This window comes from Argopecten irradians, chromosome 11, assembly GCF_041381155.1.
Source record: "Argopecten irradians isolate NY chromosome 11, Ai_NY, whole genome shotgun sequence".
Taxonomy (NCBI): Eukaryota; Metazoa; Mollusca; class Bivalvia; order Pectinida; family Pectinidae; genus Argopecten; species Argopecten irradians.
In genome coordinates this window covers 22,315,866-22,447,650 of record NC_091144.1, presented here as the reverse complement: position 1 = coordinate 22,447,650, position 131,785 = coordinate 22,315,866, and the positions used below count along the sequence as shown (strand labels likewise).

The 131,785-nt window shown below is 34.9% G+C and overlaps 4 protein-coding genes across 9 annotated transcripts; 2 read left to right on the top strand and 2 right to left on the bottom strand.

The window, feature by feature from the left end:
- Positions 1 to 8,622: 8,622 nt before the first annotated feature.
- LOC138334488 (protein suppressor of hairy wing-like) lies at positions 8,623 to 9,294 on the top strand. The gene has a single exon (XM_069283145.1). It carries the CDS (start codon positions 8,623 to 8,625, stop codon positions 9,292 to 9,294), a length of 672 nt encoding a protein of 223 aa, XP_069139246.1.
- A 30,880-nt stretch (positions 9,295 to 40,174) lies between these two features.
- LOC138335022 (anionic trypsin-2-like) lies at positions 40,175 to 48,262 on the bottom strand. Of its 2 annotated transcripts, none has more exons than XM_069283920.1 (9): positions 48,085 to 48,262; positions 47,129 to 47,181; positions 46,381 to 46,447; positions 45,778 to 45,979; positions 45,063 to 45,120; positions 44,702 to 44,819; positions 43,501 to 43,665; positions 41,511 to 41,650; positions 40,175 to 40,439 (listed from the first exon to the last, which is right to left on the bottom strand). In XM_069283920.1, the coding sequence occupies exons 3-9, from the start codon at positions 46,442 to 46,444 to the stop codon at positions 40,281 to 40,283; spliced, it is 906 nt and encodes a 301-aa protein (XP_069140021.1). In that variant the 5' UTR covers positions 46,445 to 46,447; positions 47,129 to 47,181; positions 48,085 to 48,262; the 3' UTR covers positions 40,175 to 40,280. The 2 variants fall into 2 exon arrangements, with proteins under 2 accessions (XP_069140021.1, XP_069140022.1); XM_069283921.1 differs by having other exon boundaries at positions 48,139 to 48,257.
- A 14,337-nt stretch (positions 48,263 to 62,599) lies between these two features.
- Positions 62,600 to 122,685, bottom strand: LOC138335020 (protein neuralized-like). 5 transcript variants are annotated; one of them, XM_069283916.1, is made up of 6 exons: positions 122,519 to 122,685; positions 118,024 to 118,044; positions 77,806 to 78,315; positions 74,838 to 75,356; positions 64,409 to 64,528; positions 62,600 to 63,988 (listed from the first exon to the last, which is right to left on the bottom strand). In XM_069283916.1, the coding sequence occupies exons 1-6, from the start codon at positions 122,550 to 122,552 to the stop codon at positions 63,498 to 63,500; spliced, it is 1,695 nt and encodes a 564-aa protein (XP_069140017.1). In that variant the 5' UTR covers positions 122,553 to 122,685; the 3' UTR covers positions 62,600 to 63,497. The 5 variants fall into 5 exon arrangements, with proteins under 5 accessions (XP_069140017.1, XP_069140018.1, XP_069140019.1 ...); XM_069283917.1 differs by lacking the exon at positions 118,024 to 118,044; XM_069283918.1 differs by lacking the exons at positions 118,024 to 118,044; positions 122,519 to 122,685 and adding an exon at positions 101,775 to 101,895.
- Positions 122,686 to 122,710: 25 nt separating this feature from the next.
- LOC138335021 (PACRG-like protein) lies at positions 122,711 to 131,391 on the top strand. Its single transcript, XM_069283919.1, has 7 exons — positions 122,711 to 123,301; positions 123,998 to 124,065; positions 125,267 to 125,357; positions 125,819 to 125,953; positions 127,065 to 127,172; positions 127,788 to 127,868; positions 129,652 to 131,391. Exons 1-7 carry the CDS (start codon positions 123,098 to 123,100, stop codon positions 129,706 to 129,708), a joined length of 744 nt encoding a protein of 247 aa, XP_069140020.1. The 5' UTR covers positions 122,711 to 123,097; the 3' UTR covers positions 129,709 to 131,391.
- Positions 131,392 to 131,785: the final 394 nt, after the last annotated feature.

Here is a 131,785-nt window from a genome sequence, read left to right as displayed (position 1 = left end):
GTCATTTTACTATAAACATATGATTAGTAGATCTAATTGAGATTTTTAAAATTATTTAAATACTTTACTATTATTTTCAAATTTAACATATTTATTCAAAATGGTAATTAATTATATTAATTTGATACTTGGACTTACCTTTAACTATAACATTGGAGGAGAAGGTTGTCGCCGATTAGCATTAATAAGAACAACTTTGTAGCGAAAGTACTTCCATCGACGTGGTTTTGGTTCATCAATTGATTAATGAGATTGGCAATTAATGAGATTTCATTTGAGTATGAAACAGAATTATGACCACATTATAAAAGATGACATTTAAATTTATGTATTACTATATGATATTCATTAAAATATGTTATCAATATTACAACTCCTGAATCTGATCATTTACCTGTGTAGCTGTGGTCTAATGGATGTTGCGTACTTGCACCTTTGGACGGCGAACTGTGAGTTTCGCCAGCTAAGTCAGTCAGTTTCAGGCAATATTTATACTCAAACTGACATTGATGTATAAAACTGAACACTTTTGTCATGTTTTATAGGATGTCCAGGGCAAATATCGGTGTGATCCGTGCAGAATCGATGGTAACTCAGTGTGATCCTCCATTTAATTTCTAGAAATTACTTAAAAGATTGGAGTGCCATCCACCAAGGATTTATAAGTGAGAAGGATTCGTGTCTGTCTCTTTACATTACTAAACACCACGCGAGACGCCTATGAACCGGGAATAAAAACCGTTTTTCTCAACAAATACTTGTCTTATCGAGTCAAACGAAACACCATTGTAAAGTTTATTAAATTTCACGACGTTTATAACTTGCTTTAAAGACGGAATGTTTAGGGGATATGTCTTAAATTTTCGTTAAAAAAATCGACAGCTCATGAAATGACAGCACCGCTTCAGAAAGTAAGACGGTAACCCTCGCACCCGCAAGCTACATCAAAGGCTGCGCCGGCGGATATCAAAGGAAAATCAGTCGTCGCCCAACGTCACGGTCAGTGCACAAACACAAAAGCGCCTGCCTTGGACTTCCCCAAAACCCAGTGTGACTTATCCTTCTCATATACGTCCTTGCATCCACATACTCATCCTCGATACTCCAGGGGTTCCAATCACTTACAATCTCTTCACCCCTGGACTATCTCGTAGTAAAACCGAAAGCAACTCAGGGGAGCACATCTGAACCAATCACTGCCCTGCAATAATTTTCTTTGAAAACTACAGAGAGAGAGAGAGAGCGACGCCACAAATTCAACCACAGTGTACCGTTGTACGGCTCTTTTGATGTACACCAAAGGGCTAAATTACCTGTTCTGTTGCCTCCAGTTTTACCATGGTGTAGAGATCATATGTGATCGAAGCCCATGGAGTATCGAGGGTGACTGTGAACCAACTCATGTTTACACGTGTCTATTTACATGTTCACAGCGATTTTATTTCACATTTCACATGTAAAACGCTTTGTTCTATTTGTAATAAATCAATTTTCGCGAATTCATATCGCCAGCGAATTGCGCGAAACTATGTTGGTTTCAGTAGAACGTGTGGTATCCCATTGTTTGTCAGGTTCCATCGAAGATTTCAATATCTATCGTCAGATAATCTAACTATTCATTAGATTGAGTCGTAAATGTATTTTCTTCCTGATTAAGCAGGTATTGCTAATTACTAATTAGTTATTTGTTTGTAAAGGTATCAAGGCGGTTTTTATTTATTTATTTTGGGGAAAACAATACCATCGTTTTCTCGTTTTCCCAAAAATTCGATGTCTCGTATTTTATAGTCATGTTGAATGATATTTACTGTTGAAATGCAGTTCTAAAATGTTATATGCATAAGTAGGGACAAAGAAAATCAATTCAGAGCATTATTCAGAAAGAGCGATGAAAAGACTGTCATTGGTTCTGTCAGTAGACCTTCATACGGAATTTCATAACTTTCTGAGAAGAAGCGTCAAAATTCAAGATGGCTGCACTTCGACTATCCTGTTTTTTGATCGGTCCCAAAATGATCAATGCAATAAATGATAAAGAAGAACCTTCATATAAAATTTCAGAATGATTCCTCCAGCACTTTCTATGAAATAGAGATAACGAACGGACGGACGAACTACAAACCACCGACCAAAGGCGATCTTTGAAGTCCGCCATCTGAATTCATCTGAATAAATTTCACATAAGTTCACTTTTTTCATTTACAATTTATTTACAATTAAATATATGTATATATTTATTCAGTGATTTTACAACACAATTTATACGTATTCTCATTATTATAAGTTCACATATTTTAATACAGTATTTTACATAAACATTCAATTTTACTGTATACATTACACAAACATTGATGCTCAAAATACTATATATATATTATCTTTATTACATGCAATTATTTATGATTAGCAACAATTCATGTGTATTTTCATAACACGTACATGTGTATTGCTAAAGGTTTTGATAATTTCAATCATTCAGGATTCAAATGTGTACATAAGTCAACATTATTCCTATTTTTTTTACCATGAAAATTTACTACATAATTTCAATAACAAGACGAGTATAAATCGAGGAAAGATAGACCGTATTATGTCAATTGCAAGGTGTTTATTCTAAGCTCCACAAAACATCACAACAAAAGAATTATGATAAAAATATTTTATTACATAACACGATAAAACTGTGAGGATCATGCGTCATTTAAACACGCCTTTGTCTATAATATCTGACCCAGTACTAAAACGTCTCTGATTATTCAAAGCGTTATGAAATATAATTAAAATCCATATCTTCAATACTCTTACGTTATGTGATATAGTGTAAACTGAAACGTATTGACGATACGGATTTTAATTAGATTTCATAACGCTTTGAATACTATTTCCGACAAATCTTATTGGCCAAAGTTACATAACAAAACACTAACGCGATTCGATGGTGCAAAGTGAAGTTTGTAAAAACATCCAATAAATCCATGACATTCTACTGTGGAGGTATGAATGGTCCTGTTCAAATTAAATATGTAAGATTTTACAATAATTTTAATGAATTGAAATCGTGTCCTACTTGACAATGTTATGGAATCTGTATCTTGTGATGTCACAAACCCTTTGATTCAGCAACCAATTAAACAGGCAGTGTTTTAGCCAATGAAACAAGAGGAAATATCATTTACTTACAATCATGCATTATAAAATTAAATCATAACATTTGCAATTAAAAGATATTCTATTATCACTTAACTAGGAATAAATAGTTAAACACTGAAGTTTAATACTAATTCATACATGTAACTCAGTAATTAATTACCAAATAAAAATAACATTGCGATAAAGACATTGATAGCTCCCATGGGCTAGAAAACATTTAACATAGCGACCCATTTGACAGGAACTTAAATATAAAATTATGACAGTTGAAAAATGTGGCTTATAAGAAAGATTGGGAAACTAGAGACAGAGCAATTAAAATTGATATAGGCTATAGTTAATTGTTAAAGCACTTTAGATGACCAGGACCACACATAGGGTCATTAGGACTCAAAGGGGTCAGGAGTGTGAGAAAGTGTCTGTGAGGTGTCTGTGGACAATAGTGTGAGGATGCAGGGTTCATTTAGAATAATTCAAAGGGGTCAGGAGTGTGAGAAAGTGTCTGTGAGGTGTCTGTGGACAATAGTGTGAGGATGCAGGGTTCATTTAGAATAATTCAGTGTACATGTAATCTTGGTCCTGAGACAGAACAGTAGGGTCATCAAAAGACTTGTGAAGTGAAATGTAGCCACACCTCCTAAAGATGTAATTAACCAATAGAATTTGAGAATTTAGATAAATAGAGTAAGGACAGATATAATATGAAAAGGAAAGATATAGGGGGAGTGATAGGAGACAGAACATCAGATCAGTGAGAACAGGTCAGGGAGAAGAGAGCAGAACATCAGGTCAGAATGACAGAGTGACAGAGACAGAATGAACAGAGAATAATAATTCCCCAGGTAGTGGTGATGAGGAAGGAAGTAAACAAGCGAGTATGGAGTTGAAGTATGAGATAACACCTGAACTGTAATAATGATATGCCAACAAAAAGAAGAATAAACCATTAGAACTGGATTTACAGACTTAGAGTCTTCCTCCCCAGTACAAAACAAATATATAATCACCATGCAATAAAAAAAAGACCATAACACCAAGAAACGAACCGGTCATAATATGCTGAACTGCAAACATATGAATGATAAAATGGCATGTATTTTTCGCACTTTAATAACATGGCATCATTCTTAATCATCTAAATCAACTAGATGAACCACGTTCATTGTCTATTAAACTGTATATCAGTAGGTTAATATGAATAGGTAGACTGGCCACCAGTCTCTAGAATATTAGAAAAAATACTAAAATTTGACTTGATTATTTTTGTCTCAGCTACATATCGTATTAAGTTTCAAACTATGGGGAGATAATCAAGTAAAGAACTGATGAGAAAGTCTTATCAACAACTTAGGGTCTGGTGACCAGTCTAAAGAATAGGTATATCTTGATAGCTCCTTTGTTTGAGAACAATGCGATTTCGTTTAAATACTGTACATGTATTATCAAATGCACCAATCAATGATAGCACCCTCTTAGTCATACAACACAGTCTGATCTCGTCTGTTCTGGTTTGATTTCCACATTTTGCGTGACACAGTATTAAACCTTATAATGTATTTCTTTCAGATATTTTTTTTAATAAAATTATGAAACTTGTCATATTAAGAAATATTCCAAAACAAATGTATGATAATATATCAGTGGAAATTTTTTACAAAAATGCAAATGAAGTTAAATCGTGAAAATGAATCACAGTAAAGAAATACTATAAAAGCTTGTAAAACTCTCTATTGCAAATTCAACAGTGGTTTACACAATCTTAACGCATGATAAAACAAAATCATGTTGCACAAGCAAAACAAAAACCATATCAAACCTAATGCTATAAGGCATCTATTCATAGTATAACATTTAGATATTTCTAAAACTGTAATATCAAATTACTTTTCTAAATGAGCTATAAAGCTATGTTGTGTGTGAGTATATCAATTTTATAAGAGGGTATGTCTTATGTTCGGGCTTAGCTCCTAATCAATTTGTAAATTTGTTTTAACCCTCGACATCGCCCATGTAATGATCATAAAAGGCTCTAGGTTCTAAGATACTTCTGACTTTTGTTCGAGTTTCATGCTTCTGGTCTTGGAGTCCAAATTTAATAATTGGAGTTAGCTAGATAAAGATCTTAGAAAGGTATATATGGAGTGTGGTATGTGAATTGTGATGATTATGGAACACACTGTAACCAAAGAATCCCCAGGAAAATGATGTGATGTATGGATCAAACAACAGAACCCTGTAGAATATAAGATTGAGAGTGAAGCAAAATGTTGATTTCTTCGGATTCACTTTCGTATTTCATGTAATTTATTTCGGCCTTAATTAATCAGGCAATAAGGAGTATGATGTGTGAACTAAAAGACTGGGCTATTGAATTTACTTTTTACCCCAACACCATTAGGATCAAAGGAATCAAATCATATAACTCAAGACTCCAGGAGCTGTTTTTTTTATTTTCATTCTTTATTAATTAATTAATTTATTTATTTATTACCATCATTTTCTTTCTTTCGTTCTTTATTTATTTATTATATATATATTTATATATATATATATACTTCGGGAGTCTTACTTCTACAAATTATTAACTTTAGTTCAGTTTTTCGGGATACATATTGAGGACAATTTACTACAGTTATCATTAGGATTATGTTAGAAATTTTAGGTTAGATTTAAATTCCTGGAATACATACTGAATTGGAATTTATTGTTTGGTTGTTTGGTGAATTCTTCAAAATAAATATTTGATTATACTTAATAAAACTTGAATTTTACATTTCAGTGCATGTTGTTTTCTTTAAGAATTAGCCACCTTACAAAGGAATATAAATAGATCCGACAGAATACGTTTTTCTTAGAAAGAGTAAAAACGTAACAAATTGGTGTCAGAAGTGGGATACGCTATAAATATATGAAGGAAAGGGAAATACCTTACACTTATTTTGTTGGAATCAACCAGCTGATAAACCAGGCGACCCACAATTATATATACGCTATGTATAGTCTAGAATTCTTAGTTGATAAATTAGTATGTATTAATTAGCGTATATTCTGTAGAACTATATTCCTATATCATTAGTGTCCAATAAGGGAGGGGATGGGTGTTAGGGGACAGATACAGATAGGTACGCTGCAGATAAAGGTTGCTGTGCTAGCAGTGCTCTCTTGGGCTGGGAGTGATTATATAATTATAGGCCAGTTTACACGGTGTGGTTTATCCCATGTGGTCAAAGCAGATTTGCACTGATCATGCATGACCACATGTGGTTAGCCTGTTTACACAGTCTGCCAACTCATATGTGTGGATTCTTAAAATACCTCACCCCGAGCTCTCCGTATCTAGATGTCCCCCTCCTCCCTGGTCAAGTATAGATTTATTGGATTTAGGTCCACTCTCTGAGATACGGGCATTCGGTATCTAAAATGTCCCACTCCCTACGTAGATACAAAAGTTTAGGTCTAGTTTAGATACAGTTCTGGGTATAGGGGTATATAAGGAGCAAACAGAATAGTTCGGGAGCTTTTGGTCGTTAGTTTTGAGTTGGAAGTTTTTGGTTGTTAGTCTTAAGTCGGAAGTTTTTAGCGAGCCGGATAGTTTAGAGTTGGAGAGTTTAGAGTTTGAGGAGGAGTTACTGTTTTTGGACTTAAGGATACAGCTATATTTGATGTGCATTGTGACTGATGTTTATATTGTTAATAAACTTAATTGTACATAAAATTTCTGCTAATTGTTGTTTTACCTGCTCCCTGCGGAACGCTACAAATTTTGGTGTCAGAAGTGGGATGAAGGGACTTTAACACGTGTCTTATCAGTAACTGGAAAATGACGATGAATGTCACAGTATTGGTACTACTGTTCCTGTTTGTAAGTGTTGACTCTACCCTGAACAACAATTTTTGGAACGAGGAAATAGGATGTACTTTAAAGTTGGAATACCTTTAAAGATATTGGATTATTCTCGAACAATTATCAATAATTTGGATTATTATTGCAACCAGCTTGTATCAAAACAGTGGGATCCTGGCAAATAATTGAATCAACTACAGGACTGCACTATCCAAAACGACCGGATCATCAAAATGGACATGTGAATGAGCTATGGTTTGATATTGTTGATTAATAGTTTAATTAACATGCGACAGACAAGAGTTACCATTGGAATTGACCATACGCTGTTCAAGTTTTGAACGGTTTTGATGGGGTTTCAAAAATGTGGATTGGTGCGGAGAAACGTTGGAAATATAGGAACATTGTCCAGTTGTCTTGTGACGGTTTCAATGAGGTTTTGAAACGGGACGTCTATGCAAAGAAATGTGGAAATGTTAAGGGTATATTGTCCAGTGTCACCATATTTTGATGGGATTTCAAAATAGGAAAAACTTGAAAATGTTTGGCATGTTCTAATAGTTGGTAATAGCCCGAAAAGAAGGAGTTTCTTGCTGTATTGAACGTCGTATGTTATGGTTGTGAACACGCATTGAGATACTTTTATCATTTTCGTTGTGTTCCGGGTGTAGAGACTATATGCTACCAAGGATAAGTGACGCGTACCAACCTTGGCACCCAGGGACTTATCTAGGCAGGGGATCACATAGAAATGTGTGAGGACGAAAATGGCTCCTAACAAACGCGTAAAACAGATCTCTGGACTTGAGGTTGTCCGGGGAGAGGCTATATCTGCAAGTATCCAGTAACTGTTGGAATTAAGGAAACGTTGATAAGTGGAAATCAGCGTTTTACTGGTGTGATGGTAGGATGAATCCACATCTTGGACAGTATGTTGTAGGTGCTCCTATGGACCGCCTGGCAATGGATATTTTGGGTCCGTTTTCAGTGTCCAATGATGGAAATAAATACATACTCCTTGTTGTGAATCAGTTGATAATTGAGAGTGAAACAAATATATATGAATTGATCAGAACTAAAATCCAAAGTTGTGTCCACATACAGAAAATGGTTTATGACGTAAGTGAGAAATTCATGGGACATATATGGCTGGTGGTTTGGTGTATTGTTTAAGAATGAGCCTGACTTATTGTTATAAAGCTAGTGACCTGTTATATGGAGTAACTGTGAAAGTGACAGAAAGCCAATTACTGAAGCGACACCTAGACACCAAACCTGACTCTGATCAAGCTCATCATGATGGGCATGAAATTGAATTCATCTGAGAGTACTCCACCAGGACTGCAGCTACAGGTGATAAGAACACCTTGAGATGGGGAAACAGACAGAGAAAGCAACCTGACAGATTAGGATATAATTACTTGAATAGTTTTAATTTTTGGCTAATCATGGGATCGTAGATACGGGACTAGTTGGATGAGTGTCAGAACAATTAAATTGACATAATCTAGAACTTCAAAGTAGATGTCATGTGTCAAACGTGGCCGGCACCTCTGAGCAGTGTGGGAAAATGGACAAAATTGTTAATTAACTATAAGACCCAGCGACCATTCCGAACTTTCACCAGTATGAGCAAGACCTTCAACTGTGACGTTTGTGAGAAGAAGTTAACCACCAAACAAGGATTAAGGCGACATATAGAGACACACTTATCTTGGGAACTATCGGAATTCCAGTGTACCACTTGTAAAAAACGTTTCCAAACCAACGAAAAACTGAAAAAGCATTTAGGATCCAGGCTACATAAAAAATCAGATATGTCTTCGGGAGCAGCAACTCCAGTGAGGGATGAAAAGGAAACAGATTTCATCAATACGTTGGTTGATGATGTAACATCTATACAGCCAGTTTCCCCAGCAAATGATTTCACGTGTGGGATCTTGCCTGATCCCGAGGCACCGGAACCACCAACTTACAATCTTTCACAAGTTCAAAGCAACGAAAGTGTAATAGAACTGAGTTTAAAAAGAATTGCTGTAAAAATTGAAAATCTTCTGCAGCTACACACTGCACAAAATAGTCAAGTCTTGGACCAACTAGCAGCAATGGAAACCAGATCAAGGAGGTACAACCGTCAACTCGCGGAGATCATACAAGGTGATCTTCAGAAAGCATTAACTGCCATCCAGGGTTTAAGGAATAGAGGAGCAATTCCACCACAGCTTTTATGTTCAATCTGGGGACTCATCCAGCAAACAACAGCAGAGTTACAGCGTGTTGCCCCAACAGAGCTAAAGTAGTGGAATAAGTGCTTCAAATACGGAAAAAGAGAAAAATAGTATAATGTGTGAGTGGCCATTTTAGTGCATAATTAATGTTTCTATAGTTTTCTGTATATTTCTAAAAGTGTATGTCTACATTCCGGTATTGTGTGTTATATTTGGAATTTAAGTTTTATTGAAAAATAAGATCGTGATATATCGATAAAAAGTGCATTTTTAAATGTTGGATTATTCTGAAGGATCATAAAGATTCGACGGATTGGTGGAAGTGTAGAGCAAAAGTTCATATTAGCAAAAATTCTCATTATGAGTGTTAAATAAGAATAAAGTTCTGTTCATGGGATATAAGTGTAAACCTGAAAATCATGTAAAAGTATTTGGAGCATATAATGTGCAGTAAGTGAAAATGCCTGGGGCATGAGAGTTTTTGTGTTTATTCATTCTGGATTTAAAGTTACGGTTGGGATTTACGTTTACCATTGGGATTTATAGCTACGACTGGGATCAACGGTTGTAATTGAAATTTACCTTTACAATTGGGATTTATAGCTGCGACTGGGATCAACGCTTGTAATTGAAATTTACCTTTACCATTGGGATTTACGGTGGTTAGATTGTGTTGTGGCTAATAAATGAAAGTTATACCTGATGATCAACCATAAAGTTATGTAAATGTGGTGAAAGTGATATAAAAAAAGTGTTAGTCAAAAATCACCTGTCAAGGTAAATGTTACGGTATTGATGCCAATTCGAAGGAGTAGCAATAGTATTCCGCTGGGATTTAGGATATATGAAAGGAATTTAAATCAAAGTATCAAAGATGCCCAAAGGATTTACTCGGGAGTACCAGATCGCCAACGACATGTGGAGGTATATACGTTCCTACAAGGTCCGAAGAAGAGAACTGTGGCCAGGCGAAAATGTTTCATCTTCGAAATGTCTTCCAAAATGTCAAGAGAGTCAACAAATCGGATGAAATTTGCAGTGTCCAAGAAAAGAAAAACTGAGTCATTCATACCTGACGCGTGTCGTGATTCCTGTGAACGGTGAACAGAACTTTAACTAGAAGAAAGATATGAAGTCTAAAAGACTCACATATATATATAAGTGAGCTGACATTTTGTGTCTTATTATAGTATTTGAAATCTGACTGTAATGTGTTTACTAATTTTATAGAGTTAACACCTAATTCTACCAGCGATTAAGTGATAATTGAACATTTTTTGAAGACGGACAATCAAATGATTCTAATGGATTATTGAATTTCGATTGGAGTTATCAGCTTTTGATTGTGAACATCCGTATGCTAGGTGATGTAGTTTTATTTAGTTTGTCGATTAGATATAAACTCGCAGGAGCTCATATTACAGGCAGCGGATAGTGTAGAATTCTTAATTAATAATCATAAGTGTGTAGTAATTAGCATATATTCTGTAGAACTATATTCCTAGTGTAGAATCCTTAGTTAATAATCATTAGTGTGTAGTAATTAGCGTATAAACTGTAGAACTATATTCTTATACCATTAGTGTTCAAGAAGGGAGGGAATGGGTGTTAGGGGACAGATACAAATTAGGTACGCGGCAGATAAAGGTTGCTGGGCTAGCAGTGCTCTCTGGGGCTGGGAGTGATTAATGATTTTAAGGTCTGAAACCCAAACTGTATCTAAGTACCCCGAGCTCTCCGTATCTAAATGTCCCCCTCCCCCTGGTCAAGTATAGATTTATGGGATTTAGGTCCACTCTCTGAGATACGGGCATTCGGTATCTAAAATGTCCCACTCCCTACTTAGATACAAAAGTTTAGGTCTAGTTTAGATACAGTTCTGGGTATAGGGGTATATAAGGAGCAAATAGGATAGTTCGGGGAGTTTTTGGTTGTTAGTTTTGAGTTGGGAGTTTTTGGTTGGTAGTTTTTAGGTTGGAAGTTTTTAGCGAGCCGGATAGTTTAGAGTTGGAGAGTTTAGAGTTTGAGGAGGAGTTACTGTTTTTGGACTTAAGGATACAGCTATATTTGATGTGCATTGTGACTGATGTTTATATTGTTAATAAACTTAATTGTACATAAAATTTCTGCGAATTGTTGTTTTACCTGCTCCCTGCGGAACGCTACAGTATTAAGACTTGGCTAACCAGTATTTATTCAACATCATTTTTAATCTCAGTTAATCTGATGAATGGTTATTGTTTTATGTTAAAAGAGAGAGAGAGGGAGTTCATTTGAATAGAATGTGAGTTGATTTCATGGATGTTGAGAATTAATTAATTGGTATGGAATGAGACTAAACAGGGTCGTGAGAACGAGAGAAAGGAGGTGTATCCATTTAGAAATAGTATGATGAAACTAGTGGGATTGGATCTGGAGAGTCAGTTTAGAGTTGAGTTTTAGTTTTGGATATGTGAGTTGTGTTTTGTGTGTGACTATGTAAAGACTTATAAATAGTTGAACTGTATATACTTGGACATTTAATTAAAGAACTTCGCGGATTACGTCATCCTTACGTAATGTAGCTATAGAACCAAAGACAAAGTGGTGGCTCCGTCACAGCATAAAGGAAATGGAAAACCTAACAATAGTATGACAGTTGGAAATGTGGCCTGTGAGTAAGATCTGGAAGCTGGAGAGAGCAATTAAAAATAGATTATAGGCTATAAATAATTGTGATACGTAGTGGAATGTGCATGTGTGGAAACAAATGTGTATAGTAGTGATACTAATGACTCTGGAACTGCTGAAGATAATAACATGTGAAGGCATCTAGAGGAATGTCCCATTGTCTGTGTTACCCGTGTGTACATTAACACAAATTAATCAGTCGTGGCTCGACAGGGGTCAGTGTGCCAGGGAGGGAAACGATTTAGTAAGAAAATCTAAATAAAAGAAATTTTGGAAACTGTTATTGGATCGTGATGTGTGGAGAGGTCCTCGTTATTTGGAAAGAAAAACACCAGAATTACGTAGATCAAAAGGAAATAAAGGAAATTGATTGGGTTTGATCATTGTGTGATAATAAAGTCAGATCTTTATATCCAAGATGTACTATATATTCAGGTCATAAACGATACTGTACTATTTCTATGTATGAATTTGTAAGTTTACACTACTTTCGATTGATTTGTATTCTTCTTAATTATGTACATGTTGACCTTGGGAATTTAGTAGGGGTACACACTGGACCATTCCTTGATAATGATTTAATTACCTTGATCTGTGGCTACTGCGTGTCTGTATGACAGTGTTTAGGTTTATGGTCCCGTAGTAGAAGAGGTATTAATTGCCTCTTAATTAATGCGCGGCCATTGGAAGGTTTCGCCACTCAGCTGGGGGTCTTTTATAGTGTCCCTGACTACGTACATTGTATACCTTACCCACAGTCATCATAAACTCATCCCTGATTACTTTCTAAATGTTTACTTGTATGTGTATCCGCGTAATTAGGTCGGTTTGGCCGACTGCTCGGACAGGATCCTACAAGTTATTCTTAAATCCACGTAAGGATACGTTTGTCCGATCAGGCAAACTTTGCCCGACAGGTTTGAGTATATAAGGAGGAGTGAGAGAGAGTTCGGGGAGTTCAGTTTTTGTTTTTTGTTTTTTTTAGATGCTAGGTGTTGCTACGTTCGTATGTACTTGGATTGCTATGCTGAATACAGAATTCAGGAAACTTTACTACTGTGTCGGATTTATTCTCTCGACGACCCACGACTAATTCTTCCATAAAACTCGGGTATTGTGGCGGGTGTTCGACGCTACCACAAAGGACACTTATACCGAGGGCTACTCGCAGAAAGGTACATACTTTTCACAGGGGGCCAACTCAATGAAAATAGATGTTGTCATACATTTTTTTGTATTTGGAGGATGGACTGATGAGTATATATGACAGTCATGTGATTTTTTTCAAAAAAAAAACGAGATTTGAAAAATTATTAAAAAATCGGGATATTTACTATAAAACAGAGAAAGGGACGACAGTCGCCATATTGGATTTTTTACCCCCACCTCGATTAAAGTTATTTTTTTCACAATAGTATACCTTTTTTTCCTAGAGTCATAATCACGCATCAGTCCTCCGATAATCCATAATCACACCACAAACCATGCAAAAGCATATAAACGATGTCTATATAGTCAAACGCAATATTTTAATCCAAAATTACCGGCGCTTTCTGACTTGTGACATCGAAAGCAACGTCCTAGTGAAGAGCGATTAGAGTGATTTCCCCTGCAGTGTAATTCAATCGGTTTAGTCAGAGATATTCCGATACGTTTGTTTTCGCGGAAAATTTGAATACTAAAACGTATCGGAATATCTCTGACTAAACCGATTGAATTACACTGCAGGGGAAATCACTCTAATCGCTCTTCACTAGGACGTTGCTTTCGATGTCACAAGTCAGAAAGCGCCGGTAATTTTGGATTAAAATATTGCGTTTGACTATATAGACATCGTTTATATGCTTTTGCATGGTTTGTGTGTGATTATGGATTATCGGAGGACTGATGCGTGATTATGACTCTAGGAAAAAAGGTATACTATTGTGAAACAAGAGGCCCAGAGGGCCTGCATCGCTCACCTGGTTTGTAATGCCAAGTAATGTTCTGAATATAAGTTCATTGTTTCTTTTCTGAAGAAATTTGGATATTTACCTCTAATTCCCCTATTGGGCCCCACTCTTTCTCCTCCATGGGGGATCAAAGCCAAAATTTATACGAATTTTGTTAACCCCAAGGATGTTTCTGGCCAAATTTGGTTACAATCCATGCAGAACTCTAAGACAAGTAGAATTTTTTAGGATTTACCTCTATTTCCCCTATTGGCCCCCCCCCTTCCTGCCCCCGGGTAGTCAATGCCAAAATTTATACAAGTTCTGTTCCCCTTCCCCCAAGGATGTTTCTGGCCAAATTTGGTTACAATCAATGCAGAACTCTAGGACAAGTAGCAATTTATAGGATTTACCTCTATTTCCCCAATTGGGCCCCATCCCTCCTGCCCACGGGGGATCAGAGCCAAAATTTATACAGTTCTGTTCCCCTTCCCCCAAGGATGTTTCTGGCCAAATTTGGTTACAATCCATGCAGAACTCTAGGACAAGTAGCAATTTATACGATTTACCTCTATTACCCCTATTGGGCCCCGCCCCTCCTGCCCCCAGGGGGTCAGAGCCAAAATTTATACAAGTTCTGTTCCTCTTCCCCCAAGGATATTTCTGGCCAAATTTGGTTACAATCCATGCAGAACTCTGGACAAGTAGCGATTTATAGGATTTACCTCTATTACCCCTATTGGGCCCCACCCCTCCTGCCCCCGAGGGGTCAGAGCCAAAATTTATACAAGGTCTGTTCCCCTTCCCCCAAGGATGTTTCTGGCCAAATTTGGTTACAATCCATGCAGAACTCTAGGACAAGTAGCGATTTATAGGATTTACCTCTATTACCCCTATTGGGCCCCGCTCCTCCTGCCCCCAGGGGGTCAGAGCCAAAATTTATACAAGTTCTGTCCCCCTTCCCCCAAGGATGTTTCTGGCCAAATTTGGTTACACTCCATGCAGAACTCTAGGACAAGTAGCGATTTATAGGATTTACCTCTATTACCCCTATTGGGCCCCGCCCCTCCTGCCCCCTGGGGGTCAGAGCCAAAATTTATACAAGTTCTGTTCCCCTTCCCCCAAGGATGTTTCTGGCCAAATTTGGTTACAATCCATCCAGAACTCTATGACTAGTAGCGATTTAAAGGAAATGTTGACGGACGGACGACGGACGGACGGACGACGGACGGACGGACGGACGGACGGACGGACGACGGACGCCGCGCCATGACATAAGCTCACCGGCCCTTCGGGCCAGGTGAGCTAAAAATTAACTTTAATCGAGGTGGGGGTAAAAAATCCAATATGGCGACTGTCGTCCCTTTCTCTGTTTTATAGTAAATATCCCGATTTTTTAATAATTTTTCAAATCTCGTATTTTTTGAAAAAAAATCACATGACTGTCATATATACTCATCAGTCCATCCTCCAAATACAAAAAAATGTATGACAACATCTATTTTCATTGAGTTGGCCCCCTGTGCATACTGCGGTGGCTGTCCGAGACAGTCCACGACCGGCGGGGAAAAACGCTACAATACTTAATAAAATACAATAATTTGCAAACCAAAGCTAAGCCCCCATACTTAGATTTCCCGCTTTCTTGTATGTAAACATTACCTTTTACCTTGTCAATCAAAAGCTGCTGGATATAATACAGAGCTGATATTTAATGTATGCGACACATTTTATGACCAACTGATAAGAAAGTCCTCTGTTATTCAGTAATTTGCAAGCTGAAGCAGGCGGCTGCTTTATTTTGAATTTGCCACGTCCATTGTGGAAATCTCGTGAGATCTCCAGCTATTGATAGGACAGCTCCCTCTGAAATGGGCTAAAATGAGTGGATTTCCTACAACGCCTACAACAGACAAGAGCTCGCGATATCGAGAGTATTCACCAATAACGTTTCTAAAAAAGCTAGCGGGGGTTTGAGTTTTATAACAAGAGATTAAATAGACACAATGAGTGAAATAAGAACGAAGATTTAAAGTCGAAGAAACAGCAAACTTTAAGTATGAGAGAGTCTGTATTTATTGTGAATTGATTATATATACATATGTATATTAAATGACGAATTAGAAAAATAAAATAATGGAAATGAAACAAAAAGTGTTTAGTTATACTTTTACAACAATTTGGCAGATAATTCCGTGATGAATTTCCTTTTAACACAACTCACTGGACGATTCTCCATGAAATGTGAAATGCGTAAAACCATAGAAGATGTTTATTCGCTGGAGTTGGAGGCACCCTAATTGTAGTAGTGTAAATCCTGTTAGTCAGGTATATTATGTAAGTGCTTGTGATTTGGGTTGTGAAGGGAAGTGTCATACTGTGCCAGCATCAGGATGGTCAGCTAGGTCAGACATCCCACTGGGTCAAGATAAGGCTTGACACTCTACCTCTATGAATAGTTGTTTTTGTTTAGTAGATTAAATGTACTATTTCTAATTAGTAATAACTATTTAGAGAATAAGATAGATATCAGCTGAAAGTGTAAGTTATGCAGTTTATGAAGATGTTTTTATTATCTTAAACAATGCGGTAGCTTGAGCACTGTATTAGTTTATAAGTCATTCGAGGTATGTAAAAGTAATTAAAGAGTAAATTAAGTAAATATGATGTGTTTAAAGTAAAACTAAATTGATATGGTTATAATCTAGATAATGTGTTCTAGGGATGATAGTTTATAGATTTTAAATATCATTATTGGTTTTGTCAGGAATTAGGTTTAAAGTTTAATAAGAAACACAGTGTTGTGGATTCTGGGGTCAGCCTGGGTTTTAGTAGGTGGCCTTAGGGGGTGAGTTCTCTGAGGGTCACCATGATCTTATATATATGTAAATTTAGGTGTGGCGAGAGAGCTAGAGCAGTAGAAGAGTAAGAGCAGGAAGAGCAGTAAGAGCAGAGAGTAAGAACAGAGAATTGGAGCTAAGAGATACAAAACAGAAGAGAGAGAAACCTTTGAGTACAAGAGATATTTAGAGATTGTGAACTTATTGTGAACTGGATTTATAGATGTTGAATGGAAAATGGAAAAGAACAAAAGTCTCCAGTGATCCGTTACAACAATTTGGTGGAGAATTCCGTGGTAAATTTCCCCTTACCACAACTCACTGGAGGATTCCCAAGTGATGGACTGTGAAATGCAAAATGTTTATTCGATGGAGTTGGAGACACCCTACTTTCAGGAGGACTGATCACCCTCGGTCTGCAAGGAGGACCTGTCACAGATGCGGATTTAATAAAGGAATCCATCACAGATGTCCAGCCAGAGGATGTACATGTTACAGATGTGGGAAATCTGGACACTTTGCGAGGAAATGTTACTCAAAATTGGGAAGGAGATACCAGTTTCCTGAACAACAGCAGGAAAAACACCAAGATGTGCAAAAGAAAAAGCCATCTGTCATCATGGCTATTCAAAGACATAGAGAAGAGGAAGTTAAGTCAATGAAAAAAAAGAAAGACGAAAATTTCTTCACAGAAGCTCCATTTAGTCAAATAGACAATGATGAACTCTCCAAAGTAGTGCCAAAACATTGTGGATTAAGAAACAAAATCAACGCATTGAACAAAGAGATAGAGGAAAACTACAATGAAATGGGAAAGATGGATAAAGAACTTGAGCAGTACCAATATGAAAACTGCATGTTGGAACAGAGTGTTAAGGACAGTTATATACAAACTGTCGGAATCATAGAGTGTATTATAGGTCTTTTGGAAACCACGAAAACCAATGAAGGAAACAAGAAAATCAGAGAAGACACCTTGAAATTAGCGAGAGACGAAACATTAAATCGACTTAAGGAATTGCTTAAATTGGATTTTTGTTTGGGACATTTACCCGCAGTGAAGACAATAAAGAAAGTTTTAATGATTCGGACATAGACAAACATATATGTGACTAAGAGATTATCTTGTGGACAGTGACATCTTGGATATAGTGAACAAATTTTGGATTATCTGTAGGTGAAATTGGATAAATAAGTGAAATTTAAAATCGTGTTTGGGACATAAACTGTGAAATTTGGTGACAATATGATATACGCTAATAAATATGGATTAACTAATTCCAATAGAAGATTGAAGATAAAATGAACCAGTGAAATATGTGAACTTGCAAAAAGTAGTAATGTGGAACTAAATTATATTGCATGTAAAGACAGTGCAACGAAGAGCGAATGAAGGAACATAATGCACCAGATGCATAAATCAGTGACAGTAATTTTCTATATGAAATGTATGTACTGTTATTGTGTAGTTGTGAAGATTACAATTAAGAAAATCTTTAACGATGTGTGTGTTTAGAAAAATGTCCAAGTGGAAAACTTAGGATGTGTGCTACAATGTATTTACATGTAGTGGTAATTACAAGTTTGTATGAAGTTTAGAGAAACTATATGCAGTTTAAGACATAAAAGTTTCAATTCACATTAAGACATAAAAGTTTCAATTCAACATTATATATGTTGTGATGTGATATTAAGTTTTGAGAAACTATATGCGGTAGACATAATAGTTTCAATTCAGCATATTAGGTAGATATATGTTGTGATACGAATATGAAATTAAGAGAATTAAACTATGTCAAATTCTTATATAGATAGATGTAAGTTTCAATCCAACTAAATGTTGTGATCGATGTGAATTGAAATATTGACTGTCAGTGACTATGAAAAGCACTTAGACAAGTCATGATGCACTCTGTGAAGTGCCCTATTGTGTTTTTACAGTATTGCATGTGAAATATGTTACAAGTATGTATGAAGTAGGTGAGATGGTGAAATGAGCAAATTGTATTTTTGTCAAATTTAGGGACTAAATTTTTTAAGCGAGAGGGTAATTGTAGTAGTGTAAATCCTGTTAGCCAGGATGTTGAATGGAAAATGGAAAAGAACAAAAGTCTCCAGTGATCCGTTACAACACTACCTTCAGGAGACCTGATCACCACGATCCGGAAAGAGGACTTGCCAAAGGCGTGGATTTCAGCACAAATATCCAGAAATATTTTGCATTTGCTACAGATGTGGGAAGTCGGGACGCTTTTCAAGAAAGTGTTACACAAAATTGGGAAGAGCCTGTGTGCTTTCATAATCTTATTAAATTTCTGTTTGAGACAAATTGTTTCGGTAACGTAGTGGACCCTTCAGGACGGCCTCCCCTGTATGTAATGTGCTGCGTGTGTGAATGTCTGTATGTTTTGGGATATTGTGGTGTATTCATGTTATATGACAAAGGAACTAAAAGTGATATAACTTTTGCATTACTTAAAACACATACTCATTATTAAACTTGCAGTGTATTTTGTCATTGCAATACAAATGTGGACAGAAGTTATACGTCTATAAATCATCATAATATTCCAAATGCTTCGAGGTCCGCAAAAGGAAAAAATATACACAGATTTGAGCTACAGATACAGATCAACCATTTGGAATAGAAGTGTTTGCTTTGTGAATAAATACTTTACTTGATATAGTTAACCAATTTTCGCTACTCGAGGTATTGCACGGGAGATAAAAAGGTGACAACTGGCACCAAAAAAGCAAAATGGAACTACTTGGCATTCGGAACTTGGCGACTTGACAGTTTCTGTCAAAATGAAATACTGTGGTGTTTAAGCTGAACACCTGAGAAAAAACTTGAAGAATATAGTTTTACACTATCAAAATAAATATTAAAACTGTGTACAAACATCTAGGTGTAAAAGGGATGAACCAACAGAGGAAAAACTTACTTCCTCAAGTGATATCTATAAAAGCTACCAACTAGAAAGATTCAAATATATAAAACTCCCCAGGATTTTGTGAAATACATTGATACTCACTATGTTGAGTCTTTTAATGATGCAGTGCTCATTTACCACGACAAAAGAATATGCTTTTCCGATAAGGAATACAAAATAAGAGGAAAGCCCAGAAAACCTTGCCTCTTGGATGGATTCTGTCATCTCTTAATAAAAGAATTCAAAGGAACGTTTACCAGGGTTCACATCATCTTTTGAAACTCTGTCGCAAAATTTTCGCCAAATAAGATTCTTTGGGGGCAAATAAAAAAGTTATGTAAATTTGATTGTTAAAATGAAGAATTATCTCCCTTTCTAATAAATATCAGTTTACTTTTAGGTACATTGTAAGTATTGAAATGTATTGATTTAACAAACACGAATAATAGGTTCATTTTTCAGGATGTATCATTTAATAGAAATGTTTCTAAGCATATTTTTCTTTAAAAATATCATTGAATTTCATATACACATTACAGATATTCTTGAATTAATCCCCAAATAATTATATCTCTAAGAAATCAAAAACAGGTGAGTAATTATAACATTAAAACTTAATTTATTTGAAATCATTCTGATTTTTTTTTACTGTAAAAAAAATGTGCACTTAAAAATGTGTTTTTTTTATCCTAAAATCTTCATCTGTATTACTTAATGGAAAAATAATATTTCTTAAAATAGAAATTTGTGGGTGTTTGAAAACTATGTGTTAATTTTCATTTTTTTTCATTATGTTTTAAGTGTCAACGTCAACTAAGCATAAGCATTATGTATGGTTATGCAAGTGTTATGACCATAAAAGCTGCACCTTCCAGACAGGTCATTGATGATGTTGCTGTGAAATTCTACGTTCTCTAAAATATCCACAAGATTATTTTATTTCTTGGTACTTTCTCTGTGGAAAGTTTCAACTATGTTATAAATGATTAAAGTTAATCCTTATTCGCCGGTGTCAGAGTTATACTTCTGCACGGCATGGTCGGAACCAGCTGTACAACAGCCAATAGTACACAACCAACAACCACAGACCGCAAATTATAAACCGGGTGGTTATAATTAGCAACAACAGACCGCCAATTATAAACCGGGTGGTTATAATTAGCAATTAACCCAATAAGGGAGTAGGCGTGATTATATATACGTTGTTAAGTCATATTTAAGAGAATGGGAAAGGTTTGACTCTTGAGATAGCACCATATGTCTTAAAAATTACACTCAATGTCAAGAAGGACTTTCAACTGTGATTGTTGTCTCATCGTTAGTAGCACTGATGTGTTATGTAAGGTACTACCCAAACATCCACGTGGACTTATACTTCACATTCAAATTTAACCCGAAATGTGACAACACGACCACGAGAATATTCAACGACTGTGTTTCTAAGCTAAAGAAACAAGGACTGTAGTCTGTTACCAGCAGCCTTATAAACACCTGCAAAACAGGTATCCAGTCAAAAAACATTGAAATAAGAAAATTAGTGGAGGAGGTGAAGCAATCGCTCACTTCCACACAAAACAACGAAGGAACGCAAAACATAAGAGTTGATTTCTTTCATCAACTTGGGTTAACCCTAGAAAAAAAGCAGCACTGGCAACGTGAATTTGAACGATTCAAATCCAAGCCCCGGTCGGAAAAAAGGATGCCACAAGGGGATAAGAGGACATCCTACAAAAAACCATGGAGCTATCGCCCAAAACAACATCATCCCAATCTTCAGTGGTTGAGGAACTGAAAGCTTTAGCCGAAAAATTGTCCAGCCATTAAAGGGAAATGTGAATTATAAAGACATGGCTAATCAGTGTTTATTCAAAAGGATGTTTCTAATCTATGTTGAAACCACATTGGTGAAATTGTTGTAAAATAAAGTTTATAATACATTAATTTTCCATACATCATCTGTGTGTTATAGTGTTCGTTGAAATCAGGTACGTTTTAATTAATAATACGAGCTTTGACTCGCACTGCAAGGACATCATCGATAAGACGAGACTACTCGCACATGCCATAAAATATAATACCTAGTTATAGGACTCCTACATTGGAGCAAGTCACTGAGAACCTACAGGTACGTTCTCTATGTCCATATTCATATGAAATATAAGATATAACCAATCCATGTTATACTCCGTTTGGAGTTATCATTTAAATTATAACCACAACAAAACGTTAAATTAATGATGTATACATTAAAAAACCTATTCTGTATATATATACAACTAATAAATAAGTTGTAAACAAAAAAGAAAGTATCAAAATGTTACTTGCATACTAAGAACAGAAAACAAGTCTGAAGGGCCAAATTTACACTACACCTTCTCTGATTGGTCAAATCCAAAACCATGAAATAGAAACAATAGTGACAAGTCGGCACACTACTGTACTCCGCCCAGTCATGATGGCTAACCGGCGACTAGATAAGACGCGAAAGCGCAGAAAGTCCAAACAAAAAAGGTCTAAATCTAGAAAATCCCGTAGGGAGAGAGCTTCTCAATTCAAATATACAGAAGCAAGAAAATACATAAAAAAACTTCTCTGACTATAAGTTATCTGACAATGAAGTCCTATTATTAGGCCGTGGGCTTAAATTCAGCCCCTTGCCAAAAAGTGTAAACACAACAAACGCACTCATAATTTATTTCAAAGAACTTGCGCGCAAAATGCGGTGCCGATATCTGTTCGGCAATTTTAGTTCTGATAAACAAATTTATCCATTCTACCAAAATACGAACTTTGATCAAAAGTACTGTAGGAACAATGCAATTGAAAACTATATATTTGCCACACAAATGGAGATAAGTAAATTTACAAAAGGCAAACAATGCCACAATATGTCAAAAACAGACAGGATGGCCTTAACTAGCCTATCAATGAATAAAAACATTGTCATTAAAAAGGCAGATAAATCAAATATTATTGTCATAATGAACAAAGAAAATTACATTGAGGAAGGACTCAGACAATTACAATATGATAAACACTATGTTCCGATTGAGAATCACTCTACAGAACATATTATAGAAAAAAATCATTGAGAAAATTTAACACAATGTACAATGACGGGTCCATAGATAGTACCACATACAAATATTTGGTAGACATGAAACAAACTGGACCCGGAAAGTTGTACCTCTTACCGAAAATACATAAACTCCAACAGGATGATTTTGATAAATATGTAAGCCGTAAAGCCCTACTGAATCATCATCTGATACCGAGTCGCCCAATCATATCACAATGCAACTCGCCAACTATGAAAATCGGTAGATTTATCTACAACTTTTTGTTCCACTAGTACAGAAACAAAAAACATACTTGAAAGACACTAAAGACTTTATCAATAAAATTGAAGGAATACCACCTCCATCAAAGACAATATTAGTCTCATATGACGTAACAAGTATGTACACGAATATGACTTTCGGAGAACTCCTCGAGGCAGTAGAGAGAGCTATTCCACTGGAACACAAAACCGATACTCTATCAATGCCGCCAAGGGAAGACATTACTTATCTTCTCAAAATATTATTGGAAAACAATGAATTCCAATTCGGCAAACAATACTACAAACAGGTCATAGGCAATGCAATGGGGGCTATACCAAGTCCCGAAATATGCGACCTCCGAATGTATGAAATCTTGAAATGCAATATAGAAAGATATCCATATCGGAATAGTATACTCCTACATTACCGATACAGAGACGATGGATTCATGGTATTTGCTTGCTCTCATGAACAAATAAAGCTATTTTTCGAAATCGCAAATGCCGAGCATGAATACCTCAAATTCACGTATAATACTTCAGAAACAGAGATGATATTCCTAGACACCAAAGTCTACAAAGGAAATAGATTCAGGGCTTCCAATATCCTTGATATCCAAATGTACATTAAACCTACTGAGACTTTTCAATACCTTCACCGGTCAAGCGCTCATTCAAGCTATTTAAAGGACTTATAAAGGGCGAATGTATACGCCATATGAGAAACACATCTGATCCAAAAATTTTGGAGACCAGCCTAAATAAATTTAAACAAAGGCTGCGTAAAAGAGGCTACACAATCAAAGAGATAGACACCTCTATCAATACCAGTTTATCTACCTGTCGTCAAAAACAGCAACCATACGGATAGAAATATGAATGTGCCTCTGGTGATGATAACGAAATATAATCCAGATAGTCGAAAAATCAGACGTATCATTACGAAACACTGACATTTGATTACTCAAAGCACCGAATGCTCAGAGACATTTAAGCCGCCTATTGTATCATACAGAAAGAACAAAAATCTTTCAGAATATCTGACATCATCAACGATCTCATGATAGTTATACAAATATGAATAAAAAGAAAATGACGAAAACACGAAACAGGAAAAGACTCTTGACAGAGAGCCATCATTAAAATTGACAACCCATGATTTGATCATACAAGATAATATTTAAAAACAAACAAGTAAATGAATATAAAACCAGTTACGTAAAGAAAGCAAAATATACGTAATGATAGAAGGCTCAAAACAAAGAGCATTAATTAATACATTAACCCGCGACTGACAACAGTCTCGAGTTTATTATGTCGGCTGATCGGCTGCTATTGAATCTTTAACAACCGAGATAAGATAACGGTAGCTCATATAATAGCCATCGGGTTTACCCCCACCAACACCAAACGTGCAGTCTAATGGCCTTAAAATTAGATACGGTGGTTGAAACTCAGGCAGAGAGACTATCCCTGACACCTACTCCCCAATAAATTATGGACTTGTCACAGTCAAGCCAGCACGTAAACTGGAACTTGACGAAATACACAAAGCGATCCATATAATATTGCAACTCATTAATTAATGAATGTAGTAGTTTTGATAGTTGCATTAAATTATTAAATCTATGATAATGCAAATCAACTATGGTGTAAGCGCAATCCCAAACAGCAACACGTGCGACCATAAATATCCACTCATCCCATTGGTCGATAATGACTTGTAGGAGGAGCCTAAACACCAGGCACATACCTATTAATGACCTTCCAATTACTCATGAACTGTTTCTGACGATCGCATTTCAGACTAACTAATAAGTTGAAATGCACTGCATGCTACAATGTACATGCATAATGCAACTATATAATAAGACGAACCAACACGTTCGCATAATACTGAGGGGACATCGGTCTTGGTTTATAAACTATGAGATAGTGTTGCATGATTTATAGTCTACAGTACACTACTGGTCCGCGGAAACCGGTCACAATAGCTACACAACTTCAAACAACAATACTAAACATACTGAAACAATATAAAATAATAGGTGGGATCTCTGCTAAAGGCACACCTTGATATTTCAATATCAGAACGTGCCCGAAACACAACCATTTTGCCCGAATCTACTGTTGTGTATAGTCCTTCAGGTGAACTCAGATTCACGTGGATGTTTGGGTAGTACCTCACATAACACCGAGAGCATTTCAAAGAAAGGAGTCAATGCCATTTATTTACAAGAAATATCTGATGGTGTAACATTGAAAGATGTGCTACAATCAGGCATGTAGTTGGGAAAAAAATACCCAAGTCAAGTTTTAATGATATCATTTTTAATGTTATAGAGACTGGTGGCCAGTCTAGAGTCTATACTACCATCTCTCATAAATGGTCACTAGTAGTTGGCAACTATGTGTTTATGCGTGAATGTCTGTATGTATTTGGATACTTACATTCGTGTAATGTTACAAATGAGCTAAGTCTTATATATAGCTGCTGTATTATTAATCAAACACATATATATCCATAAATATTCTATTATTTACTAATTTAATATTATATTATATTCATTTATGTCTTTTATTACATATATATTTAGTTTTTTTTTAAGTTCAATCATCAAGACAATAAATGGAACGAATTCTCAGCAGTGTTTTTCAGTGGAATGTATATAAATAATGATTGTCTGCTTTTCGTTATTCTGGTTGAATTAACTAACAAGTTGGATTTGATATTGGGATTTACCAGTGGAATGATCATAATCATTATTGACTTTTTGTTATTTATTATTTTATTGTATTTTATAATATTAGATTACACTCATGCAGTTTTTTATTACGTCAAGTCAAACAATGGAACAAGTCCTAAACATAAATGTGGAATTTGTTAGTTTGTTTATTTGTTTGTTTGATTAAATCCACGTCCTATTAACCGGGTCATGTAAGGACGGCCTCCCATGTATGCGGTGTGTTGCATGTATGACGTGCGTGTGTGCTTTGAGAGACTGTGGTATGTTCGTGTTGTGTCTTCTTGTAAAGTGGAATTCTTGCCCATTTTATAGTGCTATATCACTGAAGCATGCCACCGAAAACACCAAGCAACACATCCCAGTCGGTCACATTATACTGATAAAAGGCGAACCAGTCGTCGTACTCCCTACTCCCTCGATGATTCCGAAAAAGAAAACATTTGGGCGTCTCATAAAAACCTCTCAGCTTCGATTCTACGCTAGAAATTTTACTAGAATTGGGATTAAACAGTTGGAGGCCCTTACCTATTTATAAGAGAGTGACTTGAAAGACGCATGTCTGCCAATTGGACAAGACTATGAAAAAACAAGTTACCAATTGCAAGTTTGTGTTGTATCATGATCATAATAATTCATCATTTTAGTTTTTGTACCACCCACTCTCTACCTCCTGGCTCCCTAGCGGGTGCCAGGGAAGGGAGATGATATCAGGAGTCTTTGCACTTAGAGGTAATGGTTATTACCACATCGACACTCCTGCCCCCAGGTGATGCAAGGGAGAATGTTGTAATCGGAAGTATTGATGTTTTAATATGTTATTAAGATAGGGGATGGGAGCCAAGTATATGTTGTAACATAAGCTATCAGTGTAGTTTATGAACCACCCACTTTCTACCCCCTGGCTCCCTAGGGGATGCCGGGTAAGGGAGATTGTATCAGGTGCCTTTGCACTTAGAAGTGATGGTTATTACCACATTGACACTCCTGCCCCCAGGTGATGGAGGGGGTATGGCATTTGAGTGACAGTGGTAAAGAGCCTATCAATGTGGTGGTCATTCACTACACTGACCAATCAAATCCTGTTGTAGTAAGTGGAGTTTGGGACTCAGGGTCCATCTTAAGACAACAGAGAATCACTCTATAGCAGCGAGGCGTGGCGATTAAGGCGTTTATTCATAATAGCGTGCTAGCTATAGAGTGATTTTTTTATGGATTCTTTAAAGATTAAACCAATAAAACCGGTATATAATGAGTGAAGTAGATGCCGACTCAAATGACAGTTCATCCCAGGTTGGTGACATTGATGATTCAAAAAGAGTACGCATTTGGGCGGCTCATAAAAAGCTATCAGCTTCAACTGTAAAAATTTTGGAGGCCCATGCAAATCTAGATGAAAAAGACCTGAAAGACGCAGGTTTGCCAATTGGACAAGTACGTCTTGTAACCATCCAAATGCAACAACGTACACAATGTCATCATCCGAGGATGGTGGTGATTTCGTGATCGATCTCGAGAATGAGATAATTTGAGTTTTAATACATTTACCTGGTATGTTATTGACCTTTTCTCTATATCTAAGAGATACCATTTGCCGACATAAAACTGTAAATTGTACATATAATACATATAATATGTATATAAACTTTAACATACTGCCATTTTGTCGAGTTTTTACTTTTATTTTTTTATTAATCATTATGCGAGCAAGAAGACAAAGAACGGCCTTCAGGGGAATGCAAACAAAGTATTTTTTCTTAAGGTTTTTTTAATTGCGCGCAGGTACAAACGCGTAAATGACCGCACAGAATCAAAGTCATATACATGTACTTCAAGCAAAATATGTAACTGAAACCAAAGTCTTTTTGTCGACTTGTTTAAATGGAAATAACAGCTGCTTTCTGTTTCTATAAATTGAATCCATAATAGTAATTAAGCTAAGCCTTAAATTATATGAAATACCTTTTCGTATTTCAGGACGGAGATGATATGCCCATTCTTGCCTCACCATGTAACAGGATGAACCGAAAAGTAATACGTTTCAAGAAATCATTATTATATATAAGTTCACAGACAAATACCTACATAGAAAGCAAAATTAAATAAAGATTCTTATACCAATTTCATTCAATAATCAACGTTGTATGTCTCTTTTGGAAATTCGAATCGTGGATAATAATTATAATGAAACTGTGCACATGAAACATTTATATATCTATGTTTATATTTTTTCTGAAAGCTCGGAGCAGCATAGTTCATCTATACAAACAGCCGAGGACGTGTTCCAAGGTAAGTAGTATACAAAGTAAATTTACCTCTCTAGTAAAGATTTTATCATCTTAACTGTTCAGGTACATTAAGATAATAATTATTTTATGTTTTTAAGACAGCACATTTATTTAATAAATCTATATAAATTCTCTTAATAAGTATTCTTCAAAATCGAAACAATTTTTTTCTAAGTTGGAAAGAAATAGTTATGATATGGAGATACTAATATGTACCGTTATATTTGGAAATGAAATTGCAAAGTTTTGTTTGGTAAGTTATAATTACAATATGTTACCAATAGTTTCCGTTATAATTTTATTTAAATGATATGACAATGTTTTTTTTATATAAGACTTGTCACCATCCGATGGCAACGACACAATGTCATCATCCGAAGATGGTGATGACTTCGTGATCGATCTGGAGAATGAGATAATTTGACTTTTACTATAACATTTACCTGGTATGTTATTGACTTTTTCTCTATATCTAAGAGATACCATTTGCCGACATAAAACTGTAAATTACATTGCATACACATAAAACATATATATATATATAATGTAATATAATGCTATTTTGTCGAGTTTATTTTTAATCTATCATTATGTAAAGATTAAGACTAAGAACAACCTTCATTAGAAATGCGCTGTTTAAACTATCATCTAGGCTTCAATATAAATGCATAAACTTACTGGTTGAAACTTAAACTATTAAAATAAAACTTTTTTTGTTTTATTTCAGGACGGAGATGATATGCCAATTCTTGCCTCATCATCTAACAGGATGAACCGAAAAGTAATACGTTTTATTCAACAAGCAATACATGTAGTTTTAATCAACATTGCAAGTTCACTGACTCACGTACTGTACCTACACAGTCCATGTCTTCATTTCAACTCCTGCAACGTTATTTGTTTTTGTTTAATGAGACTTTCCTAAATAGTGATCTGTATTTAACAATTAAAGGATATTGTTCGGTTTCGATTTATTGGAGATAAAAATTGCAATCTGGATGGCAGATAATTTTTTGGGACATGTAAAAATACGTTTATCCTTTAATCATGGAGAAACCAGTGACAAAGTGATATTTTGAACGGGTCATTGTATCGTTTACACTTATTAAAAGAAGTTATATATTTTTGTTGTCTATTACCTATAGTCTGATTGTAATTCTTTAATAAAGCAATATAATCTTATTGGAGTTATCTCCCTTCATTTTATATTACATGTAGATATTAATGTAGATGAGGTGTTATACTGTTCATGAATGTTTGTAACTTGGAATTGTACCACTGTACATATTTCAAAGTGTAGGGAAAATACCTATATAGGCATTTTGTCACTAAATTGTTTGAAATTGCATGTTATACGTAGTTACTCTTATTTTCAGTCAATAGGCCTATCTATATATTATATATTAGAATAAATGAAATTCGCAAAAATATTGCATTTATACCAGAGATTTAAATATATAAAATATAAATCTCTGATTATACTGAACAATAAACCCGAAAGAAAAAATTTTGTAACATTTGCGGCAAAACCGTTGTGTTTTTTTTAAATAGTGGATCCAGAGAGATAGAAAATTCAATATTTTAATATTTACTATCTAAATCTCTGGTGGAACAGACTAAATCATACGTTGCGCTTATACACCCACACACAATAACATATGAATAATTATGAACATTAATCTGTAATATCTAATTCATTCCTAAAGACATATTTAGGCACTTCTAACACTTCAGGCATTTGATATTCGTAAAAGTAGAGGATATATAGAAATATCAAATTATAACAAAAGTATTGATTAAATTTTGAAACAATTTAAAGGTTTCAGAAAGTATTTCAGGAAACATACGCATGCGCGTTCTTTATATTTAGCAATATAAACGAAAAAGTAATAGAAAAACGAACTTTAAAATTAATTAATGTCTCTCCTTTCTTTAAATATGAAATGCCTGTTTCAAAATATGTAATCATAATAACAAAATATATTAATTGTAAAAAAAAAAATAAACAAGTTGAAATACTTCAACTGATCTCACCCTTCCGTGTAGTCATCCATCATTTCACTTTCTTCACTCTTGTAAAACTGTGAGTCGATACAGATGATTGTTTCTGGTGAAGCTTGTCTCCGATAAAAAACACTTCTGTACTAATTAGTACCTCCGATGTTTGGTCGATATCTGTCATGGTGTAGGCCTTGTCGAGGACTGTATTATTATATCCATTTGGCTATCCTGACTATGTCAATCAATTAAAGTATCTCATCGGTTGTCGCAGAACCTTTAAAAAATTATTACAAACATATTGTATTTTGTATTTGCAACAGCAACATATTTTTCGCTTGTTTTAGATTATCTTCAGCATCTAAATTTTTTTCAAAATCATTTCTTAAAGTTGTCTTCATGTACATTATAACTTACATATTCATTTCGTGCCTTTTTGGAAAATTTCTTACCTTGTTCACATTTGTCTAAAAGCGGTGTCATATCGTCTTTGTTACCCTCATCAAAAAGTATCGACACAAATCGTGCACTCCATATAGTTTAACCTAGTCTGGAAAAGTCAGGACAGCGGTTCGGATTTTATATCTACTTATATTTCACGAACGCTTTTACGCAATAAAACAGTCTCTGTTGCTGTATGAAATGTTTCAGGAATACTACTAACAATTGGTTCCGATTCGTCTATAACAATCTTTCTCTGGGACGCTCCAGAAACATATTACGTCAGACATGGGGATTCCTATTGGAGTCCCTTGACTCCTTAGTAATATTGTTTTATACCCCACGTCGGTAGCATCAAGCGATATATTATGTACGCTCATAGTACGTTTTCCCTTCTTCCTTTGATCGAAATCTTCCTTAAGTTTGTAGCCAAACTTTTTCGACTGTTCAATCGTTTGACACTATATTCCCTCAAGGTTGTCATTGACAAGAGATATTGGAGTTGACCAATCAGAGGCGCCGTAGGTGTTTACACACTATAAACAATAACCAACTGCTATGCATTTTTCACATGTTTTCCCCCGTTGTGAAACATACATACATGTAGTTTTGGGATAAATGCAGTAATAGATATAAATGACGTTAAGAATATCCAATAAGCGCAATCGTAGTTTAGACGCGAAAAGAGCTTAATACATGTAGGCCTAGGGTAACGTCTAATACTGCATATGTACTTACTTTGACGAGATCAGATTTTAGCGCACAGACGATCTTGTATAGGTTAGCGTTATGACAAATTCGAGCAATCACTATAATAGATACATAAAGGATATAAAGAAAACAAATTTGGCGAAATTTTGTTTTAGCGCACCATTTCGGACATGAAAAGCGATTAAATAACATAACTGCTGAAATATTACTTTTACAGTATTATTTTTATCATTTTCATTTCCTAACTACATGGTGTATGTTGTAGATATTATTTTCTCCAAGAATATGAACTACGTTTGATTTATTACGTTTTAAAACGCTCCATCAATATCCAGGGTCATTTAAGGACGGCCTCCCATGTGTTCACTGTGTCGTGGTGTGTGAATGTCTGTATTATTTTGGAGGCTTTCGTATAGTAATGTTGTGTTTTATTGTAATAGTGGACCTCTGTCCTTCTTATAGTGCGATCTCACTGAAGCATGCCGGTGAAGACACCGAGCATACACATACTACCTTATATATTAAACTTCCAACGGATGCATGAAGTGATACGGTTCCTATATTGAAAATAAAATTTACAGTATTGACTTCAATTTTATTGTAATATTAGTGTCTTTGGTCTATAAAAAATACAAGAGTTCAACGATACAAGAATACCCAACAACGAACATACTGCAGTCTTCCAAAACACGCACCTCACACTACATACACGCAACACACCGCATACATGGAAGGCCGTCCTCACATGACATTGGCTGTTAATAAGACGTTGATTTAATCAGCCAACGGACCATATCTTTTGTCTTTTATTTTCTATTCTATATCAAGTTATGTGTACCTCGATAAAGGGGCAACTGCCTTGAATAATCGATACTATTGTTTGTCTACTTGGTTAATTTGGATTACTGCCTTGACCCATATGTACTATTTGAAGTAATGCGTATCCCACAGACTGGAATTAGTTTGTAAGGATAACATGTTATTCGGCACATTATATATTTTTTATTTTACTTTTTAACGCATTTGACCTAATTCTATGATAAGGAATATGTACACTCTTTTAGAAAAACAACTAGCTTGTATAGTAGCGGCTCAATACATAATGTATGTAAAACTATTTGTTATTTATTCTAATGTTTTAGATGACTTTTTGTGATGCGGAACTGACGTTGTAATTGTTTGTCATATTTAAGTTATTAAAGGCAAATAAACTTCACAATGCTGATTTATAATTGTTTTTTTTAAAGCTGGGTTAGACGAGAAATGTAAAGTGCAACCCATTGAAACCAACTGTTGCAATCCGTTGACTTCTACTACCCCACGTGTACCTGGACAGATTTGACCGTGATAACCGCGTTTTTTAACATCCAATGTCCGATATAATCCTATTGTCTATATCGTTTGTTTGGTTTAAATCTATGTTAATATCTCTCGGAAGACTAGCATCAAATTCAACAGCAATGAACATACAGGATTTGCTGATTCAACACCGGAATGCTTGTGTATTGTTATGTTTTTTTTTCTTCAATAATATAATTAAGGCACCTTTATTGTGTTTGGATTGTATACAGACAACTACCTTTAAAACCAAAACATATAGTATTTTAAAATTTGTATATCTTTGGTTATGTTTTTGTCTTCAACAACGAGAATAAAACATCGCTATTGTAACACAGGGATGATTAAAATCAGTCACAATCTGTTTGTCTCTAAATAGGATTCTTCAGTGTTTTTTCCCACAAACGTAATATTTGACACGCTCATTATGACTTACTTTGCTTGAATACTAATTAAAGAAATTTAATTTAGATATCGTCATAAGACTGTCAGAATGTGCTATCCACTAGCATTGTTTTGCAATAAACTTTATTACGGAACAAAGACAAAATACCTGTCCAATTGTCTTTTACCACCAAAGTTCGCCGCCACACCAAGAGCCTCATAATAGCCACATTCTATACCCTTAGTAGTGTAGGCAAAATATTGCTCTTTTGAAACGGTAGTAAATGCCGTACTTTAAAAACAAACCGGTGTTTCGATTGAGTGATTGTCTGAGACTAATTAGGTGTACGTGTGCCTTTTTGTTATCTTAAAATCAAAATCTGTCTTTTAAGTGTCATTATCTTTCAATGATACACAACACCTATCAAAATATATGTATAGTTTAAATAAGTAGTTATTTTTTGTTTAAAATTTTGATATCTACTTTACATTAGGAAATAAGATTTATTTAATAGTCTAAGTAAAGCTTACATTAACATAATTCAGCTTCAGCATTTCAGCTACAATCCCTGTCCAAATACATCAATATCATTACTGACAATCTTCACGCCTCTACGAACATGTGATTAATTCAAAAGGGTATATTTGCTGTCAGCAAATAAAAAACCTAATAATTTTCTTGGCTTATCTAGGTTCATCAAAATGTCATTGAATTTATTAAAGATTTTTATCCGTTGATGTTTACGCAAAACCATTTACATAATATATTTAATCAATATAAAATACACATAGCATGGGGTATCTAAAAGCCAAAATCGTTAAAATGAGCTCGATATTGTTTGAAAGTTTAGTCAATATGGATTGGTATATATATATCTACACAGTATCATGCTTATCGGAATCCATAGAGTCTACGATATACACAAACACATTCATTAAAGCCAAATGTTGTTATCTATTTATAATCAAACGAAGATGATAAGAATAATGAATTAGATTATAGTTATATCAATAGGAATTATTCTTTTAACACGAATTTTGTCAAAGTAACCATGCAACATGTTTTGGTTTTGTGACATTTTGAGACAGATTTTTGGAAAAGTTTTGTATGCAAGACGTCATTTCTCGCTATCATCTATAGTTATTGTTTGTTTTGACCACATCACTACGAACGCCTACAGTATATTGTATCATTAATATACCACTAATTGGTGGATCTCTTCTGATCACTATAATGTTGATCCTCTGTCGGTTCATTGACCTGATCTTAAGATCGAACCAATTTTTTTTCACAACAGTATCGCCAACCCGAAAGTATCGCATTGGCCGATAATGGTATTACAGGATAACATTAATGCTTTTGTTGTCGTTTTGATGCTAAAACAGGCAGTCTGACATGCATTCTAGCTATGAGTCACATCATTCTCGTACTGTTACGTTTGGTGAACACTAGTATTTTGCCACAGTATTTGGAGGTTAATGTTGAACACATTTGATATATAAGGTTATATTGTTATCCAACCGCAAACACCAATGTATCATTGACAATGAAATGACAACTCAATCTACCTGTACAGTGGTACGATATGCCAAAAAATTATAAATTGCCGACATTATAATGACAAAGAAACAATCGAAATGCAATTACAGGCACGAAAGTAATCAATCGCATGGTCTTGTCTGGATTTCTAATGGTTATGAAAATCAAATCGCTCGAGTATAATTTTACATGTTTATTCATTATAAATAATGTCATATTTACATTACGAATACATATGAATTGAAATATTTTATTCCATCCATTATTTACTGGAATAAATATAAAACAAAGATAAAAAGTTCAATTACATAATGCAAAGCCTATTGAGGAAAAAATATGCTTTTCATTCTCGATTTTCCAGTGGTTACTATCACTTTCATCATTCACCCTCGAACTATGTCACAGCAAATCTGAAGGGTCTGTGTCCGACAGCAGATAAGAAGGTAGTTTGGTCCTATGATGTATATCGAAAGAATAGAATAACGACTATGAAGTTTTTGACGTCGCTATCAGTATAATTCTCTAGGCCTGTGATTAGTCAGTTTTTCCCTCATGAAATGCCTTCTGTTATACTATGACATAGTCCAGGGGTGGCGATAGCGACAGTGATAGTAATCTCTGTAATTTCGGGGATGTATGCATGCTTTTTAGCATGAAACACTTTGTCGAAGATATTTACATACATGAAAAACGATATCTAACTTCAACAATAACCAAATTCGCTAGGCATATATACATGCACACTTATAGCTCTGTATCAACTCTAAGAATAAATCATATCACTGTTCACTGATAACCGGAAGTGATTCGTACACCGATTCCGGTTCGTCGTAATCTCGGAGCAACGCCGTATTGGTGTCCCTTACCCAGTTAGCTATCCGAGAATGTTTCTCATCTGATAAATGCACTGGGGTTATACAAGGAACAGGATTGTCAAATCTTTGAAAGGCCGTTGATTTAGGTTTACCACCACCACCACCACCACCAAGGATGTTGTGGTATTTTGTGGTATTATTTGACATGCGGAAGTGGCTGTCACGCGACGTAGATCGTGGCGAAGGGGCATTTGGTATGCTAGGGAGGTACCTGTAAGAACTTCTGTCCCCTCGTCCCTTCTGGTCACGTCTCATAAAAGATGTTGCAATGTTTATCACGATTTTTGAAGCCCCGTGGCTTTGTGGTCGTTCTATTTCAAAAGATGTTTCTCTTGACAGAGGAAGTGATGAAGATAAGTTCGTCCTTGACCGATCTAAACGGTAAGGAGGTTTACTTGGTGTGAACCGAATCTTGTGTCCACGAGGATGAGCAATACTTCGGGACATTAGAAGCCTAGAGTCATGAATCCTCCGTTCCAGCTCCATGATGTTACTGGTATTAACACGATTCCTCCTCTATCTGTTGTAAGCTTTTTGAAAATTCTATTTTCCTTTTGATGTGCTTGCACATTTCAAAATGCACTTATATAATTAACTTCACAAATCTCAACCAATAAGTTAAACGTTATGGTGGGAAGCAGTTTATTCCAAAAGTGTGCATACCAAAAACAACGCAGTATGTCGTGAATCTTCTTTGGCGCACTGGTGCTTTATGAGGTAGGTTTAAGGTAACATCATTCAAATACAGGCGATCGGACCTAATCAACTTGTTCCATTATCACTGCTTTTAAGTTTAGAAACAAAAAATTCTCTCAGTGAAGAAATTGTCAATTAATAGCACATATTCCAAAGATTGATATTGTATTCAACGAAGAGGCACAAATGAATCACAAAAGCTCCTTGAGAATAAAACACACTATCAGTAATTCTCCACTCTGTCCAGTATACTGTTAGAAATCTGGGGCGGCTTTAATATCCCGCCCGGCCAATGTTAGTGTAGCGGCTCTAAATGTTATGTCCGACGGTTTGATCTATTGTAAATATAAGTTTTGTTTCGCCACAATGCGTTACAGAATGTAACACACTAATGGCATTCACAGTAGACCTGTTGGTGTGTGTGAACAGCTACCAAGTTAATAATATACTTCGATCTCGTTACAGACCGCGGCAGGTGTATACATTATACGGCAATGTAACAAAATAACATTACTGTAATGGTAAGGACTGTCACGTTCATACATCGGTAATGTTTATTTTAAAATCCAGTGTGGATTAAATTGTCTCTTTTAGCATTTAACTCGACAGTTTGGAAATCGATATGTGTACGTCATAACCTCAACGGTTTGTCTGCTAAGGCAGATATTGACATTCTTACACGCTGAGATAGGTACTCCTATCATAAAGACGCGCTGATTGATTGAACAGTGGCATTAAAAAGAAATATAAAGAAAATAGGTCGGGATGATTAGACGGTCATTATATACGTAATTTTATGATCGAATGAACAGGACATTGTATTGACATTAAATACACAGAATCATTAAATATATAGGTATGATTGAAATTAGTCAGAATTGGCCCGTACCACCAGATTAAAGAGAATTCCAAAATATAATAAATGTGCTTGAAACAGATACATCGATCAAAGCCAGTAGGCTCACATTAAAGTAATTTATAGATTTTGAGTAGCCATGATCCTTCAAACAATTATGGTCATTTAAAAAATGTTTTTTTTTAAGCTTTGCTAGCTTGATGAAGGTAAATTTATGTTGGAGGATTCGTAATATAAACAAACATGTAGAGGAACACGTTGTGTTAGTGTTATTTTGGACTGAAGAAGGCCCTATAGTGGCTGAATGTATATTCCATAGAAATGATTTTGATTTTACTTTTACTTTGAATTTATTTTGGCCTTTTATTTCTATTTACTTTTATCTACCGTTTTTACCTCATTATGGTAATATATTGGAGTTGCCTTCATTATAGTCTGTTGAAGACATCGCTCACTTGCTGTAAACGTGGACATTTTCGCGAATGCTTAATTTCGCGATTTGCACCCATAAAACTTTCGTGGTGTTGTTATTTTCGCGACAGATGTTATTTTATAAGATTTTCGAGATAAAGTGGCCTTCGCGTTATTAGCGTAATTTCCTCCTCACTTAAATTGCCACGTTTACAGTATACTACTTACAATAACTTCTGTAGCCGTCACACTCAGACATTATTAGAAACTTTCATCCTTGGAATATTATTCATTTTTGTTCTGTAGGTCTCTCTTGACAATCCCATCACACTTTACTTTCAGTTGAGTTAAAGGTTCTTTATCTTTGTTCTGTAGGCCTCTCTTGACACCCCTCACACTTGGCCTTCAGTTGAGTTAAATGTTCTTTATATTTGCCCTGTATGCCTCTCTTGACACCCCTCACACTCTATTTTCACTTTCAGTTGAGTTAAAGGTTCTTTATATTTGTTCTGTAGGCCTCTCTTGACACCCTCACACTTGGCCTTCAGTTGAGTTAAATGTTCTTTATATTGTTCTGTATGCCTCTCTTGACACCCCTCACACTTTACTTTCAGTTGAGTTAAATGTTCTTTATCTTTGTTCTGTATGCCTCTCTTGACACCCTCACACTTGGCCTTCAGTTGAGTTAAATGTTCTTTATATATGTTCTGTATGCCTCTCTTGACACCCCTCACACTTTACTTTCAGTTGAGTTAAATGTTCTTTATCTTTGTTCAGTAGGCCTCTCTTGACACCCCTCACACTTAGGCTTCAGTTAAATGATCTTTATCTTTGTTCTGTAGGCCTCTCTTGACACCCTCTCACTTTACTTTCAGTTGATTAAATGTTCTTTATCTTTGTTCTGTATGCCTCTCTTGACACCCCTCACACTTGGCCTTCAGTTGAGTTAAATGTTCTTTATCTTTGTTCTGTATGCCTCTCTTGACACCCCTCACACATGGCCTTCAGTTGAGTTAAATGTTCTTTATCTTTGTTCTGTATGCCTCTCTTGACACCCCTCACACTTGGCCTTCAGTTGAGTTAAATGTTCTTTATATTTGTTCTGTATGCCTCTCTTGACACCCCTCACACTTGGCCTTCAGTTGAGTTAAATGTTCTTTTATATATTGTTCTTTATTTGTTCTGTATCCTCTCTTGACACCCCTCACACTCACTTTCAGTTGAGTTAAATGTTCTTTATATTTGTTCTGTATACCTCTCTTGACACCCCTCACACTTCACTTTCAGTTGAGTTAAATGTTCTTTATATTTGTTCTGTATGGCCTCTCTTGACACCCCTCACACTTGGCCTTCAGTTGAGTTAAATGTTTATTTATGTTTGTTTGATAACCTCTCTTGACACCCTCACACATTCACTTCAGTTGAGTTAAATGTTCTTTATATTTTTCTGTAGCCTCTCTTGACACCCCTCACACATGCCTTCAGTTGAGTTAAATGTTCTTTATCTTTGTTCTGTATGTCTCTCTTGACACCCCTCACACATGGCCTTCAGTTGAGTTAAATGTTCTTTATCTTTGTTCTGTATGCCTCTCTTGACACCCCCTCACACATGGCCTTCAGTTGAGTTAAATGTTCTTTATATTTGTTCTGTATGCCTCTTGACACCCCTCACACTGGCCTTCAGTTGAGTTAAATGTTCTTTATCTTTGTTCTGTATGCCTCTCGTGACACCCCTCACACTTGGCCTTCAGTTGAGTTAAATGTTCTTTATATTACCTGTATGCCTCTCTTGACACCCCTCACACTTGGCCTTCAGTTGAGTTAAATGTTCTTTATATTTGCCCTGTATGCCTCTCTTGACACCCTCACACTTGGCCTTCATTTGAGTTAAATGTTCTTTATCTTTGTTCTGTATGCCTCTCTTGACACCCCTCACACTCAGTTGAGTATTGCTCTCCCGCACAGAAAACTTTGGCTCAAATCTTACAAGAAATTAATACCTTGACACGCTCATGTTTTGCTATTGCTGTCAGACTTGGTTCGCAAACACAAATCAACTACACATATCCAAATAAATACCGTTTTGTATATTTGTTTGTAAATACAGTGTGTCATCATTTACTATGATGTGCTTATATTAATCCAGATTATGAAGACCCTTTCAGGTTAAGTACAATCACAGTATGGTTTCAGTAGGCAAACACATTGTTACAGATTTGAGACGAAATACATATACTTGTTATTGTCTTAAGTCTTGTGTTAAAGCCCCATTATGTTTTGAAGTATTTTTAATCGTAAAAATCGGGGATGTACAGCTTCACAGATTATTTTAGAAATGCATAATTACGTGTTTTATTTATATTGTTTTAATTGCAACATGTAATTTTTTTTATATAACAGATTAGGAGTAATGATGTTTAGTTTGTAGATAGTACATTTATGCTATTGAACGGGACTTTAAATCTCTGAATATCAGCTGTGATCTTTACCTGAAGGACATTCTGACTATAAGTATAAAGATGGGTTGTTATAGATAGCTTTTTGTATATCCTTTCATAATGTCTCATTCCCCTATCATGATTTATCGGAGTTAGTACTGACTGAGTGAAACGAAGGGAAGTAACTTAGATGGATCATAATGCATTCCGCTTATAACCAATAAATCGATTAATCCTTGCGTTAGCTGATGAGACCAATTAGTAGATGCTTAACGTTACATTACAATATCCGGTTTTCATAAAAAAAAAAACCTATAAAAATAATCATTATATTTCCTGGTAACTGTAGTGTTCATCAGAAACCATAATTTCATAACCATGGCAACTTCTCGAACTTTACAAAAATTATCGGTGATATTTTGTATTACGCTACACAGTCATTGTATCATAATAATATTTTTATTATCTTCTGAAACACATGGAAATGAATATGATAGTTCCGGATGTGCATGTGTATATAATCACAAACGATGTAATTCCATTGTTTGAACACATTTATCAACATGTAACAATTGTTTACTGTTTCTCCATAAATTCAAGTCTTTTAAAGACAACAATACATTTAAAAGTGTTCCTGCACTTTTAATTGATGACACTGTTGATCCATCTGACGTAAGATGACACGCGCGTGAAGACCCCTGGGTAATCTCCGGGACTATGTACGCTGGCGAATGACGCCACACCAACTTGTATCCACTCGTCCCTCTCATTCAGACAAGACAGAGGTCCCCCACTGTCTCCCTGTCAATGCAAATATTCATAGATATTTTTAGAAGAAGAACATTGTTTTCACTTTATAATTCAATTTTCTATCGACTTACAGATAGTGAAGTATTACGTAAAATGATATCACTGTTTATAAATGACGCTATTGAGAAAAATCTGTGCATGATCATTGATGCCACTCCACCATAAAGTTATTAATTACACTCTGCTAACTCGACACATTATACTGACAACGGACAAATCAGCCACCCAACCCCTTTATACTGAACGCTATAACTATAAAAACTATAAAGAAGGGAAAGCGGTTTTTAAAATACCCAGACTTTGACTTTGACTGTAAACATATTTTATTGTCTAAATACAAAGAGATTTGGCACAAATTAATACAACTTATGGGGCCTTCTCCAACCAACATGAATACTTACAGGTGATGACATAGTTATAAATAATAATTGAATTTATCAGAGTACATAATAACAAGATATACTATATATTATATTTTTATATAATGTTCAATATCTTCTGCTGGACTTCATAAATGATTGCGTAAGTTTAAATACATGACAATTTACTTCCAAAGGCAAGTTTTCATTTCTGTAAAGAATTAAATTTAAATCCACTTGCATATATTTAGATCATTTAAAATTTGGAGCATATCTGTACGGGCAGTAGCATGATTTTGACATGGTTAGCATTTTTCACAAGTGTTGCCACAATTTATATAAACAGAATTTGGTGCCAAATTTACACGAAATAAGGTCATCTTAGAGAAAACTACACTGATGTCTGAATTTAGTATGTCTACTATAACATTAAACTTTCTTTCTCCATAATTAAAATAACATGGTAGACTAGTAGAAATAAGTTGGAAAAGAGCTAGTTTAAAGGACGAAAAAGGTAGAGATTTAACATTGACATCTAAGTTGTTCCAGTTTCTTGAAACGCATTGACCTAAACCATAGGCGTTTAACAATTAAGCTACCAAATAAGAAGGTAAAATAATTATTGAAGCTATTTAAATCAAAATTTCCCATACACGTTGCTTAAACATTTAAATCACATAAAATAAATAACTTATGTACTTACTGGACATATACCAACATTGGAGTTGATGAAGCCGGCACAAATACGATTAAAATTGTGTGACGTTCGCCGTAAGATGGAGCAGCTGGCGGTATCGAACACCGGAAGTTCAACCGAATGGGCATGATTAGATACCAGGCCTCCTGAAATGCAAAATGGTGAAATTGATCAAGTATTGTTTCAATCAGCTTACCCATCGAAATGAATATAGATGTGAAAGACAATTACTTATGCTAATAAAAAAAAAAAAAAAAAAAAAAAAAACAAAAAAAAAAAAAAAAAAACGGGGGAGCAATTTCATCTCCTTAGACTATACCACTGAATGATACATTGTGGGTATATCCAAAATTAAAATGACATACAATATTTTTTCTGTTCGGTGTCTATCGACAATCTAGTATAAAGAAAAATATTTGCTCTGATGTTTTGTCTTTTCTCATTGGCTCATTAATTTTTCTCATTATAATGTACATTAATGCGTTGAGGTCGATATTTTGAATATCCTTGTAATTTATAGTAATTAAGTGATCCTAAAGTCGTAAAAATGGTGTGAATGATCCATATAATTTCTTATGAAATAGAAAAATAAAATCTCTCGCCAAAATCTGTCTGCGTACGAAGAAATTAATTTAGAGTATAGGAATCCTAAACGTCCTCCGGCTGACTATGTCGTGGTTACATTACCGCAGCCTCGCTTCATGCTTTCAACTTTCCTTTACTTTAATGGTCAGAACTGGGAAACGTAAGCAGAACTTGGCCGTCGATTATAACGCATTTAGACTGGTTCTTGCCCGACTATTCATTAATATAATGACGTCCTAATGTTCCAACGTGGAGTTCCTCAGGGTGAGGCTCTGTTGCAAAGTCCATACTTGATAAATATTGACACTATATCATTAAAAGATTATCTGCACCAGAATATAGCTTTTGATATTAAAATCAAGGTCGCTGTAAACTTTAGGAAAACCCGAATAATTTAAAAGTTACAAATTGTAGTTCTGACAAAAAATAGCGGAAGAATAAAAACCTCTACGACCAGGACGTTACCAATATCGTCTTTAATTCTAAAGAGCTTCATAAGAAGTTCAATTTATTATGTATAGCTCTTGAAATCGTTTGAACCGTTGCTTATTCTCAAGGGACCTCTTTCATGAACAATGGATCTTATTGCACAGGTGAACCTAGAACGACTATACCTTTCGTCAGGGTACGAAATGGTGCCTATGTGTCCTAGTGGAGCACTGCCTCAGAAAACCACTCGGGCACAATTTGTTTTATATATATTTTTGTGAGATTCAAATGATACAGTATATCATATTTGTTCAAATTTGTAGAATTGACGTACAATTACCTTCGAAAAGATCTTCATAATTATATATGAAAAAAATAATGCCTGGCTGTGAATTTGATATTTTATTCGGTTCAGTTTTGTTGTTTTGTACGTCAGCGTAATAAACAAGTACGTTGTACGATAGAATGCATACAAACGTTTTAGTAATGGTTTGGATGCTCATAACTGCCATTAGCAATAATATGCACCAATTGCAGTTCTAAAGACATTATCTGTCTAAAAGTGCTGTTGAGCTACAAATGGCTACATATAACACTTTGTTTTAGTTTACATTGCACGTGGAAGAGGTCCTTAGGACATTTGTTATGTTATATATCTACGTATGTAGACCATATATTCCATCAAAAGATAGTGCTTAAGTTTAAATGAAAATCTCTGCAGATTTTGTATTGTTTCCAACCATATCATAAGTTCAAACTTCAGCGCTCCCTTATTTTCACAAACCGCTTTCTGGCTAATATATATAGTTAAGCTAGAAGGTAATATCTTTGCTGAAATGCTATGATTAGAAAACCACAAGCAGTGAAAAACACAACCCGCCCCCATCCTCCCCATCCCCCCCCCGTCCCCCCAAAAAAATAATAAAAAAATATAAAAATATCAAAAAATAAAATAAATAAATAAAAAGGTATTGTTACCTACCTCCAGTTGTACATCCCCAGCCTTTCATTGTACAACGGGTCCCGACGCTTGGGAATGAGAAGTTAGCATATGTAGGGAGATTAATACGCAAGATGCGAGAAAACTGACGTCCCGAGGGGACGGGATCTTCTAGACGGACCAGTGCGATATCGTTAGCCCAGTAATCTGTATTCATTAAAAACAATGATTGAATTGATGTATTACATGATTGATATTAAATTATGTACAATCATCAAAGTGCTATGTTATTAGCAGAATAAATAAATGACACTTTATCTTAGGCATGGGAAGTAAGCATGATAACCTACACCTTTCTAACGTTAGCCTTGAACGTTTCTGTGCTACGAACCACGACATGGATTGCACAGCTCAGTGACATGTCATTTCATTGCATATTTTTCATATATTTTATAAATTTGTATATTTTATATATCTGTATTTGTATGAATGAGTTTGCACAATGAATGGAGCAAACTGAATGTGATGAAATAAATGCGATCAAGTAAAAGAAGTGAAAGAGGGCTCCTGAACCCAGGGTCCAAAACCACCGCATCCCTCTAATTTGCGGGGAATAAAATCAATTTTGAAACTTTAAAAAACAATCGAATGCTGTGAACCAACTATCTTTTCTGGGTACTAAATTATACGATTTCCATTTCAAAAGAAGTTCGCAAAAAATATTTTTGCGGGTTTTTTAATTGAATGAAAAAAACATATTTCAATATAAGCGAGGCTGATATTAATTCGCGGATATATTCATTCGCGACATTACTTTAATTGCGATATTCGCAACAGTAAATCGTAGACGAAAGAAAGTTGCATGGTTTCTAGTTTCGAGGGTTGCTTCTGTTTAGTATTCAGTATAAAGAGAATGGAACGACTGATTTGCCCATTGTCAGTATAACGTGACATCGTGTCGTTGGTGAAATGCCTCAATGAGATAGCAGTATGAAAAGTGAAATAATCACATTGTTATAATGAGATCCAACACGAATATACCACAGCCTCCCAAAACATGCATTTATACACGTGTTGACACATGGCTGTTGACCAACCAACCAAAAGGTTAATGGATTTTCATAGGTTACATCATCATTGTGTAAGAAAATGTGAAACCTAGACTTTTGCGAAGAGAGGATTTTTTCATTTGTATTATTTTGAAAATGGATTTGCAAAGCAAGAACAAACTCAATTTGAGTACCTGACGCGTTGTATCTAGGATGTATGACTACCCGGTCGATGTCGATCTCCCACGTGCGCCAGTCCTCCCTGTCCACTATCCGGGACAAAATATTTCTCAGTGTTTCAAAAATGTTGTTCTAAAAATAATTGGATAGAAACATTACTATTGGAAATTATTTCTGTATTTGATAATGCTATAATTAAAGATAATGTTATATTCATTTAAAAACACTAAAATTTATCTTTGAAATAGAAATAATCTGTATTTTCTCATCACAATCAAAATGCCATTTTAATGTTTCGTTTCAATGGAAATTAACTTTCAGTCAACTACAAATTGTAGTCAGTTTGGCACTAAGTCTATCAAATGTCGTATATACCCGAAGTGACGTGGCCGCCAGTCGTGCCTCCCATCTGTTGGCTATCCGACCCTGAGGTCTACAAAGATAAAAAAAAACCATTGTTACGCTTAGAGTGGTTACAGCAAAGGTTAAACAATATCCTGTATTTTACAATTTCTACATGAAATCATATTGTTCACCAATACCAACATACATGTATACACAATAATACTATAAAAAGGCATATAGCATGAGATAGTAGTAGTAATGCTCTGGATTCTGTCTCTGGCCGAGAGGCATCGAATGTATAAAATATGTACATGTAGTTACTGTTCCTATTAAGCGCTCCGGATAAAGGCAGTGGGACGACTGGTTTACCTGTTGTAAGTATAATGTGACTGGGTGGTGTGCGCTTGATTTTTCGTATTTGGTGACATGCCATATTACATTATAAAAAGGACAGCAGTGTACACCATTACAAGGAGACACAACACGAATATGTACAGCAGCTTTTCAAAACATAAGCCATTCACACACACAACATATTGCGACCGTCCTAAATGAACTTAATGCTGTTAATAATATGTCAAGCCTAATATACCAACCAACGGCAGATAACAGTACAGTCCCATTTTATCATTCAAAGAAGTTTCAAAACTAAAGTAATATCTAAGAAGTCAGTAAAACATCAAACAGTGATGTTTAGCACAAGGTTGAAAGTATGATTTCATGACACTGTACAAACCTTCCTTACCCATCAAAACAGTGTGCTGCTGTTAAAATCCAGCGATCGTTGAGAATGGAGCCTCCACAGAACTTGTGTCGGAAGGCTATGGGTATTCCAAGTATAGGAATCCGCTCTGTGACAAATTTGCCGTGTAGACTGACCAACCATGGCCATTGACCACGTGTAGCGATTGACCCTCCGATAATCCTCTTCACTCGGGACAACACCTCTACCAATTAATGCAATACAATAATATGATGTTTTTTCTTCTTTATCTCTCGTTAAATCAGTAAATTCACATAAAAAAATATTTATGACTGTTCATAGATATAACGAGTTTGCACTAGTGACATATGGTATACGTTAGACAGTTTCATAAATAAGTACATGCAGTTTTTAACAAAGATAACAGTAATTGATGAATTGTCTGGTAGTGATTATTAATATAAATAGAGTTTCCTTATTTTCAGACTTATGCAATTTCATTTCCAAACCCAGCATTGAACATAATATCTGCATTAACCTCACATTCCGTGTCAAGTCGATTTTTTTTATTAATATACTAAAATTGTGCTAGTTTTAATGTCAGTCTTGTAAATATAGGCAAAGACATAAATAATATGGGCTAACCTTCATCTGCTGCGGACGTTGCTGCTAAGGAAAGGATCAGGAACGAACACAATTGTCGTGCCATTGTCTGAAACAGATAAAGCCAAGTGTCAGTCTTTGTTGTTAGTGATATATCATACTTTCCCATTAGCCCCAGCTTAATGAAGGGAAAGGTGTAGTATGTCAAATACACATTATTTTACTACGGTATAAAAGGTGAAAATCCCGAAATAGATGGACTTTATTTCATTTTAGTGACATAACTTCATTCCAGTGAAATAATACATTATGCAAAAAGAAAGAAGACGTTAGTCTTGGGGTTAAAAATGATTTTACAGAAGAAGTGAAGAAATTATACTTTTATGCAAATCATAAATGTATACTAAATAGTATGAAAAAATAAACATTTTACGTAATTCTAGATTCGTCCTTGGAATGACTATTTCGGACATAAAAACAGTACCACAATGAAAACAAAATACTGTAGTATGTTATGAAATGTTTAGGGGCATTTGGTGGGTAAGAAATTCATGGTTAGTAGTTGGAACACTATCATAATGATAAAAAGGCCCATGTTTCAAAACAACCTTGAACAACAACGATACTTTCTACTCAACGAAAATATCAAGTTACACAATAATGAATGTTATTCTTGGTAATGCATATCTTTACATTTTTTTCTCATCTTAACTTATCGAGTATAAGATAGTGTTATGCTATATTTCAAGCAGGTAAGAATGTGATACTTTCTATAATAATCATTACTTACAGTGAGTGGATACTAACAGCACAGGTAAGCCAACAAATCTATCCTGTCCACATCTGAAATCGGTTAGGTCACAGGAAAGATGAGTTAAACTATATAGATATCATTGTAAACAGAAATGACATATGACCTATTAAAAAATAGTAGATATACATGTATACTGAAATATAGATAAAAGGAAATATAAGTAAAGTTTAATAATCAATTGTCATGGTAAATTATTCATTAATCTACTTCTATTGCAGAGAAGTCGTCAGACACGAAGGGGAAATTTTAATTACTGATATATTGATTCTAAGGTAAGACAAAATATTATCCTGTGTATAAATCTCCTAATACACAAAAGTCATCAGCGATACTCCAGAGGTTGCTACCAATATCCTCACATCCACCCCTGGACTACATGTCATAGTGAAACTTTCATTTCAGGAGAGAAAAAGTCTTGATCACACAAAAGCTTACAAAGACTTTTTTGAAGAATACAAGACAGCGAAGCCTAATTTTAAAGCTGATTTTAGAGTAAAGTTTTTCGACCAGCTGATTTCTTTCGATGTACATCAAAGGTTCAAACTACATAATTATGTCACTTATCCCATTTTACGTACAGATCTAGAGCCAAGATTTTTTTTTGGCTATGACGTGGTTGGTTAAAGATGATGTTGCGAACATAATAGTGTCTTCTGGAGTATTGATGATGACAACACGTAACTAATCCCTTGTCCGACACCTAATTTATGATATTATGATAAGTATACAAATAGTGAGACGAGATATTCACAGTGAAAGTATGCAACACCATATAAGGACATAATTCAATTATTCTCTTAACATCTCAAATACATTAAGAATAAAAAAATTCCGAATAAAAAGATAACTAAAAAAATAGAAAAAAATACATAAAGACATAAAACAATGCTGTAATTAGAAAATAAAAGTCTGATAATGAGGTAGTATACCACCTGAATATGATAAGTGTCCGTACAGTAAGCGTCTATTGATGTTGTTATAATTACCTATAGACAACATAATATCTCGTCCGACCTTCATCGCACAGATAAATACCCGATAACGTAAAAATCTACCCATCAATGACCTAAATTAGTACATGGCGGATAGACGTGAGGTATCATACCACATCTTAGTGCGAAATACAGGGACCTGTCTTGTCAAATATATATAGATGAGGTATATACAATATAACGAGGCTATGAAAAAGTTCAAACTTCATCACTGATATCAAGCGCCTGTGATGCAGACGGTGTAAAGTCCACTGACCTACACACATTGGTCAAAACAATTTAAAATTGATTCAGAATGAATACACGTGGATTTAGGAAACATCTGCTCGTCAGGATTTATAGCCTATCCTAAAATTACTCTGTTATCATATTTTGATTTTGATTTAGTATACTGTTCGATCTAATTCTGGCATGACCTAGATTTATATAGGAAGTGGTGAAAATGATATCGAGAACGCTTACTCTTCTGATACTAAAGGTTCTGTCAGTCTGTTCCACATATTTTTCGGACTCTTCAAAAGATTTATTTTCTTGTTAATTTTCAAAAATAAGAAATGAATAAATGGAAACACAATATAATGTATAGTAAGGGGATTTCATGAAAGCAAATAATGCAGAGGTGAATAATCTAATGAATCTATATAACGTACGAAACAAAATTAAAGAAAATACAAGAAATGCAATGATAGTGAAGGAACTTTAAACACAGTATAAAATGAAATATTCTTTACTGCACAATGATGACATTGTAAGCATGGTTAACGGTTATATGAAATAAAAGAAACATACCAGATATAATAGGATAATGTCAATCATATACTTTCCCGACCTTCTCTTCATCTTGCACCTCTCGAAAGCTCACATAATGTCATGATTAAAAATCAATCACAAGGCAAACACAAAGCAAACGAAGAAAGTCAAATTTCTGACCTTGTCTCGTGCATTTTCGCAAACATCAGACATGAGTTTTATTTTTCATTTATAATTCCCCAATTTGCCTGACAGACTCTGAGTTTATATTACCAAACTTGCTTCTTAGTGCTCTAAAAGTGATATCACTTTTGGCTTTTGTAGTCTTGCCGTCTGTCTCGAAAACATCGGATAAAGTCAAGAAAACAACCTTATCAATGCATGAGCTGATGCATTCTTTGTAAAAGGCTTTGAAGAGCACGTGCCTTTTATCCTTTATGTGCACACAAATGCATTTCTTAAATATTTGTCTTTCCTTTGATTGATAAATTTATCTACATTATTATCATGTCCATTACTAAAGGAAATCTCATGACAAGAAGATGCCAAAAATGCACATTTATTTTTCTCATTTGTGATGCGAACAATGATACAAACATTGAAAAAATCCAGTGCAATGACTGCCCTCGAAAATCAACCAGAATCTGCAATTACAGTCTGATAGGATGGCTGACTGATCTATAGTGAATCTTATAGGCAAGGGGTTGTATTTGCAGGATATAGTATTATTTTCAACACAATCTCCTTTTTTCATTTCAACCAATTTTATCGCATAAATCAAAAGGATTGGGCAACAGGCTAGGCCTATATAAGCTCTTTCCAAGACAGAAACTAATCAAATTCAATTATATACATGTATTAAGTTGATTAAACAACATCTTAATTAAACAAATTTGGTATGTAACAAAAGAATATTATGAATATGCCATGCATTATACTCTTATGGATACATAGTTAAGAAATAAATTTCATATTGATATTTTTATATAAATTATTTAATATATTTGTACAAGAGAGATAATTCATTAATAGACAGAATAGTATTACAGTAGCAAGATAGTAATAAGTTATGTAATATAATAGACTAGTAAGCCACTAACACTTTTTTAAGTTTCCTCAGTTTTAATGGATACACAATCCAGTGATTTTGCCTGTGTCTGGGACTACAAAAGTCCATAGCCAATTATTGGCAAAAGCCCCTATCACAGGCGAATACTAGATTCGCACCCAATAAAACTGGAAAAGGCGAGTAATGCTTAATATGATCACGATCATGATTTAACATATCAGATTAATAATATAAAAGGATATTTTAGAGGTTCTGGTCGCCATCACCACCCACGATCGCCATACAGGAAGTTTATAAAAAATAATAGGAATATTTGAAAATTATTAGGGTATTTGGAAGACCCAAACCATATCAAAAACGGTATACATGGGTGTATAGACACACACATATGCATTTGTATATATAAATAAATCAGATAGGTCGTTTGGTATTGATTAAAAAAATGAAACACATTTGAATATATTTGCATTGACTTGATCTGGGCATTGTATACAACCATTAAGTGCTACAGTAAGGGAATTATGTAAGTGGTTATTTTCATAAAGTTTCATGGTATCAGTTAATAGTTGTCTCTCATTAATAAAGAGTGCACATTCGAATAAATAATGGAAAACGGTTTCTTGTGAGGATCCGCACTCGCAACTTTGAAAATCTAATAAATGATCATTGAATAAGTCATAATTAAGATTCAGTATCTGAACAAGTTCACTTGCGATGTTTAAGGGCATCAGTGCTGCCTTTAAGTTCTCTTCGGCCATTCTGAAAGTCCTCCACTACATGTTGGACGTCAGTATCTCACTGAAAGTGCACACCGATTTTCTAAATGGCCATTTACAGTGTTGTAACCAGATTTATAATGTTGAATGGAGCGAGACCAGACCCTTAAACACTTAATGGTTACAGTACATAGCAGTCATGGGAATTGCGCCATTGATGGTCTGTCCCTTTTGGATATAGTACTTCATCAGAATACCATAAACATATTAGAAAAAACGAAGCCATAATCAAAACAGTTGACGGAACAATCTTTGCCTTCTTTGGTGCTTCCATAGTCAAGACGTTTGTTAGGCTTCAGGAGTGAAATGATGGAACAACGTTTCATTGCAAGTACAGTTTGAAATCTCTGAAAAACGTTAGGTGGATCTACCTCTTAGACTTTCAGCTTGGCACGAAACAATGTACGCCTAGTGAGCTTCTGCTCAATTGTCAGAAGTCTTGGTACCCAACAGGACGAAACCTTCCTCATTGTAAGATAATATGTCATAATGGAATGTACTCTTTCCTTAGAACTGCTAAATGTACCGCCTATACTGTTATTCTTCTGTTATTCACTTGTCAGTCTTAACAATATCTTGTGTGCTATATTTTTCTAATGGATATATCGTATAACTACTCTTTCACCGATATTGTCCAAGTCACTTGCCTTGTCTAATTCAGAGCGAGTGCTACCTTATCGGAGTAAATTGACCATATGACATACCAGTATGGATTCAATAGCCAGGAGGGATGGTTAAAACCAAAAGGAAATCAATGCTTACTTCCATCAATTCAAAAGCCAGCTCTCGTATCTCTGACTCGAGAAGATACAAATGTTCTTATCACTTTATTTATTAGTAACTTAAGCGATAGAACTGGTATGACAAATCCCACTACCAGCGACGTCGACCTACTTTTGTATTTCCATAAGACATCCAATCCGAAAAGACGCGATATGTAGTTGATCTCATGGAAATTAAACCTTCCAAGATTCCATAGCACTGCGCCACCATTTATAGGAGTCCAAATAGATATAGACTAGAGCGGTAGATTTCTTCTAGTATCACCTGTTAGTTGTCTCGATCTGATTAATTTAGGAAATGTTAATATGTGTTGACGTTTTGTGTTTAATTTAATCGTCTTATTCCTAGAAGGACAAACACAATTTTAGAGGCAGAGGAGATTACATATGGGACATGAAAAAAACCCACAATTCCATCACACGATCCATTCAGGATAAACAACATTCACGACCATATCAGGATGGAAATCAATCACGTTTCTTGATTAACATTATTCACGGTCATTTCATGATAAACAACATTCACAGCCATTTCATGATAAACAACATTCACAGCCATTTCACGATAAACAGCATTCACAGCTATTTCATGATAAACAACATTCACAGCCATTTCACGATAAACAACATTTACGGCCATGTCATGATAGACAACTTTCACAGCCATTTCATGATAGACAACATTCACAGCCATTTCATGATAGACAACATTCACAGCCATTTCATGATAAACAACATTCACAGCCATGTCATGATAGACAACATTCACAGCCATTTCATGATAGACAACATTCACAGCCATTTCATGATAGACAACATTCACAGCCATGTCATGATAGACAACATTCACGACCATTTCATGATAGACAACATTCACGACCATTTCATGATAGACAACATTCACAGCCATTTCATGATAGACAACATTCACAGCCATTTCATGATAGACAACATTCACGACCATTTCATGATAGACAACATTCACGACCATTTCATGATAGACAACATTCACGACCATTTCATGATAAACAACATTCACGACCATTCAGATAAACAACATTCACGGCCATTTCATGATAGACAACATTCACAGCCATTTCATGATAGACAACATTCACAGCCATGTCATGATAGACAACATTCACGACCATTTCATGATAGACAACATTCACGACCATTTCATGATAGACAACATTCACGACCATTTCATGATAGACAACATTCACGACCATTTCATGATAGACAACATTCACAGCCATTTCATGATAGACAACATTCACGACCATTTCATGATAGACAACATTCACGGCCATTTCATGATAAACAACATTCACGGCCATTTCATGATAAACAACATTCACGGCCATTTCATGATAAACAACATTCACAGCCATTTCATGATAAACAACATTCACGGCCATTTCATGATAAACAACATTCACGACCATTTCATGATAAACAACATTCACGACCATTTCATGATAGACAACATTCACAGCCATTTCAGGATGACAACATTCACCCATTTCAGATAGACAACATTCACAGCCATGTCATGATAGACAACATTCACGACCATTTCATGATAGACAACATTCACGACCATTTCATGATAGACAACATTCACGACCATTTCATGATAGACAACATTCACGACCATTTCATGATAGACAACATTCACGACCATTCCATGATAAACAACATTCACGACCATTTCATGATAGACAATATTCACGACTATTTCATGATAAACAACATTCACAACCATGTCATGATAGACAACATTCACGGCCATTTCATGATAAACAACATTCACGACCATTTCATGATAAACAACATTCACAGCCATTTCATGATAAACAACATTCACGACCATTTCATGATAAACAACATTCACGGCCATTTCATGATAAACAACATTCACGGCCATTTCATGATAGACAACATTCACAGCCATGTCATGATAGACAACATTCACGACCATTTCATGATAGACAACATTCACGACCATTTCATGATAGACAACATTCACGACCATTTCATGATAGACAACATTCACGACCATTTCAGGATGGACAACATTTACGGCCATTTCAGGATAGACAACATTCACAGCCATGTCATGATAGACAACATTCACGACCATTTCATGATAGACAACATTCACGACCATTTCATGATAGACAACATTTACGGCCATTTCAGGATAGACAACATTCACAGCCATGTCATGATAGACAACATTCACAGCCATTTCAGGATGGACAACATTCACGACCATTTCATGATAGACAACATTTACGGCCATTTCATGATAAACAACATTCACAGCCATGTGACCACGACCATTTCATGATAGACAACATTCACGACCATTTCATGATAGACAACATTCACGACCATTTCATGATAGACAACATTCACGACCATTTCATGATAGACAACATTCACAGCCATTTCATGATAGACAACATTCACGACCATTTCATGATAGACAACATTCACGACCATTTCATGATAGACAACATTCACGACCATTTCAGGATAAACAACATTCACGACCATTTCATGATAAACAACATTCACAGCCATGTCATGATAGACAACATTCACGACCATTTCATGATAGACAACATTCACGACCATTTCAGGATAGACAACATTCACAGCCATGTCATGATAGACAACATTCACGACCATTTCATGATAGACAACATTCACGACCATTTCATGATAGACAACATTCACAGCCATTTCATGATAGACAACATTCACAGCCATTTCATGATAGACAACATTCACGACCATTTCATGATAGACAACATTCACGACCATTTCATGATAGACAACATTCACGGCCATTTCATGATAGACAACATTCACGACCATTTCATGATAGACAACATTCACAGCCATTTCATGATAGACAACATTCACGACCATTTCATGATAGACAACATTCACGACCATTTCAGATAAACAACATTCACGACCATGTCATGATAAACAACATTCACAGCCATGTCATGATAGACAACAATCACGACCATTCCATGATAAACAACATTCACAGCCATTTCATGATAGACAACATTTAAGACCATTTCAGGATGGACAACATTTACGACCATTTCATGATAAACAACATTACGGCCATTTCAGGATGGACAACATTCACAGCCATGTCATGATAGACAACATTCACGACCATTTCATGATAAGACAACATTCACGACCATTTCATGATAGACAACATTCACGACCATTTCATGATAGACAACATTCACGACCATTTCATGATAGACAACATTCACGCCATTTCAGATACAACATTCACGCCATTTCATGATAGACAACATTCACAGCCATGTTCATGATAGACAACATTCACAGCCATTTCATGATGGACAACATTCACGACCATTTCATGATAGACAACATTCACGACCATTTCATGATAGACAACATTTACGGCCATTTCATGATAAACAACATTCACAGCCATTTCATGATAGACAACATTCACGACCATTTCATGATAGACAACATTCACGACCATTTCATGATAGACAACATTCACAGCCATGTCATGATAGACAACATTCACAGCCATGTCATGATAGACAACATTCACGACCACTTCATGATAGACAACATTCACGACCATGTCATGATAGACAACATTCACGACCATTTCATGATAGACAACATTCACGACCATTCCATGATAAACAACATTCACAGCCATGTCATGATAGACAACATTCACGACCATTTCATGATAGACAACATTCACGACCATTTCATGATAGACAACATTCACAGCCATTTCATGATAGACAACATTCACGAGCCATTTCATGATAGACAACATTCACGACCATTTCATGATAGACAACATTCACGACCATTCATGATAGACAACATTCACGACCATTTCATGATAGAACAACATTCACACCATTTCAGGATGGACAACATTCACGACCATGTCATGATAAACAACATTCACAGCCATTTCATGATAGACAACATTCACGACCATTTCAGGATGGACAACATTCACGACCATTTCATGATAGACAACATTCACGGCCATTTCAGGATGGACAACATTCACGACCATTTCAGGATAGACAACATTCACAGCCATTTCATGATAGACAACATTCACTGCCATTTCATGATAAACAACAGACCAGATCACTTGAATTACATCTCTCTGACAGTCAAACTTTCGACAGCATAATACCTCGGTCAGTAAGAGAGTGATGTCAAAAAAGTTACATATCAATTATTGTTCATGGTTCAGCACGGGTTTGTTGTAGACATACCTGGAAAGGTGTTATTTTGTATTCAATGGCTGATGCATGCTAGTGCAATTTTAGTGTTTTTTGTCCCTATTGATAAAGCACAGTGAAACACTACTGAAGTAGAACTCAAAGGAAATCAGGTGATAGATCTAATCCTGTTATATAACAGCAACAATGGACAAATCAATTGTCCTACTTCATTTTAAAGAGTTTGAAGGGTTTTAGTCTTGGTAATGGACAAAGGACAGAAATTGTGGACACAGTAACTACTTCATCATTATGATCTACCAGAGTTATTCCCCTTCGTTTCACTCTATCCAAAGAATACCATTCCATGATCACGTTGTGAATCGCCAGGACTTCTTTTAAAAACCAGGAAGGGTAAAACCAGTCCTTCAATATTTTCATGAATCTGGGAGACTTGGAATGACAAACAACTGATACACGTGTAGGTTTTATATTTTATTCATATTAATATGCACATACCCATATACATATCATAGTTTGTATAAAAAGCAACTGATGGTTTAGCAACAGAATCGTATGGTTCTTTGTATATAGCCAACAACACGTTATAACAATGGTCTATAAACTTGTTAGTGAACACATACTAATTACCTATTCACATACTGACCTACTTACTTCTTTTGTAAATAAGGAAAATAAAGAGCACCCTGGTCTGATGCTATTACAGCATTATTTATGTAAAGGTCTGTAACTCTAGTCAGAATTTATTTTTCTCAACCAATTAATTCATATAAAATTAAATGAAATTTTGGTAGTTTTTATTGGAATTAAGAGTATTTCATTTTCAGAACACTAGGTTAAGCTTTATATTGAATTTTATCTAATATGAAATATTTATCTATATGACTGGCATAAATATCAGATCTCGGTAGGTTAAAATTTATGTGGCCAGACTAGCTATAACCATGAATCCACAAGAAAATTTCCTGTACAACTAATCTGTAAAACTTTAACAAAGTCTTCATAACCTTAAGGAGGTTTGAAAGTAAAAACCTGCACAATTCTAGCACGTTTCACTATTTTGGCAAATGTCTACATGGAAACCATTTGTTACCTTGGTACAATGTAACCATAGTAACCAATGTGTACCAATTCGTCTCTGATGATGAAACTTTGTTTTATCATATTAATATAGACTACCATCCAATCAATGATGTGATCCTTAATGCTTTGATCACTTATTCCCTGATTTTGTTCTAAACATGACAGGCTAGCTGATAGACACATCAAGAGTAAACGAAGGATGTTTTGGACAGTATACATCTGGCAGTCGTTGCTAGGAATGGTTGAAAATTGCACATATTTAAGAAACAACTTTGAACAAAGTCCATTTAGTCCCATGGGCCTCCTAAAATTATGAAATTCTGACAAAATGTTTCTAGAAAGTACAGTACTCTCCGTTCACTGCTTAAAGAACCACATCAGCTTCATTTTAGCGTACGGTAGATTTGCATGAGAGCCAAGTAAACATTGCATATTGATAAAGACCAACGTGATAAAGTTCTATCTGTTGGTCAATGAGTTAAATGAATATGAAAAAAATCATATCGTTCTGACAAGATGTTAAAAAGAAATGACAATTATTTTGGTGAACCATGAGATCCAATAAGGGAATCAGTTTACGATATCAAACCTGAAAGAATGTCATACCCAGGTTATCAATTGAACAGTTTTGTCAATGTAGTTTATATTTCAAAATACATGTCTACCATACTGCACATCAAGGTGAGATCTGTTTAGATCATTTAGACTTCATGTCAATCTACTTTGGCCATAACTGTTACCAGAATTGATTAATGTAATGATACATACTTACATGTGCATTAAGTAGTTAAAATTATTTTATGAATGTTACAATATATAAAACAATTTTGTTCAAATCAACAGAACAAAACAGTTTTGACATTCTACCTTCATATATGAAATAATAATCCTCATGAAATTATGTAGAATCTACACGATGAAACAAATCACCATGGTTACTGTATAAATATTTCCATAAAATAAATCTGAACAATTAGACACTTTTGGTTTGAAATGATTTCTCCTTCGAAGCTCATCACTCGACAAAATCTACTACTGATAATAATATCGCATCTGATTACAAAACATGTCGTCTATAAAATGTATATTTGTAAAATGTCGCCTAATTCTAAATACTAGAACTAACCAAACCCCATGCAAATGTACTGATGTTTTCGGTCTACGATTTAAGGCCATGCAAAAAAATATATTTGTTACCTTCAACTCTGTACGAATCTTACAGCGGCTACCATAAAACACTTTTTATCAGTCAATAACCAAGTTAAAAATAACCAATAATTGGTTGTATTTTCTTATTTGGGGCGGAGGGGTGGAGTTTAGATTAAGGTAGGATACTGAATCATAATCTAGGAAATCAAATTCCATTGTATAAATCAGGTAGATGAGGAGTCAGTAAAAAAATTTAAATTCATATCTGATTGCAAGTAAACTAATCAAATGAAGAGAAGAAAAAAATGAATAAAAGATCTAACTAACCAACCCTTCCTTTTTAAAAGAGTTACTGGAAACACATATATTGTTTTATTTGGCCTCAAGTATGTGGCATGAAAATTTCACATTCCCAATGGTAAAGAAAAATAGCATAAAAATACAATCAAGAACTGATACACACAGTTCTGACAAAATAAAAAATTACAGCCTTTTTTATACAAACATCATAAATAAGATTTACATCCATGATCAATAAGATCCTTACATCCATGATCAATAAGATCCATCATATTCCACTATATACATATTGGCAAAGTGAAATATTAAATATGTCACATAGATTTACAGTAATAAAAAGGAAAATCATATTTGTATTTATGCGTTAGCAAATATGGATGATCAATAAAAACTCTGGTTTATAAAATGTATCCTCAATGGTACGCCTGTAAAACATTTTATACAGACGTTTTACACAGGGTCTATAAGGTAATTGACAAATGCTAGGAAATACAATAAAAAGTTTTTAACCAAATGAATGATAATGAAAAAGTACATTATTATGTATGTGTAAGAATGTTAATGATGTTTGTTATAGAATGAAGTCATGGATTGTTTTATTACAAGAGAGACAAGTATACCTAGTAATGGTATATGATAAGAGCATGGAAATCCTAGATCATGATAAAACAAATAACAAAACTTTACATTTAATAGATCAAACCCTCATTGTTACCTTTGCCTTATAATTAATTAGATAGAATAGGTCAAGATATTTATAGCCATGATCTTTGACCTAGAAACATCATAAGGTTAGCTGACTGGAATTATCATGACCTTTGACCTTCAAACTTAAACATTGGTATGTATCTCTATTTCAAATTCAGATATCTCTTTTTGAATTACAGACATCTTTAATTGTAATTGAGATATCTCTTTTTGAATTAAAGATATCTTTTATTGTAATTGAGATATCTCTATTTGAATTAGATATCTTAAATTGTAATTGAGATATCTTAAATTGTAATTGAGATATCTCTATTTGAATTACAGATACATGTATCTTAAATTGTAATTGAGGTATCTCTGTTTGAATTACAGATTTAATTCTTGTCCAATTATAAGATAACTGGCAATGATGTATACAGATTATGTAAGTGAAATCAATACAGCTAGGTAATGATGATTGACCTGAATTGATACAGGGTAAAGTACTGTCTTTAATCTTTAACCTCATGCAAGGTCAAAAATAACTGCTTAGATTTGACCCAGGAGAAGAATTAAACAACTGTTACATCCTGACCATTTTTAACCCAGCTGTTTGACCTGTGACCTCGGCTGTCAACTGTCAAATCTCTACTGTAATGATAACTTTTGACCAAGACCATGAAACTATTGTCACATTCAAACAATGACCTTGAACTATTGTGATATAAGGTCAAAGCCTTGGAAAATTATAGTGTTATACCTAGATAATAACATATAGATTCATGTGTATGCAGGTTTTAATGGTATCCTCAATATGACAAATAATTTCACACAAGAAATGTGCAATGTATATATCAAATCTCAATATTTGAATGAAATTGAATCTAGTATACCAGGGTATTTCAAAATCTAGACTATTTTAAGGGATATCGTTTGAAATTTAACAACAAAAATGGACATTAATGGATGACAATTTGTGAAAACATTGTATGAGTTGATCAGATATTAGAGCATACATCTATGTACAGTGATGGAAAATGGGATGAGATCCATTTGGAAGATATTTCTGTAGGGAAAGTTAATCAATACAGGGAAAACAGAAAAAATAACAATAATTTTTTACAGAAATCACACACATGGTCATGATCAAAAACTCAAGAAGTGAAATATTTAATATAGGTATACGAAGAATATGTATCTATGTGTAGCTAGACCCTCATGATTGTTAAACTTCTCAGATACTACCAATGTTAGTTATTGAACAAAGGTTAATTAGTAAATTAGTGAATCTGTGTGTCTCCAAAATAAGAATTCATGACCTCCATGTTAGACCTGTATATGATCACAAATCCTGGTGATTAAAAAGCTTAGAGTCCATCATCATCAACAAGAATTATCGACCTTGGTATGAGAATAACAATAATGTGTGTGTAGTTGTCTGTAATTGTGTGTGTAGTTGTCTGTAATTGCAAGTGACTGGTTTTGTTTGATTTATTACATTTACGTCCTATTAACAGCCAAGGTCATGTAAGGACGGCCTCTCGTGTATAACGTCCTATGAACAGCCAGGGTCATGTAAGGACGGCCTCTCGTGTATAACGTCCTATGAACAGCCAGGGTCATGTAAGGACGGCCTCTCGTGTATAACGTCCTATTAACAGCCAGGGTCATGTAAGGACGGCCTCTCGTGTATGCGATGTATTGAGTGTATGCCTTGCAAGGAGAAGGTGACTGTATAGAATACATATTTACCATATACTAGCACCATCTGTAATATTCCATAAATAAAGTATAACTGTAGCATCTTTAGTTTTGTGGTTTCTAACTCAATGATACATACTTGGTCATACCCGGTAAGTGAAGAAAGTACAGTGGAAAAACCCCCACTATATATTCCTTATTCTTTTGTACTGAAAATTTTATACTAAAAGAATTCTATGTATCTTCTATATCATGAAATGCCCTAGTGATTGAATTGATGGTTGGTAATATTTTACAACATAAAATTAGTTTATGAAGTTAAGATTTTTTTTTTTTTTTCAATTATCATAATGCCAAAGTTATCATAAAGTTTAAACATGGAAATAAAACATATGCAAGTGATATACCAAGTATTAATAGAACACTACAACCAAGTGAACTTTTATTTTGGAACACATAATTCTGTAAGGTAATTCTCTGTTAATACAATGGGTATGGGTCTATTACAACAGGCAGAGGAGACCTGATCAATATAATACCGTTCTTACAAAATCTTAATATAAATAATAAACAGTCGACCAAGTTATTTTTCATGAGAAAAAAAAGTTGTGAAAATTAATCGCCAGATAAAAGTTTAAAACATGGATACCTTAGATCCAATATAAATATCAATTGAATCCTGCGAAAATTTCGTAACAGCTCGAGTGCATGATTTTATATAAAGGTATCGATCTCGGGACCTTTGGTATATATACCAGTCTGATGCTCAACTGATTGAGATGTTCTCCCCAGTCCAAAGGTATTTTGCAGGTAGTTACACCTGTACATGTTAAAATAAGTTGTTTTAAAGTGTATGTATTTATACGAAATTTATAAACTTTTCATTAAAACTTATCATGATTTGATTTTTATACATGGCCTGAATCCCTATTTTAACACAGAGGTATCATTATAACACCATAAAATTGTGAAAAATCAATAAAGTTGATACATATATCAGGTAAAATATTTAAAATCAAAACTATAAAACGGTACAAATTTTGTATAGCACTTTGAAGATCATCACTAGATGATAAATTAATAAATACAAAATCCATGTTATCAGGTTTAGCAGAATCATATATTCTATTTGCATGCATAAATTCATATCATTCAGTTGTAATTTTCATTAATTTTCAATATATACATCAAACATAATTTTAGCATTTTTATTTCTATTCAATAACCACAAATATGATGCATTTGAAATGGTTTAATAAAGAATGGAGTAGTTTAAATGAAAAACATCTAATTGATGCAAAAAAACCTTGTGAAAACATATTTTGTAATCATAGAACTTTAGTACATTCAATGAAAGATGACAGAGTTACTCCCCTTCCAGGAACAGAAAGTTAGCTATTTGTGTATGTTTATACTGGGTTAGCTATTTGTGTATGTTTATACTGGGTGTGCGTCTTAGACAAATAAAGTTAGTGACAAGCAGCTGTACTGGTTGGGTAGATTTTCTTTCTCTCAACATGTAGAGCTTATATATATTTGTATATACTGTAAACTTAATTTCTTTCATAACTATTAAATTTTGCGATTTCCTTTTCAAAGTAAGTTTGTGATGATTACTATTCTTAGATCTAAAAATTGAATGTACATGTTTCTTTCAATCTATAAGATGTAGATGTTAATTTGCGGATATAGACAGATTTGATTTGAATTGAAAAAATTTGTGAAATTAAACAACAGGGTGAAAGAAAGTAAGATTCAATGGTTGACAGTATATTTGATGATATATAATAAATGATGTGGTTGTATTAATTAAATGTCACCCTAATTGTGTCCACCAGAATGCTGTTAGTATGGTAATAAGTGTTTTGTGAGGTGAACAGCTAAAAAAAATGTAATTTGGATGTTTTATAAAATTAAAAGTTAATTAGCTACATGTAACTTGACTTGAGAAAATGTAGACAATGTATTGTATCACAGATAACAAAACAACTCAATCAAGTTTAAAACATTGTTAAAAGATAACAAGACAGATTAAATAAGGAAACTGATTAAATAAACAAAAGAATAACAAAGAAATGCTGGCGACTCGACATAAACTATACCAAGGGGAGGTAATCCATGTTTATCGGTAACACAAAGGAAAATCTCACATTATGAACATATATACAGTGTAAGCCTCAATATCTAGATGAAATATATTTATCCCATATGAAATGGAATGGAATATAATGAATTGTTTTCAATGAAGTCATTTATCAATGCCATCAAGCTTTCTTTAGACATGTTCAAAAATTATATATTACCTTATGATAATAATGATATCAAGGTATAATTCTTTATTCTTTAATTTTCAATTGTTCCAATTTGTACATCAACCATGAATTAATGAAGCTAATTAGGTACAAACACCTGTTCAATAGCTAATTGGGTACAAACACCTGCTCATTACATAACAATATTTGTTTCAGGTGATATAGACTTTGATACTGAGAGACCTTGTGAGCTGAAACGTAGTGATGGGACTCGTGGACACAGTAGACTCCGGATAAGGTAGACTCGGGGACACGGTACATTCTGGACACAGAAGACTCTGAACACTGTAGACTCCAGACACAGTAGATTCTGGGACACACTAGACTCCAGACACATCAGACTCTGGGACACACTAGACTCAGGAACACAGAAGACTCGGGGACACAGTAGACTTGGGGACACAGTAGACTAGGTAAATGTTGGGGATGTGTGATGATAAAAATCATGTTTTATATATGCGTATGACGTCCTTTATCTCCTGTCGACATATAGGACACAGACCACCTTTACGTTGTTTCACCTGTATCGCACATTCAAAGCACATGCATAGATGTCCACAAGTGTAAAGTGCAGCGTTCACTTGTCGCTCGTAACACACAGTACATTCGTCGCGAGCCTCACCGTCGCCATTATCTGCAATATTTGGCGTATTGGGCATGGACACAGGCTGTTTCTGGACATTGTCCATCGGCCCGGGTGACATTTGGGCCAGGGTTGCCGCAGGAACACTATAGCTTCGTAGCATGTGGGGTTGTGTATTCTGATTGGCAGGTACTCCTGATTGGTCAACGTTTGAGTGGGTCATATTTGCGAGGTTCTGAGCTTGTGGCTGCTGATCCCGAGGAGGTAACATTACTGTGAGTGAGTTCTGAGCCCCTAGGTAGGAGGTGGATCGAGGACGGGGTGGTACAGGGGGGAGGTGGACAGTTGTACCTACAACACAACAAAGGGCCGTCACAGAATGTATCATATCAACAATTCTGGGTCATTCAGGTGAATTTCACATGAAATTGATTGACCTAAAAACATTTCATTTAAATAGGTGTTTTTAAAAACTCTTTTCAAGTAAAACTGACCTGAATTTTACCTGATTTACCTGAAGACACCTTTTCTTTTTGCAGTAAATTAATCAACTTCCAAAATCTAAATTGTTACATTACAATGAAGCCTTTGTGAGATTGTTATGTTTTGACACGCTGGCAACTGAACTGTATGTCACAGGGTTTGCCTGATGTAAATGCTATTTATTTATTTTATTTGCGTGGGCACAACAGAAACACTTGCAGCTCTAATTAATATAAAAAGGGCCAAATAGCAAGACAACTCTTTCTGTTGCCAAGCCCAAACACTTACCCAAAGGGCGTATTTTCTGGACGTTTCCGTAGACATCAAAGAATATCCATAGTGGTAAAGTTCTATCTACATGTAGTAGGGTGCTAACACGTTGGTTGTTTCGCGAGTACTTCAGCTCACCTGCAATATACATGGGAGAATCATCTACAACATGTAGATCAAGATCAATATCGTGTTTATACAAGAGGCCCATGGGCCTTAACGGTCACCTTTAGAGTTTTTTTTCATATCAGTCCAAAATCTATAAGAACAATTAAGAAAAGATAATGAAATGTTTCTGGTATATAATGATGGAAACTTTAAATTACTCAAATAACACCAATATAAATGACGGTTACCTATATACTATATATAGCTAGCAAAAAAGCCTTGCATGAACATTTTTGTCATATGGGTCTCAAACTTGTGGTCAATGACAGTAAATGTTAGATACTTTTAATTAACCACTCAGATCCCCGGGTCATATAATTACCAATGGTTTTTATTATCTCCCTTTGACGCATACTTATATAGGGATTGGATTTCGTTTTTATGTTAACCATGCTTGTATTGGAGCAATTCCTCTAAGAAATATATTCTATGGGATATAGAACGCGTTAGCGCCCCCTCCCCATATTGAATATATTCTTAGAGGAGGAATTGCTCCATACAAGCATGGTTAGCCCGTACATATTTATGCCCCGCCCCTCTGCCCCCCGGGGTTCGGCCAAAACTGTGGGATATGAAATCCAAGGCTATCTCAAGCTAATAATTACATAAAACTGACCAGAATTTTACCTGATTTACCTGAAGACACATTTTTTTTTTTGCAGTAAATTAATCAACTTCCAAAATCTAAATTGTTACATCACAATGAAGCCTTTGTGAGATTGTTATGTTTTGACACGTTGTAACTGAACTTTATGTCACAGGGTTTGCCTGATGAAAATGCTATTTATTTTATTTTATTTGCGTGGGCACAACAGAAACACTTGCAGCTCTAATTAATATAAAAAGGGCCAAATAGCAAGACAACTCTTTCTGTTGCCAAGCCCAAACACTTACCCAAAGGGCGTATTTTCTGGACGTTTCCGTAGACATCAAAGAATATCCATAGTGGTAAAGTTCTATCTACATGTAGTAGGGTGCTAACACGCTGGTTGTTTCGCGAGTACTTCAGCTCACCTGCAATATACATGGGAGAATCATCTAAACATGTAGATCAAGATCAATATCGTGTTTATATAATACTAACAAAGTAAGAGTTTTTTCATATCAGTCCAAAATCTATAAGAACAATTAAGAAAAGATAATGAAATGTTTCTGGTATATAATGTTGGAAACTTTAATTACTCAAATAACACCAATATAAATGACGGTTACCTATATACATATATATAGCTAGCAAAAGCTTTGCATGAACATTTTTGTCATATGGGTCTCAAACTTGTGATCAATGACAGTAAATGTTAGATACTTTTAATTAACCACTCAAGATATACCAATGGTTTTTATTATCTCCCTTTGATGCATACTTATAAGATATTAGTATTGGTTATAACTTAGGAAATATTATAGGATCTACATCAATTCCATTATATCTTAAGAAGGTCTCTAAATATCTAGGATATATCTATTTTACCATTTGAACATTTCTGTTCTTAAAAATTTAAAGGGACAATTTAGTCTAAGGGTACTTTAAAACTTGCACATATTTCGGAAACAAAACAGTTGTACTGTGATATGTCAGAACAAGAGGCCCTGAAGTCAAATGTATGTGAAATATTCAAATGCTATTACACATAGCCTTGTATGCCGAACCCTGACCCTTGCCTGTGTAGTAAAGATTTTTTTGTCTAGAACTACTCAAATTGCTCTTACAGTTGTGTTAACATTATTAGATACATGTTCTTGTAAATAATTTCATCAAATCCTCAGTCGTTTTGTATTGCATATGTTTAACATGCGTGACTTTGACTCGGGTAAGGGTACAGCGTACACGTTGTACCTGCTTAATCGTATTGATCAACGATTTGGAATTTCAATGTTATTAATCAAAATACTTAACAATGTTGTGGAATTTATCCCTATTTCTTGTCATATGTTTCATAAGGAATGTAGAACAATACATTTATGTCATATTTTGCTTCGTGGTTATGTATCGAATTAGCCTCACTGAATTGTTCCTTTAATCAATGCCACTGATGTGAACAAAGTTGGTAATTCCTTAAATCCCACCATGCATTACCGGCCTCCAGTCCAAAATGATTTTTAGCCTCCTGGATTTTTTTTTAGATTTTCAGATATTTTTCTGTGATCATAAAAACACAATTTCAATATTATTCTAACAGATTCATTATATAGTTCTCAAATATAATGACACACACATGATGGATACTTTGCCAATCAAACATCTTAATGAATAAGATGTAGGAGTACCAAATTGCTACAATGGTACACTTTCAAACATCTGGAAGAGTATGATTGTGAGAGTTCTGAATTAATACAATGGTACACATTCAAACATCTTGAAGAGTATGATTATGGTACGACCAAATTGCTACAATAGTACACATTCAAACATCTTGAGGAGTATGATTGTGGGAGTATCGAATTAATATAATTAACGGTATACATTAATTCAAACATCATAAAGAGTATGATTATGGGAGTCCCCAATTGATACAATGGTTCACATTTAAACATTGTGAAGAGTATGATTGTGGGAGTAAAGAATTGATGTAATGGTACACATTCTATTCAAGCATCTTGAAGAGTATTATTGTGGGAATACAGAATTACTACAATGGTACATTTTCAATCATCTTGAATCTATATGATTGTGGGAATATTGATTTAATACAATGGTATACTGTGAGAGTACAAACTCACACCTTACCCATTGTGTTAGTACCACCAATTAGCCGGTGTGTAGTAACAGACTTGTGTAATTACACGCCTGTCTACCAATACAGATCATATCAAACCCTGCTGACTCAGGCTTGACTCACAAAAGATGTACCTGTACTGTTACTTACATGACATCATCATCCTCACAGACTTTATCAGTGGAGACCTGTGTATATTGACCTAGTGCCAACTGGTTTTCAAAACAAACAATTTACAACGGTTGTCATCCTCTGTTAAACTGTTGTAAACAATAACATGCATATTTCAGAACTCGTCTTATTTTAGACCTCCTCTCAACGACTGTCTGCTAACTGAATTAAGATAGGGTCTATTGCATTTACTTATACACTTTTTTAAGGGATAAAGATAGATAGCTCATCACGGGGTCGCAGTGGCCAAGCAGTTAAGATGTCTCAACGTATTACCAAAAGTTAAAAGGTCTCCACCTCTGCATTGGTTTTAGGTTTGGATCCCATGTGGCACATATTTTCCATGTAGGCTTTTCCTGATTAGCTCCTACTTTCCTCAATCCACTTCCTAACCAGGCACGTCCTTCAATGACACTGGTTGTCGATTATGATGACAAGTCAAACAAATAGAATCAATGCTGGGCCAAGTCATCACATTATATTTTTATTTTACAGGTCCAGTACCATCGTGTTCGGTGGTGTGCTGGTAGATCACAAATTAAAAGCTCCCTAGCCGATATCTCAACCATAGGGGGGAGGGCATCAAAGTAATATACAAGAATAAAATTTGAATTGTAAACCTATATCTATATCAGAATCCTACATGAACCTGTGTGCAAATCAATCATGTTTAAAGAATTGTATGTGTGCACAAATCTTGCATGTTTAAAGAATTGTATGTGTACGCAAATCTTGCATGTTTAAAGAATTTCATGAGTACACAAATCTTGCATGTTTAAAGAATTTCATGAGTACACAAATCTTGCATGTTTAAAGAATTGTATGTGTGCGCAAATCTTGCATGTTTAAATTTTTTTACAAATTCAATATGGCTAATTATAATTCTCCAAACTTTTATGCCGATTCAGAACTATCAACTTTAACATTCCTAGTTCCATTCTGTCTTTGTTTACCACAGAGTTATCTAGTCTTGTCAGTAGGCATCATAACAACATATTTTTTGCATTCTATGTACCTTAATGAAGACATACAAATGAATACCTTAACCTCAACAGGAGATACCTATGTGATATAAAAAGATGAGATATGTACAATGTAAAATGTCTACATCAGATGCCACCACCACAGTCCAGCTAAATTGGCCGGTACAGGTAGGTTTCCAGATTATAAGGTTTCAATTATTATGTATCAAATGGAATTAAAATGCCATAAAATTACACTGGAATAGGTAATAGGGATCTGGATTAGACAAGGGCCAGTTATACTGTACTGTATTCAACACAGAATTAATTAGGTTCCATACTGGCCAGTAGGGATGGGTAATGACCAGGTGAGTAAGCAATGAGTGGTATATATCATCAGCTGGAATCAATTTGTGTGTTTACATATCTCACTGTCACTGGCCAATCTGATAACATACAATGGTCAACACCGATCTGTTCATCAACACCAATCTATTCATCAACACCAAGTCTCCAATCACACCAGATCTCTCTATAACACTTCACCATGATGCTGGTGTAGATGTGTTTTCTGAAGGGCTTTTAAATATACCCTTGACCTTTGAACTAGACAGATCGAGAAGAAACAAGGCAATTCCAATACGTTTTACATTAAGACCATAGGATGAGATACAGTTGATATAAGACACATTTCTAGATATCAGCTTTATCTATGGTTCTAAATCGAAAACATGTTTCTTTTTCTGCAAGATAAAAATTCAAAAATGCTATCTTTCATTCAAAGTTTTTTTTCTTATATATTTCAACAATTCAGCAGTTTGATGGTATTTCTCCTATAGAGATAGTTATTGGACTTTAAGATTCCTACATTTAGAGATTTAAAAGTTTTATATTCTTTACATATGTGCATAAAAATATCCAGGAAGGGTAGCTTATTTATTCTACAACTCTTATGTGATAAGGAATTCCCACAGGTTTATTTTTTATTTCTATCCCCGAAATGTTAGAACACGAACTCAGAAAAAACCCATCCTCGATGATGTAGGTATGTTTTAATCCCCAGTGCACGATACACATGTCTTCATTTATAGCGAGTGTTAGAGGTGATGGTCGAGGATGATCTAAAAAGATTGAAAATCCCCGATCACCGTCTGTCTACAGTTGAGGCATGTAATGGAGGATCTAATCAACAGCCATGCTCCAAACACTACAACACTACAGTAAACACATTTCACCAGATACCAATCTAAGGTGATTCTCCTCCAGATACAGTAAAACACATGTATCCTGGGAAATATCGGTTAGACTTACGTAATCACTGACAAATCTAGAGGCGGGAAACAGGGGAGACAAATCAAAGGGGCAGGGATTGGAAAGGCCTTCGTGGTTGGACCTTTATTCTCCATTTTCAAATGACCCAAAAGTTAAGCTGGCTGGTCTGATAGGAGAATTTCCTCCGTGAGTATATCTGATCAAGTCTGATATAAGCTTGTATCAAACAGACAGCAGGTGTCTTGCATTACAAGCTGACGGAAAACCCAGATCAGGAAGCTGTGATCAAGTGTATCAGATCCAGCAAAGATAAAACTGCTTGTTGATGTAAAACCTTGCATTTTGATGGTAAGGAAAGCTTTGAATGTGTTTTAACATACAAACACACAATACTCTTGGAACTGATTAATCATAGTCTTGGTGTCCTTTATATGTAAAGGTTTGTCTTTTTGTGGATTCAAGGCAATTTCGAACATCAAACGTATGCTTAGTTGGTCGGGATCTCTTAAAATTGAAATCAAACATACAATATATACTTTGTAATGTCTTTTTACTCTTTGAATGAAACAAAAAAGCCTCTTAAGATAACTCTATAATGACTGATAAGTCTGCTCTCTTCATCAACAATAACGCTCTTTGTAGATCTTTGAGTCAGACTGGGTGACAACCTGCCACCTGAAACCAAGCTATAGATTGAAATGCTTATGGTAATGCTATTGCATTAATGAAGAAGACTTCCCTTGAATTTTCAAAACAATGCAAACATTTTGGAGGCTATCGCTGGTTACCTTAAACTACAGCTTTCATGCTAAAAAACATGCGTGAGTTAGGATCCATAAACCCCCACTTTTTAATTGACCCATTCTTTAAATCACGAGATTATGCTTAGCATTCAATGGGAAAATATATGTTAAACTATAAGGGAAAAATTTTAACCTCTCCTGTTTGGTAATGCTAAATGAATATAAATTGTAACGGATCATTAAGAAATATCAGGTTAAGAGGGTGGATACAATGTAGAGTATACCTAATCTGTTTTTAAAGACTACTCACAAAATAATTTAGTGCCTAACAGGGGGTTTCATTATCTATCATAAGAGACGGTACAATTGCAAATTTCAGGGGGTACTTATCAATACTATCTGTATGGTATTTAATGTAATTTAGGTCAAATCAGGCGGTACCACAACCAGGTTTAACCGGCAAAAAGTACCGGGTACCGCCCGATAATGAAACCCCTGGCCTAATATCTTTTCTAGATATCAAAATCAGATAAAATGTCAAATTCAGATCACCAGACAATATGATTTTTATACATGCAACAATATATCTACTTTTGATGTAAAACATTTGAGATTCTGAAAATAGCCAGCTCAGCAAAACCAGGGCGAGATTATAGCCAGATTTATGGCGCCCAAAGCTACCAGTGTCAAGGACCCCGCAAACACGAGTGGGGGAGGCAAATTATTTACATTTTTGAACTATTTATAAACGCCTCCTCTCAACCTTTTCACATAACTTCTTACCTGAATAAACACTATCCTATATCACCTAGAATTTTATCACTGTTTCACAGTAAAACCAGTTCAAATGTTTGATTTTCTTATGGGTGTATTTGAATGATTCTATGATTTTAAGATCAGGTATATTTTTTATTATTGTTCCTGTGAACTCTGCTTTATCTGAAATTTTTGCCACACTCTAATTTTAGAAACTCATTTGGCAATTTGTTGGATGTTATCTTTGAAATAGACATTTTGCTGATTATTTTGACCAGAATAAACACTCAGTAAGGATCTATAAAATGTCCAATCACCACTGGCCTGTCTACCAGAACCAGAGTCTTTGGATATCTTGTAAACCCTACCCAGATGATAACATTTTTATATCCTAGATACAGTATATATATCCAAAGAACACTAAAAACACTCTATATCTGGCCGTAGCCTCAACTATTCACGGTAGCTTATAATAATTGGTTCAGTATATGCTAACTGTGCTACATGAGGGCCAAGCTTTGAAAGCAATTTAACATTCATTTATTAAATTAAAAAATCTGGAGAACTTCCTGAATACATTCAGCCAGGATTGGAAAAAAAAATTTCATAATTTATTTGAAATGCATACATAATTCTTTGCAGTGTTCATTGTGAATTGCATCCTGGAGATCTCCAGGGGTTATGATCATATAGATGAAGAAAGTGTATACATACCATATTCGCCGTAATAAGGGCCCAGTTTGATTAAAACAAGGATCCCAGAGGGATCTTGGTGCCCACCAAAGAATGATCTATGTCTGACAATGGAAAGAGTGATCTTTTCCCTGCTTTGTAAACTTTTTTAAACGTACTACATAAAAAATTTGTGACAGATCGCTTCAGTACTTTCTGAGAATTAGCGGTAACAAACTTCAACAATGAAATCCAAGATGGCAGCCAATTGGTCATCTTGTTGACCGATCAGTCCCAAAGGCACTATGCACAACTAGGGCCCAAGGGGAAACTACATTTGGAATTTTAAGAAAGATCCCTACAGTAATTTATGAGAAATAGCAGTAACTATCAAAATCCAAGTTGGCAGCCTGGCGGCCATCTTTTTGACCAATCAGTTACAAAATGCAGTATGCACAACAAGGACCCTAGGAGAACCTATATATGAAATTTGAGAAAGATCCTTTCAGTACTTTCTGAGAAATAGCAGTAACAAACTTCAATTATCAAAATTAAAGATGGCTGACTGGCGGTCATCTTGTTGACCAATACCACCCAAAATGCAATATGCACAACTAGGGCTCTAGGGGAACATGGCAGCCATCTTGTTCACCGATCGGTCCCAAAACGCAATAAGCACAACTAGGTACGTAGGGGAACCTACCTATGAAATTTGAGACAGATCCATTCAGTACTTTCTGAGAAATAGCGGTAACAAACTTTAACTATCAAAATCCAAGATGGCTGCCTGGCGGCCATCTTGTTGACCAATCAGTCCCAAAATGCAACATGCATAACTAGGGCCCTAAGGAAACATACATGTAAAATTTGGGAGAGATCCCTTCAGTCCTTTCAGAGAAATAGCGGTAACAAACTTTTACTATCAAAAACCAAGATGGCTGCCTTGTGGCCATCTTGTTGACCGATCGGTCCCAAAATGCAATATGCACAACTAGGACCGTAGGGGAACCTACATATGAAATTTGAGAAAGATCCCTTCAGTCCTTTCTGAGAAATAGCGGTAACAAGAAATCTTAATGGACGGAAGGACGGACGGACGGACGACGGACCATGGACGAAAAGCGATTTGAATAGCCTACTATCTGATGATGGTGGGCTAAAAATGAAAATAGTAACAAAGAGAGCATTTAGGGGGGTTAATTACAGCGAATACGGTAAGTGATCATAACCCAAGTGGAGATGATGGATGTTTGAATCAGAATCAGTATTATTTTCATTGCTTAACAGAGATCCCAGAGGGATCTTGGCGCCCACCAAAGAATGATCTATGTCTGACAATGGAAAGATGGATCTTTTCTCTACCTTTTAAACTTTTTCAAACATATACTACACATAAAATTTGAGACAGATCGCTTCAGTACTTTCTGAGAAATAGCAGTAACAAACTTCAACTATCAAAATCCAAGATGGTTCCTTGGCGGTCATCTTGTTGATGATCGGTCCTTAATCGCAATATGCATATCTAGGGCCCTAGGGGAACCTACATGTGAAATTTGAGAATGATCCACTCAATACTTTCTGAGAAATAGCTATAACAAACTTTAAATACCAAAATCCAAGATGGCTGCCTGGCGGCCTCCTTGTTGAATGGTCGGTCCCAAAACGCAATAAGCACAACTAGGTCCGTAGGGGAACCTACATATGAAATTTGAGACAGATACCTTCAGTATTTTTCTGAGAAATAGCGATAACAAACTTTAATTATCAAAATCCAAGATGGCTGCCTGCTGTTTCACCAATCGGTCCCAAAACGCAATAAGCACAACTAGGTCCGTAGGGGAACCTACATATGAAATTTGAGACAGATCCCTTCAGTACTTTCTGAGAAATAGCGATAACAAACTTTAATTATCAAAATCCAAGACGGCTGCCTGGCGGCCGTCGGCGGCCTCCTTGTTGAATGGTCGGTCCCAAAACGCAATATGCACAACTAGGTCCCTAGGGGAACCTACATATGAAATTTGAGACAGATCCCTTCAGTACTTTCTGAGAAATAGCGATAACAAACTGTAACTATCAAAATCCAAGATGGCTGCCTGGCGCCATCTTGTTGACTGATCCGTCCCAAAATGCAATATGCACAACTAGGGCCCTAGGGGAACCTTCATATGAATTTTGAGACAGATCCCTTCGGTACTTTCTGAGAAATAGCAATAACAAGAATTGTTAACGGACGGACGGACGGAAAAACGGACGACGGACACAAAGCGATTTGAATATCATCTGATGATGGTGGGCTAAAAAGCATTTTTTGTTTGCAGTAATGATATAGGTTTATCCATCTTATTCAAACATTCACACTTTATTTCACTTAGATTTCATAAAGTGCGGTCTGGAAAGGTTATACAGTCATAGTACTTCTTTGCTTTGAGACTGTCTTGTTATGCTGAACATTGCAGGATACACTTGTAATAATGGGACTAATGGGACTAATTCATGTACCTGCAGTTAACATGTGATACCCCATAAGGTATGTGTGCTTCTTATATCTCCATTGGTGATGGAATGTAACTCTTTGTAATATTTCCCCTGAAAGCGCGAAACAAAACATATCATCTTTTAGCATCATTCCATCACCAAACGATACAATTAAGTCATACATACCTTAGATATCACATTGTACATGAATTAATCCTATTAGTGTCATATTCAGAGGATTTTTGGGGTTATCAGCCAATCAATAATTAGGGAAGGAATTTTTTGTTTTTAACTTATCTCATGGAACTTCATGTTTGTTTATGTTTTAAGGCCTATATTAACAGCCAGTGTCATTTTAGGAATGCCAGGTTTAGGAGGTGGAGACAAAAACCGACCAACTGTAGGAGTAACTGAAATCTATAGCTTTGACAAGTTTTACTATATGTAGGGCTTCTACACAGTAGTTTGGAGAAATGAAAATAACCCAAAACATTACGTTCATACAAACCTTCATTTGATAAGTGAAAACACAGTTCATCTCCAACGTCTGGACTCCTGCAAACATCTTTATTAACTACCCAGTACTCTGGTCGGTCCAGTAACAGATCCGAATCGTCCGGGAGGTCGTCTAATTGTACTCTCGATGGATTACATGCCGTCAGACCGACACCGAGCCCACCAACATACGACCGGTCGACGCCCAGTACCTGTATCACCACCTTCTCTCCGCACTTCAGCGGTCTCGATGAGAAAACATAACCATTACAGTATTCGTCCTGAGAGCGTGTGGCTACTACACGATCAGCCGATAATTGGACATTTTTACCAGTGAGCATGTGCCACTTCAGCGGCGTGAAATTCAAATTTGCATAGTAACGTACTGCTGGAAATCCACCAGGTGTCTCTGTATTCGGAGCACTATTTATTGATAATGATGATAACGATGATGCTAGGTCTCTGTTCGCACTGACAGAAGAACTTGACGAACTTGTAGGTGACATCACCATGTTGTTTAGACGTATTGGCTCTACAAAATAAACAAGATCAGGGTATACCATTTGTATATTGCATAGCTTAGAAATATTTTATAATACAAATATTTAGTAATTGAATAAATGACTATCAAGACACATGGCACAAATCATTGAAATCTTTACGATAATGTGGATTATTTGAGGGCATATGCCAGCTTTTCATGGTGTCATCAAAGCCAGGAAAGACAGAATTTCAGGGGCTAAACCACCAACGTATAGTCAGGTTACAGACAATACCTAAATTGTTGGGTTTGGACTCTGCCTCCATGACCCAGAGCATGAAAATTAAATATTTTATGGAAATGATATACTATATTTTGTAATTTGCAGGGATATACACTTTGTAGACCAGGGTAGAAGCAAAACCACAACTGATAAAGTTGACCAATACATGTATAATGGATAATGCAAAATTTTAAAGATTTTCAGGTCAGAATTTAAGTAAAATTAAAATTTGCAAAGGAAAAATTTGGAACTTTAAGGTAAATAAGTGATAAGTGAACAATGGCAAGTTTTTTCCTTGTTTGTTTTTTGTCTTTCTTTTTTGTTGTGAAAAGATTTTACATTTATATTACATATATGTATACATATGTGTATACTATTTATATATAAACATTAATTCAGATTCATAGTTGAAATCTCTTTGGCAAAAGTCAAGTCAAAAGATGAAATTTTTGACAAATGTCCAACCATTAATAAAGTTTGAACTTTAATTCCCCAGAAGTCCGCTGTATGTCAGTAGTGGTGCCAGGCGTGTACTACAGCTATCTGTTTCTGATCACCAGTTAGTAGTGATGAAGTATTAGGCTATGTGATGTCTGCCAAACTCTATGGCTGCTACTCCTACACAACCCACCGGCAGACCTAGATCCCTTGGGATCAGAAACGGCTACAGACATGTCCAAAGTTTCTATTGTTTTGTCTCAAAATAAACTTCAGTACCAGTTCTCCAGCATTACATGGACGAGAGCCAATTCTCATCAGGGTCAGAGTACAATGAGAATAACATATATACTACGTGACCCAACCCTGTTCTCCTGGTTCAAAATTCACCAGAAAAATTCCTAGAATTCTGCAAAAACAGCAAGAACAACATAGTTTTTGAGGTTATTCTGGAACAGTTACAATAAGGTAATGAGAGGAATCAGGTCAGAGCTACCATTGTTCTGGTTCTGCTAATGTTTCCAATAACATCCCGTGTGCTCTGTGAAAGTCTGCAGCTGTAGCCAATTCTAGCACAGGTAGTGGAGAGATACAACAAAGCCTCGATTGTACAAGTTTTAATCTCAACAAACGGCTTATGTTCCAAATGAAAAGAAGTCCTCTGAAGATAATTTTTAAGTGTATGACTACAAGTAATGATAATGGTTTTGACATAAAGTTTACTAGAAATATAAGATGTATCTCAAACAAAAACACTTCTTTCTGTGAACCATAAGTTTATCACATGACAACAATTGGAAGATATATCGGTTAGGAGGGCGAATTAATACATTGGCTGATTGTTTTATAACGTAGGGAAGTGTATTAGGCTAACACAGGAAAACATTTTTCGCTCTCCTGAAAAATATTTTTCTATGTGAGGCTGAGCCATATAATTATAATTGGCGTCCACCAAATTAAAACATTTTTATTCTGCTGAAAAATATTATAATATTATATAAGCCTAAGCTAACACGCTTCCGTAATAAAGAGCTATATATTCTAGTTCTATTACAATGAGTATTTTAGGCAAAAGTTTCATGATATCCATGTGAGACAATTAGTAACATGTACATTACGAAATATTTTTTTATATGTCAAAACTTTCATAGGTAATCTAATTTTCAATGCAATTGACGTGGACATTGGATGTAAATATGTTCACTACAGCATCGGAAAAGAACACTTTTCATTCAGCAATGTTTTTAAGTTTTGCTCAAGCAGGTTATTGTTTTTCATAATATATTACGCTAATACCAAGATAAGAGTTAACGTTGTTTGCTGCCTTTAATATGGACATATGTGCTATATTTAACACTCATTTTATTCTGACAGAAAATCACTTCACATCCACTTTTGAACTATTTGGAATTTAGAGTTCTTTCTAGATCTGTATTGCAATGCTTATGAACCGAAGCTAACAAAAATGTCTGGTTTTATTACGAGAATGTTTTTTTTTTATTCTTTTTTTTTGAGAAGTAACATTTTTTAGTGGTTTTCATGTCAGGCCATTTACACTAGGGGTAATCATATTTTTTGTATGGCATCAGGATAGCAATGATTACAAATGCGCAAATTCATCACTATGCTACAATCTCCCTGTTCAAAATTATTTTTACATTAAACTTTGATTGTGCCAAACAAAATAGCTTTACAATAATCAAGAAATCTAAATTGTTAATTCCTTGTGATAGATCTAGATCAACTTCATCAACCATGTTAGAGTTTGGTGATAACTACCTGGATTGGCAAATTCCACGGCCAGCGTATTGCCATATATATCAAACAGGGCCCAGAGAGGAAGTTGTGTATTGACTCCTGTGAAGAACAACCCAACATCTTCTCCGTTCACACCATAAAACACATCACCATTACGAGTCACATAGAAGTGTAAAGTATTATTAGGTGTAGCGTATCGTTCTGCCAATGCCTTCGCCCAGTTTCCCTGTTTATTTGTCATGTCTGGACAGGCATATCGCGGAAGGTCTGACCCTCGCAAACTTCCGGGGTCAATGTTCGTAAATCCAAATCGAAGTACTCCACTCCAACTGCTTGATGTCTCCGCAAATTTGATGTACACTTTTTCGTTGATGGCGATTGGTCGATTACTGAAGCATATAGCTTTACAAAAGCTGTCACCTCTTTTGGCGATACTGGCGTCGGAGTTGAGTTCCACATTGTCGCCACAGATCTGATGGAACTTGAGGGGTGAGGCTGGCTGGTACAGGCCTGCTAACTCCCCTATCAGCCCTGAAAATACACAACAATGCCAAATACTTTATAGGACATCAACTATGACAGGAAATAACTGCAAATGTTTGCATAAGATCATGAACAACAGTACAGATCAATTGTAAGGCAAACCAGGTCAAGGTTAATACTGCATAATCTACAAAGGTTAAACCAGGTCAAGGTTTAAACAAGACCAAGGTCATGATTGTAGGTCTACAAAGGTCATACAAGGTCAAGGTTGGAACTGCAGACCTGCAATGGTCATTTAAGGTCAAGATCAAAAGTGCAGATCTACAAAGATCATATATAATCAAAGTCATATTGCAGAACTACTAATGTCATACAATAACAAAATTGCAAATCATTAATTGTCATATCAGCTAGGCTGAGGTAAAAAATACAGAACAGACCTATAAAGACTAGATATTGTAAATATTGCCAATATCAACACTGAAGATATCATCATCTATAAGTTGACATACAAATGGAAGAGGTATACATACAGGTACACAGTTTACATGTAAAATTAACATATTACCATTCTGATATCAATAATCAAAAGAATGGCTCCTATGCTCTCAATGGAGCCTATTGGAATCATTTGTAAAGTATGATTGCTACTGTTAAATGAATTAAAGTGAATTTTGTTATCATCAAAGTTGGTGAAATTTCAACTCGCCAAATCAGGAACTTGCTTGCCACTTTAAAAGTAACATTAATTGATTAATTCATTCACAAATTCATAAATATCTGTTTTATTTCAATTGTGTGTAACAATAAATAATGTTATCTCACTGTAGTAAGTGCAGCAACCTTTTACTTAGTTTTTTTTTTTTATTACATATGATTGAAGTGTCACTTGCTTTTGTCTAAACTCACAAAATGGACACAGTACTATTTGTAGGGCTGTATCTAACATACTTTTTGGAAAATAACATTCTTTATTATGGTCAATTGAAATTTATGTAATGACCTTAGTACACCAAGATCAACATGACATCTTCATCAGTATGAAATAAGATATATGTGTATGTGTGGATATACATGATGTGTGATATATATGTTTTGTGTACACATATACAGTGTGGATGTGATATATATGTGTGTGTGTTATCTCGGTTAACTTGAGGCTTCCATGCTCCACAGACATGGCTCCCCTATCTCTGTAAGAGATAAAGATGTTGATAGGCTTCTTCCCAACACCTGGTCTACCACTATACAGGATACACAGTCTCAACATCTCTTAAATCTCCTAAAAGTGACCTCACTTTGACTTCAAAACCCCTTTAAAAGGCCTCTCTGTGACTTCAAAATTCATTCAAATAGCCCCTCTCTAGACTTCAAAACCCCTTCAAATGGCCTCTCTTCGACTTTAAAACCCCTTCAAATGGCCCCTCTCTGACTTAAAAACCCTGTCAAATGGCCCCTTTGTCACTTCAAAACCCCTTCAAAAGACTCATCTGTAACTTCAAAAACCCTTCAAATGGCCTCTCACTTTATAACTGACCCTTCCTAAAGCCTTTCCTTAACATCATGATCACTTCATAACTTCAAAACTCCCTTCAGATAGTTTCTTTTATCTTCACTGTCCTTTATACAAGAGGTTCTGCCTCTATCATAAATTAATGAAGATAGATAATAGACCCTTCTTGCGCCCCTGTATAAACACATGATGTTCACCCCTGGAACCTCAGTATAGGACCTTATGTAATGGGTCACCTCCATACATCTCTATCTTAATGAGAGCTATCATCTGTAACTCTCACCTGTATAAGGCCACTTCACTTACACCAGAATCCCGCCACAACCCAAGTACACAAACAACAACCATCATTCCATCCCCATTGGAAACTTATTTCAAACATCACTGTGGCTCCTACAATCTGATTTCTTTACGCAGTTATCACCATTAACCTTTACCATCACAACCATCACCAATGTTAGCCTTGCCATTTCTCAACTAATCTCTAGTGTACCTAATTCATTATACCACAAACAACTAGCTCCCTCCAAATGTTTAGTTCTAACCCTACCTCTTTCTCCCTCCCCATCACCACCGACACAATCACTATACCCTTCTTATCATCCATTACAGAAGTTAGTCCATACTAATTTGTGAACCCCCAAAATCACCGACTTACCCAAACATAATCACCAACTTACCACACCACTAATTACCAACTTAACCCACCATTAATTACCAAATTACCCCACCACTATTTACCAACTTACCCAACCACTATTTACCAACTTACCCCACCACTATTTACCAACTTACCCCACCACTATTTACCAAATTACCCCACCACTATTTACCAACTTACCCAAACATAATCACCAAATTACCCCACCACTATTTACCAACTTACCCCACCACTATTTACCAAATTACCCCACCACTATATACCAACTTAACCCACCACTATTTACCAACTTACCCCACCACTATTTACCAACTTATATTACCCCACTACTATTTACTAACTTATATTACCCCACCACTATTTACCAATTTACCCAACCACTATTTACCAAATTACCCCACCACTATTTACCAACTTACCCACCATTATATACCAACTTAACCCACCACCATTTACCAACATACCCCACCACTATTTACCAACTTATATTACCCCACCACTATTTACCAACTTATATTACCCCACCACTATTTACCAACTTATATTACCCCACCACTATTTACCAACTTATATTACCCCACCACTATTAACCAACTTACATTACTCCACCACTATTTACCAATTTTCCCCACCACTATTTACCAATTTTCCCCACCACTATTTACCAATTCACTCCACCACTATTTACCGATTCACCCCACCACTATTTACAATACTACTATTAACCAATTCACCCCATGACTATTTACCATTCCTCCTTTAGTCACCCTATAGCTAGCACCAAAGTGTTCACCTTTGTTACCCTGGTAACCTTAGCCTAACCAATAGTAATAGTAATGTAGACGAGAGCTGACAGGTAATCAGGACCTAGGGTTCTGAGACACATGTCCTCCCCCCTAGCTCCACTCCTCTACACACCATAGATCCTAGTATTATGGTACCTTCCCTGTGGGAAGTGTGGTTAGGTATGATGTACCTACGATTCATCATGGTTAACTACAACCCACTAACTGACAGTACAATGGATCTGTATGAACACAATCACTACCAGACTTTTACCTGTTTGGGCTCCCATCCAAAATGGAAGCTCTGTTTTATTGAATTATAGTTCTAGTAACTAGTTAAATCCAGCAATAAGTATAACTGTTTTGAGTAATGCCTAGTGATAGATGCACATGATGCACTAAATAATAATGCAATTTGCTAAGTAATTGGTTAATGTTTACCGGTACCTAGGCCTGTAGCTATTATGGGAAGTGATTACCTATAGTTTTCTTATACTTGTACAAGGTATTAGTGTAGATTGTCTAACAACATTATATCACAATGTCGTTACCGAGACATTAAAAACATCGTCTGATGAAGATGAGGTAAACATAAAAACGTTAGCAATATAACAGTGACATTTTTTATATTGTAGATCTGGTTATGATTACCAGTTAGTATATATGTTGACATTCATGAACATGTATAAGGAATTTTCATTGAAATGATCGATGCATGTTGAAGGAGCTAGGGCGAAGAAACTATTGGTTTTAACAAATATGAAGTGAGCATCTTCTCCAGCAATGTTCATAACAATGCAATTTATTATCCAAAATATTGCACGAAAATTACAAAGATTGAGATTAACAAAATAAAGCCTTCGAGCCATGGTATAAAACATCTGGCAATGATTACAAACTAAATGATTTGGTATCGGTTTCACCAGTAGATAAACTATATAAAATACAAACTCTTCAGTAGTCTGTGGGTGCGATAACCTTTACACAAGAGATTACAAGCATCCAATATCATTTTTGTTTATCATCTGTTGACAGACTGATAATGTTGTAAACATCTAAAAACATAATAAGTATACATGTAATTGGTTCAACTCACCAAATACACACTGGGGTTTACTCGGCAGGGGCCATTTGGAAATTGTTAAGTACAGATAGGGCAGAACAACAACCCCTGGCTATCAGTAGTCTGTGTTGTTATTATCAAATTAACATAACGGACAGAGGTTGGGCTAGAACTACAAGAGACACTGCAACCTACAACCAGATGATCTTAAGTGCTCTTAAAGAACACTTAACTCAACACCAGTTTCTAGAATATCCCTTAATTTGGCTGGAAGACTTTTGTCTCTACAACATGTTGATCCCAAGTTTCAAAATATGGGGAGATTATCTGATAATATGATGTGTAGTTAATCCTAAGTTCCAAACAAAGGGAGATATTCTTTGTAATATAACATGTCAATCCTATAGAAATATAACATGTCAATCCTATAGTAATATAACATGTCAATCCTATAGTAATATAACATGTCAATCCTATAGTAATATAACATGTCAATCCTATAGTAATATAACATGTCAATCCTATAGTAATATAACATGTCAATCCTATAGTAATATAACATGTCAATCCTATAGTAATATAACATGTCAATCCTATAGAAATATAACATGTCAATCCTATAGTAATATAACATGTCAATCTCATAGTAATATAACATGACAATCCTATAGTAATATAACATGTCAATCCTATAGTAATATAACATGTCAATCCTATAGTAATATAACTTGTCAATCCTATAGTAATATAACATGTCAATCCTATAGAAATATAACATGTCAATCCTATAGTAATATAACATGTCAATCCTATAGTAATATAACATGTCAATCCTAAAGTAAAAATATAACATGTCAATCCTATAGAAATATAACATCCATGTCAATGTCTCTATAGTAATATAACATGTCAATCCTATAGTAATATAACATGTCAATCCTATAGTAATATAACATGTCAATCCTATAGTAATATAACATGTCAATCCTATAGTAATATAACATGTCAATCCTATAGTAATATAACATGTCAATCCTATAGTAATATAACATGTCAATCCTATAGAAAATATATACATGTCAATCCTATAGTAATATAACATGTCAATCCTATAGTCAATCTATGACATACATGTCAATCCTATAGAAATATATAACATGTCAATCCTATAGTAATATAACATGTCAATCCTATAGTAATATAACATGTCAATCCTATAGTAATATAACATGTCAATCCTATAGTAATATATAACATGTTCAATCCTATAGTAATATAACATGTCAATCCTAGTATATACAGTCAGTAATATAACATGTCAATCCTATAGTAATATAACATGTCAATCCTATAGTAATATAACATGTCAATCCTATAGTACTATAACATGTCAATCCTATAGAAATATAACATGTCAATCCTATAGTAATATAACATGTCAATCCTATAGTAATATAACATGTCAATCCTATAGTAATATAACATGTCAATCCTATAGTAAATATAACATGTCAATCCTATAGTAATATAACATGTCAATCCTATAGTAATATAACATGTCAATCCTATAGTAAATAAGTAACATGTCAATCCTATAGTAAATATAACATGTCAATCCTATAGTAATATAACATGTCAATCCTATAGTAATATAACATGTCAATCCTATAGTAATATAACATGTCAATCCTATAGTAATATAACATGTCAAACCTATAGTAATATATAACATGTCAATCCTATAGTAATATAACATGTCAATCCTATAGTAATATAACATGTCAATCCTATAGTAATATAACATGTCAATCCTATAGTAATATAACATGTCAATCCTATAGTAATATAACATGTCAATCCTATAGTAATATAACATGTCAATCCTATAGTAATATAACATGTCAATCCTATAGTAATATAACATGTCAATCCTATAGTAATATAACATGTCAATCCTATAGTAATATAACATGTCAATCCTATAGTAATATAACATGTCAATCCTATAGTAATATAACATGTCAATCCTATAGTAATATAACATGTCAATCCTATAGTAATATAACATGTCAATCCTATAGTAATATAACATGTCAATCCTATAGTAATATAACATGTCAATCTCTATAGTAATATAACATGTCAATCCTATAGTAATATAACATGTCAATCCTATAGTAATATAACATGTCAATCCTATAGTAATATAACATGTCAATCCTATAGTAATATAACATGTCAATCCTATAGTAATATAACATGTCAATCCTATAGTAATATAACATGTCAATCCTATAGTAATATAACATGTCAATCCTATAGTAATATAACATGTCAATCCTATAGTAATATAACATGTCAATCCTATAGTAATATAACATGTCAATCCTATAGTAATATAACATGTCAATCCTATAGTAATATAACATGTCAATCCTATAGTAATATAACATGTCAATCCTATAGTAATATAACATGTCAATCCTATAGTAATATAACATGTCAATCCTATAGTAATATAACATGTCAATCCTATAGTAATATAACATGTCAATCCTATAGTAATATAACATGTCAATCCTATAGTAATATAACATGTCAATCCTATAGTAATATAACATGTCAATCCTATAGTAATATAACATGTCAATCCTATAGTAATATAACATGTCAATCCTATAGTAATATAACATGTCAATCCTATAGTAATATAACATGTCAATCCTATAGTAATATAACATGTCAATCCTATAGTAAATATAACATGTCAATCCTATAGTAATATAACATGTCAATCCTATAGTAATATAACATGTCAATCCTATAGTAATATAACATGTCAATCCTATAGTAATATAACATGTCAATCCTATAGTAATATAACATGTCAATCCTATAGTAATATAACATGTCAATCCTATAGTAATATAACATGTCAATCCTATAGTAATATGACATGTCAATCCTATAGTAATATAACATGTCAATCCTATAGTAATATAACATGTCAATCCTATAGTAATATAACATGTCAATCCTATAGTAATATAACATGTCAATCCTATAGTAATATAACATGTCAATCCTATAGTAATATAACATGTCAATCCTATAGTAATATAACATGTCAATCCTATAGTAATATAACATGTCAATCCTATAGTAATAATATACATGTCAATCCTATAGTAATATAACATGTCAATCCTATAGTAATATAACATGTCAATCCTATAGTAATATAACATGTCAATTCTATAGTAATATAACATGTCAATCCTATAGTAATATAACATGTCAATCCTATAGTAAATATAACATGTCAATCCTATAGTAATATAACATGTCAATCCTATAGTAATATAACATGTCAATCCTATAGTAATATAACATGTCAATCCTATAGTAATATAACATGTCAATCCTATAGTAATATAACATGTCAATCCTATAGTAATATAACATGTCAATCCTATAGTAATATAACATGTCAATCCTATAGTAATATAACATGTCAATCCTATAGTAATATATAACATGTCAATCCTATAGTAATATAACATGTCAATCCTATAGTAATATAACATGTCAATCCTATAGTAATATAACATGTCAATCCTATAGTAATATAACATGTCAATCCTATAGTAATATAACATGTCAATCCTATAGTAATATAACATGTCAATCCTATAGTAATATAACATGTCAATCCATAGTAATATAACATGTCAATCCTATAGTAATATAACATGTCAATCCTATAGTAATATAACATGTCAATCCTATAGTAATATAACATGTCAATCCTATAGTAATATAACATGTCAATCCTAATATAACATGTCAATCCTATAGTCATGTCAATCCTATAGTAATATAACATGTCAATCCTATAGTAATATAACATGTCAATCCTATAGTAATATAACATGTCAATCCTATAGTAATATAACATGTCAATCCTATAGTAATATAACATGTCAATCCTATAGTAATATGACATGTCAATCCTATAGTAATATAACATGTCAATCCTATAGTAATATGACATGTCAATCCTATAGTAATATAACATGTCAATCCTATAGTAATATAACATGTCAATCCTATAGTAATATAACATGTCAATCCTATAGTAATATAACATGTCAATCCTATAGTAATATAACATGTCAATCCTATAGTAATATAACATGTCAATCCTATAGTAATATAACATGTCAATCCTATAGTAATATAACATGTCAATCCTATAGTAATATAACATGTCAATCCTATAGTAATATAACATGTCAATCCTATAGTAATATAACATGTCAATCCTATAGTAATATAACATGTCAATCCTATAGTAATATAACATGTCAATCCTATAGTAATATAACATGTCAATCCTATAGTAAATATAACATGTCAATCCTATAGTAATATAACATGTCAATCCTATAGTAATATATAACATGTCAATCCTATAGTAATATGACATGTCAATCCTATAGTAATATAACATGTCAATCCTATAGTAATATAACATGTCAATCCTATAGTAATATAACATGTCAATCCTATAGTAATATACATGTCAATCCTATAGTAATATATAACATGTCAATCCTATAGTAATATAACATGTCAATCCTATAGTAATATAACATGTCAATCCTATAGTAATATAACATGTCAATCCTATAGTAATATAACATGTCAATCCTTATAGTAATATAACTGTCAATCCTATAGTAATATAACATGTCAATCCTATAGTAATATAACATGTCAATCCTATAGTAATATAACATGTCAATCCTATAGTAACTAACTAACATGTCAATCCTATAGTAATATAACATGTCAATCCTATAGTAATATAACATGTCAATCCTATAGTAATATAACATGTCAAATCCTATAGTAATATAACATGTCAATCCATATAGTAATATAACATGTCAATCCTATAGTATATAACATGTCAATCCTATAGTAATATAACATGTCAATTCTATAGTAATATAACATGTCAACATGTCATGTCAATCCTATAGTAATAAAACATGTCAATCCTATAGTAATGTAAACATGTCAATCCCATATCCATAGTAATATAACATGTCAATCCTATAGTAATATAACATGTCAATCCTATAGTAATATAACTTGCAATCCAAAGTTTTATACAAAGGGGAGATAATTTTAGTCATATCTTTCAAAGAACAAAAATTAAAAATGCATTGGAAAACATCAGCTGTAGCAGCCATCTTGGATTCAGATCAACCCAAAAACTAACAATACTTGGACAGGACCATGTCAGGATCATTTCACATGGAATGGTATAATACGATGGTCAAAAGGAAAAAACCGACCTTCTTCTGGATGCAGTATATGTACAAATGTATATCAGAGAGGTGCATAATGACTTTCATTAAGTGTGTGCATTAGATAATTAACCTTGATCAATATAGTGATGTAGTGTATTAAAAAGTCTCTGGAAGGTTCCTCAAAATGGTGTAGTTGCATGCAGAGTTAAGAAGAACCTATCAATTTTAGTTAAAGCAACAATTAAGAAATTGAATTATTTAACATAACGGTTTATGTCAACTTATAAATTAATGTCTTATTAAATAAAGAGTTATGTCCTCTGCTTATTAAGTAGTTAACGAGCTGGAAAGCACCTCTTTTCCTTAGCAATTCCAAAAATGTCCAAACAAAGAAAGCTAAAATGTATACACTATATATCCAAACATCTTTGCAAATTATGAAATGTTCTCGCTGCCAGAAAATTGGCTGAGTACCAACACAACAGTGGAAGATTAAAAAGCATAGCAGACTGTTTTGTGCCAGAAACAACACTGACAACCAGCATTTATAAGTAAAAACATTCAGTGATTTAGGAAGCAGATTATCTCCCCTGGACTTCAGTATGTAGCAACACTTGTCTTTATGACAGTATAAAGATGCCATCACATAATTCCACAAACAGCCAATGGACATCTGTATTGGAAATGGTAGACAGTGTCTTATAACTGTGGAGCTCAGGCCTCGATCACCAATAAATATTTACAGCTCAAGTGAGGCTCATCTAGTACAATGTGACCCAGTTTCCATGGAAACTATAATATTTTCATATCTGAATGGGTAAATCAAAATAGCATGAACTAATAAGATTAAGGGATTCATTACAGACAATTAACATAAAAGCGGTTTAAACAAGGTATATGCCATAGAGGTCAAACATGTTTTTTAAGGTCAAACATGGAAGAATATTACACGAGGCAACAACATTTAGGTCAAACTATGTTTTATAAATAGAAAAACTCAGGAATAAATATTAAAGGTAAGTCAAACAAGGTTGAAAATAAAACCTATTGGTAGAATCAGTGCAGTAGATTAAGAAAGAATGGGGCTGCACAAATGTTTTCACATAGGATGGTAGTTTTCTCCATGTCATAATGCTTAATTTCTATCTGCAATTTCCATGATTGGTAAATTTTAGAAAATAGTTTCCTCTATCTCAAAAAGGCAATCACAGTAAACCTGCTTTAACATCCTCCTCTATATAAAGATCATCTACTTCACAAAAACAATTTCTTTTGGTCAAAAATAGCAATATAATTTCATAACCCGAGTACAAAAACCATCAGGATTTCTTTGACTCTGGTGTAGTCTTTATAGACATTTTGAATGCAAAACTGAATTTTTAAATATAAGTTGATTCATCGATATCAGTACCTCTATTGGTTTGTTAGTAAGATGATGCAAATATTATATAATACATTCCCTATTACTGTTGATTTTTTGTTGTCAATTTTGAAATTGAATTGAGCTACAAACAAGAACTTCCAATCTGATGATGAACCACCACCATCACCACAACCAGCTTATGAATTGTCCTAATAAGAGAAGCGCGGGGGAGATGTGCATGTGCAAGTGTTTTCATGCCAACATTATGAAGCACAAGCATTAAACAAGGTGCACAGGTATTAGAACATGGTCGCTACAAGGTGATGATCAAGTTGCTGTAATAAGCAATATGAAATTGTTCCAAAAATAGCAGTAGTTCCTGTACTGCAGGAGGCTGAGTGTTTTGACTTCTTCTACACACACAGTGTCTATAATGTTCAGTAGAAATATGAAGGTTTCCATTTGGTACATACTTTATGGCTACGTGTGTTTATATTGGGGCGGCTCTCAAAGATTTGAGGAGACAGGCTTTTCTCTAAAACACAGGCTTTTGTTTACTCAGGCACTGCCCTACACACTGGAACACATGGCGAGGGCACCAAGTTCTCTAGTGTATTTATAGTGAGCTTTCAAAGGGAGTTATAGAGGCAAACTTATTAAAGATGTTATAATATTTTATATGGACCAATAGATATACATAAATATCCACAAATTGACAAAAAAATATCTTGGTGTTTCGTTCCCAATAATCCAGGGTCATTCTTTTTTTTCTATTCAATTCAAGCTTTTGAAGCTCTCATGATCATGAGAGCATCATTTAAACTTTATGTTTCATTTCATAAAGAAGCAATCATGATCAAAACTTCATAGTTTTCAAAAAAATCTTTGTGTTTTTCTTGTAAAGAATCTGCGATGTGAACTGATGCCTTGTACAGGTACATGAAAACCTTGACTGTTTAAACTTTATGGAGATCAGCAAAGTTCTGATATCCATTAACATCAAGTAAAGGAAACCAGACTTGAAGTGTATATTGCGAGATCAGTTTTTGAAATCTCCCGTCAAAACATTCATCATTTCAGTCCTAAGAACCTTTTAAGCCTGAAGTAGAGTGTTCTGGTACAGGCAATACATTAGGTGACCTTCGAGTTTACTATCGACAAAATTGAAAATAAACATGCACTTATTTTCAAGGGTGCAAAGGAGTTTGTTTTAAGTTAAAAGTTTCAGAAAGATGTTTGGTCTGTATTAGAGTAGTTTCCTGTAGAAAGGACAAAGTAAACATTGAAAAGATATCAAGTTCCCTTCCAAAACCATTAGTTTGTCTTGACTGAGCCAAAATGAATTATCATTTTGTTACTTTTGAACCTAGAACATGTATCTCATCAAGTCTTTAAAATAACACCAACATATTTTAATTCCATAGAATTCTTATCGAGGTTTCTTTAACAGGTGATACAAGTACTTATTTTAAAATCGCTTTATTTTACCATCACCCACCTATCCAATTTAGATGGATTATATGAGCATGTGCAATATACTTTTGTTCATTTCATTGTCATACACTGTATATAGCAGGTTGGAGTTTATATGAACAGCCAGTATCATTTAGGAATTTAACAATTTTAATTCCAAAGTGTTATTTGTTGTGTAAAGGTTCCTGATGAGTTAAAAGTCTGCCTTACAATACTTTGAAGTTGATGTTCAGATATCATATGGTAACGATTAATAAATTAATTGAAATCTTAATTATTTGAAGCTTTTTGGTGTTTCTTTATTGCATTATCTTTTTAAAATCTTGTCAGTTTTGGTAAGTTGGTCTATTGAATTGACCTAATCATTATAATAATGTGAGTAATGATTATCTCCCCTCGAGCTCTCTTACAGCATTTGTTACCATGGTCGACTGAACACACGTCCAGCCCCTTTCATAGCCCCTGATGATTGGCTACAAAAGGAGGGATTCAGCATGTAATCCTGATTGGTCATGAAAGGGAGGATACATACAGCCCTTTTCATGGTCATATAATCCTGTTGGGTCATGAAGGGGGATTATGTGTGGACTCAACTCTAGCAACAAGAGATTTATTGGCCACACTTTCTTTATAAGAGGTTAGAAGTATTGCACATAAAAGGGTGTGTATTTTTCAATCAACCTGTCTTTTTATTCAAGGTTAAGAAGCATGCAGTAAGTCAGTTATTGCATGATTTCTCGTCACTCGGGACCTATTAACCCCTTGCTTCACTCAGGTGTATTCAATTTCTTATTACTCGAAAACCATGCAATAACCTTTGCTAGAAAAGCCCTAGTACCCAGAAATGTCTTTACAGTATACTTGACAACTGCTCCACTCGCACTTACAACCCAGAGCTGGAGGTTATAAGTGGGTGTCAGAACACCTTAACAGTTGTCAAAATTGAAACCGACATATGACTCTGGTATTATAAGTACTGTGAAGGTTGACTGTAGAACATATCACAACTAGTTCCATCAACTTCATAGTCAGGATCAGCTGTCTCTCCTTCATTACATGAATGAACAGTAATTATATGAGTCCATGCATCCTAAAAAGTTTCACAAACTAGAGTTGGCCTATTTTTGGTTATTATTTCCTTATGGTAAATTATTTCTTTCATAGTCATAGCAGTCAGTGAATCTTATACTACAGGTATTTCCAATTGTACTTTTATATGAAACTCAAATATCCTTAACATGTCTGGATCTGTACCCTAAAAGTGCTTATCAACAAAGCAACAAACAATGTACTATAGCAGTGCTGATGGAGTCTGGATTTTACAGCCCATTAGGATTCAACCTGTGTGTGATAAGGCAATCTATCACTCAGCCATGTACTGTACTGGACACAGATGTAGAGGTATCCCTCCATCTTCTGAATCTATCACTCAGCCATGTACTGTACTGGACACAGATGTAGAGGTATCCCCATCTACTGAATCTATCACTCAGCCATGTACTGTATACTGGACACAGATGCAGAGGTATCCCTTTATCTAATGAATCTATCAGATCACTCAGCCATGTACTGGACACAGAGTGGAGGTATCCCCCCATCTACTGAATCTATCACTCAGCCATGTACTGTACACTCAGATGTAGAGGTATCCCTTTATCTACTGAATCTATCACTCAGCCATGTACTGTGTACTGGACACAGATGTAGAGGTATCCCTCCATCTTCTGAATCTATCACTCACTCCATGTACTGTGTACTGGACACAGATGTAGAGGTATCCCTCTCTTAATGAATCTATCACTCAGCCATGTACTGGACACAGAGTGAAGGTATCCCCCCATCTACTGAAACACTCAGCCATGTACTGTACTGGACACAGATGTAGAGGTATCCCTTTATCTACTGAATCTATCACTCAGCCATGTACTGTGTACTGGACTCAGATGTAGAGGTATCCCTTTATCTACTGAATCTATCACTCAGCCATGTACTGGACACAGATGTAGAGGTATCCCTCCATCTACTGAATCTATCACTCAGCCATGTACTGTGTACTGGACACAGATGTAGAGGTATCCCTTTATCTACTGAATCTATCACTCAGCCATGTTCTGTGTACTGGACACAGATGTAGAGGTATCCCTCTACTTAATGAATCTATCACTCAGCCATGTACTGGACACAGAGTGAAGGTATCCCCCCATCTACTGAAATCACTCAGCCATGTACTGTGTACTGGACACAGATGTAGAGGTATCCCTCCATCTACTGAATCTATCACTCAGCCATGTACTGTACTGGACACAGATGTAGAGGTATCCCTTTATCTACTGAATCTATCATTCAGCCATGCACTGTATTGGATAGGGTTGGATCAATATTTCGATATACCGATACGTATCGGTTTTAATATTTCGATATACCGATACGTATCGGTTTTCAGAAGCGTATCGAATATATTTGATACGCAAACATGCTGTATATCGCTGTATCATTTTAACAACTCAACCTGCTGTTTTTATTATAGAAAGAGGAAATTCCAAACAAAATTTATTCTTAAACATCATTCAAGTAAGAGCATTTCAATCAAAAGGAAGTGTTTAAAGCATCTGTGTCACCTAAATGGATTTGAAATGTCTTTTCATAGCTGAGAATACGAATTGACAGAAATAAATTAACACAGATGGTGGACCAAATCAAATGTTTGGTAGGTTTTTGCCAGGTTATAGAATGTTTTATCAAAATTGTCTTTTATCGTCACAATATTCAAAACCCAATGGTCAACTGAATTTGAAAAAAGAGGTCCAGTATAATATCGTCAATACGTATCGTGTATTGTTTCAGTGTATTGTCAATATGTATCGTATCGTTTTAGACCTTCCAATACCCAGCCCTAGTGTTGGACACAGATGTAGAGGTATCCCTCCGTCTTCTGAATCTATCACTCAGCCATGTACTGTACTGGACACAGATGTAGAGGTATCCCTCCATCTTCTGAATCTATCACTCAGCCATGTACTGTACTGGACACAGATGTAGAGGTATCCCTCCATCTTCTGAATCTATCACTCAGCCATGTACTGTACTGGACACAGATGTAGAGGTATCCCTCCATCTTCTGAATCTATCACTCAGCCATGTACTGTACTGGACACAGATGTAGAGGTATCCCTCCATCTACTGAATCTATCACTCAGCCATGTACTGTACTGGACACAGATGTAGAGGTATCCCTCCATCTTCTGAATCTATCACTCAGCCATGTACTGTACTGGACACAGATGTAGAGGTATCCCTCCATCTTCTGAATCTATCACTCAGCCATGTACTGTATTGGACACAGATGTAGAGGTATCCCTCCATCTACTAAATCTACCATTCAGCCATGTCACAGATACCAATAGTTTCTGCCATATTTGGTAGCTTGGAAGAAGTCATTTAGAATAAATTGAGATTACGTCTCTCACATGCCCTAGGGTCGGTCTTGGATGATTTGCTCATAATACATGTATTCAATTGCCATCTGATGATGATAGTTCTAATAACGTTTGAGTCATATTCCAACAGAAATAAGCAAATAATACTACAACAAAGTTTATTTAATTTGACCCCCTCCCCCCAGGGAAACCTGATTGATACCCCAGGGTCATAAAATTCAGCCCAAATGCATGGTAAGGTGAAATGGAACAAGGTACAGGTATTGAAGTTGCAGTTTTCTAACTACAGAGTTATCAGCTGATTTATACTTCATTTGTGTTCTCTATTTTTGCAAAGAAATATCTTTTTTTATGCTGTGCACAGATCAGACTGAGGTTTATGTATATGTACTATTACTTTTAGACAAAGATAGATGAGTTCATCATGTTGTGAAATTAAAATGAATCTTAGATAACAGAAAATATCGTCATAATTGTACACTGAGCAAAGACTCAATCATTTTTAGTAATAACTTAATGTGACAATAATTGTTCTGGTGGAATTCGCAGATCTAAGACCCACACAAGCTTTATCCTTCACAAAATCTCTAACCCACCTTATGGTGGATCTTTACCTTGGATATGTGACAACCATGATGGTATACAAAAAGACAGACATGTATATTTAGCCAAAATTGCCGAAATGTTCTTTGTCTTATCAAATAACAATGTCACCTAAATATACAGCCATTCCATGACTTTATATTAGTAACACTGCAATCTGCATGTATGGGATCAGATAGGAAAACACAGGTACAATGAAGTCTAGACAGAACATACATGCCTGCAATGCACCTTGTCTGCAGATCTTTGGTATCAAGATTACTCCTGGTAAAAGTGTTATGTCAGAAACTACATAATGGTTGTGATCTACATCTCTCTCTTCACATGCTTTTCTTTGATATGTAAGGCCAGGCAAATGTTATATGTGTTTGCGATACAGTGGAAGAATTTTTAGGGACTTTAAATGCATCCAGCTGATTGAGTCATATAAGCAAATTGTACAATTATCCATCCTTATATCAGTTTTAATTTGTACCCATGAGAGAAAGACTAGATATCTGAGTAATTTTCTGAATAAAATGTGCTGAATCCAGATTTTAAAACTTTGATTTTAGTAAAGTTACATTTTTTTTTGTATTATCATTTATGTGAAGTGGGCAACCACTTTTAAATAATAACTTCAGAAGTAGCTATATTATTATTGGACCAGTATGAATTAACCACTAATACATATGGCACTTAAGCACTAAAATCACAAAATAGGCAATAAATCAGAAATAACTTCAAAGTTTAATTAGAAACATTTTTAACAATTTCTAAAATTTTCTCCGAACATTTCAAAGACTGCCAATCTCCAACAGAATCCTATGGGTCAGGAGAACGGAGCCTGATAAAGCAACATGGCTGCCTCTATCAGAAGAGATTCCACGGACAACATTGAAAACATAACTGACGCCCACTAAGGGAACAATGCCAACATCCAATCCAAATGTTAATTCAGACAGGTTTTTTTTACTCTACACTGATGTAATAAAGAATGGCAGATAGTACACTAATTAGCTACACATACCAACTAATCTGAGTTGCTAATGATGATTATAAGGGCTATATATAGAAGATTGGACAAGGAATTTCAGGGCAACTACAGAATACTAAGAATCCAAATCTCGAAACAACATCATTGTTGTTACAGTCATTTATATTTGGGTTACCTTTAGTTCGACTGCATTCATTTCTATCCCCCCCATCCCCCCTGCTAATTGAAAGATGAAAGACTGCAACACTAAGATAGCCAACATATTTGAAGTTAAGATATGGACTTATTCAACCTAATTAGTGCTTTAAACATCAAGTTTGAAGGGTGAACATGTCATTGGGACTTCTACCATAGGGCAGAATCAACATTCCTGACAGAAGGTGTTCCAAATTGTATGAAAGTTTTAGGCCTGCCTTTATCATATAATTACTGATACCAATATGATAATTAATGTATCTCTTAATGAGGATAATATTTTCCTAGAGACAACTACAAATATTTGCCGAAATGAATACTGAAATCAGCAGAACCATGTAACTAGAACTACAAACTGGAGTGTTTTGATATGATAATTGGAACATAATGGGGATAATTACGGTATATTTTAAATGTTAACAGAATTCAAGTCAGGTATCCATATAGTCTCCAACAGCAAACAACTGAACCAATAAAATTGAATTAGCACATACACAAACTGATGCAGGGGAGATAACTAACAATAGAGACAAATGACTTATTCTGTTGTAGCATACAACCTTAACTCAAGAACATGTCTTTAGTAACAAACCAGTAAATAAATGTTATTTGCCACAAACAGTTGAAGCGGATGTTTACCAACATGAGGTCTGTTATAGACTTCAACATATGTCAATTTAGTGTACTGGAGATACCAATAAACATGTATTTGATTTTGGAGCATATCCAAACAATCTGATTGCAGTAGGAAAATTACAATCAGATAATAATCAACATTGAACTCATTTCACGACTTAAAACAGAAGGTCATACCTCTGACCATTACTTACATCACTGTGGTCATTAGCGGGACTTACATTTGACCATCACTTAAGCATTTACACACCTCGTTGGTCATTAGGGGGTCATATCTCTGACCACTATACTCACCAAACTGGTTATTATATATAATTAGGGGGCCATATCTCTGACCACTGTAAACATCTCACTGGTCATTAGGGGGCTATATCTCTGACCACTGTAAACACACCTCAATAGGGGGTCATACCTCTGACCACTGTATACACGCCTCACTGGTCATTTAGGGGGTCGTACCTCTGACTTTTGTATGTACACCTCACTGGTCATTATTAGGGGTCATACATCTGTCAACTACACACACCTCACTGGTCATTAGGGGGTTGTACCTCTGACCACTGTATACACTCTTCACTGTTTTATTAGGGGATCTCTGACCACTGTACACACACATCATTGGTCATTAGGGGGTCATATTTCTGACCACTGTATACACATCTCACTGGTCATAAGAGGGTCATACCTCTGACCACTGTATACACTCTTCACTGTTTCATTAGGGGATCTCTGACCACTGTATACACATCTCACTGGTCATAAGGGGGTCATATCTCTGACCACTGTATACACATCTCACTGGTCATAAGGGGGTCATATCTCTGACCACTGTATACACATCTCACTGGTCATAAGGGGGTCATACCTCTGACCACTGTAAACACACCTCACTGGTCAATAGAGGATCATACCTTAGACCACTGTATAAACACATCACTGGTCAATTGAGGGTCATACCTTTGACAACTGTACACACAAATCACTGGACATTAGGTCATACCTCTGACCCCTGTATACACACCTCACTGGCATTATTTGGGGGGCGTACCTCTGACCACCGTATATATATACACGCCTCACTGGTCACTAGGGGGTCGTACGTTATTCTTACCATTTATGACACTGCATACCTCTATGACTCTGTATATCTACATGACACTACCATACCTTCATGACACTGTACTGTATTTATGACACTGCATACCTCTATATCTATGACACTATATATCTACACGACATTACCATACCTTCATGACACTGTACTGAATTTATGACACTGCATACCTGTATGACACTGTATATCTACATGAAATTATTGTACCTTCATGACACTGTACTGTATTTATAACACTGAATACCTCTATGACACTGTATATCTACATGACATTATCATAACTTCATGGCACTGTACTGTATTTATAACACTGAATACCTCTATGACTCTGTATATCTACATGACATTACCATATCTTCATGACACTGTACTGTATTTATGACACTGCATACCTGTATGACACTGTATATCTACATGAAATTATTGTACCTTCATGACACTGTACTGTATTTATAACACTGAATACCTCTATGACTCTGTATATCTACACGACACTACCATACCTTCATGACACTGTACTGTATTTATGACACTGCATACCTCTATGACACTGTATATCTACATGACATTATCATAACTTCATGGACACTGTACTTCATGGCACTGTACTGTATTTATAACACTGAATACCTCTATGACTCTGTATATCTACATGACATTACCATATCTTCATGACACTGTACTGTATTCATGACACTGTATACCTCTATGACACTGAATACCTCTATGACACTATATATCTACACGACATTACCATACCTTCATGACACTGTACTGTATTTATGACACTGCATACCTTCTATGACACTACTGTATGTATATCTACATGACATTACCATACCTTCATGACACTGTACTGTATTTATGACACTGCATACCTCTATGACTCTGTATATCTACATGATATTATCATACCTTCATGACACTGTACTGTAATTGACAATGCATACCTTTATGACACTATATATCTACACGACATTACGGTTACCATACCTTCATGACACTGTACTGTATTTATGACACTGCATACCTCTATGACACTGTATATCTACATGACACTACCACACCTTCATGACACTGTACTGTATTTATGACACTGCATACCTTTATGACTCTGTATATCTACATGACATTATCATACCTTCATGACACTGTACTGTATTTATGACACTGCATACCTCTATGACACTGTATATCTACATGACATTATCATACCTTCATGACACTGTACTGTATTTATGACACTGCATACCTCTATGACACTGTATATCTACATGACATTATCATAACTTCATGGCACTGTACTGTATTTATAACACTGAATACCTCTATGACTCTGTATATCTACACGACACTACCATACCTTCATGACACTGTACTGTATTTATGACACTGCATACCTCTATGACACTGTATATCTACATGACATTATCATAACTTCATGGCACTGTACTGTATTTATAACACTGAATACCTCTATGACTCTGTATATCTACATGACATTACCATATCTTCATGACACTGTACTGTATTTATAACACTGAATACCTCTATGACTCTGTATATCTACATGACATTACCATATCTTCATGACACTGTACTGTATTCATGACACTGTATATTCATGACACTGTATACCTCTATGACACTGAATACCTCTATGACACTGAATACCTCTATGACACTGTATATCTACATGATATTATCATACCTTCATGACACTGTACTGTATTTATGACGCTGCATACCTCTATGACTCTGTATATCTACATGATATTATCATACCTTCATGACTCTGTACTGTATTTATGACACTGCATACTTCTATGACACTGTATATCTACATGACATTATCATACCTTCAATGACACTGTACTGTATTTATGACACTGCATACCTCTATGACACTGTATATCTACATGACATTATCATACCTTTCATGACACTGTACTGTATTTATGACACTGCATACCTTTATGACTCTGTATATCTACATGATATTATCATACCTTCATGACACTGTACTGTATTTATGACACTGCATACCTTTATGACACTGTATATCTACATGATATTATCATACCTTTATGACACTGTACTGTATTTATGACACTGCATACCTTTATGACACTGTATATCTACATGATATTATCATACCTTCATGACACTGTACTGTATTTATGACACTGCATACCTCTATGACTCTGTATATCTACATGATATTATCATACCTTCATGACACTGTACTGTATTTATGACACTGCATACCTCTATGACACTGTATATCTACATGATATTATCATACCTTCATGACACTGTACTGTATTTATGCTCTGAATACCTCTATGACACTGTATATCTACATGACATTATCATACCTTCATGACACTGTACTGTATTTATGACACTGCATACTTCTATGACACTGTATATCTACGTGACATTATCATACCTTCAATTGACACTGTACTGTATTTATGCTCTGAATACCTCTATGACACTTTATATGTACATGACATTATCATACCTTCATGACACTGTACTGTATTTATGACACTGCATACCTTTATGACACTGTATATCTACATGACATTATCATACCTTCATGACACTGTACTGTATTTATGACACTGCATACCTATATGACATTGCAGATCTCTATACTATTATACCTACATGAGGCTCTATGACTGTGGACACTATGACGACCACTCGGATGATTTCCATTGTAGTATAATCCACGCGGCATATACATCCACTGGCCACTCCCACCAAAGCTGTGGCGCTGCGATGCCCCACCCTGGGTGACCACTGCCCCACCCTGTGTCATATACACCATATCCTGACCCCCGGAGGAGCTCTGTAGCTGCTGCTGACTCCGGCTATGGGTCATTGATGTTGGCCCTGGGGTGGACGCTCGGGATCGGGACCGGTTACACATTAGCGCCTGGTCATTCTGGGTACATATCACACTGATCTGCTGACCACTGTTACTTCTTCTGTATCCACGGTGTACTCCGACAGGGGTCCCAGGCATAGAACTGGACCCGGCAGAATTCGAAGAATTGTTGGAAGTGCATAAAGATAACGTCAAATCATGGTTTCCTTGTAGTTGAAGTGAACCTCTTTTACGTACTCTGCTAGCAGAGTCAAGCACAATACTCTCCATAGCTAAAATGCCCATATCTCTATGTCTTAAACTCAATCATGTTGAAAACCAACTAAGCCACCTCTGTGCCAGGTTGTTTTTCTGCCAGAATCTGTAGCTAGTATAAGTATGTTGGAGGAGCAACAGACTGCCTCCCCACTGAGATGCCACCACACACCAGAAATAACATCCCCACTATCTCCAGGCTCCTGTAGTCAGTCAGGGGTGCACACATATACACACACACCCAGTCAGTGAGGTACACATATGTGCATCATTAGACTTACACAAGCCCCTCACACTAATCTAATTACAAACATTACACCATTAGACTTGCACAAGTCCCTATAACTAATTATTAATGTTTTTTTTTTTTTTTTTTTCATACATATCATTTTTTTAAGTAGACCTATAAGACTGTAGACTCTTAGTGTGTATCAAGGTGTATTGAACTGTATTATAACAGTTGCTGGCAATACACCAATATTTTATTAGAAGTTGTAGATTCCATCTGGCAAAGATGAAATCTGCAATATAGTCAAAAATATGCATATGTATGAAATCAAAAAGTTAATTCACACACCAATTATGAAAGTTTAGGGGTCATTGCAAAAATTTGACATCATTTAGAAGGAAAATTTAGTCAAAGGCAATAATTAAATTAAAAATTACATTTGTTACGTAAACATTATGAATACGTACCCGGTAGTAGAAAGTACAAAGGGACATAACTCTTTTTAACATGGTAAATCTGTAGATTCTTGAACTCAATTAGGATAAAAATATCTAGTTATTAATGCCAACAGTCCCTAGAATAACTAAATCATGTATATATAAACTGCACCTAAGGGGAGGTAATCTACTGGTACATTTATGTTTAAGAACATAGCTGAAGTAATTCTAACAATGAAACAAATACAAAATTGTAATAGCCTGTCCTGTGTGTGGGTAAATGTTGATTCAAGTAACCTATAGCTACATTTGATCAGGTTGTGACTATATTAATTAATATACCAATATTAATTAACATACCAAGATCCTACAGACTTTCACATTCTGTTCCACTCATATTATTACCTTTTTGCGGTACCATTTGATGTCCTTCTGAACTTACCTGGATATGCTATAAAATCTAAAATAAAACATTAAAGATATTGTCTTCAACTATAATCACCAGCCACTAAGACTTTGTATGACAACATGAAATAAAGAAAAGTACCTGTATATGTGTGGTACATCTGGGCGCTGCACCCATAATTATCAGGCAATGTTTTAACTCACATGTTTTAGTTACACTGAACAAGGAAGTTTGTGTTGTCACATGCCAATCATTCTATGTGTAAACAAATCATGTTACAGAGATATTAGTCAGTACACAAAATATATTTATAGGTTTCTATCATACTTATATTTACTTTCACTTTCATCGGATTAAAAATATACCAAGGGTATTCGTTAACTGATAATGAAACCAGTAAAATATTGATGATTAAGTGAACTGTTTTGATATACAATTTTAAATAACAGCTAGATCTGTTGTCTAGGAGGCCAACCTATACACCAGTCCATTCCAAAAATTATTTAGAAACTAAGGGCCATAACTAAGTGGTGGATAGCCTGTGGTTGAGTGGGGAGGGGGAGGTAACTCCATACAGCTTTATTGTATAAGGATTATTGCCACAAACTTATGACTTCTGTTTGGTTTTAAGCTATACATACATTAACTAAACTTTGGTCATAAAAGAACAAACATGTCAGCTAGGACTTACATTTGTTGTAAAGGAAGTTGGAAGTTCCCTGATAATAGCCACCAATGCATATAATCTGTAATTTGGAACTAATAATGATGGGGTAATTTAAACTCTCAACTAAAAGCTGGAGAGATAGAAATCAATATTAAATGCCCAAGGCCATGATTATAATTATCAACCCCTGTCCCACTCATGCCCAGGCCTATGCAGCTCTGCCCTGCCCCACCCTGACCTGCACCACCCCTCCCCACCCTGCTCTGACCTGCCCCACCCCTCCCCATTCTCCAGTATATGTCATATACAGTAGTAACTATATATAGATGCTGGACAATTCTGGTCAATAACAACAGGAATAAAATTGTAGAGTGTATAATAACAATGATAACACCATTCTGACTGACTATATTTCTATGTGTAATAAAGTGCCATCTATCAGTATCATCACCAGCTCTCACTACACATTTGTACATCTATAGGAGCCAATAGGCTGTAGGCTACATGGTGATAAGTTCCCCATCACCAGGCACTCACTACAAAGATAAGCCGGGCCTGCCTAGGAACTTACAGCCAGACCAAGATTAAGGCACCTACATGTACCGCCTCTGATGTTTTTAACAGACCGGTATACATTCTCACTGATTCAGTCCCTCATTTTGGTGCAGAAGATATGGGATAGAAAAGAAATTTTGCTTATTTGAAAAATAGAAGGCAAACTTTTTGTTCACATCAAAAGATCATTTTCTTTTTTAGATAAGTATTAAAGTATTATTTCCTTGATGTTTATCCTTGAAATTGATGAGAAAACTAATTATCACCTCGAAACAACAACAATGAATCTTCCATTAAAGTTAATTCCTGAAATTGTCTAATAAGTAGATACAGGCTCTGAGATTTATAGAGAATTTTGAGTCAGAAAACAGGAACGGAAATTATGAGTTTATGTATATAAAATGTATATGTGAAAATAAGTAACTTCGAAAGTTACCATTCCTCACTGCATATCACTACAATGTTGCCCATAAACTCTTTTTAAACTAATAAAGAAAGCCTATAGCTATATGAAGATAACTTTTTACAGAAAGATTTCATCTCCATTGTCTCATGGAATTGAGATGCTATTTCAAGATATTCACTTACGGCAGCATTTAAGCATTTAATCAAACAGATCAACGAGTCATTTATGAATAAAACATTTGTAAAATTTATTATAATTACCAACATTAAATTTCATTGGGCAAAGGAAGGCAACTCTTACAATACCCTATCTCAATACCAGTATGGTTCCTATCAGGATAACAGAATGAGATGTGAAGATTTAGCTGTTCCACAGCTGATGCAAGTGTGCACAGTTATCACAGTCAGGGGCCTCATAACCAAACCTCAACAATCATGAATTCTAAATTAAATTAATGTAGTCAGAGCAAGAAAATACACCACCAGATAAGGCTTAAAGTCAGGACCTACAAATAATTTATAGCGGGATACAACTCACTGACCACCATAACTCTGTCCAGAACTATTAATACACTCTAGATCCTTCCTTTGTTCGTTTAAAAATTTTTCTCAAATGATTTTCAACATGCAAGTTACAACCCCGTCAAGTTCACTAAATGTCAACTTTTACCTCACAGATTGAAACAGGGTTAGCCATATAGGTCTTTGGACTACATGTATAGTTAGGAGCTGGAAAATATTGGACTAATCCAACATTCAAACCCAAACCTATGATGCTCTAATAATTGATTCATTACTCGGTCACCAGCGATAGATACACTGAGATATTGCATAGCGGTTTAAGTTCGCGAGATCAATATTTCGCAGTTTTCTATATATACAAGAGGTTAAATTTAAGGTCCATTGATTCCTATAATTTGTAACTTAGGTATGTCAATGAATTTCTGAATATTTTGCTGGTGTAAAGAATCTGGATTTCAGTATAAACATGAATATGATCAAAATAAATCACCATTTGACCACAATACAGTAGGAATATACTGTAGTGATGAGACGTTTTATATGATCACATTGTATATAGTATAATCACATTGTACAGTCTCCTCTGGAGTGGTGTGTAAAAAGTCTGCCCAATAGAAATGTTCAGGATGCAATTTTATATAGCCTAATAACCAGTGATTAGGGTTATGTGGCTCTCTACCATCTGTGGATGATTTATCGTCACTGTCTAATGCTAATATAATCCTATAAACTGTGGAAGCCACGGACAATGAAGTTAGGTTTTCACTCTCACTCAGATAAAGGATCTCAAAGTTACAGTATCAGACAAATCAGAATTCAAGAGGGAGATCACCATTTTAGACTCTTGCCTCAAATACTACAATAAGCGTCATGTTAGATGAAAAGTTATTATCCATATTTGAATTTTAAGTTCAGACCTAGTTTTAATGCTAACACAATAGAAATTCCATTTTGTATCTGATATTGTTGATCTTTTCCCATAACATTATTTGTTAGCCAACTAATGTCTAATTTCAGTGTCGGTATGAATAATGTACTTTTTGTCCTACAAAGATGTTTGATTTTAGTGGATGTTTGAAAGTTCAGTTTGATAGACTCTAAGTTGTAACATCTGCCACTGACGTATAAGCCAGTGAGGTTTTAGAGTCATTATAATAGATGTATTAGCATCTAAATGCCAAATATAATTCTTAAAGTTTTTAAACATTTAATTTCAAATGCCGTATACAAACTGTCACTGTTTATCAAAGCTAAAGAGATTTTATATTATATGTCCAATCCATTTAATGCTCAAATAAAAATGTATATGTCTGCTTATACCACCCAAGAACTTAAATAATAATAAGAAAATAAATTTAATATCAATTTTAACTTTAAACATAAGGTCAAGGTCACATATCTGAACATATGTAACATTTTTAAATTCTGTAATTGCAATTGTCTCTCTTTAACAGCTAGTTACTGGTTATAATGGGAATAACATATAACAAAGGCAATATGTTTTGACAATTCATCATGATGAAATGTAAACAATTAAATATAAACTACAAATAATGGTAGTTTATTAGCAGATTTTTGTCATGCCTTCATGATCACTGACAGTATTATACCGTCCTGGTTTTAACTATTCACTATGGTATATTTGCTAATATTTTGAGAGGAAGGGGGGAGGTTATAATTTCACTTAATTCTGGATCCATCCAAATTCACAACAAGAGGCCCATGGGCCTTAACGATCATCTGACTATTGGCACAATACATCACCTCAAAGAATATAGTAGTGGCAAAATGTTAAGGCAATACAAAAGAACTCTTTTAATTGATATTCAGGTTCTGAAGTATTTGATGAATTAGACCTTGAATATTAAAGGTCAATGTCATTCATTTTAAGAAATATGGTGTCCCTTGATCCCCCACCATACTACAAGTCCAATATATCATTTGTCTAGGTCTCACAAGTTATTCACAAGAAGTTGTTTAAAGATTTTTAATTACCTATTTGGCCTCTGTGATCTTGAATGAAGATCATGTTATTCATTTGACCAAACTTGGTAGCCCCATCATCCCAGCATATCACAGGCCCAATATCATGTCTCTAGGCCTCTTAGTTATTCACAAGAAGTTGTTTAAAGATTTTAGATTATTTGAGGCCTGTGACCTAATGAAGGGTCATTCATTTGAAAACAAGAGGCCCAGAGTCCTTCATCCCAGCAAGCCGCAGGCCCAATATGAGTACCCTGGGCATTTCTTTTTCTTGAGAAGAAGTTTTTTTTTTAAAGATTTTAGCCTTTCTGACCCTTATGAACTTTAATGAAGGTCAAGGTCATTCATTTTAACGAACTTGGTAGCCCTTCATCCCAGCATGATACAAGCAAATATCAGTACCTTATCAAGGGCCTTTCGATTATTGAGAACGGCGCACGACCAAAGCTTCAGACTGAAATACCAAGCAATTATAATATGACAATACATGTAGCCAAGACATTTTTTAAATTTTAATATTGGTTAATTACATGTGTGATTAAATTTGATCAATGACCACAAACTACACCCCAGCTTTGTGAGATATTTACCAGTAGCTAACAGACAATGTGTCATTACCTTGAACTAATGCTACAAAATTCATACAGAGTTTCTCTTTTATCAATATTATCTATTTATAATAATTAATTAAATGACTTAAGCTTTCAGATTGCAGATTTTTAGAACAAACTTTTTTGCCTATAATATACATTCCCTACAAAGAAATGTACATGAAAAGATCGAGACCAGCCTGTTAGCCAGATGCAGATGCATAAGCACCATGTCTCAAAACCAAGTAGACATTGCTTCCCAAAGCTGTTAGCATTAAGTCTGTGTAGTTGAACAGCAACATGCAGACAGAGAAAATGCTTTCCATTTCAATTAACTAGTAACAGAATTGGAAACGAGGACTGATCCAGATTAGAGCGACATATTCAGTCTGTTTATAGGACTTTGATTCTGTGTAATGACTTCACTAAGCACAACCAGATAGTAAAAACTTAATTACACAGCAAGGCTAAATATAGAGCCAACATTAGCAAAGAAATTAAAACCCTTTTTACAGCTCAGGGAACATGTTACGTACACAACAGAACCAGGGAGAACCTGGAGTCAAACCGATTCTTCTAGTGTATTGATGTTGACAGACAAATCAATTCTAACTGGAGAAATCCAGGTGTTGAAATACAACAGACCTAGAAAAAACCAAAAGATTCCATCAAATAAAATCTTATAGTCAATTCAAATTTCAAATGAAAGTTAAATAAAAAGTAATTTGAATAAACACGAATTCATGAAGATAAGAAATAGATCAGTATCTGACAATCTTCGAAGAGACAAGAAAAGTGTTTACCCATATGTCCCTGGACAACATGTAACAAGTTTTCTATGTTTTGTATAGAGTGGTCAGCAATGATAAGTAAACTCTAATTCTCAATATCATGATGTGATATGTACTACGCCATTGAACCAATAGCTATAAAAGCATTAATTTAAAATGCTAAAAAACCCAAACAAAACAGTCTCTTTATAATGCAATTATTTATTTGAGATTCAAAATACTATGTAGCTATATATATATATATAAAAATATTTGTAAGACACAAAATCTAATGCATCAATCAGAACCAAGTGAAACATTGAATCCATCCAATCGAGGCCATGATGGCCTTCTTGATCACATGTACATGAATGTTTGATTCGATGAGAAAGGTATATATACACCAAGACGATTCACACTGATAAAAGGAATTGCATTGTACGATCTTGAGATAAACAAGGTCAATGGAATATCGACATGAAACAGGACATGAATGATGGGTATACAGTCTACTGATGTAATGATACAGTTTGGTTGGGTTTTCAACCACATAACATTGTATAGGCCTCAGTCTGAGATACCTGTTAAGATGAATGAACAAACTAGAATTATATATTGTTGTCCATATTTGATATGTCTATAACCTTGAGAATGTATACACGCAGCTACACTGCCCATCACTGACCAGGCACGGTCAGTCTATCAATAACATTTGACAGGTGTCTACAAACCTAACATTAACCAACAGGTAAACACACAAATGAACACAAATGACATCACTTGTACATCTGACCAATAGTTACAGAAGTGTCGTAGCAAGGGAAGGTCAATACTTCCTCCTTGTACACTGGTGCAAAACTCAGCAATAAGCCCTCCCAACTCAGCAATAAGCCCTCCCAACTCCACAATAAGCCCTCCCAACTCAGCAATAAGCCCTCCCAACTCAGCAATAAACGCCCCCCCCCCCCCCCAGTTTGCTAAGCAATAAGGCTACACCCACCCCCACAGCAATAAGCCCACGTACCTCTCCCCTTTTTATGAAGTCTTTTTGTACTATATGTATGGTCAACAAGACCCTTCCTATTTTCTTCTAACATTTGATTTTAGCTTTGTTAAGAAAAACCTTGGTTTATGGAGATCAATCTAACTTTGGATATCATTTTTACCATTTCTTATAAATAAAGGCCACATTTATACATGATATCTGGTAATGGATAAAAACAAAACAATAAACTAATGGCAACATAACATATACATATATATGCAGATATATTTTTTGAAAATCCAACTCTGGAGTACTATGAAAAAAGACTTTATTCAAAGAGGATAGTGGGAGGTGGGGGTAAGTGGTGATGTAACTATAAAAGTTATATAAAAATTGATTCCCTTCCATCCAAGAATACTCCATAATACTTAATTAAGCTATAGAAAATCTATTAAGTTATAGGTCAATTCATAGTCATTTATATGAACACTTGACAGGTGCTGCCTGCACTTATTGGTTTAAGCTTTACTTATAATGACCTTTTTGTGTACAGCATTACACAAAAACCAGCATTAACAGGTGACAAAAACATTCTCCTATTTGATGATCTTCAACAATAAAATTCACTTATTTATTGTAATTATTTGAGTGAGAGCAGGACAAATGCTTTATATAGGGCCATGAGCATTTATATACATACATATATATGCAGATATATTTTAGCCAAACGTTCCGTATGAAATGTTGCAGTCCCATACTGTGATTGTGTAGATAGAAGTACAGATCTCTAGACAGGTATGTACAGCGTACCAGTCCTGTACAGTGATATGTAACACATACAAAAATTCATATCTACTCTACTCAATGATCACTTCCCAGGATTGAAACAAATAATAAACGTCCAAATAAACCTGAAGATAGCCAATAGCAGATAGAGAAACATTTATAGAGGAGTGAAGAAAAATATTGATTTTCAAGAGGAATGATGGCTTTGATATGAATTGATTCATTATAAATTCAACTTTATTGTTCCAATGGTAATAATACAGCCATATAAAACACATTCCATTTATAGATATTCAGACTGATAGAAATATGAGTTTTATAAAATGATAAAAAGAACTTAGCTCAACCGTTTGTTTTTGGTATGAAATGTTCATTTCAACATTTATATGGGGAAATTAACTTTGTCAGAAGAAGTTATAACATTGAGACCCTATTTGACCCTTTGACTTTGAATGATGATTTAAAAACTAATGAATGTTTATTTATAAATATAACTTTTTCATAAATAAAATCGTTTATAACGCCCCAGGCTCTTCCATATACAAATTGACTTTCAAGGATATGATGTACAGTCAAACCTGCGTATATTAATCACCCAAATTAAGGGACAGAGGAAAGTGGTTTTATAACCAGGTAGTCTTATACACAGGTTGAATTGTGTTGAAATTGGTCATTTGGGACTCTAGAAAAGTGGTCTTATTAGGCAAGTGGTCTTTATACAGAGGTGGTGGCTAAGGGTAAAAGGCAGACTTTACTATATAGTTTATCAACCAAAACATCATTTATAAATATATTCTTGTAATTATAAACTATGAAGTCTTGAACATATGATTCACATCTGCAATCTGAAGTCTGACCGGAGGGGTTGATAAATGTAAACCATCTGAAAACAGTTACACCATAATATCTAAAGTTTATGTTATAGGCAGACTTAAACACCAACAGGATACTGGTAATTACAGAATTATTAAAAAGCTATGTGCAACCCAGAAAAAAATTATAACTTTTCTGACATTTCCCGTCCAAAATGTTTTAATCAGACTATTCTGATCAAGCCTCTGTATATATATAGCTAATTATATAGAACCAGGTAATGTGTATACATGTACATGGTTTATAGACGGTTATAAAACAGTTTTCTAAAAATACCCTGAAACATCACGTATCACATTGTAAACAGTTTTCAATTTAAAAATCAAACAATCATTTCAATAAACTCAATACATGTACTATGACCCAGCGTTTCCTATTCATTTCGATTAGATTGACTGATGCATGTTTTAAGGAGACAATTTGAATACTGACTACAAAGGAGACAATGAATACTGACTACACCAAGAACCGTTCAGTTGAATAATGTCTTTGAAATGATGACACTCATAAGACTGCATGCATGCATCTGCAGATTTAGAATTATGTATGTAAGATTCTGTCAGAGTTGAACTCTTGAATTTTAACAAATTTTCTTTTTACATTTCACCATTATTGAAATATGTTTAGCTCCCATCATCAAAATGGCACAACAAAAATCTAAAAGCTGGGTGATTTGTTCAAATGCATTAATTAAGCTTTCATCTAAAAGGTCAAAGGTCATGTACCCAATCACATGGTTTCCTCTGAAGCACTCCAGTTTCCTCAAATCTATAAGGATTCCAAGAACCCTCTCGTGCATAAAATCTGGGCCATCTAAAAGGAAACAGTCAAACCTGTCTAAAGGCCATCGAAAGGATGATGAAAGCAAAATTGACTGTATAGCCAAGTGGTCTTCATACACAGGCCAAATTGTTTTTTAAATTGATGTAACACTTTGGACCCTGAGAAAGTGGTCTTATTAGGCAGATGATCTTTATACAGAGGTGGTGGCTAAAGCATTGCTGATATCTTATACAGCATTGGTTTGACTTGATAAGTTGGTCTTTATACAGAGGTGGTGGCTAAGGCATTGGTTTGACTTGATAAGTTGGTCTTTATATACAGAGGTGGTGGCTAAGGCATTGGTTTTGACTTGATAAGTTGGTCTTTATACAGAGGTGGTGGCTAAGGCATTGGTTTGACTTGATAAGTTGGTCTTTATACAGAGGTGGTGGCTAAGGCATTGGTTTGACTTGATAAGTTGGTCTTTATACAGAGGTGGTGGCTAAGGCATTGGTTTGACTTGATAAGTTGGTCTTTATACAGAGGTGGTGGCTAAGGCATTGGTTTGACTTGATAAGTTGGTCTTTATACAGAGGTGGTGGCTAAGGCATTGGTTTGGTTTGACTTGATAAAGTTGGTCTTTATACAGAGGTGGTGGCTAAGGCATTGGTTTGACTTGATAAGTTGGTCTTTATACAGAGGTGGTGGCTAAGCATTGGTTTGACTTGATAAGTTGGTCTTTATACAGAGGTGGTGGCTAAGGCATTAGTTTGACTTGATAAGTTGGTCTTTATACAGAGGTGGTGGCTAAGGCATTGGTTTGACTTGATAAGTTGGTCTTTATACAGAGGTGGTGGCTAAGGCATTGGTTTGACTTGATAAGTTGGTCTTTATACAGAGGTGGTGGCTAAGGCATTGGTTTGACTTGATAAGTTGGTCTTTATACAGAGGTGGTGGCTAAGGCATTGGTTTGACTTGATAAGTTGGTCTTTATACAGAGGTGGTGGCTAAGGCATTGGTTTGACTTGATAAGTTGGTCTTTATACAGAGGTGGTGGCTAAGGCATTGGTTTGACTTGATAAGTTGGTCTTTATACAGAGGTTGGCATTGGTTTGACTTGATAAATTGGTCTTTATACAGAGGTGGTGGCTAAGGCATTGGTTTGACTTGATAAGTTGGTCTTTTATACAGAGGTGGTGGCTAAGGCATTGGTTTGACTTGATAAGTTGGTCTTTATATAGAGGTGGTGGCTAAGGCATTGGTTTTGACTTGATAAGTTTGTCTTTATACAGAGGTGATGGCTAAGGCATTGGTTTGACTTGATAAGTTGGTCTTTATACAGAGGTGATGGCTAAGGCATTGGTTTGACTTGATAAATTGGTCTTTATACAGAGGTGGTGGCTAAGGCATTGGTTTGACTTGATAAGTTGGTCTTTATACAGAGCTGAGAGGTGATGGCTAAGGCATTGGTTTGACTTGATAAGTTGGTCTTTATACAGAGGTATGGCTAAGGCATTGGTTTGACTTGATAAGTTGGTCTTTATACAGAGGTGGTGGCTAAGGCATTGGTTTGACTTGATAAGTTGGTCTTTATACAGAGGTGATGGCTAAGGCATTGGTTTGACTTGATAAGTTGGTCTTTATACAGAGGTGGTGGCTAAGGCATTGGTTTGACTTGATAAGTTTGTCTTTATACAGAGGTGGTGGCTAAGGCATTGGTTTGACTTGATAAGTTGGTCTTTATATTGGTGGACAGAGGTGGTGGCTAAGGCATTGGTTTGACTTGATAAGTTGGTCTTTATACAGAGGTGGTGGCTAAGGCATTGGTTTGACTTGATAAGTTGGTCTTTATACAGAGGTGGTGGCTAAGGCATTGGTTTGACTTGATAAGTTGGTCTTTATACAGAGGTGGTGGCTAAGGCATTGGTTTGACTTGATAAGTTTTCTTTATACAGAGGTGGTGGCTAAGGCATTGGTTTGACTTGATAAGTTGGTCTTTTATACAGAGGTGGTGGCTAAGGCATTTGGTTTGACTTGATAAGTTGTCTTTATACAGAGGTGGTGGCTAAAAGCATTGGTTTGACTTGATAAGTTGGTCTTTATACAGAGGTGGTGGCTAAGGCATTGGTTTTGACTTGATAAGTTGGTCTTTATACAGAGGTGGTGGCTAAGGCATTGTTTGACTTGATAAGTTGGTCTTTTATACAGAGGTGGTGGCTAAGGCATTGGTTTGACTTGATAAGTTGGTCTTTGAGGTGGTGGCTAAGGCATTGTTTGACTTGATAAGTTGGTCTTTATACAGAGGTGGTGGCTAAGGCATTGGTTTGACTTGATAAGTTGGTCTTTATACAGAGGTGGTGGCTAAGCATTGGTTTGACTTGATAAGTTGGTCTTTATACAGAGGTGGTGGCTAAGGCATTGGTTTGACTTGATAAGTTGGTCTTTATACAGAGGTGGTGGCAAGGCATTGGTTTGACTTGATAAGTTGGTCTATACAGAGGTGATGGCTAAGGCATTGGTTTGACTTGATAAGTTGGTCTTTATACAGAGGTGGTGGCTAAGGCATTGGTTTTGACTTGATAAGTTGGTCTTTATACAGAGGTGGTGGCTAAGGCATTGGTTTGACTTGATAAGTTGGTCTTTATACAGAGGTGATGGCTAAGGCATTGGTTTGACTTGATAAGTTGGTCTTTATACAGAGGTGGTGGCTAAGGCATTGGTTTGACTTGATAAGTTGGTCTTTATACAGAGGTGGTGGCTAAGGCATTGGTTTGACTTGATAAGTTGGTCTTTTATACAGAGGTGGTGGCTAAGGCATTGGTTTGACTTGATAAGTTGGTCTTTATACAGAGGTGGTGGCTAAGGCATTGGGTGACTTGATAAGTTGGTCTTTATACAGAGGTGGTGGCTAAGGCATTGGTTTGACTTGATAAGTTGGTCTTTATACAGAGGTGGTGGCTAAGGCATTGGTTTGACTTGATAAGTTGGTCTTTATACAGAGGTGGTGGCTAAGGCATTGGTTTGACTTGATAAGTTGGTCTTTATACAGAGGTGGTGGCTAAGGCATTGGTTTGACTTGATAAGTTGGTCTTTATACAGAGGTGGTGGCTAAGGCATTGGTTTGACTTTGATAAGTTTGGTCTTTATACAGAGGTGGTGGCTAAGGCATTGGTTTGACTTGATAAGTTGGTCTTTATACAGAGGTGGTGGCTAAGGCATTGGTTTGACTTGATAAGTTGGTCTTTATACAGAGGTGGTGGCTAAGGCATTGGTTTGACTTGATAAGTTGGTCTTTATACAGAGGTGGTGGCTAAGGCATTGGTTTGACTTGATAAGTTGGTCTTTATACAGAGGTGGTGGCTAAGGCATTGGTTTGACTTGATAAGTTGGTCTTTATACAGAGGTGGTGGCTAAGGCATTGGTTTGACTTGATAAGTTGGTCTTTATACAGAGGTGGTGGCTAAGGCATTGGTTTGACTTGATAAGTTGGTCTTTATACAGAGGTGGTGGCTAAGCATTGGTTTGACTTGATAAGTTGGTCTTTATACAGAGGTGGTGGCTAAGGCATTGGTTTGACTTGATAAGTTGGTCTTTATACAGAGGTGGTGGGCTAAGGCATTGGTTTGACTTGATAAGTTGGTCTTTATACAGAGGTGGTGGCTAAGGCATTGGTTTGACTTGATAAGTTGGTCTTTATACAGAGGTGGTGGCTAAGGCATTGGTTTGACTTGATAAGTTGGTCTTTATACAGAGGTGGTGGCTAAGGCATTGGTTTGACTTGATAAGTTGGTCTTTATACAGAGGTGGTGGCTAAGGCATGGTTTGACTTGATAAGTTGGTCTTTATACAGAGGTGGTGGCTAAGGCATTGGTTTGACTTGATAAGTTGGTCTTATACAGAGGTGGTGGCTAAGGCACATTGGTTTGACTTGATAAGTTGGTCTTTATACAGAGGTGGTGGTAAGGCATTGGTTTTGACTTGTTAAGTTGGTCTTTATACAGAGGTGGTGGCCTTATGCATTGGTTTGACTTGATAAGTTGGTCTTTATACAGAGGTGGTGGCTAAGGCATTGGTTTGACTTGATGGTCTTTATACAGAGGTGGTGGCTAGGTGTAGACTTTATACAGAGGTGTGCTAAGGCATTGGTTTGACTTGATAAGTTGGTCTTTATACAGAGGTGGTGGCTAAGGCATTGGTTTGACTTGATAAGTTGGTCTTTATACAGAGGTGGTGGCTAAGGCATTGGTTTTGACTTGATAAGTTGGTCTTTTATACAGAGGTGGTGGCTAAGGCATTGGTTTGACTTGATAAGTTGGTCTTTATACAGAGGTGGTGGCTAAGGCATTGGTTTGACTTGATAAGTTGGTCTTTATACAGAGGTGGTGGCTAAGGCATTGGTTTGACTTGATTTTGACTTGATACAGTTGGTCTTTATACAGAGGTGGTGGCTTTATCTATGGCATTTGGTTTGACTTGATAAGTTGGTCTTTATACAGAGGTGGTGGCTAAGGCATTGGTTTGACTTGATAAGTTGGTCTTTATACATGAGGTGGAGTGGTGGCTAAGGCATTGGTTTGACTTGATAAGTTGGTCTTTATACAGAGGTGGTGGCTAAGGCATTGGTTTGACTTGATAAGTTGGTCTTTATACAGAGGTGGTGGCTAAGGCATTGGTTTGACTTGATAAGTTGGTCTTTATACAGAGGTGGTGGCTAAGGCATTGGTTTGACTTGATAAGTTGGTCTTTATACAGAGGTGGTAGGCTAAGGCATTGGTTTGACTTGATAAGTTGGTCTTTATACAGAGGTGGTGGCTAAGGCATTGGTTTGACTTGATAAGTTGGTCTTTATACAGAGGTGGTGGCTAAGGCATTGGTTTGACTTGATAAGTTGGTCTTTATACAGAGGTGGTGGCTAAGGCATTGGTTTGACTTGATAAGTTGGTCTTTATACAGAGTGTGCTAAGGTTGGTTTGATTTAAGTTGGTGGCTAAGGCATTGGTTTGACTTGATAAGTTGGTCTTTATACAGAGGTGGTGGCTAAGGCATTGGTTTGACTTGATAAGTTGTCTTTATACAGAGGTGGGCTAAGTTGGTTTGACTTGATAAGTTGGTCTTTATACAGAGTGATGGCTAAGGCATTGGTTTGACTTGATAAGTTGGTCTTTATACAGAGGTGATGGCTAAGGCATTGGTTTGACTTGATAAGTTGGTCTTAAGTTTATACAGAGGTGGTGGCTAAGGCATTGGTTTGACTTGATAAGTTGGTCTTTATACAGAGGTGGTGGCTAAGGCATTGGTTTGACTTGATAAGTTGGTCTTAAGTTTATACAGAGGTGGTGGCTAAGGCATTGGTTTGACTTGATAAGTTGGTCTTTATACAGAGGTGGTGGCTAAGGCATTGGTTTGACTTGATAAGTTGGTCTTAAGTTTATACAGAGGTGGTGGCTAAGGCATTGGTTTGACTTGATAAGTTGCATAACTTGTTTTGTAATCAATGTCAAAACATTAAGTTTGTATTTATTATCTGAAAGCTTCTAGCCATAGTGTGTGTAATTGACTGTAATAAAGGTCATGTACCATTTGAAAATTGAAAGGAGGAGCCATACCTTGGCTTTAGAAGTTTATAGAAGAATTAGTTTATCAAAGTGCAACTGATCTTAATAGCAATAGGGTTGTATAATCTCCTTGTAAAACCATTATGAATAGTTCTCAATGAGTTAATGAGTATAAAAATGTATGAATTATTCAAGAATACAATTTGATTGATTTTAAGTCATCCATTCATATTTTCATGAAAAAATTAACTCACTCACACCTGAACTTCCAAAATAGATTATCCCAATCTTTGAACTAGACAAGTCTAAATGTGTCTTCAGGGGTGAGCGAATAATATAAGATGATAAACAACAATTTTGATAAGGTTAACTATTTCATGAATATAAAATATTAGCATCATAATTTTGTTATGTTAACAAACTGTGCAATTGCAATTCATGACCACATTCATGACCATTGAACCTCATGACATGCTCACATACATATTTCATGAACATTCAAAATCTGCTCCATTATATTCAAAGTATTGAATATGTATCTCTCTACAGAAATTATGCATGAATGTTTAACTTTAACAAAGGTTTAAGTCTTTGATTGAAGCCAATGTAATTCAAATAAAACAATATCTAAGATTATACTTATTGGACTATGTGTCGACATATAAGCTTCAGCCAAAGTCAGCAAGCTAAGGGTAACATATATCTAAAGCCAAAAAAAAATATGTATGTTTGAGGTACCCCTACCTACCCTAGTTTTTACCTCCGACCCTACCTATTTTATCACTTTTTCAAAAAAAAAGTAGTGTGTGAAGTTTTCAATTTAGATTTTTACGCTGGCTTTAAGTTTATCCAGATAAAGTTCAATTATGGTAATGAGAAATAAAAGACTTCTAGCAAGCCTACTTTGTAATGTAGTAACAAAGCAACTCAACCCCTCCCCCACCTCTCCTAAAAAAATAAAATAAAATGAAATAAATTCCCGACCGACCTACCCTATTTTTTTCAGTCATGTAACCTGAAACATGCATATAATTTTTTTTGGCCTAAAATCAAGATCTTTTATAGAATATTGTACACGCATATATACATACAATTGTATATACTACTAATAAAGAATACCAAACTGGAGTCACTAGCAGACTTTATAAGTACCTTTCTTCCTTGTACAGTGCATGTATCTACATTTTCAGATGTTGTTGAATCAGAATTGACCTACTGCCCCAATTCCAATACTTAGGATCAATATCTATTTTTACCACTCACTGTCTGCAGTAATGTGAGTTTTTATCATTTTTCTGTCAGTGTGTACTATAAGTACAGAGCATGTCTGATGCTCATACAGACATTAAACCATACCTATATATCATCCAAACATCATATCTGTAATTTATATAATTAAGCTGAATTAATAGTGAACACAGGGTGATGCAATGTGCAGGTGTACCATGGTTTAAATGTGGATGTGCAATTTTAAAACAATAGAATGTGATGTATTAATTCTGTTACAATGTATTTCATGACATTAACAAATTTTTGTGTATAAACACTAGTATTGTGCTCAGCAGAGTTGCCAGAGGCCAACTCGATTTGCACTCTTAGTTTCCTGAGAATATCTTCAAACTCACTCCTATACTGAAGAGATAGCAGTACCCTCCAGAAGCAGAATAAGAACTAATATTATTTATAACATTTAATTGAGTGACAGGAAGTTGCATTCTAGTAGAAGTGGGTAAATCGAGTTTGGCTCAGTTGTAGTCAGCAAAAGAGCTGTACAATAAAGTACATACATGTACAGTATATATATATAGCACTACGTAAATTCCAAAAGAAAGAGAATTTTCCAAAAGATATTAGTAAGATTTAAATTGATATAAAATGGTTTAGTAATAGGTAATTATTTTATTGTATATAATACAGAGAAAGTATTTACAACTTACCCTCAGATTTTCTGTGTTTAACTGCAATTGAATTTGAAGTAATTAATTTGGTGAAACATGTTCTACTGTGTAATGACTGGTTCGCATGTTTTGATATCTTGTCATGGTTTATGAAATAGATGATTTTAAATGATTGCATGAAGAAATCTTGATGAACCTAGCAGCAATTGATTAATGATATATGATAATATAACGGTATATATATGTGATGGTACCGAAGCCTCAAAGCCGTCATTGTTATATATATGCCTGCCCATGCATATTTCTGCACTTTTTGTTAAAGATCATATTTTCTACATAACATTATTATAATTATTACATACCGTAATTTCAAACACACAAATTCATTATGTATTACATTAATCTGTTCAAAATCAGTTCTATTCTAAAATTTGATTACTGTATATGTCAAAAAACGTTTACAGTATACTACAGGCAAATTAACAGAAACACATTACAATTATTCATTTTCCAAGGATTTAACAAATAATTGTTGGTATTAGATGTAAATGGTATGAATGTCAATGAATGGTACACTGGAATCATGTCGTTTCAAATGAAGAATTTCTATAGCAACCTGGAATTAAATTTTAAACATAAAGAAAAAGTAATATCTATTTTATAAATAGAACAATTAAAATTGGAATGAGATACAGATTGTTTGGTTTCATCGATGTGTTATGTTGAGTGCTCTATTAATTATATAATTATAAAATACACTGTATATAATCTAACAACGATATATCTAAATATGCCACATTAGGTTTTGACAGTTACAGAAAGCCAGTTACCTGGACCTCTGTCAGTAGTTCATCCACAACTTTACCCAGTTTGGCTTTTAACAGCCACCAGGAGGTGGAAGAGACAAAGTCCTGAGACATATACCATGCATTCAGCCAAATACCGGTACTATATTACCATGCAGTCAGAGTTTGCTTGGTACCATATATATAGCATATAAATGAGGCTCTTTTCTGATAGAATGGGGTCTCTAAACAATTTAAATGAATTTGTGGGGAAAATGGAGTCCTTTTCATTTTTTTTGTGCTTAAAAAGTATGGGAACAGCGCTAGCATAAACTCAAACCCTGACCAGTATTCAAGGAGTGTATCAATACAGTCATGTACATGACAGTTACATCTGACAAAATGTATGTTTTTTAATGTCATCATCATGATCAATATTAAACTGTTTTCTTGGTTTAACCTCAACATTTTATCACCAAAAACACTTAAATGAGTAAATAATGTAATTAAGTATAAGCATCTTTTTGTGGCATTTATAGGCAAATATAGAGTCAAGAGGTTTGCAAACAATCATTTCATGTATTGTGCTAGGTTAGGGTGCAATATGAATATTGTCTGCACTGCTCAGCTAGCTATAGGTATCTATATAGATCTAAAGAGAATATTCGGATTTCTGAAAGAAAATGTAGTTGAATCATCAATTATGTAAAACAAATGTTGATCTATCTGTGACATCCTTTGATAATTGTGATATTTCTATACATTTCTTTATTAACGAAGAAATTTATCAATATTCTGCTGAACTACAGTTATATGCATTTTCATGTGCACTAAAATTAATGATTTACAATAAACTAATATTTTGTGCATGAGTGCAGCATATTAAATTCAAATCAATTAAAATATTTGTTACATCATGATCAGGACATCATGATCGGCAAACATTTCCATGCTTGATATATCATTCTAGAAAGACATCATGATTATAAACCATTATGACATTTTAGCACCATGCAACCTTTCAAGTCAATGCATTCTCATTGTATTGTATGAATTATATATAACATGCATATATTTACAACTCCTATTACATAATATATGAGTGTACATGTGTAAGTCATGACTCAATTTAGCAGGTATGTACAACAATTTATTCATAAGTTGAAAGATCTTGTGCCCAATCCTTTTTGTCAAATACAAAAAAGGCAAATAAAAAAAAATATGCTCAAAAAAAAACAATTTAATCCATGCAGCTGTTATTAATTAAGTTTTTGTTCTCATATATAGGTTACATATTACCTGTATACAACACAAAAACTACCCAGGGGACTCAGAAATCATTACATATAACCCAGGTTTTCGTACTAAACACAACAGATAATAAATGCAATGATATTGAGCGCATTTTGCAGGGGATTTCAATAACATTCCTATAAAAACTGGATTTGGTACTATCCGAGTTTGTATTATTTCAAGATATGTACACTATCAACAATTAGCCATCTCATGTATACTTTTGTTATAAAGTGTAATATTAATGGTGTTTCAATAAATTGTACATTTGTAATTATGGTATTTTACTTATGTACACTGTTACAGTAAATTTATTTATCTATTCATTCATAATTATGTTTAGAAACTTTAAATGACAGGGAAAATATTTGCACATACATACATGTTATTTACTGCCCGTTCAACAAATGTCCATTACTGATTAAATACAATATCAGATGATATTCATAATGTGTAGATAGGTTATTCCTGTAATCTTATAATTTGTATTCTAGGTATTTTTCAAGATAAAGAATTAATGTAGTCTACCTTTAGAGCAACGTACACATTGACTTGAGTTTTTTTTTCTAAATTTACAATGGATGCAATTCTTCTTATCATGTATATGGCCTAGAAGATATCAACTTCGCTAGCCAAGGGTATTAAGTCTGATTCTCTTCCTACTACCCTTGGCATATCTCACTTCAGAACAGGTGTTTTAGCTTTCAAATTCTGATTGAATGCGGCTAGGTTCAGGCGACCAATGAAAACGCAGCTTTGATATGTCAACAAAACTGAACTAAAGCGATAGTATAGTGACCTACATTTGTATAATGAGGCAATCAGGCATGTCATGCCTGTCAACATCAACTCCTAACGAAGTTATATTACTATCTATTTAATCAATTAGATGTTTTATACCAGCTAAATGAACGTCTTGGAGACGTACTTACTCTCCAAACAGATTGGAAAGTATGTGCGTGGTTTATGTTTCTCAAATTAAACAATTAAAAGATAAACTGCGATCTCGTTACAAAATTGGACATTGCAGAACTTCTGCATGAAACACAAAAACTGGTGTCCGAATTTACTAATAAACAAATTACTTACACACATGTTCATCTTTGGTATTTTTATCTGTCGCAAACAACATGCGTGTTTCATAGGGCGCTGTCATTTTTTCAACCATACAACAATGATACAAGCTTTTTAATTGGTTGCTTATTACGTAAATGGAAGGGGCACAACTGCGGTGATCCAGCAGGTGGCGCAGTGCGGGACCACCCCTTCTGAAGTGAGATATATATATATATATATATGCCAAGGGTAGTAGAAAGAGAATCGGACTAATACTCTTGGCTAGTGAAGTTGAGAACATATTTATACCAAAAAAAAAAAAAACAGAAAAAGAAAAAAACCCAGTTAACCAAACCAGTTAAATTTCCTTGTGGGTCGAGATCTCCACATTTTGTCAAAAGGATATATATGTAAGTGAATATTAACGATCCATAATTATAAGCTCCCTGTGCTTTTAATGTATTGCATGTAGCTATATATATACAAGTGCTAACATACCAATACATGATATGCAAAACTACAATATTCATAAGCAACAATTGCAAGGTGATTGGGAACTAACTTAAGCTAGTTAGCTCATATCTTTAGCTTTCATTACGTGATATTTTTTTATATTGATTTTTATAAATATTTATATAATTGTATCCCTCTCATTTACTCTAGTTTTGAAACTATTATAATTTTACAGTCCAAATACTCTTTTGATTCCATAGATACACAATATTATACTGTTGAAAACAATGCTCATTTGATCACGTGAGAAGACAAACATTTGTGTTGGGGAGGGCATACACATGACAAATAAATTTAAACATATAAGTATAGATTTAGGAGTGTAAAAAAACCCAGTTAAGTTAAGGTATCTAAGTATATATAGCTACTTCTTATACAATACTTAAAAGTCAGGTTTATAAAGTATATTGTGCCTTAAATTGTTTTCTGAAACACTTCAGTATGAAACTGCATGATTAAATACTTCAATATTTAACTTTCAGTTAATTATTGAAAAATATTAAATGATGGATATAACAAGTTATCTTGGTGAACTCCATTAAACAATCAATATACATGTATCAACACTAAGACAAGTGTGGTACATGATATATACAGCCATACATGTACATATCCTGCTTCTCTACTAATATATATCAGTGGTCATTTCTAAATATAGGGAAATATAAATGTCAACATGACATGAATTCAGGTAATATTACATGAGTATTTTGTCTAACTGTCAGTTATTTTGTGACGTGTGACAACAACTTGAAATGCAAGTGAAAGCATTACATAAATATCGTCAGCTGATTGTGTCAACGATTGTTTTCAACAGTTCAATGTGTTTCAAGTGTCAAACACGATCCCGGAGACAGCTCCAGGTATGGTGTGCTTCTTGAACTTACCTTTTCCACCTTGGCTGGACCCGTGGTTTCCCATGCCGCTATGCGTTTCTCACGACACATTCAACTCGTACATTTCTTTGAGTATTCATAAAATCTAAAGAATTTGTAATTGTTTTCGAGTGCAAAGGTATTTTAACTAAAGGCGGAAGTTCCGGTTTTGGTCTCGAGAAATACCGCTTAAAACGTTGAAAAAATGTTCGCCGCTTACACCATCAAACAAAACAAAACTTCCACTTCCGGTTTTTCTACAGTTGATGAAGGCAGTGGTTTATGGAAGGTTTTCATGGGTTGTAAACTTAGAAATATGGACAGGACCTGATTCTGTATGCCTGGCCAACACTTATCAAGATTTTTTAAACCAAAATGCGCGACTAGTAAAGCCGAAGGTGTAACTCCCAGTTCACAAGTGAAGTGAGGGTTTTTGCAGACGTTGTTTTCATAAAATAAAGTTAGGTGAAATACTAGAATGAATGAATATGCATATAACTTAACAAAAAGAGGTAACTGATTTATGTTGTTTGGAGAAAAAAATTACCAAACTTTTAACTTAAGGTATTTGGATAAGTTGATATTTTGCTTATGGCTAGTTCGGCCCCAAGCAGTGCTTCCTCAAGATCAGCATTTGGAAGAAGCAATCCAACAAGCAGTAGGAAAGGAACACCAACAAGTGCTGGAAAGAGTGGTAAAAACGGCTCCCTGACAAGTTCATCTGATAGCTCCATCAGTAAACTCACGGCAGCCCCAAGACCCTCAGCCAAATTAAACCCAAAAACAGTTGATCCAGTAAGTATAACAAAACTAGTAAATGAGCAGGAGAAAATGCATCATCTAGACCAGGTTTCAAAGCTCTGCTTGTGTAGCGGGATTGGACTGGGTCGATCATTGGTAGCCAGCTAGCTCAGCGGTAGAGCATTCGGCTAGTGTTCAGAGGTCCCGGGTTTGAATCCTGGTCTGGCTGCTACATTTTTTCCTCGATCTCCTAGCTGTGTTACACTGGGACATAAATCTTCAAACACAAGTTGGACTGATTGAGCTTTATAACTTCCTAGTAAGTTTGACGATTGACATGTTCAGTATAATTCAGCTCTAATGATATTTTGTGATTGTATATCTGCAAAAGTATCTACCAAGGGTCACAATTTTGAAATCTTCTTTGGCTGTACTCTTCATATGATGTATGTAAATGTATATAATTTCTTCCATACTGCCTGTAAACCTGAAGAGATTGTCAACCGCTACTATTAGATTTGTGAAAGGAAAATTTATATGCCATATGATGTAACATTATAACTATAAATAAATGATTCTCAAGGAATATTCAAATGGTTATATTACATTTATTTTACAATCCAGCTGTTACGCATTAGAATATAGGAAAAATAAACATTTGTTTATTAAATCATAGAATGAGATGCAGTGTGAAATATTATAATTTGTAACATTTGTAAGTTCATTTTTTTTTTTTTTTTTTTTTTACAGTTTAAAAGTCCGGCCCGGAATCAGTCTGCATTTGCTGCTGTATACACTAATGGAGGAGTACCATGTCGGTAAGATTTATAAAAGTTACTGAATAAATGGAGGAGTACCATGGTGGTAAGATTTATAACAGTTACTGAGTAAATGGAGGAGTACCATGTCTGTAAGATTTATAATAGCAAAATGGGGGAGTACCATGTCTGTAAGATTTAAAATAGCAAAATGGGGGAGCTCAAGTACCATGTCTGTAAGATTTATAATAGCAAAATGGTGGAGTCCTATGTTGGTAAGATTTTTAATAGTAAAATGGGGGAGTACCATGTCTTTAAGATTTATAATAGCAAAATGGTGGAGTCCCATGTTGGTAAGATTTATAATAGCAAAATGGTGGAGTCCCATGTTGGTAAGATTTATAATAGCAAAATGGGGAGTCCCATGTTGGTAAGATTTATAAAAGCAAAATTGTGGAGTTCCATGTTGGTAAGATTTATAATAATAAAATGATGGAGTCCCATGTCTGTAAGATTTATAATAGCAAAATGGGGGAGTACCATGTCGGTAAGATTTAAAATAGCAAAATAGGGTTCGAATCCATGTCGATAAGATTTATAATAGCAAAATGGGGGAGTTCCATATGCATGTTGGTAAGATTTATAATAGCAAAATGGGGGAGTACCATCTTGGTAAGATTTATAATAGCAAAATGGGAGGAAACCATGTCGGTAAGATTTAAAATAGCAAAATGGGGAGAACCATATCAATAAGATTTATCATAGTATGAAAAACTATATATACATTTAGTCAGATTGTCAGAACTATATATTCAGATTTAAAAAGCAAAATTAATCAAATTTGGAGTGATGAAGATACTTTTTAAGATAATCTTTTGTTGTGACTTCTGTTCTGACTTCACTATAGCTAAAGCTAAATTTCCTATGGTATGAATTAACTACTGGTAAGTTAGCTGTATCAGTTAATTTTATTTACATGTATATGAGTCAACAGATTCAGAAACAAGTTAATTTTATACAAATAATCTGTTTTCTTAAAGTTTTCAATTACAATATTGTACACATGTATTGTTATTTCTCATAATTTGTTCATGCATATATGCTAAATACACTTTTAATCCAGAGTTTGATATTTGATTAGATATGTCTTAAGGAGTCATCTGGAACGCCTCGGAGAATAGATATTATTCTCGCGATAATACCTGATGAGTTCAGGATGGTTTTACTGTACCACTGTTATCAGTTTTGTGAATATAAACAGGTTGTTCCATGGTTCAGTGAAACACAAGCTAGCCTGGGAGACCCCACCAGAACAGGTGTCCTTTGACCCCGTCCTTGTGACCTTAGCGGAGGTGAGTAGTAATATGACACAGTAAAACACCAATATCCATAACCCCCCTTGCTGACAAACTTCGCCCCAAAGTTTCCATTGTTAAAGAATTACAACTATTTAATATGATGTATAGCTTGCATTACAAATGAAGTTAGGATATAAAATACAGTACAAATTTTATACAATACTAAATTCATGTCCAGTCCTTTGAAATTGAGATACATGCATTGCAAACATTTTTATACCCAACTATGGGAAACGAAAATACCTAGGTGAAGTTTTGTTGCTTTCTCCATTACTCATTTCAACTGCCCAGAGATTATTTAAACTGTGTTTCAATTTTGTTCCCTTTACTAAAACAAAAACTTGATTATGTGCCTATATTTTTTAGCTTAACCATTTCACAGTGAATTTACATGTACCATTGATTACAGATAGAGGGATTTGTATTACATGTATTTTGATTCTCATTGTTTACAGGGTATAAAGGAAACTGTCCATCCATACATGTTTGTCGCCCGGACTGGCTTTAAGGAGCTTCTAGAAGTTGATGGTTCCACAGAAAAAGTCTTGCCAATCTTGCCAAAAGTCTGTGTTGCTGTTCGTTCAGCTTTAGTAAGTTTGAAGCCATGCAACTATCATATGGCAAAATTCAACAAAGTTATAAGAATACAGTTTTTATTTTGTAAAAGATTCAATTACATATTCTCATGCTAGACTGGTACAGAGTTTATATTCTTTAAAAAAAGGTCTAATTTTGAGGATGTATATGTATATCTAAATTGTCCTGATTTAATATAGTTTTGTGATATTATGGAAAAAGCCAAGAAAAAAAATATTGTTAAAAAATAAAGTTGTATGGTCTATAACTTTCGCTCTTTTTGCCATAGTGAAAACTGCATAAGTGTTATACATATTTTTCTCCTTCTGTCTGAAGTTTAAACTTTCTGATTTTACCACTTTTTATAAAGTTGCAGCACTGGAAGTATTTTTAATTATGAAAGGAAAAAATCTTTTAAACGAAAGATGCCGAATCATTCCGAACTCTTCCGAACATTGTCGCGATAATCTTGAAGTAAGACGAGAGTTGTGAAACCAAGAGAAATGTCAACAGTATTTCATAAACAAAACATGTGGTCGACCTCAGCAGACTGGATCTACAAAGAAAATAATGCTCGCACATTATAATATTTGATGCATACAATATTTTACTGGCTCACCACATACAGGTCGTGTCGAATGTCAGTCACATCATACGATTCGAAATCTGACAAAACATGAAGTCGCTGAACATGGCGGTCATTGAAGACGCTTTATTCAAAACCAGGAATATATGATCCCTAGATTTCGGCTCACTTATAGGCCGACATATGCTTTTGGGAAGCTAAATCATCAAGTTACATAAATGACATATCGTAACAGTGAAATAAGCATGCAATATAACTTTAACGAGGAGATAGTTACATTTTGAAATAGTTGAAATTGGCAATTTTGGAAAGTCAAAAGAAAAAGAAAAAAATTCATAGAAACTTATATTGCAGATTTTGACTTATTCTAAATCATGTGTATACAATCGAACATCTTTGTGAGATTACATGTTTTTGTACGACCCTAAATCAGGCAATTTTAACAGTTTTTGAACATTTATAGCATTATAATGCAGAACATGTATATGCCACAGCTATGTTAATACTAGGTATTAGAGATATCTACCTTGGATTTTCAGAGCCATTCTGAGAGTTCGGTTTTTGATGCTGGTCTGGATGCAGTGCTACAGCTGAGCGATGTTGTCGGTCCTTCGCTGAACCAACACCTCAAACTTCTTATGGTGCCTGTAAGTTCTTATATAATGGTAACTTTATAAATAAATTTTGTATGGTGACCTGCCATTAAAATGAAAAAAAAAAGAAATATGGAATAGTTCATATCATATAGCCATGCTAACCACCAATAGTAAATTCAAATGATAGTCTCTAATGTTAACTGCTGAACAGTGTACAATATTAGCACTATATCACAACGAAAAAAAATCCCAAAAAAACCCACCCTCAATGCTCCAAGGGTTACTATCACTAGCAATTTATACAAACACTGGTACTTATCAAAACAGAAGGGAGTTCAGAAGAAAATGACACCCAACATTATATTTATACAATGTACTGTTATTCCATGCACCAAAGGGCCACACTGCCTGTCTTATCTATTGTTTCATACAGAGCCTTCGGTTTTACTATGACATGATACAGGGATGAATGTAATCAGATTGATAGTAACTCTTGAAGTACTGAGGATGTACAAAACTGTCCCATGAAAATGAGTCATGTAGCTATATAGCTATATATTTGCTGGTAATGCTGAGTAAACTGAGGACAAATATTTTTCGTGTTATGCATACATGAGCTCCGTGAATCTAGTACATGTATATAACATATGACAATATCTGCTGTAGATTGCTAAGAGAATGATGGAAAAGAAATTCAGAGACAAGATTACAGAAATATTACAGACTTTGGAACAAAATGGAGGAAAGGTATGCTTTAAGTAGGAAAATTTTGCTCTTTGTCTTATTGAGAATAAAAGTTGATGATTCATGGTGTACCACAGGCAAAATACCTTCAGGTCAATTTGGCCTGAAAAGAGCTTGAACTGAAATTCACCTGATTTTACACATAGAAACCTTTTGATCAATTTCAGATCATATTGATTTGAATTTTTTTTTTGGTGTGAAATCTGGTAAAAAAATTCATGTCAGTCTGCAACTTCCCATGCCCACGACAAGTAATTCTACAGCTAGTGCGATTGGACTGGTGGCTCCCAACCCAATTAAAATCTGAATGTTATATTTACAAGAGCTAGTGGTCAATTGCATTTTGCAACACATTTTGAGTGCATTATGTATGAGATTATTTCAGTCTGGATTCATCAATTTGTGAAAATTTGCTTTCAGGATTGCATCTAGTCCGCTAAACCTGCCTATATTATTAGGCTTTTTTAATTTTTTTTTTTTTTTTTTTGGCCTAATATATAGTCAGCTCGCGGTACCTCTTAAAAATGTGAAATCGTAGGCCAGATTTGGCCTACGCTACGTCAGCGGCATATTTCTAATATATCGTCCATGCAATGCCGGGAAAACGTACACATACCTTTATATTAGGATCTTATGTACTCCTTTGCCCCCATGTTACATCCCATTTATGAAATTAAACAACTGTGTACAATGAAATACTTCCGAGACCCTTCTATTTCTCACATTTGTAATGGCCGCCGTATACACATTTAGTAGAGCAAACGGCAGCCAATCAACTTCGCTTCCGGTTTTATTTTTAAAAAACCACGTGTAGTTGAAAGATAAACAAAATTCTACTGTGTATATGCTACATGTATATGCAACGTGAATATCGCGAAAGTGATGCGGTACTAGCAATAGTCGTGTTCAATTTGAATATTTGACAACATATCGTGTATGTCGACCATGATTTTACTTTAAAAACTCTAACTGGCTAGCATTTTGTTTATCTTTCAACTACACGTGGTTTTTTAAAAATAAAACCGGAAGCGAAGTTGATTGGCTGCCGTTTGCTCTACTAAATGTGTATACGGCGGCCATTACAAATGTGTGAAATAGAAGGGTCTCGGAAGTATTTCATTGTACACAGTTGTTTAATTTCATAAATGGGATGTAACATGGGGGCAAAGGAGTACATAAGATCCTAATATAAAGGTATGTGTACGTTTTCCCGGCATTGCATGGACGATATATTAGAAATATGCCGCTGACGTAGCGTAGGCCAAATCTGGCCTACGATTTCACATTTTTAAGAGGTACCGCGAGCTGACTATATATTAGGCAAAAAAAAAAAAAAAAAATTAAAAAAGCCTAATAATATAGGCAGGTTTAGCGGACTAGATTGCATCCTGATACTTTGGGTCAAAATTGTAAACTGATCATGACTGAAGTGCTGAAGCAAAACGGCTGTATATTTAATTTGGACTAGTAATTAAATAGTCGGACTAGTAAAACTTTGGGGTTTACTAGTCCAAATGACCAGCAGAGAAAAAAATTAACGTCACAGACTGTCATGTGAAATTTAAGTCAATTTCAGATCAATTTCAGGTCAACTTTTTTACCTGAAACAACCTTAGTTGACCTGGATATACTATGTACTATGCCAGTGTATGGTCTAACATCATTTCTCCTTTTTTATATGGATGTTGATATCACAGTCAGCTTTCATAATTATATTTATTTATCTATCTACCAGGGTGTATTCTAATCTATTATTCAATCATTTTGATTTCTCATTTTTTTCCAGGAAGCACTGCCATCAATAAAATCCAAAGTTCCAACCTATTCCTCAATATTTAGCTGAGACATCGGAACAGAACATCCATTTCTTCCTCAGGAGGCTTCTGCTCACATTGTATAAATATAGAGTAAGAAGCAATATATTGATTTTAGTGTAAGTTATAAAATATAAATTTTGAGAATATTTGAAATAGAGATATTTACCATTTGCACATATATTTTTATGCTGTACCATATTTGAGCAGCAATAAGCACCCCTCTTTTCCAAGATGGAAATCAAATGATTTTATGCAGTAATTGGTCATAGTCAATAACACAGATTGTTCTATATTCTTTGATACATTTGTATGTATCAACCTATTCACAAAATGAATTTTGTTGTTAATTTTTTTGCACCAATGTATCCTTGGTGCAAATTGAGTTAATTCACGTGTTTGACATTTAATGAAAATGTAATCATTAACATTAAATATTTGTTTTATATCATAGCTTCTGTGGTTGTTTCAGTCCATTACATGTTAGATTATTGTTGACTATCTGTTACCATGGATAATAAGATATGTTTCAAATTTTTTAATGATTTTAATCTTCAGAACCACTTTTATATCCTCAATGTCTTACAGGGAAGTTTTAGCCAGGGTATTCAACATTTGTAAAATTAACTCCCAGTCTATTTAGCTAGTGTAAAAGAAGAAACTTCCTCATATTTTGTATTCTTTAAATCTCTGCACATATATTCTCACATGATGTTAGTTATGAGTGTATGCTTTACACTATTGATACACAGTATACCGTGGAATGTTAGAAAGCTGACTAAGACGGAAAAAACAAAAGATCCATCCACAGAAATATTTATAATATTCAAAACTTGGTGAATTTGATATGTATGTTGATTCCGTCCGTGTTTATAAAGATGTTATAAAATGTTTGTGGTCACTGTAAGATCTCGCTGTGAAGTAATCTGTCAATGAGTAGTACAGAGTTACCTCCCTTGCAAGTAGGTAACGATTGTGACATCATTATTTTGAGAGCGAAACTCACATCATTTTCTCAGAAAAATATAACGACATCACAATCAATACCTACCCACAAGGACAGATGACTCTGTAAGATGCAAATACAGAATTACTTCTGATGTGGGATCTTAAGTGTTGTTATATTGTACATACATGTATATATATCGGTCACTGACGTATCTGTTCTGAGTTTGAGCGCATCACAATTATATTAAAATTGATCTGTTTGGGTGGTATTGATGAAACAGAAAATTAATTCCTAATATCAGAAAATACAAGCTCATCCTGTTATTGTTCTGCAGTTAGTGGTCAATTGGTGTATTATCCAATTTTGATAATTTGGTGTTAATTTGTATTAATGAAACTCCAATAGATGTATGTAAGCACAATCAATATTGTTCATTTTGTTTATAACACAGCTTTTAATATTAAAACCAATGCATTTTTTTAAATACAAATGTATTTGCAAATTTGTTAAATTAATATTTTCTCTAAAATGAAACAATAAGTTGGCATTTTTTTTTGTAGTATTTTGCAAGTTAGTGTAATGGGTTGTAGTAAAATGATGAAACATATTTGATTGTTCTATTGGATTTAAAGATCTTTAATAGAAATTTTGATTACTGACCCTGTTACATTTATATTAATATTCCTTAGGTAACCACAGAATGAATTCATTACAAACTGAAATCACGGTGCTGATAAGTAATTTTCTTCATATATTTGAGAATGTAGAGGACTAGTTTGTACAGGGTCTATTTTGCCAACATTTTTTGTCACTGAAATTTCACCTTAGTGATGTGGCGGCGAGACAAGTATTAAAATTAGGTCACCACGACTTATATTTTACATTCAAATCGTGAGCCTGTTTTTTTTTTTTTAATGTGAAAGACAATTGTATCAGGTATTACTATAAGTGAGAATGTATGTCATTTACCAAAAGTATGTCACTGCAACCTGTCACTGTAACCTATGATTTTATATTTGTTTTGCTTACATAGTGCCCAGTAAGATATTGTAATTAGAGAAATTAAATTAATGACATGATTTAGTGAGATAATTATTTGTAGGTATTAGAAGTTTTGGTGCTAATTAGATTAGAGCAGATAAAATCAAGATCGTAGT

What these genes read in the sequence shown, in the direction of transcription:
- LOC138335021 (XM_069283919.1), top strand. Translation starts at nt 123,098, where the DNA reads ATGGCTAGTTCGGCCCCAAGCAGTGCTTCCTCAAGATCAGCATTTGGA. An exon ending in TCCTTGTGACCTTAGCGGAG is followed by an intron (nt 125,358 to 125,818) that starts GTGAGTAGTAAT and finishes CATTGTTTACAG; the next exon opens with GGTATAAAGGAAACTGTCCA. An exon ending in TCAAACTTCTTATGGTGCCT is followed by an intron (nt 127,173 to 127,787) that starts GTAAGTTCTTAT and finishes TATCTGCTGTAG; the next exon opens with ATTGCTAAGAGAATGATGGA.
- LOC138335020 (XM_069283914.1), bottom strand. Translation starts at nt 100,591, where the DNA reads ATGGGCATTTTAGCTATGGAGAGTATTGTGCTTGACTCTGCTAGCAGA. An exon ending in CGTGGAATTTGCCAATCCAG is followed by an intron (nt 75,357 to 77,805) that starts GTAGTTATCACC and finishes TTTATTTTGTAG; the next exon opens with AGCCAATACGTCTAAACAAC. An exon ending in TTTTCACTTATCAAATGAAG is followed by an intron (nt 64,529 to 74,837) that starts GTTTGTATGAAC and finishes TGTATATTGCAG; the next exon opens with GTGAGCTGAAGTACTCGCGA.
- LOC138334488 (XM_069283145.1), top strand. Translation starts at nt 8,623, where the DNA reads ATGAGCAAGACCTTCAACTGTGACGTTTGTGAGAAGAAGTTAACCACC.
- LOC138335022 (XM_069283920.1), bottom strand. Translation starts at nt 46,444, where the DNA reads ATGGCACGACAATTGTGTTCGTTCCTGATCCTTTCCTTAGCAGCAACG. An exon ending in AACGTCCGCAGCAGATGAAG is followed by an intron (nt 45,980 to 46,380) that starts GTTAGCCCATAT and finishes ATTAATTGGTAG; the next exon opens with AGGTGTTGTCCCGAGTGAAG. An exon ending in CTGGGGATGTACAACTGGAG is followed by an intron (nt 41,651 to 43,500) that starts GTAGGTAACAAT and finishes TTTGCATTTCAG; the next exon opens with GAGGCCTGGTATCTAATCAT.